Genomic DNA, 144179 nt, shown 5'->3' on the forward strand with positions numbered 1-144179 from the left:
GGTTCATTTTCTGGGTGAAAACATACTAGATGCTTTCATGTAAATTAGAGTAAACGGAGTAGAGCACAAGACATAAGGTAAAATATAGCACAAGAAATACAGTGAAACACTTTTCAGTTTTGCTTCTGTCCATTCTTCTCAGCTCCGTTTCTGGAAAACTCTTTGAACTTTGCTGGTTGTGAGACATCAGGACCTGCTGGGCGCCACAGGTTATGCAACGTCCTAAGAGACCTTTAACGTGGAAATAGAGCAACATAGCGACAGACCTTTCGGGCTTGAGGGTAGTTGCAGGGAGTCAGTCACCTTGCGGGGCTCAGCACTTGTTACTCCTCTTCCCCGCTTTGGGTTTCTAGCTTGGATAACCACAGAAGCGCTCCGCAGGTCCTGTGATGCATGCGTTCCCCAGGCCAAGATGAAACTCTTCCCAGTGAATCCAGCTGCTTCGGGGGGAAAACATGCAATAGTCTCCTCACTACAGTAGAGGCTCCAGGAGGCCAAGGAGTTTGGCTTTCTTGTTTACAGTTGTGCCGAAGTAGGCACTTGATAAATATTTGGTAAATGGATAGATTTACTCGGGATATGCAAACAGTTAGTTTGTTGGGGTTGATGAGCTCCCCCCCGCCCCAGGAGATTCAGGGGGCATGTCAGGCCCGTCTGTCCTAATATATGATTTTCATAAGCTCACTCATTTTTATTTAAATGTAAACATCTACTTTCACGTGCTACTCATTTAGACATGGGCGTAACCACGGTGTTCAGTGGTGATTCATCACCGTCCTGCCTAGGCTAGAGCTCGCTTGCCAGACAAGGTTGATTTTGTAAGGTCCCCAATCCTATGCTCATCTGCCTTAAGTGTGAATTTAAATTAAATGAAAACTCCGACATCCTGCAATGGCATCAAACGTAGAGTACTTCAATATCAGAGCTGAAGAACCCTGGATCCAAGTCAAGAGGAGGAATTCTTCAGTGAGGTCAAAGGCCAGTCAGGATGTTATGTAGTGAAGCCCCTTGGAACAGTTGTCTGTAACACTTCGGTTCTTTTAACAAGAAAATGGGAATAAAATAGACAAACAGAACTAAGGCATGGCTTCAATGTCTGGAAAGAATTTAAAATAGCATTTAAGGATTGAAATCGAAAGGAAACCCTGTCAAATATCTATTCCTATTGATAAAACAATGTGGGGATAGGTTCTCTCCTCTTTGGAGTGATTGCAATTGTGAAGGTAAATGTCCCTGGATTCTGAAGAAAGAAATCCAGGTATTTTTGAAAAGGGTAATGTCACTTATAGACAGGTGTCTACATTAGTTAGGTCTCCCCCCGCCCCCAACCATTTTTAAAACTCAGACTGTATCTCAAGCAACTTACTCAAATATGAACATTGATTAGATAGGTTGCTCCTATCTAGCAAGGTGGCATGAACTAGAAAGAACACTCAGGCTCTTGCTTAAGAACCAGGACTCAATCTTTTTAATTGTAAAGTTGGGACAATATAACCTAGCTTGCAGATTCATTATGAATATTAGCCAAAACAGCCTAACACAATGGCTAATATTTAGCACTTCGTAAATGGGAAACATTATTCTAATGTAAAAATGCATTTTTTCAATGAATCTTATTAAGAAATGCTGTGTTATAATCAAAAGAAATCACAGTGGGTTGCAGTTTCTTCTTGACAGTGAATGGAAAAGAAGTGGTATCTTTCTAAAAAGATAAAGATCTCTCCCCTCCAATTTCCACTATAAAAATCGCATCCTAATTATAAACTAAGAATCCAAAAAGAAATAAGGTGCCATATCTAGGCATGTAGCCTTTTAATAAAATTAATGTTAATGAAATTGTACTTATTTTGATTTAATAAAGTTCCCCTGTCAAATTCCTTCATCTCTTGAGAAATGATTAAGATGCTTTTAAGGTTTTCATCTGAAATTTTCATCAACCCTAAAAAGCCATGCTAAAATTAAACAGTGATGGAAAGCAACCATATTTCCCCATGACTCTGTATATCAACAAAGAACATTTTTTTCAAACCTTTATCCAACAGTGGATAAACCTGTAATTTAGATGTTAGCTTACAGACAAAACAGAAGCAGGAAAATTAAGTGACTTGTCAAAGTCATGTCGCTTCAAAATGCCCCATTTTTGAGAGGAAAAAAAGTAGATTCCAAAAATCACAGAAATGAGCTTGACATTGATCACTTATCCAATTCTAGGGCAGTTTAATAAACAGATGGCATGTGAACAATTGGAAAAAAGGAGGTAGTGTGGTTTCGCTAAGAATGAAGCATTTCCTGCTAACTTCATTTCTTTTCTTGATTTAATATACTAGCATATTAGACTATTTCCATAGACAGTATAATCTGCTTGTTGGCCAAATATAACAACATTTCTTACGGTGTCCTTTTAGGAAAGATGAAGAAACATGAGCACATAAATGACTGGTAGTTGCTTCAACAACTACACCCAAAATACTGATTGATGGACCAATCACCTGGAGGGCAGTCTCTAGTAGCATTCTGAAGAGGGCCTGTATTTCTTCCTGTTCTAGTCAATATTTATCAATAACTCGGGCAAATCCCCTAAATACCAAAGGCATGACTCATTAAAATTGGAATTGACAAAGGCTAAGAAGAAGAATCAGAATTCATAAGGACCTTTACAAGTTCAATTCAGTAAGACGAACACCATCCTTCAATTAGGTTAAAAAGAAATTGTGTAAGTAATGAGGAGTGGACCTGACTTACCAGCAATGCCTGTGAAGTTCAGCAAGAGACAACAACATGACATGCTTGCCTAATAATGAAAGGAATGATAATAATATCAACATATACCAGTAATGGGAATCACTCTGAAGTTGGCAAAAGTGCTTCTGGACCAGGTTCTAGTCAGACCACAGAAGAATTGTATTTAGTTTAAGAGAAGGATTGAAATAGCTAATGCCAGGCTGGTCAGGAACAGACATCACATAAGGTCTGAGAAAAGTATGAAGCCTGAAGATATGAAGATGTGGCCACACAGAAGAGATGGGACTTTTCTATGTAGTTTCACATGTGTGCTATTTATAGAAACATTTGGGTGGCACTTCTAACAATGAAATCCGTCCCCAGGGATGCTGAGTGGCTCCAACTTTGGAAGCAGTGGTGGGATAAAAATCAAATGACACAATTTTAAGTTGATTTTACACTCCAGAAGAGGTGTACTGTACCACTGCTGTTTCTAGATCTGAGACTGTATTTTTTCGCACTTGTTTATTCTATGAAGGGAGAATCAGAATTCTAAACTTTGTAAAGCTTGTAAATAAAAGGATTATAGTTTTCTAATTTAATGTGGGCGTAATCTATCATCATTGTTTATCCTTTTGAAATGGGTGAGATTTTTGAACACTTTGGAAACCATGAGGACTCTTCTTAACCAGGTAGATTTGATAATACTCTCCATACCTGATTTGGAGGAAGCCATTGAAGCAGGGCGGGAGTCCGTCCTGGACCTTCGAAGGTTTCTGCAGTCCTGAGTGACTGTGGAAGTTGGACTCTGCTGAACCTACAGGATTGCTAAGAAGGTTGGGCAGGAGAGAGCAGGGACTACTCCTTCAGAGTCCTTCCAGCAGGAAGTCCTTCAACCACTTCTTAGAGCTGCTCTCTCTACCCCAGCCTTCCAAGATCACGGTTCAATGACTATAAAACCATGTGCTCTGGAACCTTTTCTAGACTTCCTTAACAGCTGTATTCTTTACCATTAATACCACATCCTCCAGGAAGGATTATAGAAGTGATACGACTGCACAATTAAATATTAGAAATGACCACCGAGTATATTCTGTTTATTGTTTATGATTTACATGGAAAATGATGGACTAGGGTTGTGGAACAATAAACCAGTCATTACATTTAGACCTGGGCTTTTGAAAAACTTGCATTCCATTTTAACAGTTCATATATATTTAACAGCTTATATATAAATCCAGATCACAAATAACCTAAAGAGTTAGTAAGCTTAGAGATAAACAATTAAGAAACATAAAATAAAACCACATGAAACTACCTTTAAATACCAGCATTCATATTACAAGAAAGAAAATGTATAAAAAAAATAAAATTACTAGGCCAAGTCACTTAACATATAATAGAGAAATAAGGGAAACAACATTTTTATTAATATTTATACGTATTTCTAATTTATCCTCATATAGTCTTAACTTTTTCAAAAGGATCCAAGATCTGATCAATACTTTGGTGTCTGAACTTGTTAGCCTCAGCTTTCATCAGCTAGAACCTCAATTTTCTTTTTAAAAAATTTTATAAGCCAACTCTTATTCAACTTTTCTCCTTCATAGCAGCTGTTTATAGATAGTAGGGAGCCAAGAATGAAGGACGGAAACAGATGGAAAGCAAAAAGTACAACAGCTATCTTAAGTTCAGCTCTCAACACTGCTGGTTGAGTTTGGAACCAAAACCTCCTAACAACTGGCAGATAAGAGCTAAATCATAACAGGCAAAGAAGAAATATTTTCTTTGGGACAGCTGCTATCTAGGAGAGAAAAAAAAAACCAAGGTCCCTTAATACTGACTAAATATAATGTGTGGCTTATTACAGAGAAATCTGTAGCAATGTCAGTTTAACCGGGAAGTGTCACAACTGATCAGTATTACTTAAAAGAAACAACAACAAAAAACACACTAGCCACAAATTTCTGGAAAACAAAAACGAAAACAAAAATCACACTAGCCACACATTTTCACAATATACACATGAGAATTAATTTTAATCTGATTTGACCTCTTGACACTAACTGATCATCAATGAAATATAGTATGGAAAGATCACAGAGTAGAAAACAAGCAAAGATTAGTTTATACAACCATGACTATATACATCAGAAGGAAAACATGCTAGCTAATGCAACATTAAGGCCTGAATGTAAGCATTTCCAAAGTCACAGAAGCCCCAAAGAACCCCTAAGTTACAAATTCACCACATTACATGCATGCAATGTTCAGGTTGTTTTTTTTTGTTTTGTTTTGTTTTATTACCCATAAAAGGATACACAGTATTTTGCTGTAAATACCAGACACATTTACAATATATGCAAAAATTAGAATGCAAGTGTTATGTTCCTTATATTTAAGCCTCAAATGTGCCAACAGTGAAAATTCATTTAAGAATGAAGAAAGGAGATGGAATATAAATATTCAGAGAAATTACACAAATATAATGTAATTTTGCATTTGGGAAGCCATATAAATATTCCTTTTACATGGCCAAATATTAAATTATCAATGTACTACTTGAATGGATGTACACTCACTATGTGCTTTACTATTTTACTTGCTCAAATGTGGTATTCTAACTTCATTCCCTGGTGTTGATACCAAATCACATCCATAAGTTAAGTATTACCTCAATATTTGTACATAATTGTCAGCTGGTTGTGATCACATAAACAGAAAGCTGTGCAATCTTAACCTAGAGTGACATTATTACAAAGATGACCTTATGGGTCAAATTTCCCATGAAAAAGAATACGGGAAGCTAATTTGCTCACTTTTGTAGGAGCTTTTGAATAGAACTCTTTTAGAGGGTAAATCTCAGGACAGGATCTTCTTTTCTCTTTTAAACAAAGGAAAATAAGAAAGAAACTGTGTACATGTTTAGTTCTGTTCACACAGTCACTGAGCAATCATATAATCTACTTCCTTTTCACCCATGGCTTAAATTGGCTTAATTTGAAACTACCTATTTTCAGTTCCAGGTGAATAATTTTACCAAAATAAAATTAGTGCAAAGAAACAAATACTGATAATGTAACATGGATAATCTTTGTTCAAGAATACTTTAAATAAATAAATTACAACACAGTAAGGTTTAGATATGTTATAAAAAGGTTATGGCCAAATCTGTCCTATGCCCCATCAATTTTATGCTTTATACAAGTTACACATTTAAACTTTTAGTTTTTTAAGGATTCAGATTTTCCTTTAGGATACAAAAGAATGAGTGTTAAAAACACTGTATGCATGTTTTCAGATTTTCCAAAATATTTCAGAACCAAAATTACCTTAAACTAACTATACCCAATATTTATTGAACAAATGTGCCATGAGTGTTCTGGACCTTCAAGTTATCCAAGTAGAAAGGATTTCTGTAAGGCCTTCTAATTCATCTCATTGAACCAAGCACTGAGCACAATAGATTGTTCATATGCTTTACTAACCTTACTTTAAACACATCCAATATAAAATAATAATAATTTATTTCACTACCTTTCCAGGGGATTACATTTATGATTTAAAAATTTTGTGATGCCATAGCCAGTATTATAGCTATGGGACATTCTAAAAAGTCCTAATTTTAAACAAAGATGGAAGAATAGACACCTTCCTAAAAAAAAAAAAAACACTCAGTATTATGAACTAAGAGGTTCTGATGTAGCAAAAGCAAAGGGACCAATGAAAAAGCATGCTTTCGAATTCTTTTTATTTCCAATGAAACCAAATTTTACTACTTTGTGATCACAGCCTTCACATCTGATGCAAATGGGAGATCTTACTCATAATCACTTAGTGGCAGTACTTCTGACAAAACCAATAACGTATGCCACATAGATGATTATATCTTCTGGAGAGAGTTAATTGATAAGCTTGACTTTACAATATCAACATATTCAACTAAAAAAAAAAAATGGATGTACTGCGTCAACATTCAGCTTGAAAATGTTTAGTACTTCCAGCAAACCTAAATTTAGTTTAGAAAGGTTAATATTCTCTTTCTAAACTATGACATAGACTATATATAGCATTTTAATATATTTATATATAATTATTTGCACATCAGATTCAGAAGGAATTTGCAGATTTACTTTGATAGACTGATCTCATTCAAGTGTTAAGGTTTAGGGCGCTTCTGCAGTGCTGTCATTTGAAGGTGGGGCCTCGTGCTCAGGCTCAGAGGAAGCAGCTGCAGAGGCTTCAATAATTGCAGGTGGGAAATGACGGCGGCACACAGGGCATGTTCCCGACTGGAAGGAGAAAAGCACAAGTTCATGGCCAATGGAAAGGTCTTAACTGTCACACAAGTATCTTAATAAAGAAAGAAACCCTATCTGTATCCTAAAAACGAAACAAATAACTTAAAAACAAAAACCAAATGAATTTCAAACACCTACAATACAGAGAGGCAAAATTTTGATACTATTAATATTTCCTCTTCATCCCAATCAGATACTAATTTCTTTGAGGGTAAACAGTATCTCTTAATCATGTTTGCATCTGTTTGATCACTCATCTTTCATTCAGTGAGTGTTCACTGAGACTCTACTACACTCCCTGCTCATCACGGTGCTGCGGGACAGAGTGAGCAAGGAGTCACAGGCCATGTCCTCACCTGCACTGATTACTATATTTAATCTACGATACGTATATTAGAGAAACCAGACCTAATTCATTCACACATGTATTATACCAAATCATCCCCCTAGGGACCTTCTATGTCTATATATTTATACACACACACACACACACACACACACACACACACACTCATACATATACACTAAAGCCTGACTTTAGTGTACAGATGGACCACACAGACCTTCTTTATAGGCCATATAATTCCTTTTAAAAAAGATATGGAGAGTTAGGTGTTTTCTAAATGATAAAATAAATCAACCATACACCTGGGAGGGAAGGTGGGACAGGGAAAGAGTTATACTCGTAGTACAACATTTTATGAAAGGAAGATTATAGAGATATGTCATCTGGTGACTTTGCACATCCGGCCTTTTTCCCAAGGAGATCTCCCTGATAGAAAGCAGGATGCAGAAATCACACTGTTAAAGGTGACAAAGATTTGTATCTTGGGAACCTTCTCCTCAGGGGAAAGGCTTCACACCAAGCTGTTTCCTGACTGGAAAGAGACTACAGAGATTGCTACCTTGGGTTATAGCAAAGTCAATGACAATTCATGGTTGTACAACATATATCATGTTCACAATTCAGGACTTTAATTCTATAAACACTTATTGAGCACTTGCCATACAAACTGGGCCTAACAGCAACATTTTACCGTCAGATAGATGTGTTCTCCATCAACCACATACTATCTGTGTAACCTTGTATGAGTATCAATTACTGGAAAATGAGAATAAGGATACCAATATGTCCCAGGGTTATTGTGGGGAATATATGGGAAATTATACATCAATCATCTAGCGGTGTCTGCAACACTGCCGGAACACAAAACACTAAATACTGCTTGCAGATTTGATACTATTGTAGAAGTTTGAAGAGAGGGGATATTAAGAATAGAAAAGGTGGAATTAAAGGTGGACCTACCTTAGACCATCTAATCTTACAGGTACCGGGGGGAGACCACAGCAGGCTAAGCAAACATAGCTATACAGGAGTAAATCTGAAGAGGCAGTTTGGGAGCTAGCTCACAGAAGGCCTTAAAAGCCAAGACAGAAACTTTAGATTTTATAAAGGAATAGTGAACATTTCTGCATAGGATTTTAGAAATTTTAAGTAGAGTTTTGACAAAGATGAACTGGAAAGAAGAGAGGAAGGAGGGGAGAAGGAAGAGGAAAAAAGGAAGGGAGTAGTTGTAGAGAAGAGAGGCACTATATTCATAAGTAAATAAGCTGGGAAGGTGATTTGGGGATTTATACTGAACTGCATGTAAATACCCTTTACACAAAAATAGAGTTCACAGACAGTCAAGTAAAACTCTTTTTTCTTAAGTAATGCAAATATATTTAAAATTTGGGGGTAAATATTTAAGGACAACATATAAAAATTTGAATAGGAGATACTTGTTAGATTATTAAACATTTCTCATACGTTTGCAGAGATATTGATACAGATTAACAGAATATCTGTATATTTTTACAGCATTCTGAGTAGTATCAAAGACTTCTTTGCTTGAGATATTTTTGAAAACGTCTAATTTCAGGGATATGATTAAATATGTTAAGTAGTTTGTGTTGTCTAAATTCTTTTTTAGACAATATTAGTAAAGTAAAATAGTCTGATACTATCATTAACTGTAGTCATTAAAAGGTAACCAATTTTTAATTAAACTGAATTAAAAAGTACTCCAAATATATAAATAGGCTTAAAAGACACCACTATCATTATTAACTTATAGGAAGAACTATTAAAATATTAACTTAAAAAAAGTAATATAAAACTCACCTTCTGTAGCCAAATTGAGACACAAGGTTTGTGAAAGAAATGGTGACAGGGTAACTCTGTTGCTATATCATCCTTAATATACTCACTGCAACAGATTGGACAGCATAGCTCCTGACCAATAGCTGAAAACAACAAATAATTTGATATTTTAATCCCATAAAGTTCAATTTTAATAAAACTGAAAACCAACATATGAACTCATACATGATACCTCTAAAAGGAAAAAAAAAAACAGACTTTGAGCAATAAATTGGCAAACATGTTTCTAATACTTGACAATTTGAAATTCAATAAACATTGCTTTTGTAGAAAAGTTGACTAGGAAACATTTGTCCCAGCCCATCACTTGATAAATTAAAAATATTCTTGTATTAGGTCAAAGTTTGTCAGACTCTTGTTTCATAGGAAATATAATGACAGTTAGTATTTTATATTTTCGGTTCATTGATTATATACCTAAACATGCAATCTGTCATTCAACATTAGAGATCAGCTTTGCCCTTACCAGTGTGATCTTCAAGAACAAGGGTCTCTGGAAGACCATCAATGCTCTCCTTACTAGCTGGTGGATTGGCCACCTCAACATCTACTGCAAGAGACTCTAAATGTGCCAGGGCAGTCTGAGAAAAAAAAAAAAAAAGGCATAGTTCTTTGTTAGAAAACATTTTAAAAGAGTAATGGTATCTTCAAAATTATATCCACTATTATTTCCTTCTTGTTAGTTTCTTTTGCTTCAGTCCACTGCCCTGTTTACCTTCTTTCAAAAGAAATCATCATCATCACCATCAAACTAAAACATCAAAAACACATCAAAAAAGCCTACTTTTCACAAGTATAACAAAAATCTATTTGTCTCAATAACCATCTACTTGCCCATTATTTAATATTTTCAGAAGAGTGGTTACCTCTTCCAACTTAGGAGTTCCTGTATGGGATCAATAATATGTGGTGTGTTAACCACTTTATTCAAGTATAAAGGTTAAAAAACAAGAGTATTAAAAATAACTGTAGCTATAATAATTTGATAAAGAATATACAATATAAAAATAAGTAATTTGTGACATCAAAAACATAAAAGGGGAAATAAAATGGTAGAGCTTTTGTAAGCAATGGAATTTAGGTTGTTATTATCGCAACATAGACTGTTAAGATGTTTGATGTATGGCCTACAAGAGAATCACATCAGCTTTAAGGACAGGCTCAAAGTGAAGGGATGGAAAAAGATATCCCAGGCAAGTGGAAACCAAAGGGAGCAGGAATAACTACACTAACATCAGACAAAACAAATTTTAAGCAAAAAACAGTAACAAGAGTCAAAAAGGTTATTATATAATTACAAAAGGTGAGGATATAACAATCATAAATAAACATGTACCCAACATCAGAGCACCTAAATATATTAAGCAAATAAAAACAGATCTGAAGTGAGATTAGACAACAATACAATAATACTAGCGTAGTTTAATTCCTCACTTTCAACAATGAATAGATCATTCAGATAGAAAATCAAAAAGGAAACATTGAACTATACGTTAGAAATAAATCTAACAGACATATAAGAACTTTACATACAATGGCAACAGAATACACGTTCTTCTCAAGTACATATGGAATATTCTCCAGGATAGATTATATAATAGGTCACAAAACAAGTCTTAGCAAATTTCAAAAGACTAAAATCTTATCAACTCTCTTTTCTGGTCAAAATAGTAAGAAATGAAAAATCAGTAACAGGAAGAAAACTGGACAACTCACAAATATGTGGAAATTAAACAACACACTCCTGAAAAACTAATGTGTCAAAGAAGAAATCAAAAGATATCTTGAAACAAACAAAAATGGAAATGCAACATGCCAAAACTTATAAGATGTAAAGCAGTTCTGAGGAGAAGTTTATAGCAATAAAATGCCTACATTAAGAAAAAAGATCTCATAAAAACAACTTAATGTTATACCTCAAGGACTGAAAAAAGAACAAACTAAGCCAAAAGTAGAAGAAGAAAGGAAATAACAAAGATCAGAGCAGAAATAAATGTAGAAACCAGAAAAACAATAGAAAATATCAACAAAATTAAGAGCTGGTTTTTTTTTTTTTTTTTTTTTAAGAAAAAGATAAACAAAAATGACAACCTGTAGCTGGACTAAGAAAAAAAAGGAGAAGATTCAAATAAAGAAAGAGGAAACATTACAACTGATTGATACCATAGAAATCCATAGAAATACAAAGGATCTTAGGGGAATTATCATGAGTTATACACCAACAAATTGGATAACCTGAAAGAAATGGGTAAATTCCTAGAAATATACAACTTACCAAGAATGAAGAAATAAAAAATTTGAATGAGTCAGAAAACTGAACCTTAATAAAAATTCTACCAACAAAGAAAAGCCCAGGATCTGACGGTTTCCCTGGGAAATTCTACAAAACATTGAAGAATTAATGTCAATCCTTCCCAAACTCTTTCAAAAAAGTGAGGAGGAGGAACATTCCCAAACACATTTTATGATGCTAGCATTACCCTGGTAGCCAAGGTCAGATTAGTACACTACAAGAAAATCATAGCTCAATAACCCTGATAAACATAAATGCAAAAATCTTAATATACTAGCAAACTGAATTCAACAGCACATTTAAAGTATCATACATTAAGATCAAGTGGGATTTATCCTTGGGATTCAAGGACAGTATAACACATACGATTCAACATGTAATATACCATATTTACAGAATATTAAGCTAAAAATATTATGATCATCTCAATACTTGCAAAAAAAAGCATTTGACAAAATACAGCATTCTTTCATAATAAAAACTCCCAACAAATTGGGTATAAAAGGAACATACCTCAACATGATAAAGGCATACATACGAGTACATGACAAACCCACAGCTAACATCACAATCAACAGTGAAAGGTTGAAAGCTTTCCCTCTAAGATAAAGAACACAACAAGGGTGCCTATTCTCATCACTCATATTCAACATAGCACTGGATGTCCGAGCCAAAGCAATCAGGCAAGAAAAAGAAAAAAAAGCATCTAAATCGGAATGGAAGAAATAAAATTGTCTTTGTTTGCAGATACCATCTTTTATATAGAAAATATTAAAGACTCCACCAAAAAACAAACAAACAAACAAACAAAGTTAGAACTAATCAGTAAATTCAATAGTTACAAGATACAAAATCAACATATGGACATCAAATGTGTTACTATACATTAACAATAAAATAGTTGAAAAAGAAATAAAGGAAATAATCCCATTCATAAAAGTATCAAAAACAATAAAGTACTAAATAAATACTAATAAAATTATAGTAATCAAAACAGTATGGTACTGGCATAAAAATAGACACATGGATCAATGGAACAGAATCAAGAGCCCAGAAATAAACCCTGGCATTTACAGACAACTAATATTTGATAAGGGAGCCAGAAATACTCCATGGGGAAAAGATAATCTTTTCAGTAAATGATGCTGGGAAAAGTGGATAATCACATGAATTAAACTGAACCCCTACCTTATATCACTCACAAAGATTAGCTCAAAATGGTTTAAAAAGACCTGAAACAGTAAAACTCCTAGAAAAAAACACTGGGGAAAAGTTCCTTGACATTGGTCTTGGTGATGATTTTTTGGCTACGACAAGAGAAGCACTAGCAACAAAAGCAAAAATAAATGAGACTACATTAAACTAAAAAGCTTATGCATGGTAAAGGAAACAATCAACAAAATGAAAAGCCAAATTACAGAAAATATTTGCAAATCATATATCTGATAAACGGTTAATATCCAAAATATGTAAGGAACTGATATTACTCAATAACAATAAAAACAACCTAATTCAAAAACTGAGCGGAGGAAATGAATATTTTGCTAAAGAAAAAATCCGACAGGTACATGAAAAGATGCTGAACATCAGTAATCATCAGGGAAATGCAAATCAAAACCACAAATTGATATCACCTGAAACCTGCTATAATGCTATCACCGAAAAGACAATAACCTGAAACTTAAAAAGAAAAAAAAAAGACAAGTAATAACAAGTGTTGGCAAAGCTGTGGGGATAAGGAGACCCTTACGCACTGTTGGTGGGAATGTAAATTGGTATAGCCACTTTGGAAAACAATAGGAAGTTCCTCAAAAAAAAAATAGAATTACCATATGATCCAACAATTCCACTTTTGGGAATCTTATTTAAAGGAAATAAAATCAGGATCCTGAAGAGATATCTGCACCCCTATGTTCACTGTAGCACTATTCACAGTATCCAACATACGGAAGCAACGTAAGTGTTCATCAATGGATGAACGGATAAAGAGATGTGGTATATATATACACAACGAAATCTCATTCAACCATGAGAAAGAAGAAAATCCTGCCATTTGTGGCAACATGGATGGATCCTGAGGGCATTATGCCAAACGAAATCAGTTAGACAGAGAAACACAAACAATGTATAACTTATATGTGGAATCTAAAAAAGCTGAACTCATAAAAACAGAGAGAAGACTGGTTGTTAGGGGATGAGGAGATGTTGATCAAAAGGTACAAACTTCCAGTTATAAGATGATTAAGTTAAGGGCATCTATTGTACAGCATAGTGATTATACTTAATGATATTGTATTATATACTTGAAAGTTGCAAACAGAGTAAGTCTTTGTTATTACCACAAGAAAGAAATGGTAATTACATGAGGTGATGGAGATATTAAGTAACTGTTATGATAATGACTTCACAATATATAAGTTCATCAAATCAAAACATGCACACCTTAAACTTACACATTATATGAGGTCGGACAATTAAGTTCGCGAACTCATCCTAGAAAAAGTGCTACGTACCTCACTGCTGAATCTCACTATGGTCACTTTCGAAGTACTCCCCTTGGGGAGCTATGCACCGACTCCAGGGCCTACTTCACCTTTCAAAGCAATTTTGGAACTCTTTTTCTCGAATGGCCATCAAAGCTGTCATCATATTACCCTTGATGTCCTGAATGTCATCAAAATGTCTTCCTTTCAATATTTCCTTTATTTTTGGGTAAAGAAAGAAGTTACTGGGGGCCAGATCAGGTGAGTAGAGAGGGTGTTCCAATACATTTGTTTGTTTACTGGCTTAAAACTCCCTCACAGACAGTGCCGTGTGAGCTGGTGCATTGTTGTGATACAAGAGTCACGAATTGTTGGTGGAAAGTTCAGGTCTAACTGTTTTTTTTTTTTAATTCAAGTTTATTGGGGTGACAATTGTTAGTGAAGTTACATAGATTTCAGGTGTACGATTCTGTGATACATCATCTATATCTCACTTTATGTGTTCACCACCCAGAGTCAGTTCTTCTGTCACCATGACCCCGTTTACCCTCTTCTAGAAGCCCCTCTCCCCCTTACTCTCGGTAACCACTAAACTATTGTTTATGTCTATGAGTTTTTGTTTCTTCGTATGTCTTGTTGTCTAACTGTTTCCTGCAGCCTTTTCAGCACTTCCAAATAGTAAACTATTAAACTTGGTTAACTGTTTGTACAGCTGGTACAAATTCATAATGAATAATCCCTCTGATATCAAAAAAGGTTAGCAACATCATTGTAACAAGTTCGCAAACTTAATTGTCAGACCTCATATGTAAACTGTATCTCAATAAAGCTGGAAAAAATGTGGTATATATTATACATAAAATGAAATATTTTTCAGCCTTGAAAAAGAAGGAAATTCTGACATATGCTGTAACATGAATGATTCTTACAGGCATTATACTAAGGGAAATAAGCCAGTCACAGAAAGATCAACATCATATGAGTCCACATAATTGAGGTACCTAAGGTAGCAAAAATCAGAGACACAATGGTAGTTGCCATGGGTTAGGGAGAAAGGGAAATGAGGGGTTATTGTTTACAATGTATTTAATTCCACTTAGCTATATACTTAAAAATGGGTAGAATGGTAAATTTTATGTGTACGTTATCACAATAAAAACTAAATAAACAAATTGGGCCTCCCAGGTAGGAGGAAGATTCTGCCTAATAGTTATTGTGTTCTCATGGATGGCAAACACAATCTTCTGTATACTTAGGATCTAACCTAGATACTTTATCAACAAATTAAGTCTTTCCAAAAAGAATTTGAGATGACTTACAATAGAGGATAGGGCCAAGGTCAAAGCAAAGTCAGGACTGAAAAATGAGAAAGCAAAAAATGGTTCATCAATGAGAGGTAATATGATTAAAAAAACTGAACACCAAATTTGACTCTGAATTTGCAGAGATACTGCAGTAAAAAAGACAGTGTACCAGTAATTGAATTATTGCCTCTCAGTTCCAAGTTCACCTTTCACTTCTGCTCTGTGAAAATAGATCTGGGACTTTTAAATAGTTTTTCTTTGCTGGTTTACATGATCTTAGGTTTGAGAGACACATCACAGAAGGAAAGGGCTCTGCTGCTTGCTTCCAGTGTACTTGCTGGACAGGCCCCTGCAGTGTGTGGCTTCCCTACTGTGGGCTTCTGCAGCTCAGATGGCTTTTCCAGCACCAGGCTCCCCTAGCGAGAATGGCTTCTCCAGCACCTGACAGGTGGAGTATAAGCTGGCCAGCAGCTTCCCCTGCCACCCATCTTGGGTGGTTGTGGTGCACAGTGCTTCTAAGTTAGTCACTTCCCTGTAAGCAGTTTCTCCAGCACTCCCGAGGCAGACTTTTGCCAAGTTCCAAGGGCAGATTTCATGTAAGGTCTGCCAGCACAGTAGCACACAGACTTCTCTAAGAGCCATGGCTGTGTCCTCAGCAATACAATATGGATCTCAGTCCCAGAGGGTGGGCAGGTGGAATGTTCCATCTCAGTTCGAAGGTGACCGATTCCTTAAATCTGCTATTCCTGTATTCTTTAGTTCACTTTACTTCCTAGTAGCCAATCCCTCATTACTCTAGTCTCCTGCTATAGTTGATTTTTTATATTAAGCTTACCCTGTTCAAATTACTGTTTTCTCTCTTGAGACTGAGCCCAGACTGACACAGAATTGGTATCAGGCATTAGGCCTTTGGGCTTAAGCTCAGTGCCGAGCTCCTTGCCAACAGGAAAGGGATGCTATTAATCCATGGCCTACAGTGGCCTCACAATTAATCAAACTATCACTGTGGTTGACTGCAATGAAGCGCCAACTAAAGCATGTGTCTTGGGAGCCTAGGCAGCTTTTGCACTTGACCTTATGGCAGTAATGACGACTAGAAAAACTGTGATGTGAGATGGATCCTTTGAGTGCTCTTACACACTTACAAAGAGAAAATGACAAACTCAGGCTCATTCATTCTAAGAGTGAACCACAGTATAATAAACAGAGTGTTTGTGAAGACCTAAAAAAACCCTCTTATTTCTAAAAATCATATATAAAATTTAGTTGGTGAATTGCTGAATTAAAATGAGAATTTAATTCTCAGTCTTGTTAAGTTTTTCAAAGGTTTTATCATTGATTGGTTAAAATATTATGAAAATATGAAACTTGAAATGGGGACATCTGGTTGTAGTAAGATGAAACTGATTACAGCTGACCCTTGAACAACGCAGGGGCTGACCCCTGTGCGGTTGAAAATCCATGTATAACTTTTGTCTCTTCCAAAAGTACACTGCTGTTAGTCTACTGTTAACAGGAACCTTACTGGTAGCATAAAAGTCGATTAACACATATTTTGTATGTTATATGAATTATATACTGTATTCTTTCAATAAAGCTAAAGAAAATGTTAATGTCATAAGGAAAATACTGTATTGTATTTATCAATACATAAGTTTATGCCATCTGTTTACAAGATGAAAAATTTGTGCACATAGGTGGACATACAGTTCAAACCCGTGTTGTTTAAGGGTCAACCGTATTTTGAATCCCCAAGTCATTGAGCCTTCTTTTACCAGTAGAAGTAGCTTAACCTCCAAAGACCAGCCTTCCTCTATTTGCAAATTCTGTGGTAATCTCAACTTAAAATGTGTATCTCAGTACTTCTGTGCCCCCCCAGTAAAATTACCAGAAAACTACAGCAGCCAAAAAAGACTAGATAATTGAGGACACACACTCTTCAGGAATGTAGGTTTGGATCACTCCACCAAGTAAAGAATCCTAACCAGCTAAGATTTTCGCTGAAGGCAGGAAAAATGTAGAATGGATTATGAAAGAAGGAAACCATAGCTATCAGTTACAGCCTGTGACCAAATACAGAAACAAGGCCAAGTAGCTTTGCATACTTTCTATTTGCTTGTTATATATATTTATTTGTACGTGCTATTTTCTTTTTTCTCTCCTTCCCATTTTTATTTCACATAGTAACTTTATAATTTAATCTTTATATAAAAGAATATTTAGTGTGACTGACTGAATTTGTGGAGTAATTAATATAGCCAGCGATGGATACAACTATTCTTAGTACTATTCATTCTGGGGAAAGGCTGAAAACTTCATTTGTAAAAATAGCTATATCTTGTATTGTAGCAATATAGTTGTATTGTTGTTGAACGGGAGTCAAAATGTGTATAGAAAGGTGTATATGGAATCCAAGTAGTCAAAGGGATGACTGTTTCAGTTATCCATTATTGCTCCTAAGGTCCAAATTCACCATTTTTGTCAGCTCTGTGAAAATGGATTTGGGAATTTAAATATTTTCCCTTCTGACTTGTCATGTTGTTAGGCTTTGTTCATAGAGGATACTGAAGAGGCACTGCAGGAGGAAAAGGGCTTTGCTTCTGATCCCTGTGTGACTACTAGACAGGCCTGTGTGGTACGCATGGCTTTCACCAGCACCAAATTCCTGCAATGTGCACGGCTTCCCCAGCACCGAGCTCTTGTAATGAACGCAGCCACAAGCACCCAGTGCCAGGAGCTTCCCCAGAAGCCCTTTGTATAGCTCTGTGGAGAGTGCTTCCAGTTCGACGTCTCCCTATGAACCGTTCTCCCTGGCACCTGTCAGGGCTCCTGTCTACCAAGTTCTGCCAAGGCGGCACCACAGTGACTTCTCTGCCACATTAAGCCACGACTATGTCATCTCCATCAAGGTGTGGACACCAGCCCTGGAGGGCAATGGTGACTTCCTTAGGTGATCTTAGCCCTACAGGTGGTGGCTGTTCCTTACATGTACTTTTTCTATATTCTTTAGAATTACCATTATTCCTTCCTAAGCAAGACCCTCTTACCCTAATCCCGTTATAGTTAATAATTCTTTATATTAAACGTTCCCGTCAAGAGAGAAAATGGAAAGTAAGAGCCTGGTATGTGTCCCTTCTCTCTCACGTAACTATAAGCATGAATCTCCTCCAATTCCTTATATACTTCTCAAGATAGACAGACTCTGCAAGAACTCATCTGTGCTACACATAAAACGAAGGGATGCTATTTACAGTAAGTTCCATTTGGGAGGTTATTCCAGGTTAACTATGCTTTGATACATGTTTGTCTCAGTGGGCTTACTATTCCTTTCTGAAGATTACCTGCACATTTGCAATGCTAATAAATACCTGGAATTTCATATGTGTAAAGTAAAAATAATTTCTTGCCTTGGTACTGACATATACTTAAGGTGATTTGGGATCACTTATAAGCAACAAGAGCAAGAGAGACTATTTTATAGCCACTGCTATGAAAATCTATGAAGATGTAATCATCCATCCATACCTTAGGAAGGACAAAAGATTTTCAAAAGTTAGTCCAAGTGTTAGAAAACTAAATAGCCTAAATAGCCTAATTGGAAGATATCTAGCTTTAAAATAACATAATCCTTTGTTAGAACAAAGTTTAGTTTCTAAAGAATAAAGAATTTTGTTTTTAAAGAATGAAGATTTATAACAAATTATTTAATACTGATTTTGAATGACCACTGAATCCAGATTTACTAGATGATTATCGGTTGGTTGACTGCTGATTCGAATATCTTTGAATATAGCCATTTACTGAGAGCTTGCCACTGCATCGACTTTTTGTTAAGTACTTAAACAAAATCTCACAATAATCCATGAAGTAAACTGTACTATTCCCATTTTGTAGACAAGGACCTGAAGCTTAAAGACGTTAAGGGAACTGTCCAATGTCACAGAGTAACTCGAAAGCCCATCTCTTACCCATGTACTACCTTCCTAAGGCCTACACCTCAGTATACAAGGTGCTCTGTAAGCATGTAATGACTTACCAAGGAGTCCAAAGGCAAGGCCAGTCTTAAGAGACTCAATTTCAATTAACTTTATTGTGCAATCTTTCTTTAAACTGATATCCTAAGACTGCATCTGCAGTTAAAGTATCACGCTGGTTCTCTGTTCCCACATTCCTCTTTATATTTTCTCCACTTTATAAATAAAAGCATACTTCTTACCAATTCAAGGGAGCAATCTGAAATACTTGGGTCAAACTGAACTCTAATGACGGAAAAACAAATCTTTGTAGATTGTTTCCAATACTCTGCTTTTAAGAAAATTGAAGGAGGCTCTAAACAAGTTGAGTTGGTGTAATTTTGGCAAATATCTCAGAAGAACTGAGTGACAATAAACTCCTTTCATCCCTATCAATTTATTTGTGTGAACCAGGTTTCTCTAGCTCGTATTCATAAAAATGAAAAACAGAAATAAAATTGATGCTGAACGGTATCTCATTCTAGGAATAAATAAAATTAATTAGGAAGGAAAAAAGCTTCCATCTCATTAAGAGATGCATTTTACCAGTAAAATTTTATTTTGTTTAAATAATTATTTGTCGAAATTTGTAATAGTTTATACTACTAACAATTTTAACTCAATCTGAACCTATTTTTTACATTTAAATTCTTGAACATATTTTTATTGTAGAGATGCAGTATTACTTAGAATATATGCTTAAAATTTTTAGATATCAACATAAAAATGTGCAAAAGAATACCTTTTTCCCCCCAAAATTTGGGAGTAAGTAACAACCTTTAACACATTGTTTCAAAAAGTTAAAAATCTTAAATATTTTGCCCTATTCTCACCAACAGCCACTACATGAAAAGAAAGATCAGTCTAATATTGGAAAAATAACAGAAATTAAAACAACTATTGCTTAAAATGAGTGAGGGTAACTTGAGGGGAAAAACAAGTAAAAGCACTGTTTGTCTTAGTATTTGTTTTTGTGTGAGTTAAAGAATGCTGGTGTTAAATCTGAAAGGAAAAATCACAAATTATAAATTATTTCAGCTTCATTTTTCAGAATGATTAAATAAATACATACTAGACAGAAAAATAAACATTTCTAGAGACTGATATGAAGATGAAACTATATCAATTCTCCAGGGGTCAAACCTGTCTCAAATTCAAATAAAATAAAGCAGAAAACTAAATTTGAGGAAACTGTTAAGCTGTAGGAAAGGGAGACACTTAACACCATTAATCAGAAGCAGGACAGATGTGTAACAATAACTGAAAGCGGCAGTGCTATTGGGTTCCCTACGAGCAGAAGCCAATAATGTGGGAACTGTACGTTCCCTGGACAAACTACGTTCTTTCCTGCCTGGTTTTTGTCCATTCTGCTAGTACGTGTACCTAGTATGACCTCTATGACCAATCTCTCTGGCTCTTCTGTCAAGATGCCAATCAAAATGTCACATTTCTCATTAGTAACAAATAACGAAACTTTTAATTCTCCAAACTTGTTTTTTAAGATCTCATTGTTGATCATAAACCACTAGTATAAGAATGGAAAAGACTGAGCACTGTGAAACCAGACTCTAGAACAGATGTATTCCATTGTGGTCCCTTAAAATTTATCTAGCTCAAGGAAGTTAGTGATCCTAAATCTTTATATATTATATCACTGTGTAAGTTATCATGCTGTACACTATTTCACATATGTCAGAATCTGGCAAGTTAAATAATCTGGGTAAAGTCCCAAGTGAATCATGTTTCATGATGTTCTTTCTGATTTTTCTCCTAGCATGGCACTTTGAGAAAATACACCATGACGCATAACTGAGAGCAATGATCTCCATAGAAGATTGTACAAACACATAAAAAGGTGATGCCAAAGCAGAACTAACTTAAATGCGTGTACATGCCGTGTGTGTGTGTGTGTGTGTGTGTGTGTGTGTGTATGTATGTATACATAGATAGGTCAGTTTGTCTCTATCTACTTACCTATTATCTAATTTATGAATCTAAACTGGACTTCCTAATCTCAGAAAATTTCAAGACAAAATGCTATTATGAAAAAAGGAAGTGATTTGTAATAAATCTTTAGAAGTCTTCAATTTCATCTCACAAATATACCTGTGCATGTGTGTATAAAATATTCAGATTCACAGACCCATGAATTCAATAGAGGAAAAGTATAGTTCTAAATGAAAAACATTTTCTATTCTGGAGTAAAAACTGTGAAATATTCCAATTTTCAGCAAATTGGCCGGATGTCAAGTGCAATGTATATACACATACTGTTGACAATCACTATTCAGTAATTGTTATTAAATTAATGAGAAAATTATTCACCTTTTCTTAAGAGTAATTAAAAAACACCTTTCATTTTTATCATTTTGCATCCCACCAACTTATACATGGTCACCAGAGTCACTAAAATACCTCCATAGCCTGGGCTAAGCGTTCTTCTAGAGCCATGTAGGTGAGGAACTGAGGATCCACGTAAGAAATGGCTTCAGCAACTCCTAGTCCATCCGCAAAGCCATCAAACAGACTGAAAAACAAATACAACCATGACTGGGGAAATATCTATGGTGAGGACATAATTACATTAGCATACTGATAAGCCACTAAACATGCAAGTAGAACACCTTAAAATATTTTAATACAAATCTTGTGGACTGAGGGGCAGGAAGAACCCAACATAAAAACAGTTTAAGGCTAAACATAAGGAATTAAGATGCCACTACCTCTCCCATAGGCTGCCACACTCACGGCACAGAGTTCGTAGGAAAATTCTCTTTTTATGTTTCTAGTTCCAAGTCTGGCAACTGCTTACGGCTGGAATAAAGGTAGTACTTTTTCCCTCCTAATTCTTTCCCATATATTTCCCCTTCCGTTTATTTTAGTTTCCAATCTGAATTAGGGGAGAACGTAATAAAGAGAATTGCTGCATTTATTTTAATTCTGTCATTAGTCAGAGCCTTTTTTCTTCTCTTACTTGTACTGTTCAATCACTTTGGACTTAAAAATATTTGATTTTCTTAAGTGCTTCTCATTCATCTCTCTTCTTCCAAGAACTAGGCTTCCTCAATTATTCAGCTTGAAAGATACCTAGCTTGTAACTGCTCATTTTTATTTATTTTTTCTAAAGGATTCTAAGCCTCTTAAAGAGGCTTAAATATTACGTCTTCATCTGGTGCGAGTCTCCTCTTCCACACTGAAACATACAGATTCTTCCTTTTCCTCTAGTCTTTCAAAATTTGGACACTGTTAAGTATCTCCTCAGTCCTCTTCCTTCTGATCTTGCTCCCTTGGAAGTTACATCCAAGTCCATTTCTTCAGTTGTCTTCTCTACAGGTAATTCCTAAACCTCTACCTAATGCCAAACTCCCTCTTGATCGCTTGACCTACATTTTTAGTTTTCTGTGGGGGCACCTTACCTCACATCCAAGATCTCCAAAACTAGCTTATTTTGTTTACCTAAAGGCAAACTTCTTTTCACTTTCATATTCCTATCAGATATCATAGAAACATCCGTAGTTACACAAACTAGCTCACAACAGTTTTGATGTCAACCTTTGTGCCATCATTAGAATTACAAATCTATTGCCAAAAGAAATAGAAGTATTCTTATGAAGACTATACTATAGTTTAGTAGTATCTAGAAATCAACAGATTATCAAAGGAACAGTACAAAGGAACAGACGTTCTCATACAACCACAGATTTTAGAATTAGAATGAAAATTATAATTAGACTTCAAACTCCCTTGCAATACTAGACCTACTTTGTCTAGCAGTGAGATGTAGTGCAAAGAGGAAGAGCCCTGGACTCAGTAAGATAGGAATTTAACTTCACATTTAACTAAGTCATAGTAAAACAATGTGAAAAATTTAACTGTTATTCTATTTCCTCACCTATGAAATAAAAGAGTGGATGCACTCCTGTGCCTAGCACAGAGAAGGCACCAGAGTAGGCATTCAGGAAACAGTGGACCCATTACCTCCATATGGAAAACGCACTGCTTTCTAAGGTGGTACATGCCAGCGGTTTCAAACTTATGTGCAGTAAGTGCTCTAGTTCTGTCTGGTGTTGCAACACAAGTATGTCCACTTCTCCTTTGCAGAAAACTCCTTCAAATGGTTAGAGTCAACTACCTCCCAATAATTCGTTTCTTCTCCAGGCTGAACAAATTCAGACACTCAAAGCATGATATCTGGTTGTAATTTGTTCACTGCACAATAATCAGCTAATATTAAAAATTCTGGTATCATTCATTTTGGCAATCACCATTTGGTCATAACTATTTCAGACAAGAATCGCTTTGGACTTAAATGATACTAAAAATAGTGGATGGAAGTTTGATAGTTTGAGGAGAAACAGGTTATTTATATAGTCTCAAAGTATGTTCCCACTCGACACCTATTAACTATAACGGGAAAAATGTCAACTGTACAGAGAAGCAATCTGAAAGACAGTACCTTAACCAAGGGATGAGAATTAACATTACCAGCAATGAGATAATTCATACCATGTGCCTTCTGATATGAACTGAGATGAACAACTTCTATGATGCTCCTACTAAAAATTTGTAACTCAAATCTAATGACATTAGACAAATCCATCTTAAGAAACATTCTACAAATTAAGTGGCCTGTACTTTTCAAAAATGTCAAGGTTACTAATAACAAAGTAAGACTGAGGAAATGTTCAAGATTAAAAGAGACTAAAGAAACATGGTGTAAACAAATGCAATGGGTAGTCCTGCATTGAATTACAAAAAATTTTCTCTAATGGCATCAGTGGAGCAACTACAGACATTTGAATAAGGTCTGCAGATTAAATAATACTACTGTATCAGTGTTAATCTCCTGGTTTGGACAATTTTACTGTGTTACATAAGAAAATCTTCTTGATTTTAGGAAATTCACTCTAGAGTATTTGTAGGTAAAGTGGCATCATGTCTGCAACTTACTCATAAATGGGTCAGAAAAAAATACCACAAATACAGAGAATACAGATATAGAGAAATAAAGGAAAAAGAGAATGATAACACAAAAGTGGTAAATGTTAACATTTAGAGAATCTTAGTAAAGAATACATGGGAATTCTGCGCATTATTTTTTGCAACTTTTCTGTAAGTCTGAAATAATTTCAAACTAGTTTTACATTTTTTATTATCAAACCTTGGTTATATCCATACAGAATCAATTTCTCGCAACTTTATTAGGTTAATAATAATAACTCCAATTTCTTACAGGAAGACAGAGTGGTTAAGTAGTTATCAAAGAAGAAATAAATGGTACAGTTAGGATTAGTCTAAATCCAAAACCCACATATTCTCCACATCAGTTCCTACCACACCAATCTATGAGATATTCTCTGGGTATTCTACAACACTTCTGTGACTTCACCAAAACAAATAAATTTTAGATGGAAGACTTTTTCTATTTTCTTTAAGCTAAAATAAAGAAACAAAAGCTTAATTTTTTTACTAAGTAGTTGTGAAACTGGGGAAAAAAAGTCAAATTTTGGTTTTAGTGGTAAGAACTGCTGCTGTTTGCCATGGCTTTCCTTTTTAGATGTTATTTTAATATGAAATATGACATGCTATTTTAATATGAAAATCAAACCTTTAGCTATCACCACATAATACATTACCATATGAGCAATTAATGAGGTGGTGCCATATCTACATAAAATTTAAAAATTCTGTCTTAAAATCAATGCTAAAATGCTTTCCATATGAAAAAAAAAAAAACCTACTTTGAAGCTCCCCCAATTTTTGGACACTTAGCAATGTCTCTAAAATCAAAGCCATATTCAGAAAGATATTCAATGAATTAGATAGAACCTAAAATAAATTTTTCAATTTAAATAAATTTTTCAAATTTGTTATATTTAATAAAGACCTCAATTATTCCTTCAAATTTTTATGTGGGACAATCCTTTTTGAAAGTTATTTAGAAATATATATCAAGATCTTTAAAAATATATTTCTTAGTAATGTCACCTCTATATATCTGTCCTAAAGAAATAACCTGAAGTACAGAACTTGTTTTATGGGGGGAAATTTCACTGCTCTATGCCAATGGGGAAATGATCAATTAAATTTGAGCACATCCATAGGATGGAGCATCTACATAATGGAGCTGTAAAAAATTATTTTTACAAAATTTTGGAAATGTACAATAGAAAAGAATGTCCTCCTATGAAACCATAATTGCCTCCTAACATAAACAGATGATGCTAAATATACAATTCTGTCATCTGCTGAGTTCTCTAAGGAATGACTTTGTATAACGGAGAGATAAAACATCAGAATAGACAAGGAGTTCAGTAAGAGAGTAACGGACTGACACAAGGGAGAGGGGAAGTGAGGGGAGCATCAAGATCGTCAAGACTAGGGCTAGGTGAAGCCACCGATTTTCCATAATGTTTGGGGAGCCAGAAAATGGGTTTTGGAGAGTGGGAATGTTTAAGATAGAATTACAAATTGTTTGTGCAGCTGTGATAAAACCCCACTTCTGCTTCCACAAAATGGCCAGTAAAAATCTGCTCTGCACATGTAATTTTTTTTTTTTTCATACCCTAGGAACTGAGAATAGGAAACGGTAAGGAGGATGTATTTCAAGATGTTGAGTTTCGTGTCTGGAACAATTTGGAGAAGCACAAGAAATAGTTAGACATAAAGAGAAACTAAAGACAAAAGGAGGACTTAAAAACAAGAAATCTGCAGAGTTATCAGGGGATATAAATGAGCTTTTCTTAATTTTTCTAAATTTTCTATAATGAAATTTTAACTGGAAAATAAGACAAATTCTTAAAAACATATCTGTGCAGAAATGGAAACAAGGGTTGTACCAACTCATATTTTTTCCAGAAAAAGTAACAAAACAGGATCACTTGGAACAAACATTCTTTCTGCATCTCATTAATTAGCTGCACACTTGAAAAGTCTCACTTTACAACAAAACAGTTAAATTCTAACCATTATATCATGAGACCTAACAATTGTATAATCCACTTAATTTATATGCTTTTACTTGAAGTTATTCTTTGTCAGCATAAATTTAATACTTTCAACATCTCTCTGACAGTAAAATTATATTTTCTATATTTTGCATATAAAATATATAGAGAAGGAAAACTATATTGTTATGATTCTTCTGATTCAATCACAGGTTTTGAAACTCTTCACATAGGATTCAGGACTTTTTCTTTTTTAAAGGATTATACTAAGTGCTGTATTTAACATATAAACCTAAATTTAAAAGTCGTAAACCTCAATTCAGGAGAGTATAATTCACTAGGATATAAGGTGAGCTTCAAGAGAGCAAAAGATCAAAGAAGGAAGAAGTCACTGACTAGAATAAGGAGGAAGGAGTCCATGTAGGACGTGACATCTGAAACAAGCTATGAAGGAGAGGAAGACTGACAGGTGGGAAACGCAGAATACTTCTTTGCTATCAGAGATTCGGTGTTCATAGCGCGGAATCAGAAACCAGTTCTACTCAGTGCACAATTAAGCGTGGCAATGACACTGCTACACACCTCCAGTCCACATCTAAGTCCTCACTCACACTGGAGTCATCCTCAAGGTTATTGTTACCGTCCAACATGAAAGCTTCTGGCTGGGCAAACTCGTGGGCAGGCTCATTTCCCTCATCACTGCTGCTCTCATTGACTTCACTGTACTGTAGCCAAGGAATTTCTCCCTCTTCCAAGGATGTCTGTTCCCTATACAAACATTTTGAGAGAAGAAAAAATATTATTCTAAAACACATCATAAAATTGTTCTTTGAAGAGTTCTACTTAGTCCAAGCAGATTCTTTATCCTTTGAGTTCTAAACTCTTGGTACTTACATGATTTTAAAAATCTGTTTCTTCAACTATAGAATTATTTAAAAGGGAACCAATTTGTTACAGGGTTACATGTACGCAAAACTAGCTCCTAATTGCATAACAACCTATTTACTTGATACACAAATTATCTAATCTCCTATATTTCCTTTTTTTGCAGGAGAAAAATAAGAAAACTTCATTCTAGACCATTTGAATTTTTAAACACTGCTCTTGAATAGTTTCCCTTCACAGTTACAATAAAATACAAATTCCGCAGCCTAGTCTATAAATACCTACATACTACATGTCTTCTCCTCGGCCTCTTCTCCAGCTGTTACCTCTCACCACTCTTCCCCCATTTACTATACTCCTCCTATTCTTCCTACTCTCGGAACACTTGAAAATCATCTCCACCTTGGGGCCATTTCCTCCATCTGAAATAATCTTTCACCAGATTTTCACACAGCTACTCTGTCCTTGTAATTCAGGTCACATAAGGACATGACAGACACCTCCTCAGAAAGGCTTGTCCTGACCACTCATTTTAAGTAACTCTCTAGTCACTGGCTACCAAGTCATTCTGTGTCTTTTCATTATAGAACTTACTTCTATTTATCGTTTTCTTATTTATTTATTGTCAATCTTTCTCCCATCAGAACATAAGTTCACAGGGACAGACATATCAATGGTACAGATAGAGAAAATAAGGAAAAGATAAAAGAAGAATCTCAAAACCATAGGGAAAAGGATTATTCAATAAATAATATTGGTACAACTGGGTATCCACTGAGAGGGAGGGAAATGAAATCTCTATGTCATTATTTACCCTTAAATAAATTCCAGATGTACTTTTTAAAAATTCATGTGCACCCCCACCATTAAAACAATAAAAGTACTAAAAGAATCATTTAGAGTACTTTTTACAAAAATATGTGTCATTCTAAGCATGATGCAAAACATTGAAGCCATAGACAGATTGTCAAATTTAACATACACATTAAACAAACAAACAAAAAAACAAAACAACAACAAAAAACTCAAGGAAAATTCAAAACACCAAAAATTAGGACACAAAGAGCAAATTGAGAAAAATTAATTATAATACATGAGGAAACAAAAGGGATTTCAAGACTGCACTAAACTGAACAAAAGGTATTTTATGAATTTATAAATAAGAAAAGCGTACTGGTAGGATTTTCTTATTCATTTTATTTAACAGAAAATACTTTTAGTATAACTAAAGGAGGTAAAACATTAGAGCATAGCCTTGGCAAAGCTGAATTTTATTTTGGGATTTAAGATGAGAAATAATGCTATACAACAACCTATATCTTTCAACTTTAAGAACAGCTATAATTAGAATTTTATTCACTATAATGTGGAAATTCAAACTTTGGGGGTAAAAACATTTATGAAAGTGATGCAGATAATGACCACATACAAAAATCAACACATCCTAAATAAACCGAAACAGTATCTCTTTACATACCTAAACTTATAAATGTTTCTTTAATTTCGGATCCTATATTATACTTCAAAATAACAGGTTTATAAGATTCAATCTAATATAATCAGTCTAGAAAAATCAGAAATTAGCATAACAAAATATGCTTGTTGTATTAAAGGTTTAATGTCAAATATATAAAGACAATAAATGTTTTCCTCTTTTGCATATTTAGGTCCATTTAAAAATTTTAACCCAAAATGGAAATGCAAAAATCAAACTAAAAATTCTTAAGCAACAGATCTCTGTTCACAATTTATGAGAGTACTCGCCACACTCCACTGTAACCCTACTGGTGACTTTCTTGTCTCCTCCTAGACTGGGAGCTTCTCAAGGGCATACAGTATGGTTTGCCATCATTGTATTCACCTCCTGTAACAAGTGCTTGGCACTTATAGGTACGCTATCTCTGTATGTGTTGCAAATGTAATAATGAAGCCTTGAAAAACAATCTTTTGAAAAAAACAAATAATTTCAATAGTAAGCCTAGAATAGTGCTTGGAAAGTTTTGTTGTTTCTAATGTATTCCCACAAAAAGTACATTTCTTTTTACTAATTATACAGACATCAAAATGACTCAGTTACTCTGTAATTCAGATACATAATATAATACTCAAACATGTTGGTGAAAATGATTCAGTATAAGAAACATTAATTTATGGGTTTTTTAAATTCAAAGAACAAGAAAACTAAAATAAGAACTCATTTGAATCTAAACAATTTTTTCCTTTAAATTAAAGTTTATTGGGGTGACAATTGTTAGTAAAGTTACATAGATTTCAGGTGTACCATTCTGTAATACATTATCTATATCTCACATTGTGTGTTCACCACCCAGAGTCAGTTCTCCTTCCATTACTATATATTTGACCCCATTTTACACATCTGCATGGCTTCCTTTATAGCTACTAAATCAGCAAAAGAGTATTCATTATTTGCAGCACAGAATTTTAAATCTTTGGGTTAAAACCACATCTTTAAGGGCTAACGCTTTCATAAAATAATCTAGTTACATTATAAGAAGTTTATTTTATAAAATCCTGGAGAGCATAAAAAAATTCCTAATTACCTGGTATTTAACCAAGTGGTTTTTATTTTATAACTCAAGACACATGTAAATTATTGCCAAGCTTTAGGTATAAGCTCTCTTTTAATAATTCTAATTGATTATCAAATTTTTAATATTTCAAATCCCTATCTTGGAGGTAAAGTACAAAGAAAAGTAACTGAAATTTGAATTAAGAGTCAAAAAAGCCTAAAAGGGAATTACACCTTACAAAATCAAGGGTACACTGTTCCATGTCAGCCAATTGCAAAGATGGAATCCCAGCACTTAACTTAAATAATTGTCTTTATTCTCATATATTTAGAACTGATTAACAGGAAAGGCAAAATATTAATACTGTCCAGCAATTACTCAACGTTTACCTAATAAATTTGCTGCCCAGATCTCTGGAAGCCTATTTCCCATCTTTTCTTCTTTCCTTAAATTTCACAATCTTCCTGTCCTCCCCAGCTGTCAACATCTAGTAACAATGAGAAGACTGCTATCACCAGAGACTCATCTTTTCTTGTCACCTGCACATCTACAGACTCACCTACACTTGTACCTTCACAGTTACAGGACAAGTCTCTGCTCCTAAAGGCCCTCTCCTTGAAATCTCAGTCCCAGCCCTACTCATCTTCTCAAGGACTTCACTTTATCTTTCCGATAATTTATCTTCACTTTATCTTTCCGATAATTATCAATTACTCTCTTCTGGAACATTCTAAAAGCAAACAATCACACTTATTTTTTGGGGGTAGGGGCAACACTTTCTAGGCCCAACATCCAATTGTGGACCCTTTACTTTCGTAAAGAATTGGGTACAGTGACTGCTTGCACTTTCTCACCTTCAATTCCCTTCATTTTTTAATTCATTTTTTCCCAATGCAGAATATATGCAACCTATTTACATTATAAGGGGGGTGGGGGGTGGGAGATGAGGGTAAGGGGGATCAAATATATGGTGATGGAAGGAGAACTGACTGGGTGGTGAACACACAATGGGATTTATAGATGATGTAATACAGAATTGTACACCTGAAATCTATGTAATTTTACTAACAATTGTCACCCCAATAAATTTTTAAAAATAAATAAATAAAGCATATTATATTGAATATCCATAAACCCACCCCCCGAACCAGGAAATTAGAATATTACCTCTGAAGAGTATACACCTTGGACTCTACACCTATCCTATCCTGCGGGCCTCACCACTGCCCTCCGCGTCCCCCGCCCCCCCCGCAAGATAAATACTGACTTGATGCTGCTGTTGTCATTCCATTGCCTTCTGAAAAAAGTTTTCACTATTTTTGTATACTTAACCAAGACATTTACTTCTGTTTGTTTTTAAGCTTTATGAAATCGATTCCAGGAATGGTTTTCACTCAGTGTTCTATCTAGATTCATCCACGTTTTTGCATGTTAACTGTGGCTCATTCATTTCCACGGCTGTATAATACTCCATGTATGAGTACACCACTAACTTTTCTACTATTAATTAACATTTGCGTAATATCCAGCTTTATAGTTTTCAGGAAAAGTACTGCAATGAACATTCTTGTATACACTCCTGGGCCATATAGGAAAGTTTCTCCAGAGTACATACCTAAAAGTTGGAATACTAGGTAGTCTACCACGCAAATGTTAAAATTACTACATAATTTCAGTGAATTTGATCTACTTCGTACCTCAACAAGCAGTGTGTAAGAACTGATTCATATCCTCTGGAACACCTGACTTTGTCAAATTTCCTAATTTTTGCTAATCTAATGGATGGGTAAAAAATGATACTTCCTTGTGATCTTAATGTACACTTATAACTCAAAAACATTCCCAAACCTGTTTCCTTCATTCTCACTATCATCTCTTAGTCCAACAACTCATTCCCCCCCCTTTTAACTCTTTCCAATTCAATCTCCACAAATCGACTAGAGTGGTCTTTTTAAAATATGTGTCAAACCAATTACTTCTCCACTTAAAATCTCACTGATCGCTGAATAAATTCCAGGTGCTATGTGTCCTGGAATTTCCAATTCAATCTCCACAAATCGACTAGAGTGGTCTTTTTAAAATATGTGTCAAACCAATTACTTCTCCACTTAAAATCTCACTGATCGCTGAATAAATTCCAGGTGCTATGTGTCCTGCATAGTCTGGATCCTGCCCACTTCACCTCCTATCCCTCTTTAGTCATTCGCTTCTGCCCTGCCACCTTCATACATGCCAGGCCCTTTTCTTTTCAATACCTCTGCTCTCAACTTTCCTTTTGCCTAGAAAGCTCTTCCTCAACTGCAATTCTCTTTTAGATCCAAGCTCAAAGTCAAATCCTAAGAAAAGTCCGCCCTGCCGGTTCTGATTAATGTAGTTACTTTCTATCGTATCAGTGTTTTATTTCCTTCACATTAATCATCACAGTTTGTCACTTATCATGTTTGTATCTTGCTATAACGCCTCGTGCACCACAATGTGAGCTTCACAAGGAAATCTTATTTATTCTGTTCACTGATATAATCCCAGGATCCAGCACAATGTTTGGCACATATTAAATGCTCAATAAATATCGGTTGAATAAATAAATAATTACTATCACAAATTACATAACACTTACTACTAAAATATTACTTAATAAACTAAGTAATAGTGACTAAAGACAATTGAACATAGAATCAGGAAGAGCACAAAACTCCATCTCGACCTACCACTGTCAAAACCAATTATGTTTATAAATTTCTTTCTTTACAGATTTTCTAATACGTTTTACTCCCAGATTTTCTTACAGAATTAATCTCAAGCTGTAAATGTATATCTTTTGAGAAGTACAAAATTTAATGTTAGTTCAAGGTAAAATACATTTTTTCCTAAGAAAACATATTCACCAAAACAAATCCCATGAGAAGACTAAAAATTAGAATCAACCAATTACCATATAAAAAATTAAAATTATATTAGAGCTACTCCCTCACAATAAAACACAAAGTATAAAAGGTTTCACAAACAAATACTAACAACTTTTAAAGAATAAGCTATTTAAACACCAAAGAAATCAAAACCAAAAAAAAGATACACATTCTTTTAGTAAAGCAAGTATCAAACTGTTATCGAGACAGAAAACTGGATAACTCACACTGTGGGTCTCAATATAAAAATGCTATGTAAAATATTAGCAGACAGACTCCTGCAGCTCGCTAAGACAAGAATAAACCATGACTATGTGATCATGTTGGGTTTATTTTAAGAAGCAAGGGCAGTTAAATATTAGGAAATCTAGTAACAGAATTACTCCTTATGATCATTAGTTAAAAAGTAAAAAATCATTATGATCATTTCCACTGATGCTAAAAAGACTTTAATAAACTTCATCAAACATTTTTGCTAGAAATCTATAAACAAATAATGGGAATATTTCCTTAGTGTGATTTTAAACTGTGTGTGTGTGTGTGTGTGTGTGTGTGTGTGTGTGTGTGTATGAAATCAACCTAAAAGACAGAATCATTCTTACTGGGGAAATGCTAGAGCAAAGGTTTTCCTAGGCTCCTAGGTCATTTGTAGCCCGCTACCTGTTTTAATAAATAAAATTTTGTTGGAAGACAGCCACACCCATTCACTTACGTACCTGTCTACGGCTGGCTACTTGTATACTACAACGGCCGAACTGAGTAGCTGCAATAGAGACTAGCACACAAGGCTGAAAACATCTACTATGTGGCCCTTCCCAGGATAAATCTGACAACCTCTGAACTAGAGCATTCCCATTAAAACCAGGAAAAGATAAAGATGTTTACCATCAATCACTGATTTCTGGAGATATCAACTAATGCAATTAGACATTCAACTAACATTCAATGTTTGCAAATGCCTCCATTTCTGTGAATATATCACTGATTTCCCTGAGGCTGCTGCTTCTCTCCTGCTGTTCTCTCTACTCTACAGCAATGGTAGCTCTAGTTCACTCATTCCTAACTCAACCAAGGTGATCTTTTAAATGACCATGTTTTCCTTAATAAAGCAAAGTGAAACACATACTGCATTTCAATAGACAATGCTGAAATTACCAGTATTTTTACTTTATTCTTTGTAAAATACAGAAACATAACAAAAAATTAGTAAGACCTACTGGTCTTACACAGGGCTTGTAAATGCAACTAGTAGCATCGCCAACATTTCCATGTGATACATAGTATTCTGGTACAATACACACAAAAATAATAAATCTCACTGTTACACATACCCTTCCTGAAGAGATAATTCTTGGTTTTCTTCAGGACCACTGCTATCACTCCGTAGTTCAGGTTCATTCTCATCTTTTCCTGGCAGAGTCTCCCAGCTTTCATCACTTGAGGACTGATCTTTTTCTGTACCAGAAAATCGATGAGGCAAAGAAGCAGACCATTCTCCATCACTACATTCTGAACTGAAAATTTAGAACAGAAATAAAATAAGCCCTCATTACATGTGCATTTATCATTTGGAGTGTTAACCAGGCATCATGATGTAGAGTGGATTACTGATGTCACGTGTCATCAGGTGCCAATTCAATTTTTTAAATATTTAAAAAATAAACACAGAAATAAATATATTCAGTAAAACATAACTTTTTCAAATGGATATAGCATATGGCAAATAACAAAATTATCAATTTATTGTTTTCTTCACTAAATAATTCCATGGTGTTTATATATAGGTTCTTCACATTTTAGACATTTCTAAATAAAGTTTTCAATATAACTTGGTAATTATAAATTAAATGCTATCTAGAATAAATAATAATAGACTTATTACTCATCTAGCCTGGCAAAAACAACATTCTGATTACAGACAGCTGATGAAATGTCCTGTATGAATAAATTTCTACTATTACCATATTTTAAAAATTTATTTTTCTTCCTTTTTCACAAAAGACTTTAAAATGGAGAGAGATTCAAAATCACACAAAGCAGCACTGACAAATCTTTAGAAGAGTCCTTTGTTAGGACTGTGAACACAAAATAAATTTCATTTCAAGAGAATATTTAGATAAGAAAGCAAAAGGTACGATAAAATGGTTTATAAAGAACCTTAGAAAATTACTTTCGGTTATATTTAACTTGATTAATTTGGTTACATTGAACTACTCTTAAAACACTAGTCATCTTATACTACCAAAGTCAAAAACATTACTGGTCAGTGTTGAAAACAAATCTTAAATGCCCCTTCCAACCATATCAACTATTCTGGTCAAGAATCCTGTAACAATTTCCCTTTGTGCATTGATTTTTGAGAAACCAAAAAAAAAAAAAACAAACAAATTTTAGGTTATGTTTTTTAAAGGAAATGAAAATTGATTAGGAAAATTTATTTTCTTTATAGTGATGATATATTATTAATATCTAGACTAGTTAGTGAGTTCCTGTTTCTATAGGTAGATGAACCCAAGAGATCAAGATGCTATTAGCAATGAACTCTGAGATGCTAGAAGAAGTAAAATCAACATCTAATTTTCCGTAAATGGTGGGCAGCAGGGCACAAACACCCTGAAGAAGAATGCAATATAGCCCTACCATAGCAAATAAAAGGGGTTCCTTCAGCGGGGATGAGCCCAAGTTGCTTCCAGTCTGTAAAATTTTCTGTGACCCAAAGAATAATCTTAAGAACAAGTAAATCATTCCTAGGCTTCTATCAGTGTCAAAATCTAACACAGAAAATAGTTTTAAAGGAGCTTATTGAGCTAAGTTTCCTTGACTATGAAGCTTCTCAAATAAAGCTGAATCACCAACTCCGATTTTGATGACTTTAACAATTAGGGTAAGATTTTATACTAATTTGTGGCAACTTTCAACATACTGAAGGAAAGCTCATATTGAAAACATTTCACTGAGCATATGATCCATTCAAAAATATATGAAACTTCTAAACTTTTCCGGATTAATGGAATATCTCTAAATTTTAACATAAAAAGAATATCTATCATCAATAGTCAATATATTTAAGAAGACTATGTCAAAGACTGGCCAACTACAACCTTTTGGCTAAATCTCTGGCCCTGATGCCTTTTTTCATGGTCTGTGAGCTAAAATTGTTTTTTTATATGTTTATCTTTAATTTTGCCTCTTGGTCAGCAAAACCTAAAATATTTACTATCTGGCCGTTTAAGTTTACAGACCCCTGGTCTATGTCATCATTACTCATTAAACATAACCCTCACCTCTAAGAAGGTAGTTTTTAAATATATATGCCAGTCCTGACGACCATATTAATAAGCTTTAATAATTACCAACTGCCCTCCAAACATTTTTGGATTTTCACCCATTTTCAAAAGTTGTATTTTTAAAACAGATTCATCTGCCAGTAACTCCCTTTCTTCATTTTCTAACTGTTAAAGTTACTACTCTGCTCTCAAGCTGGAAAGCATGTATCTTTGACTCTTCACAAACTCATGATTAAGTCCTTTCTTACTTTGCATCCTTTCTGTTCTTATGTACTAGCTCCTTTTTCCCTGCCTCTCCTAAAACTCCCTCTTTTAAGTGCTTTTTTCCACACCTAGACTTAGCTTGTTAATTGGTGTCCTTAAATTTAATCCCACTCCCTGGACTCACTTAAAAAAAAATGTATTCTGAGTAATCACTATCAGTTCAATTTATATCAAATAGTACATTTATAATATTACTTCAAAAACCTTCCACAGTTCTTTCCTCCTAAAGCAGTCTTTCACAAGCTTAAGGCATGTGCCTGCAGCCTTCACAATTTTTGCTACAACTGTGCATTAATATTGTGTCCTAAGGTGCACAGTAGTTGGGAACACAGGTTCTGGAATCAGCTTGCCTGCACTTGAATCCAGCAATTGTTAACTGTGAAAAACTTACTGAACTTTTCTATGCCTTTATCGCTTTACATATCACATGAATATAATAATAGTATTTAATAGCTCATTGAGTTCATGCTATGAGCAAATGAATCAATACATACAAAACTATAAATATTAAAACATAATATTTGCTACATAACTATTTGTAAATATTTTTAACATTTTTTTCACTCAAATGCATTTAGTTATCTCCTAAGCAATATCCATAAAATTCCAAATTGAAGAGCTAGCTATATTTTTTTCTGATCCCAATTAAAATAAATATATAATGATAAAAATTAATAACGCCTGTCTATGCACCACTTACAACTATTTCACCCACTTCGGAAAATTCTGGTCTATAAGAAAAAGTTTAAACTTTGAATGGCATTTATGATTTAATACAATCTGATTGCAGTGACTAATACACTTTTACATCTTTTTCTGTTACATGAATACTCTATTCCAAATACCGTCCCTAAAGTGTGAACTGTCACCACAACCATTCTTCCCATCATCATCAAAAATGTCTTCACAATCACTTCACCTTTTTTCCCCTTCAGGCCAAGATCATTACTTTAAGACCCTCACCTAATAAAATTTCTTCTTTTGTTTTTCAATTAATTCATAGACGAGACTTCTTGTTTATTTAGTCAAACTCACTATGGCGCAGCTGCTTAACAGTGCATTTAAAAATACTTTTCGTAAGTGCAAAATCAGTTTCTTTAATAATTACCTGAAAACTGTCCAAGGAGATCAGCCAGAATAGTGAAAAGTACTTGTAAGCTCTTGGAATTTAACTAAGACTGTGCAGTAGCATGACTTTAAATAGAGAACTTTTAGTGATATGATTTTATTTGATAGGGGCCAACAATTAATCCTCTTTAAAATATGTTCCAAAAATTAATACACATTTGTGATATAAGTGATATAAAGTAATATATGAACAATTTCCTATTAATATTTCATTCTGAACATTATCTGTGACAAATTTCAAACAATGTCTATACTAATTTATAGCTCTAAAAGTCCAAATTGACTCATAGGGCTAGTCAGAGGAGATTATGCAACTCTGATTAAAATTTTTTACTATAAAAAACAAAAATCCTACCACAGGCAATGTCCTTATTGAAGAAACAAAGTACTATATTTATGTATATAACATCAGGTGAAAGGTCCATTTATGACAGCCTTTTTTTCACCCCTGGTGATTAAATGCCACATTGGTAAGAGCAAGCTTTGAAGTCAGTTAGATTTGGGTTAGGATCCTGGCTTGGTACTTACTAGTGAAGTAAGCCTGGGCATCTAACTTCCCTAAGCTCATTTTTCCTCATCTGTAAAATGAGAATTTTAATATTTACTTCTAGGTCTACAATGATGTTTAAATGAATAAGGCAGATAAAATCTTTAGCACAATTTTTTGAAAAACCATTCAATAAAAGTAACAATTACTTCTTTCATTGTATGAAATGTCTGTTTAGACACTTCAACTGAATTTCCTACCAACACACCACCATTTTCCTCTTCTCTCTACCAAAGAAAATCCAGTCTACTTCCTCTGGTTTGTCTTACTGAATGGCAATGTCAGCCATCGGGTTATCCAATTGGCTTTAAAAGTCTTAGTCTCTCTTTATGCCTGAGGTCAGCAAATTATGCCCTAGTCCAGGAGCCAAAATTGGTCATCTGTCCATTTTTTACGAGCTAGAAGCTAAGAATTTTTTGTTGTTGTTGTTTTTGCATTTTTAAATGGTTGCATAAGTAGCTACAGAATATCATCGATTTTATCTTTTATCTTTTGGTCCACAAAGCCTAAAATATTTACTACCTGGTTACCCCTTTAAAAATTTTGCAGACCCCTGGGGTCCAGAAAGAGTTAGCAAAGAAGAAACCAAAATTGGTCAATAGAACAGAAACTGAAGCAGGAAAGGGTGAGCAAACAGCTCAATAGTAGCAATGAAGTCAAAGAAAATAGGTACTGAGAAAAGTCAACTGGCTGTGGAAATTAGGTCACTGTTAACATTCAACAATAGAGAAATAATACTGAGAATTAGATTTGGAGCCATTTAAGAAAAGTGGATAGTGATAGAAGCAGTGGGTGTGTAACATTTATTCTGAAAATTCAACAGTGAAAGAGAAAACATAAATAGGCAAACAGTTAATAGAGGGAGCAAGATCAAGTGAAGGGTCTCCCCAGGATTTAGAAAACTTAGAGAATGAGAGGTAGAGGGAAGCAACCTAGGAATAAGGATAATTGATAAAGAAAGGTGTCAGATATGACGGTAGGCACAGACTGAGAAAACTTACCTCTCTTTCCTAAAGAAGAAATCAAAAATAGGCACAGATACTAAGATATTCTAAGATGGAGAAGAGGAAAACAAGAAAGTTCACGTTTATTTATTTCAGTGTCTCCAGGAAAGCAAGAGACAATGTTATCTACTAAGAGTGGTAAGAGTGCATGAAACTAAAAGCAAAAAGAAAAAGGATTTAAAAACAACTTTTCAAGAAGAGCAAGCAACAGAATAGGACAAAACAGAACAAAAGAATCGTGGAAAAGAGGACCCATTTGTTCTTGATTATAAAAGTACATGAGTTAAACGTGTTAAATTTCTCAAAGTAAAAACTAAATTGAGTACCACTTTGATTTTCTATGGACTATCATTAGTATTGTCTCCCACTAGCATTTAGAGCTATATTCAAAAGTGACAACTGTAACTTACTCATGTTACTCTCTTTACACATTCAACTGTGCACCAAGAAAACCTTTTTTCACTTATGGAATGAAATTACATGTGATTTCTAGACAAACAATCATATACAAATCCTAGGTAGAAATAATATCTAGAAGTAATACCAGCCCAAAGCAACCCCTTCTTGACTAAATCCCTCAAAGAACTGGTTTGTCTTCCCTGGCATTTTTCACATCCATAAATACTCAACTATGTAGGAGCCTAGGGGAAAGTGAAATTTTAGGTAATTGTTACCTGACTAGCAGAGGATCAAAATCACTTTTTGAATTTTACTGAAAATAGTAGGGATGGAAATTGTGTTACAACATATAATTCTCTCCATTTTCAAAGATAGCATACTGAAGATAATCTCAGCAGTGTTGGACATTTCACCACTGAACTTCGTTGTAATACAGTGATACAAATGGAAGTAGTTCAAATCTACAAGCGAGTAAGTCCCAGATGGTTGTTCTTTTTCAATTGTGCCTGCCTTTTACAACTTTCTGGTTCTTTCTCTTAACATCAGAATATTGTAATCTGTAACTCGCAGCATGACTGAGGAACAAACCAATTTATCCGTAACTCATTACTTGTAAACTTCTATGAACTTGTAAACAAGATAAAAAAAAGGTTTACTAAAATGTTGAAGCATGTGCTTTAACATCTTTGTTTTGACTGCTCATAGATGTTTTATTTGTTGGGATACAGGGAGATCAGAGGAGCTCTTTCTTCATGGCTCTCAGTTAACATATAGAAGGGGACAGGAGCTTAATTTGGCCTCAAGATAATTATCTGTACATTTTGTCTTCCTCACAAAGCTGGTAAACACCAAGGGAACAGGGATCACTATTATTAGCATTTACCGAGTAACCGAGAACAAAATATGACACTTAGGAGGATTTCAATAAATCTTTTTCAATGCATCAAATTGAAATCAACTAAATGGCTAATATTCTTCTTATTTTGCCAACATCATCAATAACAAAAAGCTCCCCCGACATTTTAGGTAAGGTTTTAAGCAAGGTTAAGGCCTCGGGACAGTAAAACTGAAAGGAACCTCAAGTGCTATAAGAAATGGTCACGAGATGGCATGCCTCTCTTCAAAACAGTTAGGCCCAAGGTTAAAATGTGCTGGCATGGCTAAAAGGTCCTTTTAAACTCAAGATCTTGTTCTCAAACAGTTATTAAAGTTCTCAGGGAATATTTTGAAAGAGGAGGGAGTTAACCTTAGCTCTTTGGTCTAATTCCAAGTCTGGTAATTATATGCTCCCTATTAAAATTCCACTTGCAGTTCTAATTTAATAAGGTGGTGCTCAGTTCCTGTCAAACAGCTCAGAGCAATGCTACCAGCTGCAAAGCTTATCCCATAGACTGTAATGTTTCAGATGTGATGAAGTGATCATTTAAAATCTTTCAGGGAAGAAATGGGCCATGCAGTCATTAAAATACTTTTCCACTTATAAAGAATGTATAAACTATGTATTTTTTAAATAGTCAAAATTCCTCTATCTACAAATGTCGCAGTAAATTTTAGTTATGTTCTTGACAAGGGAGTTCTATTTGTAGCGATTATAATACAAACATGACAAGAAAACTTTTCAAGTATATCATCTTTAAGTTTCACAAAACAATGAAAACTCAAAAAAAAAAAAAACCACACAGACTCAAAGCAGAAGATATTTATACTTTCCTTCTCAGGGTACTTATGGTAAGTAGAGTCACCGTGTTTCCCCATTTCTCCAACCTGCTAATATCAGAACTGAGCAGGACTATAGGAAAACAGGCAGAGGAACAAGTGGCAAGATGAAACTGTATGTGTCTGACTACTCAATGACAACCTGTATCTGGCACCATATTAAAAGGCATCTGGCAACTGTGATTCTTTGTAGGGAGCAAAGGTAGGGGAACTAAAAACAGTAATTTAGAAATAGAAAACCTCCTTAAAATTGTAGAGACTACTGAAATGAGGTCCTAAAATATATTTTATGGCTTATAAATGCAAATATAACTGGAATCTTAGGTAGAAAGATTATCCTTGAGAAATTATTTTGTGAGAAGTCTTTAAAAAAATCCTGAGTGTTTCTGGCATTTCAGTGAGTTTTACAGAATGCTACAAAATTAGTTTCATCATTTAAGCACACCCATTTACAGGTTCTGTAAGTCAATATATTACTAAAAAGTAGAAAGAAAAAAAGTTTCTATTAACTATAAGTGCTTTTCTCATCTGTATATTCTGTTTGTACAAAATCTATCATTGTTCAGAATACAGACATTTCACTTAAGGGCAATTATAAATAAATATACTACTAAGACAATGTCCTATAACCATTTAAAGTCCAAAGTCATTCTAGACAAAGAAAATACTTCTAGTATTGACAAAAAGAACTGACTTAAAAACTAAGACACAAAAACTGCCCTTTCTCTTGAGGTTGGCAAACAGTGTAAAGATTTCATCAACTTTATTCGATATTAGGCTTGACTATAAGAAGCAAACAAAAGAGGTTTTTATTTTTAATTAGTGTGTCCACAAAGGAAAAGGCACAAATTAAATGATTTCTTCAAAACAAGCAAAACTAACTGGAGGAAAATATGCAACAACCTTATACTTTCAAAAAGATAAGTTACCTAAGAAGATACATTTATATACATATATGTGTGTGTGTGTGTGTGTGTGTGTGTGTGTGTGTACATATATATGTGTATATATATGTATATACACATATATATATATATATGTATATAAATAATAACCTAGAGGTAGAACAATCCAATCTAAAAACTTATGATTGAATATGTTCTGGAATTTAGATTTTTTCCCCCCGAAATTTAGAAATACTACCTAACAATGCTCAGTGGGGTTTAAGCCAGAACCCAGTAATCAAACACTCATATTACTGCAGCAAAATGTATGAATACTTGAAAGAAAAGCCCTCATTTTAGTGCCAATTTCCGTTTTTGGAACTTTATGGATTTTGGATAAAAGACTGTGGACCTAAACCGAAAAAATAGAAATTAAGTCAGGCAAAAGTTCTTAACTATTTTTACCCTTCCTTAGCTTCAAAAACAACAGGTTACATAAATATTGTCTGCTAACCCTAAAGTTTACAAACTTCCAAGATAGCAGTAAAAATTATATTTCAATTGTTTCTACAAGTTACTTATACTATATTATAGAACCTTAATTCATGTCCAAAGAAAACAACATATTTTATTGATTTCATGATATGAAATAAAATACATAAAATTCATTCATATTTTAAAGTATAAATTTCTCCCTTTGTAGTACTTTTTAGTTTTAAAAAATAACAATTATTTCCACAAGTTAATAACATCTTGAAAATGCACTGTAATTGAGCATAGTTAGGATTACAACCAGTTTAAAAGGATACCTGAACATTTGGACTCTGGGGTAATGTAAAGTCAGCAGCTAGACAAAGAAATTCTCCACTGCTCTCTTCTTTCTGTTGTCTTACAGTTTGAGAAAAAAATTAATCTATGCTTGTAAGAGGAATCAGAATGCTCATTATAAGTTATGTATTCTCTTGAAAACAGTAAATTGTCGTGGTGAAGAAGAGAGTATGGAGCTAGGTAATAAGTAGATATTCAAATTCCAGCCGCACCATTGACTAGCTCTGTCACCTCAGAAGTCATTTAAGTCTCTTGTGCCTTAGTTTCCTCATCTACAAATGGGGAAATAACAGTACACACAACAAGGAGCTGCTAAAAAATAAACTGAGAGATAGGAAAAGCAACATGAAGAATAAAGAAACAGGTGATGTTAATAAATATTGACAAAATTAACACAATACTAGCAATAAAAATTTATGATTTTAATTACTTTTTAAACCCAGAATGGCTTAACACAGAATTTTTTAAAATACAAAAATGTTTACCTTGCATTTCATTAACTGAAATACCAAGAATTAAAATAATTAGTATCTCTATCCTTTTGTAATAATTAATAATCATTATCTGAAGTTATAATTTCTGTCAACTCCTGAAACACCTCAAAGAAGGTTTCTGTAAAACAAAAGTAGTTTGCATGTATGATTAGCACTTGGTAAATAAGAATATTTGATAAGTCAAAATATCTAATTCCCTGACCACATCAGAGAGTCCATCCATCGAACATCTTGTTACTAGAAATAAACCACTTCGCTCACTACACAATCTGGCAAAGCACTGAATGAAACCTTACCTATCTTCATCTTTATCATACAGCTGGTAATAATCTCCACAGCCGTTCCAAAAGGTGTTATCCACAACTTCTTGCCTTCCTGCTGTGGCTCCACTTTCCGATGTTATCTGGTTATTCTCTGTTTCCCTCTGTGAAACTCTTGAGTAACGTGGATCCAAGAACATACAGTCATGTTCTCCATCGAAGTCATCACATTTTATTAAGAGGTCATCTGGGCCATTTTCCTCGACTTCCAAAGCTTCCCTCCACCTCTGAACACTTCTTTGTTTAGCCTCATGCCTATTAAATCCTGTTTCTTGGTCCACTTGACTTGAACTTACCAGTTTTCTAACTTTGGGCCTTACTACCTGTTCAGGAGAACTTCCCTGGTTGGTGTCCCTACCCCTGGTATTTTGTTCACTGCAAATATGCCCTGGAGCACAGGCTGATTCTTCAGTTGAATTTTCTGTCTGTGGCTCCTGGCTAGTATTTTGCTCTTTCTTTCTAACAACTTCATCTTTAGAAGAGGACCTCTGAAATTCCTGATTGTTCTCTTTGACAAACTCAATGTCACCAAGAGGAGTTTTCACTAAAGGCGCTGAATCTAACTCTTCAAGCTCATCTCTTATTTCACAGTTAAAAGAGGGAATTGGTGGAGAAAGACCAGTATAAGCCTCCACCTCTCCATTTGCCAACTCAAATATTGTATTGCCCAATGCTTCCTGATATCTACCACCTTCCACAACTTCTGCAGAAAGCTGAAGACAGTCATTATCCTCTCCATGCCTGCCATCTGGATCATAAGAGTCAGTATGAACCAGTGCAATTCCATTTTGGACACTTGAAGCGTTACAAGCTCCTGGAGTATATTCTCCCTCAGAGTGATTATGAAGATCCGTACTGCTTCCTAAGGTCTCCCTGCCTTCCCCACTATGATGTACTGCAGCAAAGGAGGGACTGCTCTCAATGGTTTCATTCAATGCTGTATCACAAATGGGAATTTCTGTTTCACTTTTTTCAAATAAAGGATCGCTGGGTAGAGAAGACTGATCCAATGGACTGGAACCTTCGTAGAGAACAAAAGGAAACACATTTGGAAGGATTAATTTAGATAAAATTTGATTTAATAATGACTATTTAAATAGAAATCATACCAATGATGACCTACTTGAGAATGTAAGTGAATTTCTCTGACAGGTGCTTCTATGCTCCCTAAGTTAATTGGGAGGCCAGAACAGTTACCCTATGAGTTCATTTTGCCCTTTCAGTATCATCTCCCTCATATGCCTTTTGCATGTTTTTCACCTAAATCCTAATACTTAAAACATTTTGTGAAAGACATTAAAAAGAGAGGCCGTTTAAAGACTACATGATAAGAGGCATAAGTGAGTTAAGTCATAGGGTAACCAATCTGCCCCCAGTTATTGGGATGTGCAATTCAAACTTAACTTTTTTTATTACATGCAGGTGAAAAAAACTTCAAGAGCTTTTTATGATAGATATAAGAACAGGTTATAGATCTAACAGAAATGACTATTGTGTTTGACGTCAATTCAGATTATATGCCAGTCTTTAGATTTATAATATTAGATTTCTATCTCTAAAATGGATTGTTGTAATACATCTATAATAATGAGTTAACTTTAGATGTTACAGCTATGAATGAAAAACAATGAAAAAGTCAATGTTGATTCTCTTTGCAAGTTTGTCAGAATATCAAGGCAAGAGAAAATCCTATCTATTCTATAAATTACTTTAGCATGTCTATGTTTTATCACTACTAATGTAATAATAAAAATGAAGACATTTGAGATTTCTTGGAACAAAAATTTATAAATTATAAATAACTGAAGAGAAGTCTTCTTATATTACAAAAAGGATCTTTTAACAGAATGACTTTAGCTAATAATTTAGACTCTTATATATAAACGACAGTAAAAGTAAACTAGAATTATCCAATTTACTCAGGATAAGAGGAAGATGATATTTTAGTCCAAAAATACATCATTATAATACATCGGTATCTGAAAAATACTTTTTCAAACCACTTAATAATTAAGAATTTTGAGGGTAAGGGGGATCAAATATGTGGTGATGGAAGGAGAACTGACTCTTGGTGGTGAACACACAATGGGATTTATAGATGATGTAATACAGAATTGTACACCTGAAATCTATGTAATTTTACTAACAATTGTCACCCCAATAAATTAAAAAAATAAAATTTTAATTGAATAAGCATTAGTTGACATTTATATTTTATAAAATGATTTTTAAAAATCAAATTAGCCAAGCCAAATTATTTAGAGATACAATTAGAACAACAAGCTATTTAAAAACATATAGCTATTTAAACATAATATGCAGGATAAAATATATTCAGTTCATATTAAAAATGTTTTTTGATTGAAAGATAGAGATTTCCTCTAGCTAAAGGATGTGACAATATAATCACAGTTACTTGTTACCTTTGACAGGTACGTATGCCATGCCAGTGTAGTTATAGTTTAATGATTGGCCATATTCTATTTTCTTCTATGTTTAAATGTGTATACTATTAAATTCAGTAACAGTTTCAAAATAGAATTTTTTGATAGGAAGTATAGAGTATTTATACTCATAGACACATAAAACCCAACTCACAATTTCAAATATTACAAGACAAATTCCTAAATGCTTATTACCATGTTTTCCCGAAAATAAGACCTAACTGGAAAATAAGCCCTAGCATGATTTTTTCAGGAAGCTCGTAATATAAGCCTTACCCCAAAAATAAGTCCCAGGTAAGTTCATAAGTCAGATGGATGCACTTAGTACGTCCATTGCAACACACAATGGACGTAGTGAATTATAAAATAATAATATTAACATATAAATATAAATATTATTGGCATTGATACTTAAAATAAATGATAATATAAATTATAATTAAGTATTTGTAAATACCCAAGCAGGTGCCTTTGGACAAGAGGTAAACGCCTATGTAAACAGATGAACTCGAGACTTACTGCTGAATGACCAATCGGAGTACAGACACAACGCATGAATAATGTGCACACTTGATAATGAACGGACGTGGTTGTGTCTAATATGAATATTCATAATTCAATACATCATGTGTTATAATGGACATACTTAATGCACTCCTGTGAAATAAAGAAATGTTTTCTAAATTTTGGTGCCTGCAATTTTTCTTCTCTTTTGTGTAGGCCATCATTCTTAACTGTCATCATTTTTGCTGGCACTCCTGTCTCATAAGTCTTCAATCAACACTTGACTTAATGGTAGATTTAAAGGGAATACTATTTTGTCCCCCAGACAAGATGAGTGCAAAAAGAAAGAGCTATTCTGTCGAGTACAAGAAAGGAATTGTGGAGGACTCTCGTGGCAAGAATCTTACGGCTTTCTGCAAAGAGAAGAAGTTGGATCTCCGAATGGTCCAAAAATGGTGAGCAGAGTACCATAACCTCCGTCAACAGGTGGACGAGAGAAATGCTACGAAGTGCTAGTGTGGATCAGGTCAGCAACCATTATTTCCTGAACAGGAAAACATCATCTGTGAATGGATTGCTGACAGGAGAACAAAGTCTTTGGTTGTGCGCAGGGCTGATAGTCAAGCATTTACCCTTGCAATGGCACCACAGTTAGAAATATCCCCAGAAGAATTCAAAGCATCACAACACTGGTTGGATGGCTTCCTTCAGCAATATGAACTGTCTCTAAGATGGACAACACTGTTCAAGCTGGAAGATACTAAAGTTATTAAACGTGCACTTGCATTCAAATTCTTAGTTGATGGCATCGACTTTTCTAAACACCAACTCTCCAACATGATTGCTATGGATGAAACTGCAGTGTTTATGGGCCAGGGATCTCAAACGACAATTGAGCAGAGGGGTGCGTCGTCAATCTACATTTCCTCCACTGGTTATGAAAGTGCACATGTTACCTGTATTTTGGCAATTCGTCTGAATGGAAAGAAAGCTCCACCTATAATCATCACTAAGGGCAAGAAAGATAAGGTTGAACGTGTTTCAGGCATTTATGTTCTTGAAACCGAAAAAGCCTGGTGCACACAAGCAGTTATAAGGAAGTGGGTCGATTTAATTCTGCCAGTTGTTTTGCGAGGTGGCCAAAGAGGTCTGCTAGTCTGGGATTCAGCCAGCGCTCACCGCGCTAAAGACATGAAGAACTTCCTTGCAGAGAAAAGATCAAATAATGATTCCCGCAGGAATGACTGCCTATCTCCAGACTCTTGATTGCAATAAACAAGCCATTCAAAGACCATTTGCACATGGAAATCAATGACTACATTGAAAATAGGATATTTTCAGCATGAAAACTTTGTGAAGCCTAAAACTTTGTGAAAACTTTGTGAAGCAAGAGGTCGTGACTTGGGTGAAGAATTCATGGGATAAAATCACTGACAGCTGTGTTGCCAGCGCACTATGAGCAGGCTACATGGACAAGAAGTGCTCATTTAAGGAGAGCTCTATTGCTGGACATGAGCAATTGTGGCCAATGGTTCTACAGGAAATGCAGTCGCAAGGAATTCAAGCCAGAATTCGGGGTTTAGAGAGTTGTGACCATGTTCCAGAAGAAGATGACAAGACTGCATCTGAATAAATGTAGATTGCTCTACGTGAATAAATGTAGCTTGTTCTACATGAAAAAATATGACATCCACTGAAAATAAGCCCTAATGCATTTTTGGAGCAAAAACTAATATAAGACCAGTCTTATTTTCAGGGAAATAACGGCAATACCTCTTAAATAATTCCATGTTGCATACCTGAGGAATTTTCCTTTAGAACATCATCCAGTTCCAACACCTCATAGTCATCACCAGCCCGACCTAAACTTCTTTCATGCCTGGTCATACACGGTTTAAAACTGACATATGCATGTCTTCTTCCATATCTCCTGCCTGTGATTGTCTGATATCCTCCTGCTGGTTTGGGCCAGCCAGCCTTGCTGGATTCTTGATCCATTGCTGAAAAACAGAATTAAAAATAAAAGAGGTATAGTAATGACATTTATTCTGGCAACTAGTTGGGGTAATGTCTCAATATATTTGTTAGTGTTTGCCAAATCACATGCTACTGAACATCAAGTGTACTTTACTAGTACTATAAAATATACTTGAAAAGTAAACATGAAACACTATGTTATGAGTTATGTGGTCTCTTTACTCCAAAAAACATCTTTTGAAGCTTGGTTCTTTTAAGGTATTTAAGATTTTTATAATGTAACCTACTAAAAAGAGATTTTTCATATGCCAAATTACTATAGAGCAGAAGCTTATTAAGGATATTTGCAGACTGATCCTCCAAATTATCTAAGTATCTTACATATAAGTGCTAAATTGTTGAGAGATTTACTAGCACATGATACAATGATGGTTTCAGTTACATTAAGAGTGAATACATACTTGTCAAAGGTCACAGGTAACTTCTTTAAATGCTATCTGTACTGTCAAAGAATCAACTGAACCACAATAAATACATCCCAAAGATTAGGGTCAGATAAAAATTCTCTGAAAGAAAACAGTGATGAGCTGAGTCAAATGCATGCTACCCCACCTTTCAAAATTACCAATGGTATACTTTATGGCAAGAAAAGTCATCAACATTTGAAGAACTGGAATCCTAAGTTCTGATGACTGAGAAATACATGATAGTAAACAGTAGCATCTTTTACTAAGTGTGACATTATTTTACATATATATATATATATATATATATATATACACACTAGGTATAAGTTTACTTAGTCAATTATATTCTACATATATAATGCAGGAGCTAAACCAAATATTATCTCAGTATATGGCACATTAAAAAAATAGAAAAGTTACATATTTTTACTTTATTGCATTAAAATCAGAAATTGCTTCTAAGCATGAAAGAAAAACAACATGTATCTGTAAGATGTAATATCAAGTCTTATATGATGTTATGTAATCCCCTCAATGACCTAGTGATATAGACACTGCATTTTATTTTAGAGATCAAAATATTAAGATTAAAGTTTTTAAGTAATCTTTCCAATAATCTAATAGTATGATTCCAGAATCACTGCCCTTACTAACTCCTCCAAAGAAAGAGTCTCCAAAGTGGAAAGCACAATAGAAGCCAAGGGCATGTGGAAAGAAAATATAAGATTTCTATTTATACTTATTTTCATATTAAAAATTAGAAATAAAGCTTTACAAATATTCAATATATGGATTGAAACTGGCCTTAAGTAAGACCATGATCACATGTCACATATGGTATCCGGAGGGAAAAATATAAAGTCCTTATTGTACAGGACTGACAGAGACACCTTGCTTACCTGCTGGCTCTTTTTCAATATACTGTGACATATATGGTAGTTTTCGTGTGCCCAGTTCAGTGGAAGTATGGATGTGATTTACTTTTTACTCACACAATCGATAAGCAGCAGCAGATTCCTACAAAGAAACCATGGATTAAACAAAATATTAATACAAGCACAAAAAAAAAAAAGGCAAAACTAATGCCTCTCCTCCTTCTATTGAAATCTTTGTTAGCTGCAAAATACATAAAAAAACACAATCTGATCTGACAAGTCAATCAAAAACCTCCTAAGTATAAGATGGCCATTTGAAAACAGATATACTTCTCTTGAAAAAACCTTGCCATAGTATATTTCATCCTTAAGACTAACAATGAGACAATTACTTATAATTTATATTTGAATAAGCAAATATATTTTGAGAAGTGCGATTGGGGTACATGACCAAACTATTTGGGAGTCTACTACCCTATGCTATCTTCACTTCTCCATTAAACACTATAACCCTGGGATTGTTAAAAGAAGTTCACCCTAACACTCTGGCTACTGTATTGAATAGACTGAAGGGGAATAAGGTCAAAAGCAGGAAACATGTTTACAAAGCTATCTAAATAAGAAAGGCAAAAGATCAGTGGTTTAGAACGGGGTAAAAACAGAGGTGGTGAGAAATGGTCATATTATGAAAGTAGAGCCAACAAAATTTCCTGACACAGAAGGTAAAGAGTCAAGTTTTATAGCCTGGACAACTAGAAAAATAGAATTGCCGTTAACTGATGTAGGAAGCTTTGTGGAAGAGGCAGGTTTGGAGAAAACATCTGGAGTTTAGTTTGGGATGTGTTAAACTTGAGATACCTATTAGACAATTCAATTAGAAATGGTAAATAGGAGCCTGGAGTTGACTGGAGCTGCCAGTATAACTTGGGAGTTATGAACAATGAATATATAGATAACATTCAAAAAGACATGAACTTGTGAACTTGGATAAGACGTCAAACTGTACTTGGAGAAGGGAAGAAGTTCAAGCAAGGATTGAGCCATGGATGATCCAATATTAAGAAGCCAGGAAAAAAGTATCAGAAAAACAGACAGACAGGCCAGTGAGAGAAAAGAAAGACCCAGGATTATGGATGTCAAATGAAGAAAGTGCTTCAGACAGAAGAAATGATCCACTGTGCCAAATGTTGCTGAAAGGTAAAGTATGATGAGGATCTACAGCTGGCCACTGCACTTAGCAACATGGAGGACACAGAGATCCTGACAGGTGCACATTTGGTAGAATGGTGGGTGTAGAGACTGATCAGAATACTGTTAAAAGAGAGTGAGAGGGAAGAACTGGAGAGCAACAGAAATCAGGAAAATCACCCTGTTTCTCAACCATACTTTTCTTTAATGTGATTCCAGTTTCTGCTGATCTAAATTTAGTTTACTTGTTTTCAAGGTCTGTGGGGTATACCCCCTTACTGTTGGCATGGCTGCCATGCTGTGCTTGACAGTATCAAAAGGAATGATACTGGTCTTTTGCTTGTTGGCAATGTCACAACAGCTGCTTAGCACGTACACTCCACCTATCACCCAGTAGATATTCATTAAATAGCTACTGAATCCGGGAAACTTACTTTCAGAATTTAAATGTAACTGATTTAAATGAAACTTTAGGCACAGGGAGAGAGAAATTAGTTGAACTTCCAGGAGACGAGTTTCAAGTAAAAGCTTGGATCTATGTACTCTGTGACTCATCTGGTAGGAGCCAGAAATAACTCACTTTAAAAAGAAAAAAAAATTGAGCTATGATCGACATGTAACATTGTATTAGTTTCAGGTGTACATGATTCAGCATTTATGTGCAGTCTGACAATTAAATTCGCGAACTGGCCATCGTGCGCTTACACTGGCAGCACAGTACAAACAGCTCGGTGAGGTTTCATAACCTCGGTATATCAGTGTCTCACAGCTGTGTTTGTGTTGATGTGTGGGGATGTCTTCCTGAGTGGTATTCATCGCCATTGCGTGTTTTTGTGTGCCACTGCGAGAATGTCTGAGCTTGAATTAGAGCAATGAACATTAAACTTCTTGTTCAACTTGGCAAAAGGGGAAGTGGAATCAGGACCATGTTAGTTCAAGTTTATGGGGACAATGCCATAAAGAAAACAGTGTACAAATGGATTAAACCTTTTCCTGAAGGGAGACAACGTGTCACTGATGAAGAGAGGTCAGGGCGGCCAGTAAGGAGCAGAACTGACGAAGACATTGCAAAAATTCATCGAATTGTGCATCAAAATCGTCGGCTGACTGTGAGAAGCACAGCAGACCAAGTAAACATCGATGAGAAACGTGTTTGCAAAAATGGTCCCTAAGAAGCTCTTGCATCACAACAATGTACCACCTCACACAGCACTGTCTGTGCAGGAGTTTTTAGCTAATAAACAAATAACTGTATTGGAACACCCTCCCTACTCACCTAATCTGTCCCCCACTGACTTCTTTCTTTACCCAAATATAAAGGAAACATTGAAAGGAAGACATTTTGATGACAGTCAGGACATAAAGGGTAATACGACGACAGCTCTGATGGCCATTCCAAAAAAAAGTTCCAAAATTGCTCTGAAGGGTGGACTAGGCGCTGGCATGGGTGCATAGCTTCCCAAGGGGAGTACTTCGGAGGTGACCGTAGTGATATTCATCATGAGGTACGTAGCACTTTTTCTAGGATGAGTTCGCGAACTTAATTGTCAGACCTCGTATATTGCAAAATAAGTTGTTAACATCTGTCACCATACATAGTTATAAAACTTTTTTTGTGATGAGAACTTTTAAGATCTATTTTTTTTAGAAAATTTCAAATATGCAATTTTTTAGAAAATTTCAAATATGCAATAAAGTATTATTAAATACTACTATAGTCACCATGCTGTACATTATATTCCCCATAACTTACTATTTTAACTAAAAGTTAGTACCTTTTGACCCCTTCCCCCATTATGCCCAATCACCCCCACCTCGAGCAACCATCAGTCTTTACTGTTATCTATGAGCCTGATTTATTTGTTTGTTTTTGATTAAACACATAAGTGAGATCACAGAATATTTATCTTTGTCTGTTTGACTTAATTAGCGTAGTACTCTCCAGATTCATACATGTTGTTCCAAAGGGCAGGATTTCATTCTTTTAATGGCTGAATAAAATTCTAATATTCATATCACATCTTTTATTTTTTCAGGAAGATCTTATTTTTTTCGGGGGGGGGCTTATAACAAGTTATTGTCCCCCAGTTCTGGAGGCTAACAGTCCAAAATCAGGGTGTCAGTCAGTAGGGCAATGCTCCACCCCAAAGGCTCTAGGGAAGAATCCCTCTGGTGAATGCCAGCAATCTTTGGCATTTCTTGACTTTATACTGCATCTTCTTTATCCATTCAACCATCGATGAACACTTTGGTTGTTTCTATATCTTGGCAGCAAGAACACGTGGTGGGGGCGGGGTACATATATCTTTTCAAGTTAGTGTTGTTGTTTTCTCCAGATAAATACCCCAAAATGGAATTGCTGGATCATATGGTAGTTCTATTTTTAATTTCTGAGGAACCTCTATACTGTTTCCTATAGTGGCTGCACCAATTTACACTCCCACCAACAGTACACTTTTCTCCACATCCTTCCCAACACTTGTTATTTCTTGTCCTTTTGATAATAGCCATTTTATCAGGTGTGAGGTGATATTGCACTGTTTTGATTTGCATTTCCCCGATAATTAGTGATGTTGAGCATCTTTTCATGTACCTGTTGGTCATCTGTATGTCTTCTTTGGAAAAATGGCTATTCATAGCCTATGCCCATTTTCTAATCAGATTTTTATTTTTTTTGCTATTGAGTTATATGAATTTTTTTTATATATTTTGGATATTAACCCCTTATCACATATATGATTTGCAAATATTTCTCCCATTCAGTACGTTGCCTAGAAATAACTTACTAGAAATAGTGTCTTATCTAGAAATACAAAAGTTAGCTGAGAAACAAATACAATTTGATCTAACTACTCCAAGGGGGAAATCTTCATTACTCTCCCAAAGCCCATTGGAATATTTATTTTATATTCTTCTATATTTAACTTTGCATACATGTCTCTAAAATGCCCCAAAATATTTCTTAATATTCCTTTTAAAATAAACGTCTATAATTATCTAGCCTACCTTTCCTTTAAAAAAAATTCTTTAGTCAAAAAAATTTTGGTTAATTGAGCTATAAATTCAGAAATACAAACTTCATGACAAGATGAGTTTATGACAATGACATGCTACAGAAAACTTACATATGTTTGACCCAATCATATTTTAACCTAGCTTACTAACATTATTTCATCTATTTTCAGCTGCTAAGGCAAAGTAAAAATTCCAAGAGATTAATAAAGTATTTATTTTAAATAAGAATAAGGTTGTACTTAAATTATTCTCACACTTACATATTCTTTTTAATCTACCTCTAAAGTTTTCAAATATTCTATCCATAAGCACAAATGATTGCTTATACATACGTATACACAGCTGCAAAATATTCCAGTAGATCTAACTAGTAGATACACAATAAGTAAGGACTGAGGTGATACTATTCCTACATATCACTGTAAACAACTAGACACATTACTAAAACTAATTGCAGGAAATCAAGTAACCTACTCTCAACCATTAGATTTTGAAGTTATAGGATGCTACACAAGAAAACTTCCAGGATGTGACTACCTAATTCTGCAGATGGACAACTACGGAAATTATAATAATACCTAAAGCAGAGAGAAAATTTTAAAGTACAAATTAAAATTTAAACTTCTAAGATGAAATGGGTTTGCTATCTCTGGCAATATCCAGAGGTAATCTGATGAAAGGCTAAGCTTGCTTAAAAACTACTCTTCTCTGAAAACTTCTATAAACTATTGTAAAAGAGTAACAATAAAACTGAGCATTTACATAGTGAAAATTACATTAAAAATATCAAACATAAGATATATGTAATCAGAGACAGATCTTTGGATAATATCCAAATTTTATATTTAAGTAATCAAAAAATGTATTTCCAATTTGTTATGGTATAGCCTTTATCTCACCAAGTATTTATAAATTGTTATTCTGTTTTTAAAAAGTGTTACAAAATACTGTTTTTAAAGACCATATAGAGAAATCTCTGAAGAAAAAAGCTGAATGAGCATATACCCAACACACTAGAAAAATAGTTTCTATGGTTTAATGGAGGTACAATTGGCTAAAGAAGAAAAAAATTTAAAGGGGAGTCAAAGACAAACTGAAGTGAAAGAATAAAGTATTAATCCGTTAAAAAAACAAGATGAATATTCCTAAAATTTATCTCCTTAGACAGGAAGATCTCTGATTCAGGTGTGGCACAAATAAGACGAGTTCTGCTCAACCCACCCTCCATTTGAGACCAGTTCAGAATAAAGCAGCAGCAGAGATTTATTTTCGCATTGAAGCCAGGAAAACAATAAATAAGGCTACAGGAAAAAAGGAAAATAGAAAATTCAATGTTATGCATACCAAGATGCAGCAAATTTCATTTGATGATAAAAGTCACAATATGTGCTCAGAATACATTACTATATCTGATATTTGGACACTTAGATGTGTGCTAACAACAAGAGCACATGTGAGTGGGGATGGGGGGAATAAAAAAAAAAGCAAGGTAAAATGTTGAAACAAGATGATGTATACAGGGGGGTTCCTTGTAACTCTATAGAAATTTGTCTGGAAACTTTCATAGTAAAAACTTTTAAAGTATTTTCCTTTTCTCTGCAAACATCTGTTGAAGAATTGTTTACATGTAATAAAGTACAAACTCTGAGGCACACATTGTAGTTCAATGAATTTTTATATATGTATACATCTGAGTAACTCCCACCTAGACCAGGATATAAAACATTACCATCACTTCAGGAAGTTCTCACTTCCCCGTCCAAGTCATTAACTGCTCCCAACCCAGAGGCAACCACTTTCCTGACTTCTATTACCCTAAATTAATTTTTCCTGTTTTAAACTTCATACGAGTGAAATCATACAGCATAAATTATTTTATGTGTTTACTTTTGCTCAACAAAATAGTTCTGAGATTCATTCATGTTGCTGTAAACATCCCTGTACATGTTTTGTTTTGTTTTACCTTTCTTCGTACATATGACCTAGAATCACAGTAGAGGGCTGTTTAACTGTAACAAGTAACTGTCAGTTTTCGAAAGCAGCTGAAACAATTTGCATTCCCACCAGCAATATAGAAGAGTGTTAGTTGTTTCATATCCTTGGCAACGCCTGTATTGTCAGTCTCTGATTTCGGCCATTCTGGCCGGGGAGTCATGGTGCCCGTGTGACACTTCCTGATGAGTGATAACGTACAGCACCTTCACCTATGCATACTTACCTTTTGGGTATCTTCTTTTATAAACAACCTGCTCACTTTTTTGCATATTTTAAAAACTGGATTGTTTGCCTTTTCCTTTTTGATTTGTAAGATTTACTTATATTTTCTGGATACAAGTCCTTCACCCGATTTATTTAATGTAAATGTCTTCTTGCAGTATATAGCTTGACTTTTTTCTATGTGAATGATATCCTGATAAATAGAAATTCTTAATTTTCTGTAGTGTAACTTATCAATTTTATGTTCTAAGAAATTTTTGCCTACACTAAGGTGATGAAGATATTCTCCTAGGTTTTCTTCTAGAAGTTTGATAATTTTAGCTTTTACACCTAGATCTAACATCCAACTCAAATGAACTTTTGAATAGAGTATCAGGTAAAAGTCAAGGTTCTTTTTTATTCACATAGATATCCAGTTTACCTAACACAGTTTATTAAAAATAGATGCTTTCTCGTAACTTCAGCAGAGCTTTTGTTATAAACCAAGAATGCACATGTGAAGGTCTACACATTCTAGGTACTCTATTCTTCCATCAGTCTTTTTGTCTACCTTATTCTAATACCAACTGTCTTAATTACTATAACTTCCTACCAAGTCTTGACATTTGAGACATTTACATTTTGATAGAAATTCTGCAATCCATTTGACCAAAAATAAAAAATAAAATTCTGGGATTTTTATTGAATCTATAGCTCAACTGGGGGAAAACTGATATTTTAAACAATATTGAGTTTCCTACTGCATAAAGATGAAATGTTCTCCATTTCCTTAAGTATTTTAAATTGTCTCAACACTGTTTTGTAATTTTCAGTGTAAAGATTTTACCCAAATTTTATTAGATTTATTCTTAGGTATCTTACATATTTTGATGCTATTCTAAATATACTTTTCCAATTTTATTTTATACTTTTTTGGTTGTGTTAATGTCAAAACCAAACAGAGACCAGAAACCTGAAAATTCCCTGAACAGACAAAAACCAGTCTAGTCATATGAACAAAGCTTAATTTAGCTTATTTTGCAAGGCTAAATTGACCCGGATCACTTCTTGCTTGTCTCTAAAAATCATAAGCAAAACTTGAACTGCTTCCCAAGGTTAATATGAGGTAACTACTGACCAATTCCCTATCATTTAAGAAAATTCTAATACAAATAGTCCCTGACCTATAACGGTTTGACTTACAATTTACCGACTTCATGATGGGGTGAAAGCAATACGCATACAGTAGAAACCATACTTCAAAGTCTGAGCTTTTCTCAGGCTGACGTGTGGTACCATACTCTGGTGGTGCGGGGCAGCGGCAGTGAGGTGCAGCTCCCAGGCAGGCACGAGACCACGAGGACAGGCAACCTATATACTCTCCACTGCACTGTGTCGTGTTTATTGGCTATTGTGGTCAATAAATTACACGAGATATTCAACATTTAATTAATAAGTAGTCTTTATATTAGAAGATTTCGTCCAACTGTAGGTTAATGTAAGTGTCCTGCATGTGTTTAAGATAGGCTAGGCTAAGCTATGATGTTCAATAGGTTAGGTGTATTAAATGCATTTTCGACTTATATTTTCAACTCATGATGGGTTTATCACGACATAACCTAATTGTAACCAGAAACTGTGAACAATAAAGCCACTGCTTTCTCACTACATAAAGTGCCTTTTAACAATATACCCTTGAGCCTCATTCCCTGTTTTGTTTTGAGTGCTCCTGGTTTACAAATTTTGTTTTGGTGTGTACACAATCAACTTTTACTAATTACTACTTCAGTGATTCACTGGTTTTACTTCTGTTATTTTTGAACCTTTGACAGTTCATGGCATCAGAAGTCAGCCCCAAGAAAACTCCCCATGCCCCCTGACTCCAAGGCCAGTGAGCAAACAGGTGCTGGTACCCACAGAACTCCCTGAGCTCACTACTTTCTCACCAACCCTGGAGTCCGAGACTGTCTTTCTTGGATCCAAGCTCCATTCTCTGCATTTTGAAGTCTCCAACTTTACTGTGAATACCTGTATTTTGTTTGTTGAAGCTTCTTGGTAAGTCACCCCATTGTGTTCAAAAGGAGAGCAAACACATGATTCCCTGTGTTTTGGAACAGGTATTGGAAAACAGGGCCCTTCGTAGTACAGACATCTTAGGAAATCTAAAGGCAAAAATGGGTTACACCTGGTCAATGCACCAAGCTCTTGTGCCTTTTAGAAAAAGACGTGAATTTTTGGAATTGTTGTGGCCACTTTGGGGAACAACTTAGGTAAGTCCACCTTAAGGGGAAATCTTAAAAGAGGCGATTCCAAACTACTCTGAAACAATAAAAGACATTCTTTGACTACAAGCTGCTAAAAGACAAAATGACTCTAAAAACAGCTCTAAAAGGATAAGGACAGCATGCAAACAAAAAATCTTTAGCAAAATAACTGGTCATCTGAGCAGGTAACTAACTTAGTCCATCTACCAGAAACACAATTTGTATCCAACCACTCTTTTGAGTTTTATACAAGACATGGCTAAATTTTTTTATACAAAAGCTGTAAGATCTGTTTATGTCTTTCTGTATGTGTATGTGTGTCCATATGTTATAGATATGTGATATTTTTCTACCTCCAAATGGTATTGCCAAAATGAATTTGTAGAAAGCTCTATTTGTCTTTAAACATTTAAGTATTTATATATAATCAAGTATAGTCTAAGAAATATAGAAATTTACCTAAATGTTTTTTAAGTTTACGTGATCTAGGACAATCTTTGATAAAGCTAGTTCAAGTTTGTTGGTTTAATAAAAGCAAGAATATCTTCAAAATCTGTCAATAAGAAAAATAATTTAAGATAGTGGTTAGCTGTTTAATGTCTAATTCAAGCACATTACTAAAAGCAAGCAATTTAAATAAAAACAAAAGTTCATACTGAGTTAAACTAAATAATGGATATTCATTTAAAATCTAAATAATTTCCAAATAAGATAAACATCAAATGCTAAACATAAGTTTACCTACTTTTGTTTTTTTAACTTTTTACAGAGAGACAAAAGATATTTGGGTCTATTAACATGTTTTGTGCCAATCTGAAAATACTATGAGGCAGAATATACTCCTAGAAATTATAAAATGTATTTATAAATTTGCTAGCCTATATAATTGCTTACTTCTTATTTTTCAGTAGGAATTAAAGACTCTCAAAGGTTAAGAATTCTAATTAGTATATGTAATTAAAACTACCAGAAATAATAACGGTGAAAGAAAATAACTATAAATGAAAAACAAGTAAAGAAAATATGGTTTTGGGGATAAGGAAAGATATGAAGGACATGTTTTTTGTTTGTTTTGTTTTGTAAAGGAAAAAAGTAATTTTGTCCTAAAGTAAAATGACTGTTACAGTTGGGGAAAAAATAAGATAGGATAACAGCTAAATGGATACAGAAACTTGCAGAAGCTTTGTAGAAAATGAATATTGAAAAAGAATTCCATGTGTATTCATGCTAAGACTGGGATGGATTTATTTTAAAGAAAAGAGAGTTTTAATATCCAAAGTATCCTGGTGCAAAATTAGAATTTGGTTTTCTCTTTCTTGAAAGAACAGAGTTTTTTAGATATTGGCCTGCTCTTAGTAAGAAATCATAAACAAAGGGCTTTTTTCTTAACCTTTAATGTAATCTGCAAAGGAAACAAAGATTCTGTGTCTAATGAAAATATTTCCTGTGCTTCACGTTATCATGATCAAGTCTTTGATTACTTACAAAAACAACTGCGTCTTCTCTACTAAAAGAGCTAAGGTTCTTTTATAACTATGTAACTTTCTGTATTTGCCTTTTAAATGTCACTTTGGTTGAATGGATAAGTCAATTGCATGAGCCGCGCGTGTGTGTATGTGTATGTGTGTGTGTGTGTGTGTGTATTCTCATCAGATCACTAACAATGGTCATTTTCGAGTCTTTTGTCATTTACAATTACTGTTTTTACTCTGATGCTTTTGTAAAAGTGTTCCTGTAATAGTCCTTCACCTTCAAAGAAATTCATGGAAAAAACCCTGACAAGTACTCTAAAATGCAGATTTCTGGTAACTTTAAGATCAAAATATTGAACTGAGGTTAATAATTTTTAAAACTTTAATTAATGGAAAACTGATTGATTCATAAAGCTGCTAACCCAAGATGAAGCAAAACAATTATATAACAGCGAATGAACAATATAGATAATTATAATTTTTATGACTTCACTTAAAACATTGTTAGTTCTTTAATGTTTTGTTTGCAGATTTAAAGGATCCCCTTTCTCCTCTCTATTATGCCATCTATAAGTTAGAGGAATTTGATAAAGTGTATCTTTTGCAACAAAGATTTAAAGAATTATATTTTTCTCTCTACCTGATCCCTCCAGAATTCAGAAACTACTATTACACATCTACTTTTATGACAATATATGTCTTTACATAAGTTCAGTAACAATCTGTTCTCCTTGTAACAGGGCACAATTGAACAAGTCCTTAGCTTGGCTTCCAGCAGGAGAAGCTTTTGTAAGTCCAATTTGATATTCCTTACGAAAAGTTCGAGCAAAGCAGACTTAACAGAGCCTATATGGTCAGTCACTTCTTTCTGCATGTGTAAATAATTAGACCAAATTTATTGAAACTAGACTTAATCTGCACACAACTAGGTCTTAATGTAGTTATCTTTGATAGAAAGGGTGATGATAATAGAGAGAAAAACGATATTTTAGCAATGTATACCTTTGTGGATATCAGATTCTGGTGCTGTTATCTTTGAGGTTGTTTTATACCTGTACCCTGGACTGGATCCTGAATTCTTCTAGTTTCCTTCAATATTTGGCTAGAACTTTCACTCACTGAGTATGATATTAGCTGTGGGTTTTTTGTTGACACTTTTTACAAAATTAATAATGTTTCCTTCTCCTAGTTTGATGAGAATTTTTAACAAAACAGATGTTGAATTTTGTCAAATTCTGTATCTACAGAAATGATCCTATGGTTATTCTACATTGTTCTGTAAAGAAGTAGATTACACTGATTGACTTAAAAGCATTAAAACCAACCTCGCTTTCCTGGAACAAATCTGGGACATATTATCCTTTTTATTATACATATCACTGGATTATTTCCATTACCTATGTTCAAGAATAATCTTGGCCTAAAATTTCTTTCTTTTGTCATGGTCTTATCAGGTTTTACTATCAGGATTTTGCTAAAATTATAAAATATCCTGGGAATTTCCTCCCTCCCATCCTCCCTCCCTTTCTTTCTTTCTGTTAACTCTCAGAAGAGTCTATGTAAAACTGACATCAGACCTTACTTAAATGTTTGGAAGATTTACCAGTTGTAGCCATCTAGGCCTAGGGTTTTCTTGTAGGAAAGTTTTTGATAAATTCAATTTGTTTAATAGACATTGGACAACTCGTATTTTTCATTTCTTCACATGTCAGTTTTGATTGTTTTTCAAGGATTATGATCTTTCATTCAAGTTATCAAATGTATTAACATAAAGTTGTTGTATTGCTCTTTATTAACAATTTAATATCTATAGAATCTGTAGCAGTGCCTCCTTTTTCATTCCTGGTATTGGTAATTTGTGTTTTCTCCCATTTTTTTGTTGACCATTTCACCACACATTTATTATTTTTAAGAAGTCCTCTCAACAAACTGACTGTAAAACTTTTCTATGTCACTGGATTCTACTTTTAAATTTACTATTTCCTTCTCTCAATTTTATTTGGGCTTGATATTTTTCTCCCTTTAGTTGCGAGATTATACTACTGGCTTTTAACCTTTCGCCTGTATTCACATATGCATATAAAAATATAAAGTTCTCTCAAAGCACTGCTTCAGCTGTATTAAACAAGTTCTATTGTATTTTATTGTTTTTCAGATCAAAATGTTTCCCAATTTCCATTATGACTTTGTTTTTGATTCATGTACAACTTAGAAATGTCTTGTTTAATTTCTAACATTTGGAGATTTTCTAGTTATTTTTCTGTTACTGAGTTGTAATAATTCCACAGTGGTCAAAAAAATGCACTGTACAATTTCAATCCTTTTAAATCTGATGATACTTTAAAGACCAGAATATTTTGGAAATGTTCCATGTGCATTTTAAAAAATGTATAGTCTTCAGTTGTTAAATACAGTGTTCTACAAATGTCAATTATGTCAAGTTGAATAATCATGTCAAATTTTCTATTCCCTTGCTGATAGTTTTGTATAATTGTTCTATCAGTTACTTTAAATGTATATATAAAATCTCTAGCTACAAATGCTTATCTATAATTCCTGTTAGTTATATTAACTTTTATATTCAGACACTATGAGGTGTGATAAAAAAATACGGTGTTTAGATGAAAAAAATGTATTACAATAAACGACACATCCGTATTAATGTCCCTCAAAATACGCCCCCCTCTCTCTGAACGCACTTATCTAATCATTCTTGCCACTTTCTGAAGCATTTCTGGAATGCTTTTTTAAATTGTGCTGTCGAGGCTGCCTCAGTGTCCTGAATCAATTCAAAATGTTTACCTGAAAGTAAAGGTCATTTTTGACTTTGGGGAACAGTCAGAAGTCACACGGTGCCAGATCTAGTGAATAAGGTCGATGAGAACAAACTGTAATGTTTATTTGATAGAAACTGCCGTATGAGAAGCGATGTGTGACAAAAAGCCTTTCCGTTGTGATCAGAAAATATGGCGAATGCAGCTGCTGAGTGCCATCCAATGGAACGGCAGGGATCTTCAATACGGGAAGCAGCGCATCAAACCTTAGTAACAGTGTGTGACAGTTTCAACTTGTTCACTGCAGTCAATTGGATGTGAGCTACGGTCAAGAGAAGGTGTATTTGAAAGTGTGCCATAAACCAACCTCCATCATGACAACGCTCCGTGTCACACACATCACTTCTGGTACAGAAATTTCTGTCAAACAAAAACATGATGGTGTGTCCTCATCCACCTTATTCACTGGATCTGGCACCGTGTGACTTCTGGCTCTTCCTCAAAGTTACAATGATTCAGGACATGGAGGCAGCCATGACAGCACAATTAAAGACACTCACAAAAGAGGACTCCTAGAATTGCTTCAGAAAGTGGCAAGAGCGATGGGATAAGTGTGTTGGAAGTGAGGGGGAGTATTTTGAGGGAGATTAATGGCAATGTGTCCTTTACTGTAATCAATTCTTTTTCATTTAAACATTTACCGTATTGTTTGATCACACCTTATATATTATTAGGTGAATACACACTGGGGATTATTATACCTTCTTGATGAACTGACCCACTTATATTTTTGTCCTCATCCCTTAAAAAGGTCTTGCCTTAAGACTATTTTGTACATTGTAAATATAGCCACATCAGCTTTCTTTTGGTGAATGTTTACAGACAATACTTCGTCCCTCTTTTTACTTTATCCTATCTGAGCCTTTACACTGAAAGTTTTTTTTTTCTATGAACAGAATATAGTTGGGTCATGCTTATTTATAAAGCCTAACAATATCTGTATTTCCACTGAAGTGTTTAATCCATTTAAATTTGACATAATTACCACTATAGACGGGTTTAAGTAACATTTTGCTATTCTTTTCATTTTCCTCATGTGTTGTTTCTCTATTCTTCCTTCCTTGACTTCTTTGGTACTGATCTTTTTTTTTTTACTATTCCATTTTATGTCAAGCATTAGCTTATCTGATATACCTGTCAGTATTGTTCTTTTAATAGTTCCCCTAGAAATTACAAAATACATCCTTCCTGTATGCTGAATGTTGTTTTCTAGGGTTTCTGGATAAGTCACTTCCCTCTAAAGAGAGTTTAAGTTTCCTTCCTTCGGTAATTATGTTGCAGGTAAAGACAAAGTGTAGACAGAGAGTACAGAATCTCTGAGAATTGTAGAAACAAAGAAATTTGGCAGTCACTCACAGGCCCTTATTCCCGGATCTCTACTGGGTACTGAAAAGACTGGAAACAGGCTGGGAGATTAAAGAGACCATTTTTCAGTGGTGGAAGAAAGGGAGCAACTGCCAAGGAAGGAAAGGAAGGAAACCCTACCTAAACCCTAACCCCTAGAGAAAAAAGACTTACACTACTGGGACGAGGATAGCAATCACTGGGGATGGGCTAGGGATGGGTAAAAGAAAAGGCCTTTACTCCTGGGGTAGGATTAGGAAACAGAGTAAGGATTTTAGGAATGAAAATGCAAAAAATAAAAAATACATTAAGAGAGATGAAGAATGTATTTTATGAGCTCAGAAAAAGACTAGTTGGGGAAAAGTATAAATGAGCTTCAAGACAGGTCAGGAGAAATTACCCAAAATGAGATAAAAAGTTAATTTGTTTAAAATGCAGGGGATGGAAACCTAACAGAGCCTCCAAGAATGCTGGGACTCTATCAAACGAACTACTGGAATCCCACAAAGAAGAAAGTGAGTGGTACAGAAGAACTATTAGAAGAAAAATGCTGAGAAGTATCCAAATATGATTTAAGAGATCAAACCATAAACCTAGATTCAGTGGACAACCACAAAAATCAGGATAAATACAAAACATACACACACACCAAAGACAAATCTTATTTAACTAACTATAAATCCCAACAATAAAGGAAACATTTTTGATGCAGACAGAGGAATGAAGAATTACAACTAACTTCTTGTCAGAAACTATGCAAGCCAAAAGAATATATAAAGGCAACAACCTTAAAGTGATACAAGAAAAACACGAAACAAGAATTCTGTACCCAGCAAAATATCTTTCAAAAGAAAAGGTAAAATACAGTACGTTTAAGCCAATCCAAGAGATATTGTTACCAGTAGATGTGAACTGCAAGAAATGTGAAATGAAGTTCTTTAGGCAGAAAGAATACAATAAAGACACTTGATTCTACAAAGTATAGAACTCTGAAAATAATTAAAGTGAAGGTGAATGTAAAAGACTTTTTCTTATTTTTCAGTCACTTCAAAAGAGAACTATGAAAAGTAGCACTGTGTGATGGAACTTTGTGATAAGACAGAAATATCTCACACAGTTCAATGTTAAAGCTAAAAGCTACATGTGGCTACCAAGTACTTGAAAAATAGCTAGTAAAAGAGAGAAAATTAATTACAACCTAATTAAATACTAACTACTGTAAATTCAAAGTTAGATAGTCACATTGGCCAGCGAATAACTACTGGGCAATGCAGATCTGAAAAAAAACATAACACTAAGATATTATGAATTTGTGGCATAAGTAAAAGTAAAATGTATGACAACAATAGTGTAAAAGATAGTAAGGAGAAAGTGAAAATATATTATTGTAAGGCTGACACTAAATAGTGGTATTATAGTGCTTGAATATAGGCTGAAATTAAAGATGTGTAAGGTAAATCATAGAGAAAGCAGTATAACTTTTTTAAAGAGGCAAACTAAGTGTAAGTAGAAAGCGAATAAGGATAAAACAGACTCAAAAACAGAGAATATAGAGCAGATGGGTTAAATAGAAAACAACTAATAAGATGGTAGATTTAAATCCAATTGCATCAATAATTACATTAAAAATAAATTATGTAAATCACCTAATTAAAAAGCCAGATTGCCAGTTAAAAAGCAGGTTGTCTACAGCAAACTCCCTTTAAATATTAAGGCATAAATTCAAAGTAAAAGAACATAACATGCAAACACTAATTAAAAGAAACAAGTAGTGGCGATATTAATATCACATAAAGTAGACTGTAGAGAAAAAACACTACCCAAGATAAAGAGGAATATTATACAATGATAAAGGGGTCAATTTACCAAGACAACAATCCTAACTGTATATGAACCTAACAACAGAAGTTCAAAATACATGAAGCAAACTTGTTAGAACAAAAAGGAGAAATAGACAAATCTGTAATTATACTGGGAGACTTCAACTCTTCTTGCAGTGATCAACAAAATAAGTAGACAGAAGATCAGTAAGAAAATAGAAAACCTAAGAAGCACCATCAATCAGCTTGACCTGACAATTAAGACTATTCAATATAAATTATAGAAATTAATATTTAATATAGAATATAGAACTTACACAATACTCCAACCAAAAGCAGAATACCTATTATTTGAAAATGCACATGGAACATTTACCAAGTCTGACCATATTCTGGGCCAAAAAAAAAACCTTCACATTGCTTAAAAGAAATTATACAATGTATGTTATCCGTATACAACAATATTAAACATAGAAATCAATTACAGAAAAAGGCAAAATCACCACATATATGGAAATTAAACAACATACTTCTAAAAAAAACCCATGGGTCAAAGTGTAAGTCACATAAGAACTTATAATAGAAAACATCATTATAACAAAATCTGTGGGAACATTTTACACCTCAGGAAATCAGAATAGAGTGGATTTAAACCCAAGACATACAAAAAAAAAAAAAAAAGAAAGAAAAAAAGAGCAGAAATCAATGAAATTGAAAATGTATATTAAAAAGCAATAAAATAAAAGGCTGGATCTTTGGAAAAATAAAAATGTGGATAAACCTGGAAACAAACAAAGGCACAAAAGAGGACACACTGACATTATCAGTAATGAAAGAAAAAAAAAAGAAGACATCACTACAGATGCAACAGACATTACAAGGACAATAAATAAACAACTTTATGGCAATGAATAGATGAAATAGACAAATTCCTTGAAAGACACAAACTACTAAAGCTCACATACTGAGTAAAAGTGACTCAAATAGTCAAAGACTGAAAATTTTCAAGAAGAAACAACCATAATCATCCTATACCTATTAAAGTAATTGAATGTATCTTTTCAAACCTTTCAACAAAGAAAACTCTAGTCCCAGATGGGTTAGCTTGCAAACTCTAACAAACAATTCTATCCACTTTTTTTTTTTCAGAAAACATAAAAAGAAACACTTTCCAACCCTACGAGCCCAGCATTATTCTGATAAAAAAACTATACATACACACACACACACACACACACACACGTGTGTGTGTATATATATATATATATATATATATATATGAAAAAGCATCCTTCATGAACATAGATACAAAAAAGTACCCAATAAAAAAGTACTCAAAAAAAGTACACAAATCTAATTCACAAATGTATGGAAACGATAATACATCATATCCAAGTGAAGTACATCTAGAGAATGCAAGGTTGATTCAACATCTGAAAATAAATCAATGTAATTCATCTTATTAACAGACCAAAGATAAACCATATGTTCACCTCAATAAATATAGCAAGAAAATTTGAAAGAACTTAATGTCAACTCATGATAAATATTCTCAGCAATCTAGAAACAGAATAGGAACAATATAGAAAGCTTTCCTTTTAAGATTAGGAATAAGACAAGGATATCCTCTCTTATCACTTCTGTTCAGTAGCATGCAAGAGGGTACTAGACAGTGAAATAAGGGGAATAAAAGGGAGGAGGTTGTACACACAAATTGAAAACAAAGAAATAAAACTGTTCTATGAGTGTATATTGCAAATTACATAATTATTTACATAGGAAAACGTCAAAGACTCTACAAAAAAAAATTTGCTAGATTAAGTGAATTTAACAAGATTGCTGGATTCACAGTATATGAAAACAAATTGTATTTCTACATGCTATCAATGAACAATTGAATACTAAATTTTAAGAAAATTATCATTTACAATGAAAGCAGAAGTGATAAAATACTTAGATATAAATCTAAAAACATGAGCAATATCTGTATGCTGAAATTACAAAATGCTGATGAAAGAAATTAAAAAAGATTTAAATAAATGGAGATATGCTGTGTTCACTGATTGGAAGACTCAATAATAAGATGTCAATTCTTCCCAAATCGATCAATTGCATTGCATTGAATTACGTTCAATACAATCTAAATAAAAATCCCCTCAGTACTTTTTGTAAAAATCAACAAATCACTTCTAAAAACATTTATGGAAAAGCAAAGAATCTAGAATAGCCAGAATGATTTCGAAAAAGAATAAAGTTGGAGGACTCACATTACCTGATTTCAAGACTTACTAGAAACCAACAATAACCCTGAGAATGTGGTACCGGCAAAATGACATGCACAAAGATAAAAAGGATAGTCCAGAAACAGATTCCCACATATGGTCAATTCAGTTTTGACTAAGTTAATTCAATGAGGGAAGTGTTTCCAACAAATGGTGCTAGAATTGGGAGGAAAGTGAGCTTATCCTTATCTCACACTACATAAAAAATTAACTCAAATGGATGATACACCTTGACATAAAAGCTGAAACTATGAAACTGGTACAAGAAAACGTAAGAGGAACTCTGCACAACTTTGCACTGAGCAAACTTAAGACTGACAAACTGAATTTAACAAACTGAATTTAAAATTAAAAGTGTCTCTATTTTAAAAAGTTAAAAAATGAAAACGTAAGCTTCAGAATGCAATGTGTACGTGTCTGTGCGGGTCAAAGGACTTGTATAATAAATGTATAAAAAACTCTTACAACTCAGTAAGACAAACACACCAATGTTTAAACATGGTGAAATATTTGAACAGATACTTTGCAAATGAAGACATACAAATGACCCAGAAACACATGAGTAAATTCTCGGTATCACTTATCATCTGATAAGTGTAAGTTAAAGTTATAATGTGATACTACCACATACCCACTAGAGGGGCAAAAAAATTTAAAAAACTGAAATCACTAAGTGTTGATGAGGACATAGAGGAACTGGAACTGTAAAGTGGGAAACAGTTTGGCAGGTTCTTATAGTTAAACATTCACTTACCATGCAACCCAACAATTCCATTTTAAGGTATTTACCCAAGAGAAATGAAAACATATGTTCACATAAAAACTTATGAATGAATGTTCACAATAGTTTTATTAGTAATAGCCCCAAACTGGAAATATTCCAAATATCCACAAACAGGTAAAATGGTCAACAAATTGTGGTAAATACCATATGGATTCAGCAATAAAATGTTGTGAACCAATTAAGCACAAAAACATGGATGATCCTTGAAGACATCATGTCGAGAGAAAAGGTCAGATGCAAAAGAGTACATATTACATAATTCCATTTATATGAAATTCTAGAACAAACGAAACCAATTTATAGCGAGAAAAAGAAGACAGATGGTTTCCTGGGGACATCGGTTAAAAGTGTGACTTACTACAAAAGAGAAGGGAACTTTTGAGGATGATAGAAATATTCTGTATCTTGATTGCAGTAATGAAAATATTCTGCTTGATTGTGGTGGTGGTGACAGGGGTGTAAACATTTGTGAAAACACACAGAGCTGTACATTTTAAATATATACATTTTATGGCATGTAAATTATCGTAAATAAATTTTATTCTTACAAAGGAGCTCTCTTGGGAAAATATTAACCAGAGAACATTAATATTGGTGAAGCCCATACATAACCACTCAAAAGATATCAAAAACATCAAAAAACTTCAATACCCGTTTATGTTTTTTTAAAAATGTCATCAGAAATAAAAAACAATAAAATCATCTTAGAAAGCAAAGAATAGAAGAAAATATTATAACTTAATATTCTCTATCAGAAAGCTTCAGCAAACATCATAATTGATGCTAAAACATCAGAAGCATTCCCCTTAAAGTCACAAACAACACCAAGTTTTTAACTATTATTGCTATTACTCAACATTATATAGGACATGTAATAGCCAAAGAGCAATGAGGAAAACACATAAATTATAAAAATTAAAAAAAACAGCCACAAAACTGTGAATATTTTCAGGTAATCATCAACTTGATAAAGTGATCATATATACATGATAAACAAGAAAAAATTCAAAAGGTTTCCTATTATTAGGAAAAAAGAGAAAATGTTATTGAAAATTTCCATCTACTAGAGAAATCAAATGATAAGATAGCTAGAAATATTAAGAAGGAATCTCATACACATGGAAAAATAACTAGAACTTTTCCTAAAAATATAAAGCAAGATGTGAATAAAACAGAAAGACACCATACATACATATATTTCTGAGGGGAGAGACTCAATATCATAAAGTTCAGTTCACTCCAAATTAATCTAAAATTTCAATATAACCTTATTCAAAATGCCGAAGGATTTTCTATTTAATTTACAAGTTGAGTCTAAAGTTCAGCTGGGGAAAAAATAAAACACAGTAAAGAATAACTTTGAAAAGAGTAATAAGGACAAAGAAATGGTTATCGAAATGTAAAATATGCATACCCTTTAACCCAGCAATTCCATTTCTAGGAACCCATGCTCCAGAAACAATCACATACAGAGGAAGTTTCCTGAACAGTTGACTCTCAAGATGAAGGCAGGTCTAGAAGTGGGAAAAGAATCCTATTCTTCCATACTGTGTGAATTTTTAAAATTTAGAAAGGCTTAGAGTTTGTAATTAAAAACCAATCAATAAATTAAAATGTTGGTTTTAAAGAAAGCATTATTTGTGATCGCAAAAAGAAACGAATTCATTTAAACGTCTTTCAGTAAGGAAATGGTTAAATTATATAGTCTATTCAAACTAATGAAATATCACTTAATCTTTTAAGAAGTATTAGGGAAACTTATATATAACATGTAAAGATGTCCAAGATATATAAGTAAAAAAAAAAAAAAAGCAAGTGATATACCAATGTGTTTGGTAACACCCCCCAAAAGAACTTTACATGTATGTGTTTAAGATGCACAGTAAATTGTTAACTCTGAATACTGAAATGGGACTGGGGGATGAAAAGACATGTTCACATTTTACCTAATAGTGCTTTTTCTATATTGTTGAAATTTACATCAAGCTTGCATGTCTGTATTTAAAAATTAGTTATTGCACATCAAAATGACATGAGTTCCATAAGAATTAAAAATTGAAAAAAAATAGTTTATACGTTTATTTCTGTTATCTTAATGTTTATGTACATACTCTTCAAATGATCTGTAATCTTCAGCAGAGGTGACTGCCATTTTAAAGAAATTTAACTGACCAAATAGCTCATGATAAAAATAATATATAAAGCCTTTTTGAAAATCGTAAACTCTACAGAACCAGCAGATTCCCAGCAGTGTCTATGGGTATGTGTAAAAAAAAGTAATTAATTTATTAATGCCTGGAGAGGGAAATCTCCTAGATCATTCTTCCTTACCTCCTCCTCTTTTCTTTAACTTGGGCTGAGCGGCTTTAAACTCACCATTTTGAATGTGCGCAAAATGACTAAAAGCAGTAATCGTAGGGAGGCCACAAATGAAGGCACGTCTGCCAGAGGCGTGCTCTGATCTGACATCGTTAGTGGGGAGGACCATTGATGGAATGGTGCTGATATCAGAAGGACGACTGTTATGGTTTGTACAGGGTGTCTGCGTGCCCGAGCCTCGGTGACAATCAGGAAAAACGCAAACACAGCCCTGAGAGCAACGGCAACTGAAGGTTTTTTGGGAGACGGGGGCTGAAGGCCTATGGCGTAAGATGGATCGGCTCTATGCGGGGTGACTGGGAATGAGCAGAGAAGGTGGGTGGGAGTGTTGTGGGGAAAAGAGTCATACAGGCGCGAGTGTGGGGAGAACAGCGGGGTCCTTGGCCAAGGTACCAAGGACAGCAGAAGAAGCTGCAGGAAAAAGCGACGATGGACACCCCTGAAACCAACCGATGTCATCCGCCAGGGGCAGCGGGCGCGGCAGCCAACGACAGGAATGCGGCCCGGGGTCCGGGCTAGACAGGGCCCAGGAGGCGAAGAAGGCCTCTTACAGCCATCAACCCCACCCACCATGGCCGGCGCAGCAGGCCAGGGACAGGCCCCGTTCCCTATCGAGGAGAGAAATTAAGAAACCGAGGAGGTGAAGGCAACAATTTCCTCACCCCGACCCTCACATACCGGACATCAGAACAAGGCAAATTGTAAAAATCCCCTCACCGAGCTGTGCAGCGGCTCCGGAGCGAGAACAGCGCTCGATCCTCCACCCGCCACCACCGCCTTCTTCTCCGCCTCCGACTCCTCCCCCGCCGAACGCGCAGCGGCAGGTGGCCGCAGCGGCAGCGGCGACAGCGGCGGCGGAAGCAAAGAAGGCGGCGGCGGATCCCGCCCCTTGCGCCGCGGTAGAGGCGAAGGAGGAGGACACACAAGCCCCGCCCCCAGGACAACAACGACCAATAGACTTTAAGGGCTTCTGCATGGGGGCAGGAGAAATCCACATATCCAATCGGAACCTGAGGAGTGGGCTTACGTCAATGGTTGGGACGTGGCAGAAAAAGAAAAAAAAAAGACTGTCTACACCCTGGTCTTCCCTTCTGGGTCAGGGAGACTTCACAGATAGGCGCAAGAGCGGAAGGACGAAGCCACACTCTTTCCCACCCTACCCCCTGTCTGGGCCCGCCCCCTTTCCCTGCAGCACTGCGACGTTGGGCGGCTGGGGGGTGGGCGGGGAGGGGGGCGGAGCACTGGGCTGGGCTGCAACTGCACGGCCTTTTGTGGTTTGGGCTGGGAGGAGAGGGCGGGGTCTGGGTGAAAGGGAAGGGGATGTGCAGAACTAAGGGAAACTGGCGCAGCTGGACTTTTTCAGAAATTACAACGACACCAAGCAGAATAGAGGCATTAAAATCAATCTTAATTCGGCTGGAAAACTGACTAACAAGGTTAAGATCTCTTGGCATAACGTTCAATCCGTTGCAGTTCAGATGTAAGCAGGACGAGAAAAAAATAGATGGAGGAAGGGCACGACTTCCGACCAAGACTCGGCGCACAATGTAATGCCTTTTCCCCTCCCATCCTGCAGTCATACCTTCACCCCCTCATTTCTGATTCTACTGGGGCGTGGGCAGGGTATAAGAAAGGCTTGCGTTACATCTTTATAGTTATGGCCAGACCAGAGCCTTCCAGTTTTCATCCTGAGGCTGATCAGTTGTCCAGCTGGGAAGTAACCGCTCCCCTCACATGCAACTAAAATAACAGCTGTAGTCCCTAAACATCTTGCTTAATTTAAAGCCGGGTAACAGTTTAGTTAATCATATCAGTGATACTAAATCGTTTCTTCGTCCCTCACGTATCCTCTCTTTTCATCCTAAACAAGTGGACTTCTCTAATTATTGTCCCGCTGTCCTCCCATCTTTGTCTCAACCCCCTTCACGCCCTCCACACACGCTCAGTGCCCAGCACAGATTTATCGCAGCCCCTCTCTCAACAATTAAGAGCCCTCCTTCTTGTGCTGGCCCTGGAAACTGCAAAATCTCCTGCCAGTGAAACCAAACTTTTGTGTGTGTGTGTGTTGATGAAAATAAATTATCCAATATTTACTATAGAAATTTAAGTTACGAGAATTTGCTAGACATCTTGTGAAACCAAATCTAAGTCCCAGTCCACCCCTGTAGTACATTTCTTACCAAGAAACCATTTCCCACTGATATTTCCCTGCTTTACACATATTGCTCTATACTATATCTGTGTATACTACTCACAGTATTATTTATAATTTTCTTTAAATAAACGCTATTTTTAAAATTCCTTTAAGAGAGAAACTTTATAAAAGTACTAAAAATGGAAAACCTCCATCACTTATCCTAAGTTGAAAGTAACTGTAAGGAAATGAACAAAACCCTGTGTTTTTAAATTCTGGCTAGAAACTATTGTCTAATCTCTGAACCTAAAGCCCACTCCCTATAAAAGGGGAGCTTACCAAGCAATAGACACATATTAAAAACCAATCACACAAATGGCATTTTGATCATGATGTAATCAAAGAGTAGACAAATAGAACCAAAATAGGAATCACTTTTTCACCATGTGAGTCATTGTTTTTAATCCTGCGTACATGTCCCAACTAAAGTCATCTGAGGCATCAGAAATGATCATTGTTACTCTTTAGGATACACTGCTGTGGAGGCTTAAAGCATGTATTCTAGAATCAAACACATTTTTATACTAGCTCCTGGATTTAGAGTTGTGTGCCTCTGGGCAATCTACTTACCTCTCTGGTGACAATTTAAATATGGAGAAAAGAATAATGCTTACCCATAGGTCATTGTGAATCAAGATAGGTAGCCTAGGAAATTGACAACCCCCTTCCAAGGTACAAGGTGAGGTGCCTCACTGGTTATACAAGTAACAAGTGACTGTATCCCATACCTGCAGCTGGAGAAAAACAACAACCGTCAGCGAGGCTGATCCCTATGACTGAGACCTGACTTTTTAGCTAATTATATTGTGAATATAATCTCATTTACATTGTGGTTACTATGACTCCCATCACACATCTGATGTCATCACAGTTCCAGTGGAACCAAATAAGGAAGAAAAGCAGGAAATGAGTGTCCTGCCCAGGGGGAAGAGATAAATGAATGATGTCATTGGGACGTCACCAATTCCATGCCCTGGGAGGGTTAAAAACCCCTGATCAGTGACTTCCTCTTGCAACTCACTCTCTGAGTTCGCCTGCGTTTTCCTCTCAAGTGTGTACTTTCATTTCCAATAAATCACTTTTGCTTTCCTGCGCCTGACTCACAACTGAATTCTTTCTTGGGCGGAAACAAGAACCCAGTCACCACTGCTCCAGGTTGGGTCCTCTCTTGGACATCCCTGTGAGCCTCCGACAACAATTGTAAAGATTAAAATAACCTAATAAATGTGCAGTATATCATACTTATCATGTAGTAACTACTAACTATATGTTAGCTTATTTGTTGTATTATTGTGTGTATAGAGATACTATGTATTATTGATTTATATGTATTATTATTATTGTTGATTCCAGAGGTGAGACACTCCTTAAGGCATTGGGTTTGTCGATGTAAGAAAAGTCCAAACCTGTGGAGAACTTTTTGAGTTTATTTGAGCCAAACTGACGACAATTGCTGGGAAGCAAAATCTCAATGGATTAAGAAAATGCTACAGGAATGGCAGTTTTGCAGTTTATTTTATACATTAGAATCAAAGAGGAAGACATAAGAAGGGTTACATTAAATCCATTGGTGGTGGATTAAGGGAGTGGGAGAAAGCAAAGCTAGTAAATCTCTGGGATTGGATAAAAAGTAAAATGGAGAGACCCATACTTCTTTTACATTGGTGGGTGCAGGATAATTAATAATTAACATTTTACAGCATATAGAGATGGTATTCGGGAACAAGATAATGAGGGGTTCTGTAGACTTGTGCTCTGGTGTGGTGGGTAGTGCCCTGAAGGAGTCTGGAAACAGGGATTTCTCAGAGATTCCAAGGGTATGTTATCTTAGATGCAAAAAAGACAATACACAAGCTCACTTAAGGTAAAGATTGACTTTTGTCAAGGAAGCTGCAGGCCAAGGATGTGACTACATGCCATGACCTGCTTTTAGTTAAGAATTTTTATATGTATAACATCCTTTGTGGTTAATTTCAGTCTCCGAGTTTGTAGGGCCTGCCATTCTGGTCTTCCCTGAGCTTGTCAGTTTTAGTATGTGGCCCCTTTTCTGTCCACAGGTTGAAGATACCACATGGTATAATGCAGTGGTTGTTAAAGAGTAGTCCCCCAGACCAATAGCACCAGCATTACCTGGAACTTTCTTAAAAAGCAAATTCTCAGGTAGGTTCAAGCTCAAGCCTGAACTGGAAACTCCAAGTGTGGGGACCAGCAATCTGTATTTTAGCAAATCTTCCAGGTGTCTCTAATGCACATAAAGTTATAGATGCATTATAATAGAAGGAGGATTGGTCAAGAGTGAGAGAATCTGAACTCTAAATCATAGCCTTAGAATGACTTCATCAACGTTGGAGGCATAAGTGCTTTTGAAATTTTTTTTCTCCACACAAGCAATGAGAAAACTGGCAAAATTGTCAGAATCAACTTTTCAGAACTCTGGACATTAGCCAAAGGCTTGCAGCAGTCCAGGAAGGATTTATTCAAGAAAAACAGCTAAATCTCAGAGGGAACAGTGAGCTTTGTGATGTTTTGACTTGCTCTAATCCAATTCCCTTGTCTCCAGCTCCGCTGTAGCATTGAAAAACAACCCACAATTATGGTGAAAACCAGCAGCCTGGCAGCCATCAGATGAGGCAGAATAAGGTTGGAAGTCTTTCAAAGTCTAATTCCAAGAGAATAGTCATTATTTCACCTATCTGGTGGTTCCCTAGAAGATCTCACTTGCCAGGCTGTCTTCATTTGATTTGATTCAGAATCTCTCCCCGAGCAAAAAATCCTTTTCCCTAGAAGCATTTGTCAAAAACGATGAGATGGAATCGATTAACTTTGCTGCAGCCTTAGGCAATGCGAACAGTTGGGGCAACAATGGATTAATCAGAAAGCTTAAACAGAAAAGCTGGAGAATGTCTGTCAAACTTTGGAAAGCTCCAACATATTTACAGGAATCCAGAAACCCACATATATGCCCAGTGCTGTGCTAAACTGGGAAAGACCTGAGAAGGTCCTAAGTACTCACCTTAAGCTGACCTCGAGGCTCTGTATAAGCAAAAAGCGAAGGCTAAGGGAAAGTTGGCAACTATCTGGCTTAGTGTTCAAGTCCTGTCCCAATACACACAGACCCTCAAAAAACACTGGGAGACATATTAGTTCCAGGCTTTTAAGGAAATCTGTCTAACCATTAGGGGAGCACTAAGCTAACCAAGCAGAATCTTCTTCCATGGAAGCACATGAAGAATACAGACTTTATCGAAGTAGTTCAGAAAAGTCACTGAACAAATAAAAAAACAACTATAACAAACAACAACAACAAACCCTGGGAAGGTGAAGAATCTGATTTCCAGAGTTTTCACATTATATTTTTTAAGTGTCTGGTTTTCAACAAAATCAAAAGTTGGTTCTTTAAAAAGATCAACAAAATTGACAAACCTTTAGCTAAATTAAACAAGATAAAGAGAAGACTCAAATTACTAAAATCAGAAATGAAGGAGAAGATATTACTACTAACTTTACAGACATAAAAAGTTATTATAAAGGGAAACTGAGAACATTTGTATGCTAACAGGTTAGAAAACCTAGGCAAAATGAACACATTTCTAGAAAGACACAAATCACAAAAACTGATTCAAGAGAAACAGAAAACTTCATCTTAGCCTTGTCATTTATGAACTGAATGACCTTAGGTTGGTCATTTAATTTTCTTGAGCCTAAGATTCTTGAGGTAGAAAATAGATAATAAAATAATACCTATGTCATAGCATTTTAGTGACATGATAAATATAAAGATTTATAGTGAATAAAACCCTTAAGTCTTAGTAGCACAATACAAGATGATTAAAAGCCCATTCAGCAGGAAGGGTGGGGAGCTCTTCTTCACATCCAGAGACCTGAGCTCTATTGTCTCCAATACATGGCTTTAGTTATAAGTTTGAGCACCAACATCCAGCCAGTAGAATGGAGGAAGCTTGGAGGGAAAGGATATGAAGGATTCCTGAGGTTTCTATTCACCTAGCATGGAAATGGCCTCATCATTAATGATCATGATCTGCCAGCAAGTCACCTTGAACCTATGGAGGCTTGGTTCTAGGCTATGTTCGGACTAGTCTATTTCAGTTTTGTTCTTTCTGTTAGGATGCAGCTCTTATTTCTAGGGTGTGGTTCTGAGTCTTAGAGTATCTCCTTTCTGGGGTCTCAACTGAACGCCAGGAAAACTTTCCAATATCCCTTTCTTGGCAGGACTTCAATTCCTATCTTTGACATCCAGACCAACAAAAAACCTGCTGAATGAAATCTCTACTCAGCAATTCATAATCTCAGTTGCTGTTTTCTGCTGGGTTGCTGGGGGTCTTGGTCTTTGCATGCATCATTTAAGAGTCAGCCAACAACTTAAAGGGAACTTATATGAAGGTTTCAATGTCCCTTCTTTGCAGTTCCCTCCTCTTGCAGATTTTTCTTTCCACTTGAGTTCAGCCATTTTGGCACCTCTGTGCTCTGACAAGCTGTGTCCTTTGTGGATGAAGAATACCACATTCTGCTTCAACTCTGGTTCTTGGCACTACATGTTTTGTAAATGCTCTCAGGGCAGAAGCCAGGCTAACGTGAAGCTCACATTGTGTTTCACTTCTCTCAGGAATCACTGGCTCTCAAGTGTATTGCAAACTCTTCAATGACTTCAAACATTCATTTTATATATTTTCCTAGTTTTCATACTTGCTTTCAACAGGAAGTATGGTCCAATCGAAGTTAATCCATTGTGATTGCAACCAGAAGTCCACCAGATGGTTGTTTTAAAGTTTGAACAGGGAAATGCAGTTTTAGTCTAGACTCATGGTTCTTTACGAACAGAATTAATTCCTTCCAAATCTTGATAAACTTCTGATTTGTTTTCTCCCCGGTAGTTTTATGAGTCATTAGTCATATCCAGATTTCTTTCCCAGAATTAATTCTCAAGTCTGGTTTAATTCTTTGCTTCCTAACCTCCATGCCTTGCTTTCAATTTTTTAATGATGACTACCTTAAGTCCATCAGGATTTGGTGGGAAAGCCACTAGACTGATTTTTTTTCATAAAGATCAGTCTTAATTAAACCGCATTGATCAAAACCTTTCTCAGTCTTTTCTCTCATAGTTTAGGGTCGAGTGGAAGTGCACTTTTCTACTCATTTGCAGCCCCAAACTTCTGGAATTTTTCCATTTTATTTCTATTTGCATAAAAACCATTTCTTGAGTGAGCTCATCTCTTTCATCTTATACTTTGCTAAACAGTCAGTAGCCACAATACACATTCAGCTTTCAAATCCTTTTCCTTGAAATTATAGACTCTGCAGGCACTTCATCTGCCTTCCAAATCACCCCAGTGATAACTATTATTTAACCAAATGCTTTGAGACTGCATAGCATGGATCTCCATCTTCCCAGCATCTGACATCAGTTGCTTCACCATCCACTGACCAACTGCTAAGTCAGTGCCATGTATTTACAATGTTTGCTTATAAGAAATCTTGTACTAATCAAGCCATATTAGATAATGTAAAACCTCAAATGTTATGGAGTAATTTGATAGAAATGTATTTCCTGAAGAGATAGGATCCACATAGTGGTGGAAGAAAAAGGTAATGGGGGAGACACACTTTTTTATACCGTAATTCTCTGACTCATGCTGGGAGACGCGAGTCATCTTCAACCATGAAGTCCAAGTTTGTTCTGAGAATCCTCCAGAACTTCACGAGCTGAGTCCTGGTTGAGGGTTCTTAAACAGATGAACATGCATAAGCAGTGTGAACATCACCTAGTAACTTGTAAATGCAAAATTTCAGGTTGTGTCCTAGACTTACTGAATCAGAAACATTGTGGGTGGGGCCCAGCACTCTGTGTTTAAAGAACCACTGGATTTTAGGACGTCAACCTTGGGTTGAGAAGTGGGTGTGATGACTGATAAGACTTTGGTTCTCTCCTTTCCTGTGAATGTTTAAGTATGTAAAGAAGAGGGTGTGTGGGCGGACCTTTGATGGACAATATTGACTGGCTTCTTCAGGCTTCCATACAATCTTCTAACACATCTTCCTATGCTGGAGAAACTGGAAGGCTAAGAACTCCACTTCTCAGACTCTATTGCTGCTAGGGATCCAGATATGATTTAGGTTCTGCCAATTAGACGTACCCACATGAGATTGTAAGGTCAAAGTGAATGTCATAAGTCAAAGTAAGTTTCTACTGCATTGGTTATTTCTGCTGCGAGCCCCGGTTGGAGGAATTGGAATTACCTCTGTCAGCTGTGGCAGAGATTCTAGTGTCTGGTCTCTAAGTTCTGTGGCAGTTCAGAGTTAGGGGACAAGACATCCATTTTGTTAATGAGGATTGTGGTGGAGATGATGTGGTGCTGGATCATATACCCGGGTATGTCTTCAGCATTGCCTGGCACGGACCACTAAAAATAGTACGGATTCATTTAATCTCTAATGAATCTCATCCTTGTCAGATGAAGAGACTATATAGTTACACTGAAAGTGATTCTGTTTCCTTATTGTGGGAACTGTATGAGTTAGGGCTGTAATCAAGCAAAACTAGTTAATTCCAGAAGAACAGGAAATTATTGAAAAGATATTAGGTAGTTCCCAGAAGTGCAGAAAAGACTGGAGAAGCAAGCTTTGGAAACTGGCAGAAACAAAAGAAGGCTGAGCGTGCAGAATCATAGGTTAAGGTGTGCCACATCACCAGGCTGGTGAGGACACTGCTGCCATCCCACTGAGCATGATGATACAGCATACACCAACACAGGATGGTACTCCTGACAACTCTGCCACTCAAAATTGGCTGCTGTTGTTGCCAAATGAATTCTTCCTTGACCATGCTTCCTTATCACTAGCTCCTGGGTCAAAGTCCCCGGAGGGGGCATTGGGTTACCAGCGCCTAAGTCCTATGCCAGTAGAGGATAGGAAAGTAGGCGCTGGCATTTTCTGCTACTATAATGGGAAGTTCTGCCTCCTCTAGAGAATTGTACAGTAGAGAATTCCTCAAATAGGAAAGAGGTTTAGATTCCAGGCAGCCAACAAAAAATAACAAATGTCCATTGCAGAGCACACAGACAATTTTCAGAATCAACATTCAGTATAACTTTTAGAAATGTGAATGTTTACATACCTTTAGAAAACATATTCTTCTAATTATAGTAATTGCAAAATGCAGAGATAAATAGCCTCTGAAATCCACAACTCTATATCAGATGGTTAGTGAAAAGATAAAAAATATGAAGATTCAGAAGAAAGTTAAAAGTTTTATTTTAACTGCTGAAGTCAGACCAATATTTGATTCCTGGCTTTGTTTCTTACTAGCTGGGTTACTTCTCTAATTCTGGTTTTCTAATTTAGAAAATGAACATTATACCCTAAAGAGTTATTGTGAGGTACAAGAAGATAATTAAGTACTTATATCAGTAACCAACACATAATGAGCATTCAATAAATATCAGCGATGATAATGATGATGATGATGATGACAGCATTTCTGAAATTGGAAATGCCATGGAAATGCAGAATGGTATTGAAGAAAGTACACAGAACTGTTGTGTGATGACATTTGTAATCTTGATTCTACCTGAATAATTTCATAATCTAAAAAGCTTACCATACTATTCTTTTTGCAAAATGAAATATTTGGACTAAATTATAAATTATCCTAACAAGATCCCTTACAGCTCAAATTTCTTCTTCTTTTCTTTTTTTAAATTAAAATTTATTGGGGTGACAAGGGTTAGTAAAGTTACAAGTGTACTATTCTGTAATACATCATCTATATATCACGTTGTGTGTTCACCGTCCAGAGTCAGTTCTCCTCCCATCACTATATATTTGCCACCATTTACCCTCATCTACCACCCCCCTAACCACTAAACTAATGTCTGTGTCTATGAGTTTTTCTTCCTTTATTGCTTGTTCCTTTGTTGCTTTCAGTTTTATATCCCATATATCAATGAAATCATATCGTTCTCGACTTTTTCTGTGTGACTTATTTCACTTAGCATAATAATCTCAAGATCCATCCATTTTGTCACAAATGGCACTATTTCGTCTTTTCTTATGGCAGAGTAGTTTTCCATTGTGTGTATATACCATAACTTCTTTATCCAATCATCTATCGAAGGACAGCTCTAAATTTCTGAGACTTTACATACATCTTTGACAATTGATTTTCATGCTGAACATTACCAGTTCACTATACCTTACGGAACTTGATTAACAGACTCATCAAAGCCTCTGTTACCTTTCCTCAGTAATGCTTGTCAGTACTAAGGCTACTTTATTTGTATTCTTGTTTCTTCAGATAACTGAAATTCTTAAAAAGTTTCATATTTAAAAAATTGAAAATATAAAGCTGTTTGTACAAAACACAACACACAAAGAAGAATATAAAGCTATGTATACAAAATACAGCAATGCAAAGCTGTAAACCATATGGGTTGCATTAATTCTTTATAAAGAGAAAGTACTCTAATTAACACAAGCAAAAATTATGTTTTATAATGTTTTAAATACAGGTTTCCTATTCCTAGAAATATATTCTACATTAGGTCTATATTTTTGATTTCACTTATCTACAAACTCTCTGAGGGCAAGATATATGTCTATTTTTCATCACTGTATCCCGGTGTTAGCAAAGTATACATATACATGCATACACACACACACACACGCATGCACACACGCATGTACACACGCAGGTGTGCTCACAAAATTGAAAACCTACAACATTAGGGTAAATCCTAATTCTGCTTCCAAGTATTACCTCTTCAAGTGCTGACCTTTCTTGCTTTTGGGGAATTGTGTTATTTAGAATTTTGAATGGCACTTCAAAAAAAATATGGTGCTATATATTTTCCTAGATTAACTTAATCCAGTCTTTTCAGCCATTACCAAACCCTTGAAAATTCAGTGTTGCCTGGACTTTCTATTGCCAAAAGTTTGGAAATGTTGACTTAGAGGTGGGAATAAATAACCAGAAATTGCTTTTGTAGAATACCCCCTAATTTTGTTTTGAAGAGAGCCTAAGTGTAGATGAGGACACTGAGAAAGAGATTTTGGACAGTGGAACCATCATTATGTAGATAACATTCAGCTTTATTCAGCCACACATTTTCCTTTCCTCTAGCCCAGATGGTAAAATGGCTTATCTATTCCACTGGCTAGCAAAACAAGGGAGACAGAAGAGAAGCTGTTATAATCTAGATAAAAATGGATGGTGTTTCAGAAGCAAGGGGAAAATATTTCCAGGCAATGGTGGGAGTACATTGATAGTACTTGTTAATACTTTACATTCCTTTTCAGATTCACAGCTTGAGTTTCACATGGCTTCTAGGATTCCCCAGGAGCAGTTCCCAACAAGGAATTCTTTTTATCTTTGTCATGTGCATAAATTGCAAACATTTTTGACCTTCAAATATCTTACTTTAGTAATATCTCTTTGTGAAGCCTAAACATCAACCTCCAAATGTGTAACTTTTTGAAAATTACTTTCCTTGAAAATCACCTAGTAGTTAAAAGTGGAGCATATTCTAGTTAGAAAAGTAACTAGGATGAATGTCTAATTATGTTCCTAAATAAATGAAAAATGGCTACTGGATAGGAAGAACAGTGAGATAGATAGTTATGGGGTCTGGTAGAGAGTAGGATAAAGATGGTTTTGTGTATGCTTGTTTCTGTGGTTGTCATTCTTGGAGGTTATGCTGAGTCTGTGTATGGGTGTTTTTAGCTATGTCCTCATAGAAAAACTTGAATCTTATCTCCTTCCCTAAAGATCTGGAGAAATCATTGATTTCTAGGAAATTAGCCTAGTCTTTCACTAACTAGAAGTTCAGTTTCATATGCAAGAGTGTTTTGAATGAACTAGGCAAGATTTGTTCCTAGCTTGTAGTAGCATAACTGTATTTCTGAATCTAAACCTATTGTATACACTACCAAAGCCATTAACCTTAGCTTCCTTAACGATAGTTCCAATCAGATTATCCTCCAATCTTAAAAATATTTGACTGGGTAAAATATTTCACTTGCATAATCAGGGATAGTTATAAACAACGTAGCCTACTTTCCCATTGTTTTCTTGTGAGGGCTATTTAACGCTCCATGCTAGTCAAACTAAGCTTACTGATAAAATATACAGTTTATTATGATTCCACTACAACGTAGCCAACTCTGTTATTATTACCCCAAATACTTTCCCTGACTACAGACGGAATCTCTCGGTTTAACTGCTTAACATACATTTCTCCTTCTTCTGGTATTAATATCTAGATTTTCCATTGGGGAAGAACCTCCTCTCATTGCGTATGATCTTGAGGAGTTCATCAATCAAGGTATTCATCCAAATTCTGGCCAAGGAGTGGATACATTACTCAAGGCAAGCCAGTCAGACTCTATCTCTTCCTGGAATTTGATGTTGAGCAGCATAAGAATAAAGCATAGTTGGAGCCGATTCATCAATATAGTGGTGTCTATTGAAAAGAGTGTCAATTATCTCCTACTTTTTAGATATCCACATTTTTTCCAACACAAAATTATTCAGCTTTTCTGTAATTTTATGAGCTAAAACTTTATTGACCTAATAAATTCTCTATCTGCTTAAGTTAGAGACAATTTCTATTGCTTGTAAACAAAGAATACTGATGGACCCTTTGGTTCCCAAAGGTATCCATGTCCTAATCCCTAGAACCTGTGAATATATTAGACTGTATGGCAAGGGGATATTAAGATTGCAGATGAAATAAAATTGCTAATCAGCTGACTTTCAGATAAAGCGATTATCCCAGGTGGGCTCAGTGTAATCACATAGTACTTAAGTGGGGAAGAGGGAAACAGAGGAGTCAGAAAGAGAGAGAAGCCGTCTTGAAAACAACATGACCCACCATAGCTAGCTTTAAAGATGGAAAATGGACCAGGAGCCAATGAATGTGGGCGGCCTCTAGAGTCTCGGAAGGGTAAGAAAATGGATTCTCCCCCAGAGCCTCCAGAAGAACACAGCCCTGCTGACATCTTCGTTTTAGTCCAGTGACACCTGTTTTGGACTTCTGACCTTCAAATCTGTAAGGTAATAAATCTGTGTTGTTTAAGCCACTACCTTTGTGGAAATTTGTTACAGAACCAATAAGAAACTAATACAGACCGATAAAATATGACTATGTAGCTCCTATATATCCGTCAAGGCAAACATCAGTTCTCCACGAAGGCTTTTAGTTTTATTTTTGAGTTGTGAAATATTTCAAACGCTTATAAAAATTTAGAGAAAATTATTATGAATATCCATGTTAACCACCCAGTTTTGCTAAATTATAAAATGTGCAGTATTTGCTTCGGTATACTTAAAAATAAATAAAATGTAATAAAGTCCCTTGAGTGCAGTTTTCTTAATTTCACTTCCCTCCCAACTTCCCTAAATGTATCTCTTAACCTGAATGTATCATTCCTGTGTACACTCGTAATTTTATTATTTATATATAGACAATATATTATTTACCTTTTCACCTGTTCACACTTATATAAACCTGTATAAATCATGGAACAACTCACATCTTTTCACTGGAAATTGTATTTTTGACTTTTATCCATGATAAAATATATAAACCTAATGAATTTCTTTTAATTTTGGTATCTGGAAGACATATGCTAAAAATAGCAGTAACAAACCCCCTTAAAATAGAGTGCCTTAAAATTAGATAAAAGTATATTTCTTTCTCACATAATAGTCCAGAGATGGGTGACACAAGGCTGTTCTGACATCCTCAACATGTAGTTTCCACCTGTGGGATGAATATGGTTCTGCTGTAGTTCTTTCCATTTCCCAGACAAAGAGGGAAAGGAAGAGTAAGGTAGTTTCATTGTTTTTCTGGTACAACTAGGAAGTAGCATACATCACTTCAGCTAGCATCCATTGCCAGAACTTAATCACACAAGTTCAGACCCAGCTGTAAAGAAGCTAGAGAATGTCCTAGCTAGGCAGTAAAAAGCTCACCTATAATTTGGAAGTTCCGTTACTAAAGGAAGGAGGAGAAACTTCAACACTCCCTTCTCCATAAAATAGACCAAGTAGAAAGAAAATCAGCAAGGACAGAGAAAACCCAAATCCTATCAACTGACTGAATATATTTGACATTTATAAAGCATTCCACCCAACAACAGCAGAGTACACATTCTTTTGAAATGCACATTTACCAATATAGGTCATATCCTGGGTCATAAAACAACTTTAAACAACTATAAAATAATTGAAGTCATACAAGAAAACATTCTCTGACCATGATGAAATGAAACTAGAAATCAATAAAAGAAAAATGACAGGAAAACCTTTAAAAATATGGACTTTAAAACACATGTCTAAATCCACCAGTTAAAGATAATTCTAGAAGGGAATGAAAAAAATGAAATTTTTTATTTAGACTAAATAAATAATCTTATTTAGACTAAATAAAATGAAAACACAATTTAGTAAAATCTGTGGGATGATGCTAACGTAGTGCTTAGAAAGAAATTAAATACTTACACAAGAACAGAAGTTTCAAATAATCAAAGCTTCCACCACAAGAAACTGGAAAAGGGAACAAAATAATCCAAAGTAAGCGTGAGGAAATAAGTAATAAAGTTAAGACCACAACTTAGATTAAAGGCATGAAAACAAGAGAGAAAAATCAATGAAAATAAAAGCTGTTTCTTTGAAAAGATTAATATATTGATAAATCTTTAGAAAGACTCACAAAGAAAAAAAAGAGAAGATACCAATTACCGATATCAGGAATTCAAGAGAGGACATTTAAGACTGCAAAAATTAAAAGGATAATAAAAGATCACTATCAAAAAAACCTCTACACACATTAATAACTTGGACAAAATGAACAAATTTCATGAACCAAAAGATGAGATACATAATGAATAGTCTATAACCACTAAAGAAATTGAATTAGTAGTTTAAGACCTTTCAAAAATGAAATCTCTGTGTCCAATGGTTTCACTGGCCAAAGCTGGAACAATTTGAATAACAGAATAAAGTAGTATTGGATTATAGCCCAGAGTATATAATAAATATCCATGAGTCCATACTAATATAAATAAATGATTAAATAAAGTAATAAATGAAAGAGAAAAGATAAATCCATGCAGAAAAATTCCAAGTAATTTATGTAGCTATTTCGCTCTCAAGGAGGGGGAGCATAATTCCCCACTCTTTGGGAGCCGGAGGTGCATATGACTTCCTTTTAAAGAGCACTGTATGGAATGGGGGGAAAAGAGTAACTTTATAGTGGAGAAACCTGACAAACACCACCTCAGCCAGATAATCAAGGTCAATATCAATAGACATAAATAATTTGCTAATAAAATGTACCCTTGATATGATGTGATGAAAATGACCCTTTACCTCTGTGGTCTTCCTCATCTGAACCCGTAACCCTAGTCTTATCATGAGCAAAATGTAAGACGAGTCCAATAGTGGGGCATCCTACAAAATACCTGACCAGTACTCCTAGAATGATCAAGGTCATCCAAAGCAAGTAAAGTCTGAGAAACTGCACAGCCCAGAGGAACCTAAGGAATAGACCATTAAATGTTATGTTGTACCCTGGATGTGATCCTAGAACAGATAAAGGTCATTAGGTAAAAACTAAGGAAATCTACAGAAACTATGGAGTAAGTTAGTAATAACCTATCAATATTGACTCATTAATTGTAAGAAATGTACCATAGTAGTATAAGATGTTAATAATAGCGAAAACTTGGTATAAGGTATATGGAACTCTCTGTACTATCTCCTCAAGTTTTCTAAAAGTGTTCTGAAACAAAGCCTCCTTAAAGTAAGATGAAAAACAGAGAAGAGGATCAAAATCATTAGAAAAATGAGATAAGAAAAAACAAACTCACAAAAAAATATAAAAATTGCCCTTAAATATTTGAAAAGCTGTTCAATTTCACTCATATTTAGAGAAATGCAAATTAAAACATTTCTTGTTTTGTCTTTCTAGAATATCTTTCCCCCTTTTGGAGACTGCACCCCTTTTTTTCTTAAAAAAAGTGTTCTTCCACCCAATTTCATCCCTATGGTTTTAGGTAAAACTGTCAGTCATAACCACTTCATGCATACTAAGCACTCAGTCATCATTAGTTAATAAATTATCTGGCTTGTGGCAACCCCACACTTGAGAAAATTTCTATTCATGGACGACTTGAAATTGAAACATAGTCCCTGCCTGGGTCTGGAAGATTGGAAAGAGGGTGAAGGGTAACAGTCACTATAAATGGCATGCTGGAGGCAGCAGTGCAAGCAGGGAGTTCTAAACATATTGGGACATACATACTCTATTATACATACTTCAGAATACTCTGTTGGGTCAGGTCCAAGATATAGGATATGTTGCTACATAGGAGGTACCCTGACTGCTTCCCTTTCCTACCTGCATGATCTATAGTTACTCATATCATATTGGCCACCACAATGAAAATTTGGACTGCTATTAGTTTGATTTCTGGGCCAGCCATCAGGAAAATCTATTTAGAGAGTCTCTCTCTCTCTCTCTCTCTCTCTCTCTCTCTCTCTCTCTCTCTCTCTCACACACACACACACACACACACACACACACACACACACACACAATTTGTCCACTGTAAAATTGAGATGCAGGGAAGACTATTCACTTCAAAGGCTGCTTGAGCCATATTCACCTCTGTCTCAGGCTCAGAGAAGTTGCTCATTTGTGGGTTTCAGATTACTGTGTCATCTACACAGTGGTGGGTGTTGAAATTCACCACGTGATGTCAGCCATCCTTGATTCTTTATTCTTTTCTCTTAGTAAACTGGTTTCTCACTTTGTTTATGGACACTTTTTGTTGTTGTTGTTGTTTGTTTGTAATATTGTAGACCCAATGGCTTAGTTTAGGATCCCAGCATAGAAATCCCCAGATAGATCAGCATTTTCAAGTGGGTTCAGGGAGAGGTCAATTTCTAGATGCCCTATGACACGGATTGAACCTAAATTGCCTAGGAGATATCAGAATGTGAAGACCCACAGTTAGAATGCAGAGGTTATTCTCTCCTTGTAATCAGGTACATGTGATTAAAAGGTTATGTGGGAAACATAGAAATTTTAACATCATTATGAATGTAAAGTATTTGTTACTATCAGGGTTGCTGTGTCCACATCTCCATGGACATAGTCTTGCCACAAAGACCAGGGTACTCAAAATACAATGCCTAAGAAGCCCTCTCATCAAGAACCTGTTGAGATGGACCCTGCCAGCATTCTCTTCTATAACTCTCCTTTGTGTGTGCTGGCAAGGATGCCAACCCACTCTCCATGATTTTCCTTTTCTTGATTTCCTTGACTGACCTCATTGGTGTATATGTACACATCATCTTTATATTATAGTTCTGAAGGCTGAGAATATTGTCGCTTTTTACAGAATTCGCCCATCAAAAATATGGTAATTATGCCATTTTTCAGCTTACATCTCACAAATCCATCTATTTTTTTCATTTCTAAGTTCTTGGGGGACACTTCTAATATATAGCTTTCAGTACACCTCACACCTAGCTTCTACAAGCACAGAATTTTCCTTGTCATATGGAGAAAACCTTGTAAGCAACCGATGGATAATAGTTTTAGAAATTTATCTTTATATTATGAAAACGCAATAAACAGGTGCAAAAATGTTTAGTTGCCAAGTTAAATTAATTATAAAAGATATGTCCATAAACTAATCAAAGCAAAAATTTGTTCTTAGCCTAGATAATATGCAGTTCTTTTGGATCATTCATCATGTTTTCTGTGACTTAATTGGTTTTCAATATTTGATGCATTTTTTATCTTAATAACTGTACAGTAGTGATCAACATCAGATGAGGATAAATTTGTTTCTAGCATGAGTGAATAATGTCCTAAAACCCTTTTTGTGAAGACCATAGCCCCTGTTTGAGTGAAAGATCCAAACATGTTAGTAATATCAAAGGAATTATGTTATCTACTAAAAACCATCCAGGTGCTGTGTGTGCACATTGTTTTTCTTTTCTTAAACTTTTCATGTAAGAAGCAGTGATAAATCTCAACTATTTTTCAATTAGGCAAAGCTTAAAATTACGAAATGTCATCAACTCATTTGCAATTTTATATTTTGATTATTTGCCAAGTTAATTTCATTTCTCACATAGCCCTTATTTTAGAATATTTTTTTCAAAGCTCACAATATGTTAGTTGTAGGAAATAGCTTGTCTGCTGGGAGGATTCTTGAAAGGAAGACATCCTTCTATCTTGTTTGGTTTATACAGAACAGTATTCTGACTCTCGAGGCTGGAGTAAAACTATCCACTTGGGTCCAATATGGCAATTGGTTCTGTATTTAAGCCAGTAATTCCTGGGAAGTCACTCTGGTGGGAGTGGAGGGTAGGGGTGCTCAGGGTAAGGAAGGAGAGAATTGATGCAACGAACTAGCTCAAGCTTTTACACAGGAATTCAGTCTAGTGAGGAAACAAGTATGTGACCTAGATGCCTTCCCCAATCACTCTGTCATGTGAAACTTTGGGAAGTCAACAACTCAAGGAAGGAAGGTCTGGGGTCCCTATTTGGCTGGTGAAGATATTGACAAGATCTATAGTTTTTTCGGAGTGGTAGTGGTTGTGTGGTTGAGTTTCTGGACCTGGAGCGGCCTTGGTACCAGCAACATTGCAGCTCCTGGCACCAGTGCAAACAAAGCACCCAGCATTGGTAAGGGCAGCATTAGTGGTAGTTTCTTTAGACCATGCTGATTGAAAGCTTGGCCCTGAGCATGGTTTTCCAACCTTTACAACAGTTCTGTAGCCTATAAAGTAGTCTGTTATTCGGCTCCCTTTCTGCTTAACCCTCAGAATCTGTGGTTATATGTCAAATTCTGACTATAATGTAAAAATGTAGACATAAACCTGGAAATTTCATCTGCAGTGACATGAAGATAGTTTGTTTGCAAATGAAATTACAATAGCAGAAAGGATGGCTGAGAGATCAGGAGTTAGAGACAGATTTGATGAATAAGATTTGATAAGTACCTGGATCCAGCTTTGCCTGAAGCTAATGTAAAACAATTTATTTATTAGTTTACATGTCTAATATGTAAGATATATAAGCCAATAAATTATTTTTTTTGCACAAATCATTTTGGGTTGGGTTATCTGTCATTGCAATTGAAGGCATTCTGGTTAAAAAGTATTATTGATTAATATTTATCTATATCTATATTTATAGCAGGAGTATCAAAGAATTTGTGGGTGTTTGAAAATGAGCACTGTCACAAAGGTGGTCAGTAACAGAGTTGGAATTCAAAAACAAAAAGACTGAATCTTACCGACTACTCCAAAACGCATCTGTGAGTCAGAATATGATATGTATGTGTGCCAAAAATTAGACGTTAAAAATGATACAGAGCAGTGATTTTCAACTTTTTCACAGAAGAAATTTTAAAGAAATGAATTTTTAAAAAGTAACACACATTTTTTAAAAAGCTCCTATTGTTGAAGGTGGGATCTGGGATGGACCTCCATCCACGCAGCCACACTCCAACCCCTGAAAACCAGCATCGCAAAGGAAGCTCTAGATCTCCTTATAGTGCTGGTTTAAAATCGATTGTTTATACATGAAAATCCAGGGATGTGTGAAGATGTTCAATATATAATACTGGTAAGAAAAGCAAATTAAAAGGCAATATGTGCACTGTGGTCCTATTTTTGTTAAAAAAACAACCACCCCCACATATATAAGAAAAATAATGTAAAATAAAAACCACATGAAAATATTAATGAACTGGTGGACTTGCAGACAATTTTAATTTTAATTTTATTTTAATTTTTTATCTGAATTTACTAAGATTACCTTCGTATAGAGAAAATTAAGGCTTTTTTGTTAAGTTCAACCTTTCTGTGAGATGACTGTTCTATGACACTGACACCCTAATCTCACGACCTTAAAATAATATGTTGACAAATCTTTGCTGAATCAAATTAAAAGTTATGAGTAAATTGAGAGACATAGTCAATGATGTCTGCGAAGTTACGCGCTTAGCATATATTTAGCAGCATGCTGACACTCAGGGGCATTTCAGTCCTAAACTAAAATTAGAACTCCTGGTTCTTGCCTTTTATTCTATCGAATAGAAACCCCAAAATTGCTTCATAGCTTTTAAACTAGCCAAGCAATATTTGCCTCTTCCAAAAACATGGTGTTTGCATAGATGCCATGGCTTTTAGATGCAAATAGATAATTTATTTGATATGGAGACTTCATCTTCCTTTCTCTCCTTTCTCTTTGCAATCTCACTGAGATAGATGTCCAGGCATAGTCACTGGATCGGTTCTCGTTCAGTGGTGGACAAAACTAGCCTATATGCAGATAGCATCCTTCCACATTTACATGAAGAAGAGAAAATTGCTATCGGGTCTTTATGAGCACCACTAAAGATTTCGCCTTTCTGAAAAAAAAAACACTATATATTTTTAAGTCATTGAAACAGACTTAGAAACTCAAACTCTATTTTATTCTCCAGCCCCCAAGATGTTACATCAGGATTTGTGTATTTAAAGATTTCTGTAACGAGAAAAATCATGGTGTGTGGCGTGTTAAGAGATTTTAGAGATCACATAGACAGGTTTTGCTGGTAAAGGACAGACACTGAGGTTGTGACTTGTCAGGGTTACATAGCACACAATGGGGTTTCCAGACTAGAATCCAGCTCTCCACACTGTGGGCAGTTCATGTCTAATCACTCTACACTACTTGTTACGGAGAGCTTCCGGAAAACTTCCAGATGGGCTTGAGCCCTCTGGGATGTCTATATAGAGATTTTTTTTTTCCCTTATGGGACTATGGAATTATTAGCACATGACCACTGTTCTTCAGTCAAGTATGCCAGGGTCACCAGACCGTTTTCTGAAAAAGATGCTGTAGGTCTGTAGTGAGAGTATGAGAGTAATATCTGTGCATCTTCTGCAGTGAAGCTATAATTGAATTCCTCATTGAGGTCACAGTTTTGCCTTGTGGAAAAATAGTAAAAAGGTTCAGAATATACCCTTCTTTATGCGGGCGTCCCCCATAGAGACTTGGATTGATAACTACAGAAAAATTTTTCTGTCATCTACTTCCCAGTTGCCAACTAAGAGACTTGGGGCTCAGACAGATGAAGATTCTCACCTTTAGGCAGAGACCTCGAAGTAATCTAGTTGTTCATTGGGAATTCATAGGGAATTAAAGGAATATGAAACACTCTATCTGTTCGTAGCCTGCTAATTCTTTCTCATTTCCATAAAAAGAAATTTAACCCAAACAGGCGGTAGTAATTCCAAGTTTAGGAGATCCCTACAACAACTGTATGACAGCGTTTTATGATTTAAAAAGCAATTTTATTTTATATAATTCTCTTATTGGTTCTGTGATAGTAGCACAGATGAGGACCATGAGAGAAATGAAGCCACAGGACTCCATCACAGTTCTGGCTCTGCAGGAGGAACTGGTCCTCACGCCCTTACAGCATTGTTGATGCAGCTATAGGACTCTTACAGACATGGAATTAATCAGTTCAGAAGAACATAAAGATTAAACATCAGAAAGTATTCTGTTAAGGGCAAAAATCCTGTGGCCCAGATAATCAAAACACTGTCCTCACAGGGTCGGGGATATTCTTCAGCTACATACATGAGGGTGGCTTCTTCTTCTGGCTTTTGGACATGAGTTTGTAACTTTGGCAGACTATTCTATTCTCTCAGCTGGTATAGGAAAATGAAAATGTTTAATTTTTAAATTGCATCCAAAATAGGAGAAAATGCTTGTCATACCATTTAATGTGTCCTTGGGTGCTACATTAGAAAACAACTAGGTTTTGACATGCTTTTATTATGGTTGATTTAAAAAGCAGTACAACTGGAAGCAGAAGTCTTCCACCCTGTAGTAAAGTGTACTTTAAAATTCTGCTGCAAAATCTTTAATAGCATCTGGAGACAGGTTCACAGATTGTCAATCTGCAAAACTGTCTAGATGACCTCCCCACATGTTGAGGCGACCTACAGCAGAGTGCTATGTGGCAACAACCAACAGCCTGGGATGCTAGGTTATCAGTTAGGGTATTTGATAGTTTTGACTTCTATTCCTACTTCAGCTTACTCAAAGACCCAGATCGTCTAGGTTTAGTTTAATCTCATTAAGTTTCCGTACTTTGCATGGCTGATTTAGCAAAAGAATACTTTTTTCCTAGTAAAAATTCCTTTGATATTAATTTTTCATTCATTATTCACAAGAAATATTTACTAAGTTAGCCATTGAGCTGATCACTCAGTGTGCAAATCTTGTCCCTCTTTAATCTGTGTATGTGTACGTATACATATATATATGGATATGTATATATATATGTACACGTACACATACGAACACAAGTATATATATACTCTTCCCTCCATCTAGAAATCTCCTTACCCTCTTTCTTTTCTACATTAACTCTTCCTTATCCTGAAAACTTATCTATTCTGAAAAGACTTTCTTAGCCCACAAATTACTTCAATGACCATACCTTTACTTATGCCCCAATGGGAATTGATGAGATGAGATGACTCAATAAGAATATGTCATGTGAAAACAGAAAAATTAGTTTGTAAGGGACATGCAGAGGAAGCAATGTATGTAGGGGAGATGGAGAAGGAATGGCTAGAGAGGTAGGAGGAAAACCAGGAGGAAAGCCAAGGGATGACTGTTTCCATGTGTCGAGCATATTGAGCTCTCTTTCCTGCTGCAAGGAAGACGAATGAGCTAAGAAGTGAAAACCATCATTGTCTATATTTGTGTCTGCTCATATTCATATAGAGTAACTCTGGAATGATTCATAAAACATCTAAGAACAGTGGTTATCTGCAGGGGAGAGTAGGCCCTGGGCAGATGAGAAACATGGATAGAAGGTTGACTTCTATATTTTGCATGCCTTCTAAAGTTTCTGAGTTTTGAATTATGTGAATGTCATACATATTTAATAAATTAAATTAATATTAATTATTAGACTAATTGAAACTCTTATGAATGTCAAATTAGCAAGATATAGAAATTTCCAAAAACTTTATATAACATTAAGTTTAATGGGTCAAATGATTTAATCAGCACTTGCATGAAATTTGTGTAATAAATTCTTGGTAAAAATAATTATTGCATTTGTTAATTATACTGCATTGGAAAACAAAGAATGTTTTCCAATCCATTTGGACTAGAAATCAAAATATTCTGAAATTGTATAAAGCATTTTCTTGATGCCACAAATTTTCTGGAATCCTTTTTATTTTTAAGTAGGTGAAGTGCACCAGAAATACAAGATTTACATATGCCTAATGAGGGATCAAATTTTTATGTTCATCATAGAGTTTGTCTAAGAATTAAGAATGATAAAAAGATATCGTTCCATTTGGGGAAATGAAGTACAAGTGTAAATGATAGAATTATTCTGCTCTCCAAGGAATATTTGTCCAAGTGTTAGTGTCCAAAAGATCCCATCAGACAGGCTAAAGATCTTTTTTTATATGTAGTATATTCTATCATTATGGGTTCTCAGTGCTGCCTATAGAAATACTTTTTTTTTTAATGAATTGGCTACATATGGTAATTTCTGTGTTTTAACGTTTTCAAAATGTTTCTATCTCATTCCTTGTAATCTCTACCTCTCTCTGTATTAAAACTTACTTGTGGAAAAAACAACAACACCTCACTTGTGAGGAATTGAGATGATACCCAATCTGTCAGATCCTCCTTTCTGGGCTTATTTATAGCTAAACGAGGTTTTTCATTAATTTTAGTTGAGAAGGCTGAAATAAATTCTAATTTATTTTTATTTTTTGGTCAACATCTGGAGTTAGGAAATTCCCTGAAGTTCAGAAAAAGTGATAGTACCTATTCTTTATATTCTCAAGAAGTATATAAAACATTATTTTTATATCATGATATTTCTAAAACTTCCAAAAGGGTTTTCTAAGAACTTAACTGTTTTTAACTTTTTTAAAAAAAAGACTTTTTCCAATAGTTAAATTTCACACTTTTACCAAGGAGAAATCCTTAGGATATGTAAATGGATGTGTAATATAGTTCCATTTAGTAATTTCAAAGAGTGATAAAGGGATATACTCCATTTTTAGAGTAGTTTTGTGAAGCTTAGTAGGCATATATGAGTCTTTAGGAAAAAAACATGTCAAAAGCTCAACACTTGATTCATTCTCTATTTTAAGCATGATTACATTACAATCTACATTTTATTAGCTATATAGTTAATTATTAAAAAATAAACTATTTTTTAATAATTTTGTTTTTCTTTTTAAGATAAATTCCCAATCAAATCATTCCCCCCCCCCCACTATTTATATTGAAAAGTTGTTTCCCCGATTGAGTTAGGATGGGCTAGGTTATCATACAGTAAGAAAAGTAATCTTGAAATCTCTATGACTTAATACAACAAAGGTTTATTTCTTGTTCATAAAAATTCTAATGCAAGAATGATACTGTCACCTAAGTGACTCGGGGATTCAGGCACCTTCCATCTTGTGTTTTTTCCATCTCAACAGGTGCCAAGGCTCCTTTAGCTCCATTTACTTACCATTGGCCAGAATTAGTTGCATGGCCACAACTTAACTATAAGGAAAATTGTGAAATGCTTTATTATTTTTTTTTCTTGTGTGCAGGAAGAGAAAACAAAACAGAACTAGGTGAACACAAAGCATTGCCTTTTCCACAGTTTTAAGTCTAAACCTTTTGAAAGTTCTTTTTTCTAGTACCAAATATCCTTGGAAAAGAAGAACTTCTATGACTGAAACCAAATTAGAGCTGTCACTCACTTCTGATTTCATCAGTTCACGATGGAAAAATGTTTCAACAAGCCATGTACTCACATACAATTGACCATCCAATCATGGGATTTGTGAACATCCCTGGTTTATTATCGCCTTTAAGATTTAATGTCATAATTTGTTTTGATTGGATGTTGCAAGTGAAGAGGGACTGGAGATGCAAGAATGTATCAGTTTATAGTATTGCCAAGCAGAGAGTCTCCTACCGTGATTTAGCTTAGCTTTTAAAAATGTTACCATATTAACAAATAGTTTGCACGTCTCTGATAATAAATATGGTCTTAAAACTTTTACTGCATTAAGCATTTGATGGAGTTGAGAACTGGCATTAACAGAAATGAAATTATATCCAATAAAAATGCTCAATAAATGTCACAGAGATAAATGAGGTGTTTTCATAACTTAAAATTCTCTTTCTACTGGGAGCATTTTTAACCTAAAATAAGAACCAAAAATTTCCCCAAATTTTATAGTTTCAGGCTATTTTGAAATGTAGCAGAATGAATATTGTTTTAAACAAAAGTTTCCCTTCTAAACTTCAAAGTGTAGTGATAGAACATTGAAATATTTGCTGTTGGTTTGCTTTATTAATGTGAAGACATCCTGGGTACAGAAGAGAATCAATGGCTATATATCTAAATGCCTAGACTTTTCTTTGGCACACAGGGCACTTGGAATGGATCATATAGCTGTCATTTGAGGTCTGTGGGTTGACCTACTGGGTACAACATAAGGGTTATATATGGTAGCTGGCCTGGCAGATCTGAGCATTGGTACAATATTTATGAGTTCCAGCTTTGTTCCTGGACTTTTTATAGTCTCATATAAGTAACAGGTTAAATCCCGAAAACAGGAACTTTACTGTTGGAAGAGATGCAAAGTCTTACTTTAGCCGAAATAAATAAATAAACAAACAAAGAAGCAAGAAAATGAAGCTTTTTAAAAAATTCCACAAAGCGATTTCTTATTTCACATTGCTATTAATAACATTGATGACAAAAGCTAACTAAGAATGAATAAAAATGTAGTAAAAAGGACATTTTGAGGTCTTAGCTCCCAATGACTCAGAAATAGTGAGCTGAAAAGATTAAGATTTTTTGCTAATTTCTGCCGTCTTTAGTGGCGAAGTCATAAATGTGGATCAGGGTACCAAGGTAAATTTTTGCATGGAAAAGGAAAAGAGCTCAGAAAAAAATAGGTCTCTTCTGTAAGCTATTCTTTCTAGTCTTTCTTCCCAGAAAACACATATCTTTGCCATGTCCTGAAACAGAAGCCGCAAGAATCACTAAAACCAGTGGTCAGAGAAGCCAAGAGAGAGTCAGACATGGGACACTGTGTGGCCATTACCAGTCATGCGACAACACTGGGTAAAGGCTTCCAGGGGCTACGGTAGCCATGGGAGCCAAGCTGGGCAGTATGATAAGAGAGATTTGGGAGAAGTCTGGAAGTGTCCTTAAGCTTAAGGCTTAAAGTACTAATCATGGACTTTATAGCTGCTGGTCCAAGGTTGTGGACCTGGATTTGAAAATCAGGCAGCGACGGGTTTGAAAATTAATCTGGGGAACGTAATTTGGTGGTTACCAGAGGGTAAGGGAGTTGGGGGGTGGGGGATGAGGGTGAGGGGGATCAAATGTATGGTGATGGAAGGGGAGCTGACTCTGGGTGGTGAACACACAGTGTGATTTATGGATGATGAGATACAGAATTGCACACCTGAAATCTATGTAATTTTACTAACAATTGTCACCCCAATAAATTAAAAAAAAAGAAAAAAAAGAAAATCAGGCAGCGGTAGAAGACATACCAGTTGTTTATTTTTTTAAAAAAAAAGTAAAATGCAATTAAAGTTAATGAGACTTTACCTATAGTAGACATATTAGTTATTTTTATAAATACCCTAGGGAACATGATAATATTCCCTGATATTACTGTGATATCCTGATAATATTCCATAGTCAGGGATTGTTCCATAATTGACAATCTTAGAGAGAGAGGTTTCTCAGTGATTTCTGAGCAGAGTTTAGGCTTGGCTTTGACCTCTGCAGAGTGTTGTACCTGCAAAGAATGCTTTGGCTGACCAATATGTGGTGAGTAAGGTAACTGCCACCAGAGAAGGCCTTTTGGAAAGAATGTATTCACCCACCCACCCATTCTTTTACCCATTCAGGAATATCTCCTGAAAACCTACACTGTACAGGCATTTGTATTAGTAAGAACCACTCCTTGCCTTTCAGATGTTTGCAGCTTAGAAGGAAGATAAATGATTAACGTAAGGCAAATGTGCAAGCAATTTGAAGGAATCAGCAAAGTTAAGATTCAGTTATTGAGAAAACTACAGGTATATTTTGAGAATTCAAGGAAACAAGGATTGTGAGGTGGGAAGAGTTGTAAAGTCAAAGGGCCCTCTCAAAAAATCTTCAAGGGCTTATCTACCATAATTCCTTTAGTGAACTTTTCCTTCCCAACAGAACTGACCACTCCTAACTCAATCCCCTGTTGTACCATCAACAGCGTTCAGTACAAATACCTTTAATTTTGTTGTTTTATTTTACTTTGTCCTCAAAATTGTGTCTTATTCATCTTTGCATCACCATCACCTAGTGTAGAATCTATTTTTAATATGGATTTAGATGACAGATTATTTTATTTGTCCCAGTGGTTGATACTGGACTAGTGTTTATCTGGACTTGGAGAATGTGTCAGCTGTGAAAGCAGCTGGAATAATCAGGTTGGTTCCACACAGATTAATGATTACTAGGATACATTTTTTTGTCTAATTATAGTACTTTGTGCAAAGCTCTGCAAGGATATAGTTTTTGCTCAGTAAATACACAATTACTTCCTATTTAGACAAGCTAAGCCAAGTGCTAATGCTTTCTTTACTTGATAGCTGATGGTTGCTCTTTCAAGTGAATGAAAAGGATGTGAAAAAAGAGTAACAAGAAAGATACCATTGGCTCTTAGGTATATAGAAAAATGCTCAATCTCTTTCATAAGAAATGTAAGTTAAAACCACACTGAGGTATCATTTTCACCCACCAAATGGCAAAGATCAGAAAACTTAACTGTATTTTAAAGAACATTCAAGTGTAAAACTTGTACAAACTAGAATAGTAGTTTCTGGAAAGCAATTTGACAATATCTATCAAAATTACAACTGTATCTACTCTGTGACTCATTTCTAAGGATCAATATTCTCATATGTGGAAAATGATGAGTCAGCAAAGTTACTCAGTGCAGCACTGTAAGAGGTGAATGTGTCTCACTGGACTAACTTGGGACACGTGCCCAACACTAAGTCAATCATTGTAGTCATGAGGAGATTAGAACCCACTGATTGGCCAATCTCAGATCACATACTAACCCCTGGAGACCAGCCAGCCCAGATGTACAGGACAGTTACATGGAATGTGGAAAAGGGATGGTTCCTCAAATATATACTATAACTACTGTCACCTGAAGGAGCAGAATGAAAAAAACAAGCAAAACCCACCAAAGTCCTTGTCAAATTGTAATCTGCACAGTGACAATGCCAACTACCTAAGTATGTTTTCTTGTGTTAATACCTTCCCTCTGTGAAAATGAATCATTTAAGATAAAAATGTCACATGGGAAAGTGGGATTAACATTTCAGTTCTTATTGAATTGAATAAGTAACCTGATTCAATTGTTCTACATTTTTCAGGCCATGATGTGTTCTCCCTCAGGATTCTATTTAGATCTCCCACTAACCAGTTCTTATGGGGAACTGAGTAACTTATCAGTTTATGAAATTTATACCAATTATAAAATCATTGAATTCACTGTTTTGCCCCATTGATTTTGGTCAAATATTTTCATCACAATCAAAATTTAAAATTTATGAAAGAAGACCAAAGTACACTTTGAGGAGCACCTCTGTCACTCTGCTTTTGCTCATTCTATCTCAGGAAACAAAAATATTTTTCAAGAGAAACGTATTAACACATCTGGTGTGATTTTCTAGTTATCCAGTTTAAGCCAAGAAAAAGAAAAATGGGTGGTGGTGGGGGATCATCTGTTTTTCTTTTATACGTTTTGAAACATGAGTCTCCAAAAGCTAGTTCCTAACATATGTCAATGTAACATCTGGAGTTCCTAACTGATAGCCAGAAACAGCCAAGCTGGCAGCCCCTGCAGTCGTGCCAAAGTATTTCCCATTAGAACTGTCTTCACTCTGGAGTTGTCAGTATTATTTTTACTCTAGGGGAAGGTAACCTATTTCCCCAACTTGAAGTAGACACATGAATTGGAAACACAGAGCAGGAGGAACAAATAGGATGATGTATTTACAGTTATGTGGAAGTATAGCAGAGAAAGGCTTCAAAAAGGAGCGCAGTTGACCCTTGAACAACACTGGTTTGAACTGCGCAGGTCCAGTTATACGCAGAATATTTTCAATAAGTACGTAAATGTATTTTCTCTTCCCTATGATTTTTTAAACAACATTTTCTTTTTTCTAGCTTACTTTGCTGTAAGAATACAGTATATAATACATAGCCTACAAAATATTAGTTAATTGATGTGTTATTGGTAAGGCTTCCTGTCAACAGTAGGCTTTAGTAGTTCAGTTTCTGAGGAGTCAAGTTAATGCAGATTTCAACTCAGTGGGGGCTGGCGCCCCTCACCTCCACATTGTTCAAAGATCAACTGTATCAGATAACAAAGCCCATGTCATAGGTCACAGATTAAACTGCTTCTCTTGGCAAAGCGTGCTCTGCTGTACCACATCTTAATTTGTCATTGTTATTCAGCATCAAGAGTGTTTGCAAGCAGAATTAAGATGTATTAACCATATCTAAGGGTACCCAACCATGTCCAAAGCTTCTCTTACATTCTTCTCTTTTTCAATCCTCCGATCGAATTTAAAGTGCATCAGTGAGCTTCAATTTCTATCTGGGAATTCATAACAGAATGATATTTTGACATTTATTTTGAAAGAGGGAGCCTAAGTGTTGGTCTTGGGAGAGATCAATATTTTTACCTGTCCTAAAATAATCTGGTGTTGAATTTAGCAATTCAACAATTTTCAGACCTACCAACTTGGGGTCTCTAAACGATTGGTGTCATTTTTCCCTTTAATACGTTCTCTCTACCCCAATAATGTTATTGCCTTTTGTTTCATTGGTCTGTAAAGAAGAGGTATCACTGTGGGCTCAAGGTAAAGGCTATCTGCATGTCTTTATCACTGTATCCTCAATGTCAAACCCAGTGCTTGACGCAGTCAGTATGGAATGAGTGAATCAATCCTGTCCTGAATTTCTAAGATCTAATATTTGCTCTTAGCGTCCTCAAATTTCGGTATCTTGACTAGTCTTAAGTAAGTTATAAAACCATCAAATTGACTTTGATAGAGAAAAAAGAAGTAAGTTGTTTTTTGAAAATTGAACTTTTATTCTAAAAAATAAAAATAAAAGTTCTAGAGGTTGGATTTCCATAGGAGAATATTAATGGTAGTTCTCTCTAAATAAATTTGGGAACTCACATATACTCTACACCAAATTCCATTTATGGCAATTGCCACTCGGTAACTTTTCACTGAAGATGATGGTTTTGAATATAAGTGTAGAGGTTCTGGAAAGAGAATGAGTTTTGGAGACTGATGATCTGGAGTTGAAACCCTGGATCCTTACAAAGTTATTTAACCTCTACTTCCCTATTTTCAAAACAGGCATCACAATACCACCATACAGGGCTGTTGTAATAGCTGAGTACAATAATAAAAAGAAGCTTAGCCAAGTCCCTGGTACTTGTGGTTACTCACCAAGTGGTAGTTATTATGATCCTTATAACCACTCCTAATATCAGCTGTTCTGATATTATGCAGCACAAAGAAAAGACTCAGTTACATACACTCAAACCCTTTCAAACCCTTATAAATTAAAGCCAAACTACCCAGTGCTGTGTTAGTCACTATAGCAGAATGGTAAACAGTGTTCCTTTTTCGTTACATCTTCGGCAGCAGATTTAGCAAGAGCTAGATTTTTGGCACACTATTAGGAGGTGGCCCTAATAAAAGTCATGCCATGAGGCCTGTGAGGCAGACCCAGAGAGCATTAATGATAGTGAGAGATGAGACACCCTTAGTATTTCAATCCAGGTTCCCCCTATTGGAATGACATCTTTCCAATCTATGAGCTATTACACCACAGATAAAAGTGCATATCACAGCCAGAGGCTGAACAGAAGAATCTCAGGTTAATTCTTAATGTGATGCAAAAGCAGGTTTTTAAGGGGGTCCTCCCTGCCTCCCTCCCGTTGTCCCTCCTTTCTTTCCTAAGGTGTGCCAGGTACTGTGCATACAAAGAATATTTACAGTTGATGGGATAGCAGATGAAAAGGATTCCAATATTTTTTTCTATTTTGACCTATTCTGAAAAAGGTGAAAGCCATTCCATGAAAAGTGAAGTGCTGTTAAAATACATTGACTCTTGGTTCACTAGAGAAATGCTTTGAGTTATGTCCTTTAAAACTTTTTGACACATGAAAAGATTAAATATAAATAATTCCAGTTTCAACTTTAGAGTCTATTGACTGAAATCTTTAAAAAAAATAAAAATAGTTGCCATAATCCTCCTTAACAAAGTGGATGGAGTGCAAAACGTAAACCTTCCATACTAAATATGGGCTGATGAAAGTCGTTTCTTGGAAATCATTTGACAGAATGAGCTATAAGTAAGGGTGAAAGTTAGAGTTCTACCCAGCTATTTAGCTTCATGTTTTTCCAGCAATTGCTTATCTCCAAAGTTATTGATTAAAGTGACAAATTACTTAGGAGTTCACCTACTTTTAGAGGAAAAAAGAGGGCTGCAGTTTTCATATGGCTATTTCTTGTGACCAAGCAGAACATTTAAATGCAATGTACTTGTCGGCATAATTCCAGCCAACACCTTTCAATGTATCTCGCTTATTTATAGACAATATATATTGATTTCTCTGAAATATAAGAATTCTCTCTTGAGACTCATTTTTGGGATTATACATTCTCCTAAAAATGACCTCCGCAGGACACTGTTTAGATGTACAAAATCTGAAAGCCCCTTCACACCTACCAGAGATGAAGAGAAAGCTAAAGCAGTTTTGAATGTTTCTATTTCATGAATTTTCAGATAATTTGTTTCCCAGGAAGAAGTGAAGACCAGTATTGATCTGATTCATTACCTTCACAATTCATATCCTATAAAAGCTAATTATAATATATTATCCAGTCAAATTACTTAATAATGTTCTATTATTATTTTCTTAAAATCTTCCTCTTCCTAGCATGTATTTTTTTTAAATAAACTTGCAGTTCTTTCTAGATTTAATTGGATTTTATAGAGGTAGTAATGATACCATGGCTAATAAACAAAATGAAATCCAAATTATAATTTTCAATGGTCCCCAGCAGTACCCTTTATACACCCAAGTTTTCCCACACTATTCTAATCAAATGTTCTATCTTCATCCCTTTTCTTTGCTATCTCTCCTGGAAAAAGCATTATCCTCCTGTTTATCCAGGCTTGAAACATCAAATTAGTTTTTCTTCTCTGCCTTTCTCCCCTTTCCAGGTAGCTACTGCTGCATAACAAGCTGCCCTAAAACTTGTTAGCTCAAAACAACAACAATCATTTACTAATATTTTATTAATTGCTCAAATATCTGCAATTTGGGTGGGCCCAGCAGGGACAGCTTTTCTCTGCTCCACCTGGTATCATCTGATATGGCTCAAGATGGTTCATTCCCATCTGGCAAGATGGTGCTGGTTGTCAACTGAGAGTTTTGCTGGCTGTCAGTTGGGGGGCCTCTGTTCCTCTCCATGTGGACCTCCCCACAGGTTTTCTTGGGCTTCTTCACAGCACAGAAGCTGAGTAACATAAACAAGTGTTCCAAGAGGCCCAGGAGGAAGCTGCAAGTGTACTTATAACCTAGCTTCACAAGGCTCAGCATGTAACCTTTGCCCCACTGATCAAGCAAGTCACTAAGATCACTGAGGAGTCTGTAGATGGAAGACGTAGCAAAGAATTTAAAGACATTTTTAATCTATCATATCCGGTCTTTATTGAAGTTCTGCTGAATAAAACTATATCATCATGATATCTCTCAAATCCATTCCTCATATTTTCATCCACCCATTCATTTCTTGTGCAGAGCAGGCAAAGAAAACTGCATTGGGCAATGACAACCGATCAATGTGCTCGTTGCTCCCAGAACAGCCACAGAGACAGCTTTTAATGAGTTGAGGCACTGGGAGAGCTTAAAGGGAAAAGATACTTTACACTGAGTTCCCACGTGTCATTATCATCTTTTTTTTTTCTGATGATCATCTTTAAAATCACTCACTAAACTCTCTTTTCTACTCTGCAGAGTGATTTCGGTGACTGTATATGGATGTTTATAAAGAAAAGAAAAAGAGGAGGTGCATTTGTGGATTTCTTGGGTTCATTTTAAAAATCATCTGGGCCAACAAAAAGAAGGTAGCCTCCCCTTTGAAATTCTAAAAAGGAATAGAAAATTAATGCTGATTGAATTTATTAAATTCATTCATGGTCAATATAGTATAGCTGAATTTGATATTTTTTGTGCTATAGGTTCATTTGCCTATCGTGTATCAATGTAGATGGAAACCCCATGCCCACTTTATAAGATGCAGAGTACGATTTTTACCATTTAAGTTATTATAGATGTATCTCATTATAGGATCTTTGTTTTTATGGCAAGTTAGCCAGAAAGAGCTATAGTACATTTGTTTTTGTGTCTCTTATTTAGGACTATGATCCTCAGTTAAGTCATTAATTTCAAGGGGGAAAGTGATCTATGTTACTACAGATCCCTATGAGACATGGTTTCCAGGAATGCATTGTGGATGTAAATAAGCATGACCTGTACTATTCCAGGAAGTGGAAAGTATACAAACCAGCATTTGAGTGAACACTGAAATACACGTTGCAACCAACCACTAGATCAGGTACAAGACGTGTAATGATTCTAATGGAACTTGGAGAAAACACTAAATGGAATTTAATATATTGCTCCCTAATTTATCTTTGTTTCTGACTCTATAGGGGGCTAATTGTTTTCCTCAATCCTATGACAAAAAAAAATTGAAGGGCAGGAAGGGCTCTCAGTGAATTCTCAAGAAATGATTGTTGAACTGCATCGAGACCAATTTAATACTTTAAAACTTAATACAATATTATTTAGACAAATTATTTTTGAGGAGTATTTTCAAACCTGAATTGGGTAGATAATTTCTCAAACTGATCAACCTATACCCAACTATTCCATAAAGCATGACTGGAGCATGCTTATTCATTTAATTTAAAATTTTATTTTGGGGGTATATTTTTCAAATCTGAAAACTTTAACTTTTATTTAATATGCTGTGTCTATAAAACAATGCTAAGTGAAAACATTATAACTATATTTTCCAAATTTTCTATAATAACCAGAAAAGTACTTAATTTTATTTAGGTTAACATTTTCCCACAATGATGTTTTCCACCAATTCTCTATTTTCTGATTTTGGGGATACCATGATTGGTTTTTTTTGTTCTTTGGATTTATATTTTGTTTCATTGGGCAAGTAAGGTGAGTTACCCCCGTATTGTTTTTCTTTAAATTGAACAGACTATTTTAAGTCATGTGTTATTATATCTAGATTTAGTATCAGCTTGTTATTAGCTTGTTAACTTACACAAAAAAATTGTATTGTTTGATTGGAATTGTATCTAATATGTAGAGTAATCTGGAAAAACTGACATCTTCATATTATTTAGTCTTTCCATCCATGAACATTGTATATGTCTTCATTTTTTCCCCCAAGACTTTTTAATGCTATTTAATAATGCTTGACTGACAATTTTCTGTATAAAGGCCTTGCACATCTTTTGTTAGTTATTCTTGAGTACTTTATTCTTTTTTGTACCTATTGTGAATGGGATTTTCTCATATATTATGCTTTCCAATTGGTTATTGTGAGTACACATATAACAAGGCTATTTGTTTTTGTATGTTCATCTTGAGAAGAAAGCTTTTAATGCCAATTTGCAATATTTACTAACACAAATTTTTATTAAAGAAATAAATTTAACATTCATTCTAATTCAGTTAAAGTCATGATTGTCTACAGATGAGTTAATAATTAGCTGCATAGGCATGTTGACTAAAACAGATCTTTTGCTTTCAGATCATTACATTACATTAGATCCAGTTTGGAGAAGACTTAATGACCCCATCTAGTGGCAATTTAAAGTTCTAAGTGAATTGGAAAATGCACTTCCAGGTTTTATTGAATAGCTATTTGTGTTTAAAAAAATCATGATAGCAATCAATATCCATGTTGGAAGTGTCAAGAAACAAAAGGATTAATTTGACACATCAAAATTAATTATGCTAGTAGTCTTAAGTGTTGCTGATTTCAAGATTAGAACGAGGTATGCTTACAGAGAAAATTATGTACAACTCCCATGCTGGAGCCAAATTGTGTATGTGGAGATTTAATTTTCAGGATTGTTATTCAGGGAGTTATTATAGGTCATGTTCACCTAATGTTTTAAAAATAACTACCAACAGCTGGCCAGAATCAATCCATATGACCTTTATAATAACATAATCTTCACAGTCTACCCCATGAGGACTAGTTTATAGTTAAAGATCCTTTAAAATGAGCCTTACTTTTATATTTTACTAATTGGAATTTTTTTCTTTGTGTAGGAAGAACAAAGTTTTATGCATAATTTTCCTCAATTTCAAAAAACATCGGGACAACTTGCTAATTATTTGAAAAAAAGTATATTTAACTCTAAAATAAACTTAAGATATATTTAAATGTATATGCATACAATACGTTTTAAAAGTATAAAATTAAAATACATGTGAAAGCTTATTTAATTTTGAAGTGGGAAAGAACCTTTTAATGATAGAACCTCCAAGAGTAAAGGTTGATTAAATACTTCTATAGAATAATAAATAATTAAAATAAGTATCACATCTTTGGTAAAATGATGATGCTCTGTGTTAATATAGATTTAGGGTACATTGCTAGTTGAGAATATATTTGGAGTAAACTTTCTCAAGGGAAATCAGGCAATGCTATCAAAAGCCTTGAAACCTATGTAATTTTACTAACCATTGTCACCTCAATAAATTTAGTAACAAAAAATCTTAAAAAAAGAAAAAATATATACATAGCCTTTACCCCAGAAATTCCACTACTCAGAATAATTAGGGTCATGCAACAAAGATATGATTAGAAGAATATTCTTTATAGCACTATTTAAAATATTTAAAAATTATAAAAAATATAAATGGCCATCAATCCGTGAACTGGGAAACTAATTAGAGTACATACTTAATAGAATTCTATGTTGTTAACCCTAACGTTACAGAATATTTGAAGACATTTAAAATAGTATTACATACTCAGTTGTATAATGACACAATTAAGTGGAAAGATATTCTCAGAATAGTGTTAGATGAACAGCAGAGAATATGTCACAAATCAGTGTGCTTTCATTTTTTACAGAATTTGGCTTTGTTCTTATGCCACTCCCAGACCCCAGAATTGAAATGTTCAAGTGGGGTTATATTCTGAATTGTGATGTCATGGGCTGAAGGTTTGTGTCTCCCCAAATTTTATATGTTGAAGCCATAACCTCCAATGGGATAGGTGAGGTCATGAGGGCAAGACCTAATGATGCGATTAGTGCCTTTATAAGAAAAGACACCAGAAAACTTGCTCTCTCTCTCTCTCTCTCTCTCTTTCTCTCTCTCTCTCTCTCTCCAGCATGTGAGGACACAGTGAGAAGGTAATCATCTACCAGCCAGGAAAAGAGGTCTCACCAGGAACTAAATTGGCCAACACCTTGATCTGGGACTATCAGCCTCCAGAACTGTGAGACAATAAATGCACTCAGTCAGTGGTATTTTGTTATGGCAGCCTGAACAAACTAATACATACTTCGTGGTAAGATTTCTTTTCTTCCTTTGTTCTGTCTATCTATATTTCTAAATGTTTTCCAGTAAACATACTTTATTTTTAATTTTAAAAAATATTATAAAATATTTTAAATAATATTAGAGAAAAATTTCCAATGAATACAGATGATTCAGTAAGAAACTCATCATTAGTAAAATCACTATTCAAACCTGGTTTATGATTACCTGGACATGTCTTCATTATTTCATTCCACACACTAATTATTTGGCCTACAATTAGATTTAACAAAAACAGATTGAATCCTTCTTAACTGTGAATGTCAAAGATTAATAAAGTTTCTAAATATACCATTGAAGAACAGGTTTATTTTCTTCCCATCTAACTACTTGACAAGTTATTATTTGGGAACATGAACCATTTTAATCATTGTATTTCCAGTTAGAGTGAATAATTAGCATTCTGCCTAAGGATCACATCCTTAATAATGGTGAAATTATATAGCTTCTTGCATTACTAGACATTTTCTAATTATCTTACCTATCCATCCTATGTCCCTTTTATGCCATCAAATTTCTAAGAAACAATTTACTCCCTTTCCTTTTGTTACAATTATATCTATAAACCAGAGGTGAGATCATGAGTTCCTCCATGGCAACATGTGATGTCTAGTACATCTAACACACACACACAGAGTTTTATCAGTTTTATTTCCATTATCTGAATATCCCATGCTAATATTGAGTATGCTGGTGAGGGGAGGAATGGAGGAAGCAGGGCAACCTGTTGTATGAATGTCAAGTTTTCTTTGTGGCAGCAAAGGGTTTGAACAATCCTGGGATCTGAGGAATGCTGAGAAGTACTTGGCAATAGCGAATTTCTCCTCAGGGACATAAACCTACAGCTAGTGTATAGGGAACTCAGAATGACTAACTCTGTAATGTACATTCATTATCTGAGCTACCTGATATCTTTGAGCTCTCTTCTTACACTGTGGTAATTTCCCGCATTTTACGTCTTTCCTTCCCAAAGAGGAAGCCAGACAACTTGCCATCCCAGACTTCTTGCATTTGAGGGCAGGCATGTGACCTAGCTTCCTCTACTCAGAACATCCTTGGGAAACAGATCTGGAAGGAGCACAGGAGGCAGCAGGCACACCCAGGCGCAGTGGTCTTTCAGAGGCCAGGTGGTGGGGGAAGGGAGTGGCAGTGCTCCTGGAATTTAGTCCTGAGCATCGTAAGTGCCAAGTGGTAGTGTCAGTGGTGTTTCTACTAGAAAAGGAGTAGCTGGCCATTGCTTATGGATATTCAGATTTATCGCTGGATCCTTTTGCCCTACCAAATATTCTGTGAACTGTCCTTTCATTAATTCCTCTTGCTAAATTTGTCAAATTTGCAAAAGTGTATTCTGTGGATTGCAAGGAAGCACTCTGCCCAATATATATCATCCCAATCGAAACCTTCCCTCCCTCCTCACACCAAAACAAAACAAAACAACACAAAATCAAACAGCCCAACCCTAGTAAAATTTCATTGCTCGTTGTTTAATTACCATCAAGACCAACTGTACTTACAGCTATCAATAAGAAAATCTTAGATGTAAAGTGCTATTTGAGAACGCCAGTAGTTAAAAGAGAGAGAGAGAGAGAGAGAGAGAGAGAGAGAGAGAGAGAGAGAGAGAGAGAGAACTTTCTGTTCAAAGTGCCTCCTTTCTCTCTGCAGTGCTCAGCAGAAATCATTTTCCTGTTTCCTTGGTTTCACAAATAATCCAAGCGTTCAAACAGAACCTGTGGACTTCCTCATTAACACACGTTTAATCTCTGCAAAGCAGCTCCTCGTTTACTGAGTGCTTCACCACTGATTTTCCAGTTAAGTGGGAAACAAATTAAAACATTTTTTTTTAATGTTTAATACGCAAACATCCTGCAATTCTACTTCATATTGTCTGCAATGTTGTCTATCACAGAAAAGCCTGGGGACCAACCCATGAATATCTTTGACGTAAACATAAACGTCAGCAGGCGAACATTTTTACTAAGCTCAGTGTGTACCCAGGATGAGAAAAGGAGAGGACAGAGGAATACTTTCCCACATGAAAGGACTGTAATTAGAGAGGCCATGGCAGTCAGAGACAAGAGATGCGCTTCAAGTGTCTGAAATTGCAATTCTTGTCCAGTTTTATTGAGATATATTTGACATAAAACATTGTGCAAGTTTAAGGTGCACGACGTGATGACTTGATGTACATTTATACTGCGAAATGTGAAATTGGAATTTAAAAAGATTGCGGGTGGATAGTAAGCATTCCATCCTATGTTAGAGTGGTTATGTTTTAAAAAATAACTTTTATTTTCTACTTGGAATGCCATACCACGTAAACATTTATATTTTATGAAGGTTATTTTTAGCTAAAATTTATTGGACATTTAGTATAGGCCAGCATTAGGACTTTGCAGCCTGCGGCTCATTTATTAACCCTGAAAGCATGCAGTAGATATTGTTCACCCTACTTTAGAGACAAAGTGATTCCCAGAGAGGTTAATTAATTATCCAAGGTCATACAACTACTAAATGACAGAGGTTGGATCTGCCCCCAGTCTGTTAGACACCAAAACTCCCTATGCTGAATTATGAAGGCTATGCAGCCACACTGAAATACTGCTGATGGTGGCATGTTGAATGCTAAGAGAAAACTAGAAAATTGTATGCCCAATATGATGCAACTGTGGGAAACTTTATACATCTATGGACAAAGGCTTGAAAGGAGCACATGTCATGTGCCGCTGGCTTTTGTGTCCAAAAAAGATTGAGCAAATATATATATGTATGTGTGTGCATAATGATTTTAATGGGACAAGGAAATGTAATTAGGAAACTTGAACTTGTTTACTAAGCACATAGAATACATAGGTTCAGAATTCAGACTGTTTTTTATGCAGTTGTGTTCGGGGAGTTTTGTTTTTCCAGTTATTTTTTTTTTTTTAACGTTCTTGAAAGCTGCCACATTTTATTTATAATGAAAATAAGGCATACACAGAAGCAGAAAGGTTCAGAATTTCAGTCCCTGAAAAGCGCTGAGCTAGTAAAGGCTAAGGAAACCTGGGTCAGTCCCACCCCATTGCCTCCAGGGCACCTGCTACCAAAGCGAAATTTGGACTGGGAGTCCAGGAGGTCACTGAACAAACAGCTCTAAAAGGTCATGCTGTCTCATTGACAATCAGGGACATACTGGAAGGTAAACATCCCCTTATTCCAAAAAGAGAAACATGTTATCGTAAGATCCTAAGGAGAAACCTTCCTAGACCATTAGAAATTGATATATATATTTTTTAAATCAGCGATTTGCAATCCCTTCTCCTGTGGGTTTCCTGACCAAGGCTCACCACTAACAGACTGCCTTCCAGTACAATCTCTTTACAAAGTTCTATCACATGACCAGCAGCCTGTGCCCTCTTACTCTCTAAAATGTAAACAATGGAAAGAGAAAAAGACAAAGGAAACGTAAATGTAGCTTTAAAGGAAAGGGAGGGATGAAGGATCAGAGGAAACTCCCTGAGGGAGCTGTCACTGAAGTTAGGCCTCAGGAAAGAATATGAATTCTGGGGGGAAAAGGTTAGAAAGCTATTCTAAAAGAACAGAGGATGAAGAGAGAGCAAATACCCAGAGAAAAGATAGTTCGAGGCGAGCATTCCTCTGAAGCTTCATTTATTGTTGATAATCATAATTATTTTTAATGTCTGAAAAATGAGGATAACGTGCTAGGTGCTGTACAGTCGGGTGCAGATATGTGATCCTTGATTTCTAGGAGCTAATGCTCCGCAATGAACACATTCAGATTCACTTGGAAGAACACAGAGATAAAAGCCTTAACTACTTATATGTAATAACGTAAATGTTTTCTCTTGTGCTTTGAGAAAGGAAAATATAAACATCATTCAGTAGTTTACAATATAGTTTAGCTTGGAAGGAACAGAAAAATAGAGACAAACTGGATCACAGCCATTAACAGGGTAAACATGTGCGAGTGCGAGTGGCCAGGGTTGAAGAATAGTTACCCACAGGGGGGTGCAGCAGTCAGCCTCCTTGGGCTCCCTGCCATCCTGCTAGTCACCTTGCCACATTGTACCTGGGTTGGTCTGTGTGACCCATAGAACACTATAAAGTAACACTATGTCACTTCTGAGGTTAGGTTATAGAAGACACTGCAGCTTCTGCCTTGGTTTCTCTCTTTCTTGGATTGCTTGTCCTGGGGACAACCAGTTGACACACCATGAGAAGTCCTATGAAAGACCTACATGGGGAGAAACTGAAATCTGCCGACAGCCACATGAGTGAACTGGGAAACAATCTTGCTCCCCTGACCGACAGCTTGATATTGCACAAATCTCATGAGAAACCTTGGGCCAGAACCACATAGCTAAGCTACTCCTGGATTCCTGGACCTCAGAAATGGTGTGATAATACATGTTTGTAGTTTTAAGGTGAGAAGTTTTGGGATAATTTGTTATGTAGCAGTACTTAACTAATAGCAGGGGGATGGTGGGCGCTGTGGGCTTCCCCAGGGAGTGTGTTCATGGAAGCCATCTAAACAAGTAAGGCCACACAGGAAAGCTATGATTTAGGGAGTCAGTAAGAACAGGGAGGAAGCAGCAGGGTTGGGGAATCAGATTCAATAAACGCAGTAATTGCTGGTTAAATGGATGAGCTCAGGTACCTTAACTTCCCTTCAGGAACCTCTTGACAAAAGACCTACTCTGGATCTTCTACCAGATTTTCAGGTGTGTCAGTTTTCTCTTATTTTAGATTTGATTACTTGATTACAAACCAAAAATCATGTGACCCCTTGACTGCCTGGATTTTACACCCCTGGAGGGGGTGCTCTGAAGTGAATCCTGGGACTCACTGGGCTTTGACAAATCTACACATCTTCACTGGTGGTTCTGGAGTTCCCATGAGCTGAGACCTCCTCGTCCTACCTAATATTTAGAATAGCTAACATTCTAAATGGCTGTGCTACTGACCCTGTGTTAAACATTTCATATGTTTTTTGTTATTTAATCTTTATGACAATCTTTTCACGTAGATATTAATTTTCATTTTAGAAATGAAGAAACTGAAGCAAAGAGAGGTTATACATTATCCAGGGCCATACAGAGTTGAGGTACTGATTTGATCGGCCTGATTGCAATGCCCCTGCTCTAAACTACTAGCTCTAAATGACTGGAAGAAGATTTTGCTACCTGTAGACGTAACAATTCCAGATGCTCAGCCCATTTGGGGGGGATGTTTGATTCTTCACACAGAACCCCTCATTCTTTTTGATTGATTGCGATATTCAAGCTAAGCATCCAGAAATTCAGCTTTATCAGATCCACAGCTTAAAGCATTCTACCAGAAGAGAATACTAAGTACTTCATTTTTAAAAACATAAGTGGGGAGAAAAATGGCTTTCTTATCAATGTCCAAGTTTCTTACACCTTTTCTAAAATTATATACTTTGCTGTACCTCTTCCCACTCTTTCTCACTGCTATTGGCTTTCTGAAGGAATGCTTTAATTTGCTCCACATATAATATCCTTACACCACTGTTTTCTGTAATTTATATCACCTGCTGTCCACTTTCTTGTACTATTTTATTCGGTAAAGCACTTTGGACATCAGTTTATATGAAAGATGTTATTTGAAATGAAGTTGTATTGCAAGCTACATTATTATAATTTTCTTCTTGCTTCGGTCCTACTTCATCTTACACAGTTGCCTGATGTTTGATGCAGTGCTGAAATTTAAATGGAAAGAGTGTTTGGAATTGATGCTCATGTATTTAATCTGCTGACAGAGCGATCCACTATCAAGTTCTCGGTTTTCAATATCTTCCAAAGCCTGCTTTGACATCCAACTTACTTGTTTTATGGAGAAAATGTGCAGTATGTACATTGTTACAAGTTAAGTACAAGCGGGCAAGTTATTTTGACTTTGGGATAACGTCATGGGGTGCAACTTAATAACACCGAACAATTATGGGCAGTAGAAAAGTCTGTCAGATCTCAATTATTCAAGCATAATAGTCTTGGTCTTTTGTGTCTGTTCTTTTCCCATTCTGTCCTTTTGCCTTTTATTCATTCCAATGTTTTATTTAAGTGCTTTGAGAAGTTAGACACAGAGGAAGACAAATTTAAACTGGTCACTTGAATCACTTTTTGGCAGATCTTGACAAAGACACTACAAAACCGAAGCAAAGATGGCTTTGAAGACGAGTGAAGCTGATGCCTCGCCTCTGCAGGCTCTCTGGATTTCTGGTTCTCTCTGCATTTGCATATACATGTTAACCATATTTCAGGTATTGTATTAATGTTGCCTAACTTTATTTTACTAGGAGGGCTACGTCAGTACTGAATTATAATAAAGATGAGAGTAATATTATTGTCATTTACAAGAAAACACATTCTACTGTCTTCTTGATAGAGAGGAAATATGCTAATGAGGAAGACAGCACACAAGAGTTTTCTGGGTTATCCTTCTGTCCCCTTGCTCTGAGTGTCTCTGAGTGTTTAAACCCACCCCATGGTTTAAGGCTTAACGCCACCTTCCTGCTCTGAAACCCAGAGCACTTTGTGGTGCTTTTCTGCCGGTAGGTGTTCATCTATTATGACCCAAACCAGAGCATACACTCTTTGAGGGTAGAGAGAGGTTTTGAGTCATCTTTTGTTCTTCTCGCCATACTTGTAGAAAGGACGTATCAAGAAGTACTTTAATAACTAGATTTTTATTTTACTTTTAATTCTAATATTATACAATTTACCAGTAAAATACTATTGACATATAAATAACAATACATTCCCCCAGTCAGTCTTTGAAGTCAGGCAAGACAGAATTGGAAGAGGTTTTAGAAGGCATCTAATCCAATCCCAGATTTCATGGTCAGGCAGTAATTAGAGACCTTGAGTGGAGATCTGGATCTAACACGTATTGTCAGCGTGATCTTGAGCCAGCCATGTACCAACTCTGAATTTTAATTTACTGTATAAAAAAATAGAAATATTTATTTTATACAGTTGCTGTGAACATTAAATGAGATGATGGATGCAAACGTGTTTTGTAAATTTGAACTGCTCTATCAATGTTAGTTCAGTAAACTGTTGCTTAGAGAAATTAACTATTCCAAGGCATATTTTTCAGTAGGTAATGGAGCCAGATTTCTTTAGGTAGAACAGTTTAATCAAATAAAAACTAAAAAATTGGGATCAGAAGGAAGGTCCATTTCAAACAGATCATGGTTTTGTTGGAATGCACCCAGAATATCCTTGCCACTTTGGTTAGTGCTAATTTGAAATGTAACAATTAAAGTTGAGAGTTTTAAAAAAATAAAATGACCTCAAGGTACTGTCACTTATCACCTGAGTTTATTTGTGCTATGTAGAATGGGGATGATAAGATCAGTTCTACCTGGCTTATACAGAGCGTTGTATCTAGCAAAGGAGGTAATGCCTGTAAAAGCATTTTGGTAAAGGGTTAGGAGCTATGTAAATGTCATTATATTGTCTCCAGCTTCCTCAATGTAACTTTACATTGCCTTTCTCACATCAGGAAGAAGAAAATAACTCTCATGCAAATGTCACATTAAGTCAACGGAATAGCCTAGTATAATTTTTTTTTGGGAAATAGCATTGATTGAAATTTTTCCAGCATGATGAGCTCATTAAATCTTCCTTCCATGATACCCATTTCATTTTTCAAAAACTTTTTCTCTTATTTTTCTCCCAAAGACCATTATTATGTATTTGTTATTATTTTGGGTACTGGCCTGTTTCCTACTATTAATCAAATCTAGCATTTGTTGGTTTCCTGTCATTAATCTAATCTACTTTTTTATTCTACGACCTGACTAACTCTTTTCCTCTCTTACACCCATCCACCTTACGTATGCTCACAAATAAGTGCTCTGAGACAAACTCTGGAATTTTTCAGTTGCCCCTTTGGGAAATGGCTGAGATTCTGAAACTTGTGTTTCTCTTTAAGAGAATTACTATAAAAGAAAAATATACTGAATCATAACTTTTACTCCTCTCCAATTTATGGAGCTCCCACTGCATAAGGAAAGAATCCATACAGAAAGAATCTCAAATAAACACCTAATAAAAGAAATTCAGCTCACGTTAAGATACTAAAATACCAGATGGTGGAGTTTAAGTATTATTCAACTACTGTTTATCCTACCCAGTGCTCATTTTAAATTCAACGTTTTTGAGAATTATTCATAGAGCCATGGTTGTATTTCATGCAGATAACAAGCTTAGTTTGGAGTGAATTACCAGAATACACCCATAATTTCCATACTTCCTTAGTTATTGTTAATTTGGATTGCAACTATTAGTTAAAGTTGAGAGGCTTTCGAAAGCAAATCGACATCAAGCTATCGTGGACATAATTTGTTCAGCAATCAGTGGGGAGGGCAAATCATTAAATTTTACAGGGTGGGGGAACTCACCAAAGAATGTGATGTCCCATCTGCCAAAGCTGAAAAACACAACTGTTTGATGAGTGTGTTTCTGTCTCTGTAGCAGCCTGCCCACTGAGCAGGCAATTATTCTTGCTTTTATCTAATGGCTGTGGTGTAACTTTTAAGTGAATGTAAAATGCAATTTCATCTTCCAACACCTCTCCATGTGAATGGATAAAAGATCAACAGAGCTGTCTCTAACACAACACAGTTCTCTTAATGTAAAATCACAAGGCCCTTTGAATTTGAATTGATCGCTAGGACACACATTAAGGCAAATGTAGATTACTGAACTCTCAATGCCAGTTTCCACCATACATTTGTATTCTATTCACAGGAAAATGACAAGCTTTCCTGCTTCAAGTTATTAAAAAATATATTAGGAGACCCTTTTAAAAGAACAACATCCATCCCAATGCTAAAAGCTAATGCTTTGACAGCTTGTAGAGTTTTTACCCCATGTTTCAAATTCAGCTTTGAACAAAAACAGTTAAATTCAATTGGACACATCCACAATGCCTGAAAAAGCTTTTACATGGTAAAACAGGGCTTAAAATTTTTTTTTTCTGATTGATTGTTGAATTTTCCAAATTGTGAGAGCAACAGAAATTAAAGCCACTTTACAATAATCATCCTATAAGTCATTCTTATTGCTCTTTATTGTTGAAAACATACTATGTGCCAGAATATTGTGCTGGGAGCTTCACATCCAGGATCTCATTTAATTCCTGCAATGACCCTACCAGGAACTCCCATTTCACAGATGAAGAAACTGAGCCTCAGAGAGGTTAGTAAGTAGAGACCTGAAATTCTAACTTACTGTCTGATTTCAGGACATGTGGATTTTTTTTCTATAGCAGCATACTTATTACTTGAGCATAGTAGGTGTTAAATTATATGTGAAAATTAATATAGGCACAATTTATTTTTCCAAATACCTAATGAAAAATTTACCTTAGATGCATCTTTACACCCAATCCCACTCCTGTACAGTTTGCAAACTCTTTATGGGGAACATGTAAATACTAAAACCCTCTCATGAAAAAGCACATACCCTATGCCTGTTTTGCATGGCTTCTTAAGTTCTCTCTAAGCTTAAAGCTCCTCACTTGTAAGAGGAATGATTATAGCAATGATATTATGTTGGGAGATAATTCTCCATGAGTGTCTTGCATTTCTGTTGGTCCTGCAAACAGAGGCACTGATTGCCTTTGTTCTGGCCTATTTGTTCAAGGATTTCTGTACAGTAAATAGCCTTGAAAAAAGGTGAGAGTGTCTCCCTCTGGAGCAAAGAATGGCATGCTTACTGTTCATTTAAAAAGGTTCAGGTTCCCTAAATTTAGGGCTCCTCTCTTGTAATGCAACCACTGTGTGTGTATGTGTTACCTGACCTGCTTCCTGTTTTCCTGTGGGAATTGGGGCTTGGAGAACTAGCCCAAGAAAATGCTATACTTTGGTTACTGCTATTTCTGTGATCTAAGAGTCTTATTATGTCTTTTGCCAGCATTCATAAAACTGTGGCAGGCTATCTTGTTAGCTTGCAAGTAGGGTAAAATCTCAAACCATTCACAATTCTCGATACCTCATATAGCTGTGACAATTAAATGAGATAATTAGTGACTGGCACATCGAAAGTACTAAATATATGGTTGTGATCAAACAATACGGTGAATGTTTAAATAAAAAAATTGTTACAGTAAAAAACACATTCCCATTAATCTCCCTCAAGATACTCCCCCTTGGCTTTGAACGCACTTATCCCATCGTTCTTGCCACTTTCTAAAGCAGTTCTGAAAGTCCTCTTTCGTGTCTTTATTTGCACTCAATGTGTGACACAGGGCCTTTCCATTGGGATCATAAAAATATGGTGAATGCTGCTGCCGAATACATCCAATGGAAAAGCAGGGATCTTCAATATGGGAAGTGGTGCATTGAACCTTAGTAACAGTGTGTGACAAGTTTCACCTTGTTTGGTGCAGTCAGTTGGGTGTGAGCTACGGTTAAGAGAAGGTGTGTTTTAAAATGTGCCATAAATCATCCTCCATCATGACAACGGTCCATGTCACACATCACTTCTCGTATACAGCAATTTCTGTCAATTCAAAACATTACGGTGTGTCCTCACCCACCGTATTCACTGTATCTGGCACTGTACAACTTCTGGCTCTTCCCCAAAGTCAAAATGACCATGAAAGCTAAACATTTTGAATCGATTCAGGACATGGAGGCAGCCACTGACAATGCAACTAAAGACACTCATGAAAGAGGACTTCCAGAACTGCCTCAGAAAGTGGCAAGAATGATGGGATAAGTGTGTTCAAAGTGAGGGGGAGTATTTTGACGGGGATTAATGGCAAAGTGTCTTTTACTGTAATAATTTTTATATTTAAACATTCACTGTATTGTTTGATCACACCTTGTATGGATAGTGATGTTATGGCTGACTCAGAAAAAAATACATAATTGAGTTATAATAATATAGGTATTTTGATATTTTACATGAATTAATTTCAAATTGTTTTCTTTCATGTGATAAACTATCTAATATGACATTCCTTTGTATATGCTACAGTTGGGAATTTTGGAGGGTCATGTCAATTCTTCAAAAAATTCTTCACGAATTTTTTGCCTGTTACAGCTAGGGCAGTTGGTATGGAAATCATTCTGAAGGCATATTTAACAGTGTAATTTGAATATAGACCTTCCAGTGTTGTAACTTAGTGTTAAGAGAAAACTAATAAACCAATCATACAAGTGGCATTCAATAGTCTGCCAAAGTTTTATGACTCAAAAATACCAAAACCTATAGTTCTTTATGCACTTGATCTGAGGAACAGTGCAAATACAATTTTAAAATCATCTGTGAGACGTGTAACTTACTGATGTAAAAATGACTTAAGAAATACAAATGATAATGTAGTTCTGATAACTATGGAATCCGTCTGGAATTCCTTCTGTTTCTCTTAACAATTTGTCTCTTTATTTCAGCTCTGCCCTTGAATTATTGAAAAGAGGAGGTTTTTTGGTGCTAATGGCAAGTTGTTTGACTCCTTATGCCCTTCTGAGAGAGCTTTTGGTTTCATGTGCCTTGCCTTTAGCAATTTGAAGATTGTCTACTTTAGGATTATCATAACAACTACCAATCACTCTAGCTTTAGGTGTTACTGCTGGGATTCTCCTGTCTATGGATTGTGTTTGCCTTTTCTTCAGAAGTGAGTTGTGTCGTGGGTGAAATTTAAGGAAAAATAGAACATTTGAAACTTTTAAGGTATTTCTTATTGTAAATAAATACTTACTAATGACAAAGGGAGAGTTGCAGTGGGGAAAGCTGGCAGACACAGCCTTATCCAAGATTAACATCACAATAAGACATGTACTCCCTGACAGGATACAGTGATGATGTGCACACCACTTTTGTGATGTTCTTTCTAATAACACATAATCTCAGTCTAAGCACGAGGCAACTTTAAACAAATCCAAATTGAAAAATATTCTACAAAATAAAAACTGGGCATTGGACATGAATAGACATTTCTCAAAAGAGGACATACAGATGGACAACAGACACATGGAAAGATGCTCAACATCACTAATCATTAGAGAAATGCAAATCAAAACCACAATGAGATACAATCTCACACCTGTCAGAATGGTATCATCAATAAATCAGTAAACGACAAGTGTTGGTGAGGATGTGGAGAAAAGAGAACCCTTGTACACTGTAGTGGGATTGCAAATTGGTGTAGCCACTGTGGAAAACAGTATGCAATTTCCTGTAAATAATTAAAAATAGAACTGCCATATGACTCAGCAATTCAACTTCTGGATATTTATCTGAAGAAATCCAAAACACTAATTCGGAAAGATATATGCACCCCTCTGTTAACTGAGCATTATTTACAATGGTCAAGATATAGAAGCAACTAGGTGTCCATCGATAGACCACTGGATAAATAAACAGTATACACACACACACGCACACACTGAAATATTACTCTGCCATAAAAAAAAAAATGAAATCTTACCATCTGCTATAACATGGAAGGATCTAGAGGTTATTATGCTAAGTGAAATAAGTCAGACACAGAAAAACAACTATCATATGATTTCAATTATGTGTAGAATCTAAAAAACAAAATAAATGAACAAACAAAAGAGAAATTATGTGTAGAATCTAAAAAACAAAATAAATGAACAAACAAAACAGAAACAAACTCACAGATACGGAGAACAAACTGATAGTCACCAGATGGGAGGGGTATTTGTGGGGGGGGATGGGCAAAAAGGTGAGAGGGGTTAAGAAGCACAAATTGCCGATTATAAAAATAGTCATGGGGATGTAAAGTAGAGCATAGGGAACATAGCCAATAATATTGTAATTACTATGCATGGTATCAGATAGGTACTAGATTTATTGGGATGATCACTTCATAAGATATATAAATATATAAAGGTCTAATCACTATGTTGTGCACACCTGAAACTAATAATATTGTGTGTAAACTATAATTTAAAAATAAATAAAAAAAATGCTCAAGGTAATGAAAGAACAAAAGACTGAGGAACTGTCAAAGATTGGAACAGAATATGAATGCATGACAAGCCAAATGCAGTGTGGAATCCTGAATTAGATCCTGGAACATAAAAAAAGGACATTAGAAGAAAAACTGCTATAATCTGAACAGTCTGTAGTTTGATAGCATAGTACCAATAGTAATTTCTTAGTTTAGAGATAAGTACTCTTATCTCTTTGGTTATGTAAGTTGTTAACATTAAGGGAAGCTGAGTAAAGTGTACATAGGAACTCTCTGAGCTATTGTTTAGCTCTCATTCAAGTCTAAAATTATTATCTTAAAATAAAATATTTTTTAAAACAGAAAAAAAGTGAGTTGTTTATTAATCATTGTGATAAAACTCTGGCTTTATTTTCCACACTAGGAAATAAGTTCAAAGGTGAAAGAATACAACATATTATTTTTCATAAGCAAGGATAATTATGTAACATCATAAAGACACAGGATAAACTGAGGTTGCTTAGGGAAGACATTTCAGCAAAATGGTATCTAGTTTGCTTTCGTTCTCTTGTATTTCGTAGGTAGGTGGATAGACATAGTTTGTCTCCCAAACTAGATCTTATGACCTTCTACCTTTTATTTTTTCACTGTCTAACTCAGATTTTTATAGATATTAAATGTTCAAAGAATGTTTGTTTTGGCTGCTGAGGATGTGCTCTCTGCAGGCTCAGATCTCATGCACTTTTTTTCTGGGTGCTGAATATCTGCTCTATAAACTTTTGAATTGCACATTCAATATAAGGTCTGAGCTAACAACTTTTTTATGTAAACTCAGGAAAAAATAAATTTTCTTTTACTTCTAATTCAGTTTCTTTCCGAATTACCAGAACATATATTCAAAGAGGACTGCATGACAGATTTTCTTTATCTAGTGACAAGAAAATGTTTCATTTTCACTAGTACTCAATTATGTTGAGTGTTCGTGTTGATGAATTAGGGTTGAAGGAGATAGGTGAGGTTTTATGTTTATAGTTATATTTTTGAGAGGCTGGATAAAAGATGCAAAATAAACTGGTGTTCATACAAAGGAATTCTTATTCTGCTATCATCTTCTCTTTCAGATGTATTTTCTCCTTGAAATTCTGACACAGATTTTCATTGTTCTCTTCAGAAGATATTTTTCAAGCATGTTCTGTCCATGTCACTACAACAGAGATGGACAAAGACATGTGGCCTCTAACTTCAGGATCTTCCAGTCCTGAGACTATTAGGTGTCGCACTAGAAACCTCAGCCTCCTTTTCTGATCCTATAATTGTGAAGTATCTCCTGCATTAAACTGTCGGTGATATCTAAATTTTCACCATTGAAATTTCATTCTATGGTTGTTTGCTACTCAAACGCAACCAAAATTTTAAAAGGTAACATACATACTATGAATTATATTATTAAGTTCCTTCTAACATGGTAGCTGACTGAAAGTCAATTTGAATAGCAAAAGTTCAGAAAAGAGGGGACTCCAAGAAGCAAGTAGAAAATGGGGAGAGTACATTAAAAGGGATTTTAATATTAATGAGACCCAGAGTTACATTTTTCACTTCCTTTTCCATTTATTAACTGGTTAACTTTGGATGTATTACTTCCTCTCTTTTAGTTCAGCTCCTTCATTTGTGAAAGTGGAAATAGTTAGCTCACTTGCCTGGAATGTTGTCAGATTTAAATAAGCTGAGAAATGTGAAAACACCTAGTTATGGCACCTGAACTGGAGTAGGTACTGAAAGCTCTCCAGTACCTTTTACAATTGGAGACAAACTTTGTCCTCTCCACAGTTTGGAGTATTGGACTGATTTTTACTAACTCGGAGATCTCAACACTATCTGCAGAGGTTTAAATACAGTACAAGAGGCACCTTCAAGCCCATCTCTTCACAAGTGTGCCCCTTAGAAACTAAGCTGTGGATGTGCAGCCTGCCATCACTCTGCCTGTGCAGAAAGCAAGAAACACAGCTGCTTTCTCCTTTTCACCATGGCAAGAGTTTGGTTTCTTCCAATAGCACCCTCAGTTGGCTTGACCTGGGAGATAGTTGAATTGGATGAAGGGAAGAAGTTATCAATGACAGAAGTAACCCAGCTCTGACAGACAAGATCCAGGTAAATCAGTAACACTGACTTTAGTCGGAGAGGCGGGGCCAGAGCTCTCCAAAGACTGAACAGATTAATGGTGGGTGGAGCCCTATTTCCAGGGTAGGTGAGGGAGATAGCTGGCCTTTTACCTGGACCTGATACAGGTCATCTGTAACAGATGTTTCTGACTTCTAACTACCTCTTTCCTCATCTGGAAAGGTGTGAGTCAGTCTTCTGTTTGTCCTGCCTCAGTGCGAATAATGTGAATACACATCTCAGTGTTGAGAACAATATCTGAATAGCATTCCTACAGCTGAAGGAATCTTTTCTCACAAGCCACTTTTAGAATTTAATTGTGCTCTTTTTCAGTAAAGGGCAATTAAAAAGAACATAAAGCAATGCTTATTTTTCCCTGAGGCTTTTCATTGAGGCTTTTTATTTTATTCATCTCTGTTTATATATGTACTTCAATTTTGTCTCATTATGAGAGACCAGCATGCACTTCTGTCATCATCTGCATGTCTATTCTTTTGGGGTTTCTTCGAATGAATATCACCTCTGATTAATCTGAAAAAAACAGCCACCAATTTGATGAAGCCACGAGAGGAAACCCATAAACCCCACATATTTTCCATTTGTCTTCTGTGATAGTTGTTCTCTATACTGATGAGTGAGGATACATTGGTTCTTTTAAGACTGTTGACAATGTACACAATCAGTGTTACTACTTTATAATCATATTATTTGACTCAAACATTATCTCTCAGTTTGGTTGTTGACCTTATTTTTTGAGTACTAATATACAAGTACTTTTTCTGGATAATTTGGGGAATACAAAAGATAAATTTTTAGGAAGTGGTTCCAAGCTCAAAGAGTTTATAATCTATGGTTGGAAGCAGGAGATCTAGCAAAGAATTTAACTGTTTCCAAAAATTAAGTTTTGTCAGTTGTGACTGTACTCAAAAGTATGAAATGTGGGCTGCTGGTGAAAGAATCATTTGGAGACAAATTAGGTAGGAACAAGAGCTTTAAACAATATACATCCTCTTTTTTTCCCCCCAGAAATTCGACCTCTAAGAATTAAAGTGAGTGCTAGGAATTGAAATTCTATTGCCAACGAAATAAACAGATTTATAAAAATTTATGTGTAAGTTATTCATTATAATGTTATTTATAAAAAACATGGAAAACATAAGACTACTTGGTGATAAATTATCATACATCTGTTGAACACCAGGAAGCCATTAATATGATAGTAACAATAATATTTAATGTTAAGGGGAAATATTTATAACATATTAATTGAAACATTCAGGTTACAAAATATGCAGTATATCTCTAAATTTGTAAAATGTATACTCATACACGCATAGGTAGGTAAATAAAATATAACTGGAGGATACACCCAAACTCTTTTATGATTATTTCTGAGTGGTAGGATTAACATTGATTCTGTATTTCTCAAAATTCTCAGTAAAAAAAAGTGCATATTTTGTAATTCAAAAAATAGTCACAAATTTTTAAAAATGATTTGGATTTTGAAGGTGATGACAACAGAGAAATTTCAAAAATGTTTTAGCCAAGTGTAGATTATTATGTAATGAGCTCCATTGATGATTACTTGGGACTATCTCTATGTCTTATCAGTTTCCAAACAAGTTATCCTATAAAAATGTATTTTACATATGTGTTTAAATATAGGAACATTTTCCCAAAGGGGAAAAAAAATTCGAATAATCTATAAAGAAGCATCTGGGTGCTTACATTCTACAAACTGAAGAATACAAAATGAATGAGAAACATTTGGGGTGTCAGGGTGTGCAGAGAGGAGCTGACTTGGTCACCCAAGGTCACCCATCTGCATACAGGCAGAGCCAGGAATTAACGAACGACACATCTGGCGGCCAAGGATCTTTGAGCCCCATCGATGACTCTTACACTGAGCCATGCATGTGCCTCAGCACACCATGTGGGATTGACCTCCTCTCTTCCCATGTGTCACCAGGCTTGGAGACAGCACAGACATGTGTCACCAACCCCGATCTCTTTCCCCTGTAGTCACTTCACTGAGGCCTATCACTGCCTCTTCCTTGCCTCATCCTCCTTTTCCTTGGAGGTCTTAGCTTTATTAAGGTGAATCATACACAACATCTAAAGACTCCCAGGGTTTACAAGGTTTCCTATAAAACACAGCATTGCTCCAGCCCTCCTCAACTTTTTGTCCTCCCCAGAATAATTCACTTTCATCCTTTCGACCTGATGATGTTGTCCTTTAGCTGCATGACTCTAAGTAGCATTCTACATTGCTATTTCTTGATTTTTCAGTTTCTGCCATTAACTGACTTCCACTATGAGACTATGTATCTCTCTCCACCTTCCCACTCCCACCACATATGCACAGTTTTCTCATTTCCTTTCCTCCAGAACAACTGTATTGTAATTTTGGTTAAATTAATATTACATATTAATACATTATTACGACTGTGTAATTCTATTTTTAGCTGAGACACATAGTAAACTACAAACATTATTCCTTTCTTGCACACATTTTGTATTCCCTGGAGTTATGTTTCCATTGGCTTCGTTTTTTTTTATTTGTTTAATCACTGTTCAACCCTACTCTTTTTGACAATTGTCTAAATCTTCTCTCAAGAGTATTCCTGAAAAGCTCATCTATTTAGTTTTCATTTTTAACTATATTTTACATTTGGAAAAGCTCTTCTTTGTAATCTGAATGAATTAAATCTTTATAATAGTATTCTGTTCTTGATTTTGGATGCATGATCTCTCATCTCTGTAGATATTAATGCTGTTTTATTTTTATTTTTAGGTTTCCTTTTTCCGGCATAGTCTGTTATCTCCATGTTGCTTGAAATCAATTTTTTTGGCCTCTGTCTGTTGGTTTCCAATATCTGATAAATCTTCATTGTCCTCTCATATTTTATAGTACTGTCTTCTCATATTTTATAATATATATATGCATATATATTATTATTGACTTCTCATATCTGACATATATTGTCTTCTCATATTTTGTTGCATTTCAAATACCTCACAGGCCACTTGGAATGCATCACTGTGCCTTATAGATTGTGAATTTCATTGAAGGGTGATCAGGTTGAGCTATTTACTTGAGAAATTTCTGATATCAGCATCTTTATATCTTCCTCTTGAATTGTTATTATTTTCCAGAGACCTTTTAATCCCCTCTCTGGATGGTGCAGGACTGGCTACCAACATATAGGGAGGTGAGTAGGGGGAGATGGTTATATTTAATTAATTCTCCAATTTTCAGTATAGTACTTACACCTTCAATTTTGTCTTTTTGCTCCCAGACCAGAGACCCTCTGTTTATATACTTCAGAAAATAAGCCTCCAGTCCTCAGTAAATAACTGAGGTCTATTCAGAAATCTTATAGAAAACCAGAATTTCTCCAAGCAGGTCTGTCTATAGTTTTGTCACATTTGGGGGAAAAGTATGCCTTAGGATTCCTAAGAGCAAATAATAGCTTAATAAAAATAACATAAAAATATGGAGCATCAAACGTACACATCAATTGTAAGGACTTGTATTCCAAACATACAGTGTGTGAGCAGTTGACTTTATATTAGATGGAAATGATGATGGATATTAAAACTCTTCTTTTCTCAATACTCAATCCCCAGCATTCTATCCTTTTACAAGAAGGTGGCCCAGTGTGACATGTCTTCCAAGAGCAGAGTAGCTCCATATAGTAATAGTCAATGGTCTGCCTATGCAATAAGCTCCTGCCCATATCACTTTAGGTAACTGGAAATGCCCTTTTGGACTACGTCTCTGAGAGCAAGGCAAACTTTAAGTGTAAAAATAAATACCTGCTTTTGACACTAAAATAAAATTCCATCCCTGGCATTTTTCTATGGCAGAGCCCCTGAAGCGTTCTGTCGAACAGAACATATCTTTCTTAGGGCCCTATTTGTATCTTTCCCAGGGCCGTATTTGTAAAGACATTAAAGAGTTGAGGGAAAAACATTTCAACCATAGTAATGGGTTTTCTTTCATGTTTTGAAAGATCTTCAGTTTTATTTGGATGTGATTATTGTTTTCTGTCTGATGACACCTGACATTTGGACGAGTCTTGTTAAAATGTAAGCTGTCTTCTATTTGACTGACTGGGCATGATTAACTCCATCAATCAGGCTTTCTAACAGTTTTTTTTTTCTTCACAAACGAAGCTTTGGAGCTTGGAAAAATATGAAACAATCAAATTACTGTTATTTGAAATAGATACAGTGTGTCATGCTGCAGTTTGGTTTATAATGGGAGCTCATTACCATACTCATTACTATGTATTACAGGAGTTTCCCGGCTGGCCTTCATTAACCATCTGGCTTTAAACATTGATTTGTGGTTACTTATGTTATTTTTAGAAAAGAGCACCTGAACATCTATTGAAAACATTTGTTTCATCTTGTTCTACATATTTTTAAAGGCCATGAATCTTGCGGTTGTGAAAATCTATGGATTCTGGTGTATCTTCATCTCTGACTTATATTCGTGTACTATTTATCCAAAGAAGGTACAAGCCATGCCATCAAGTCTTGATCCTATAAGCTGCTTTTCCTCAAGAAATTAACTGGGCTGTGTGACAGGAAAGGAGAGTAAATGGGAGACAGATCTAATTCTATAGATTTCTATTCCAATGTAGTGGAAATGTTTAAATACTTGAAAGTATATAAGGACTTGGATATAGGAGTGCTTAAAATAAGAGGACATAAAAAGCATTCACTTATTCATTTAGTCAGCAAATACTTACTGAGCACTTCTTAGGGACTAGAGACTCTTCCAGGTGCTGGAGATGTTGGAGACACAACAGGAAAGAGTAAGGTCTCTACCCCATTTAGTTGGACAAAGAACAAAGGAAAGGACAAATAATCAAGAGAAAAGTGTGAAGGAGATAAATTGTAATAGAGAGGAATTAAGGGGTGAAGGCTACTTTAGATTTGGTGGTCAGGAGAAACCTCCCTGAATATGCAAGTTCAGACAATTAAGTTTGGGAACTCATCCCAAAAAGAGTGCTACATACTCATTGCTGAATATCACTACTCCCCTTGGAAAGAAGCTATACACTGACGCCAGCACCTAGTCCACCCTTCAAAGCAATTTTGAAACTCTTTTCTGGAATGGCCATCAGAGCTGTCGTCATATTACCCTTGATGTCCTGTATGTCATCAAAATGTCTTCCTTTCAATATTTCCTTTATCTTCGGGTAAAGAAAGAAGTCATTGGGGGCCAGATCAGGTGAGTAAGGTGGGTGTTCCAATACAGTTATTTGTTTACTGGCTAAAAACTCCCTCACAGACAGTGCCATGTGAGCTGGTGCATTGTTGTGATGCAAGAGCCATGAATTGTTGGCGAAAAGTTCAGGTCATTTTCATCTAACTTTTTCACGCAGCCTTTTCAGCACTTCCAAATAGTAAACTTGGTTAACTGTTTGTCCAGTTGGTACAAATTCATAATGAATAAGCCCTCTGATATCAAAAAAGATTAGCAACATCGTTGCAACAAGTTCACGAACTTAATTGTCAGACCTCTCATGAGACGAGAGCTGAGACCCCGTGAACAACCAGTAGAAGAAGCTTCTTAGTAGAAGAGGCAGTGAATTCAAACAACCTCAATCTATAAAGAGCTTGACATAACCTGAGACAAAAGAGGCCTCTGAGTCTAGAGCAGAGTTAACGCAAACAGACTGTTATAGGAGATGAGTTTCGAAGTGCTGGCAGGAACCAGATCCTATGGGGCTATGGTAAGGAGTCTGGGTTTAATTTTCATTGTGATTTACACTTTAAAAATATTATTATGGCTATGACGTAGAAAAACAACTCTAGGACTGGATGAGTTGAATGAAGGAGACCACTTAGAAGGCAACAGTAATTGTCAAAGTGATAATGATCTAGACAGGAGTAATGACATCAGAGAAAGGAATAGATAGGTGTGTGGTTTTGGAGATGGAACCAAGCTGATACTGATGCACTAGATATGAATATTAAGGGAAGCATAGAAAGCAAGGATGACCTCTAGAAGTTTGAATTGAGCAAATGAGAGGCTAGAGGTGCCATTTACTGAGATGGAGAATTCTGGGAGAGGAACAGATTGGTGTACCAGGAGTTCACTTTTTGATAAAAATAAATTTAAGGTATCTATCAGTCTTTAAGATGTAAATAGGAAATGGAAGTTAAATATGCATCTTGAGGTATATAAATGGGTCAAGATCAATGAAGAGCACCCAGAGGAAGAATGTAAACCAAGAGAAGAAGGTCCATGACAAATATTGCATTAGCGATGGTGCAGGAAGGAAAAGAGACACCATAATAGTTAGAATTATAGGGAATTGGTTATGCGGAAGTCAGAGAGCTTGCTGAGGTGCCCAGAGATTAATGACAGTCGAAACCAGCTACCACTCTGAAGCCTGGAGAGCAGAGAGAAGAGACCCTTAATCAGAACCTACGAGCTAAGAGGAGGGTCCCCACAGAACTTGTGCTTTGGCCTCGAGGAGAAAATTCCATGCAGCTGGGATTTGAATGTCTGAAGAAAGGCATGGCCCGGAGGGCTCTCCCAGGGCTCAGGAGGAGCAGCACATCAGTGAGGAAGACAGTGTGCCTCCTACCAGGGTTGCAGAGGGGCTCGGCTTGGCTGCTACTGGGTAGCTGGGTAAGAACAGAACTCTGAGCGCTGGAAGAAGGTGGAAGTGGTAGCCAACTGTGGGCAGCTGCCAGGAAGTAGAAAGTAGGAAATAAGCCTATCCTCCCCTTCTTGCTCCTTCCACGATTCCTCTGGTGATTCCCTTTGGCAGAACTTAATGGAAAGCCAGCTATCAAGGGAGTCTTGGAGATGTGGGTTCAGTCATCCCAGTCCCCCAGTGTAGAAAGGATAGAGGTGCCATTGACTGAGGTGGGCTTGGATAAAAATTAAATCCAGACTCCTTACCGTAGCCCTGTAGGATCTGGTTCCTGCCAGCACTTCCAAACTCATGTCCTATATAGAAGGAGGGCTTGGAGCTGAGAAAAGGCCTCTGAGTATTCCTCGATTTTTGAGGGAACAACTCTGCTTTCACAGCAGATATGCAATGCTCACACGAATATAAAATGAAGGCTATGAAGGAGGTGTGATATTGACAGTTCTGCAATGGCAAAGTAACACCTCCTGGTCTATGAACAGACCTAGGTCAGGCGTGATGTGTCATGTAGTTTCTCTCTCATGCTGAAACCAGAACATGAGTTTCCTTCCTATTCCTTCTCGGGAAGAAGCAGCCTAACATAATCTTGAGTACTTTCCAGAAACACTTTTTGCATATATAGGTGTAGGTAACTCATTCATTCATTCAACATTTATTGACAGCCTACTCTGTATTTGGCACAGCTCTCGATGTTGGTGGCATAGGGATGGACACAACAAAATTCCTGTTGTTATGGACCTTAAATCCTCATGAGTTGGTTTGTGCCAAAGGGAAGGGTAAATAAACACATGAAGCAATTTTAAAAATGAGATTCTTCAAGTAGTGCCAAGTCTTAGGAAGAAAATTAAACAGGGTGACTCAATACGAGTGATGAACGTGGGCCTCTCCAGCTATCATGGACTCTACCTCACAAACAGTTTCAAGCAAAGTAGGCTGATTATTTCAATACGACATGGCTACTAGTAGCGAGAACATCTCTTTAAGGAGGAGGAATTTGCACTAAGACCTGCAAGATGCGTAGAAGCCATCTATGTGAAAATTGGGAAGACATTCCAGAAAGAAGGGGTAGCAAGTACAAAGTACAGAGGCTGAATCGAGCTTGGTATATCTGAAAGAGAGAAAGGCCAGTATGGCCAGAGGACAGTGAATGGGGGAAAGTAGAAAAATATCTTCACACCGTCCTGCATCTACTTATTTCATTTAACAAAAATATCTTGGCAATCAGTCCATTTCAAAATTTTTCTCTTCTTACTGACTGCATGATATTTTATGGTACAAACATTTAGTTTACTTAAGCATTTTGCTATTGTCAGATGTTTAGATTGTCTGCATTCTTTGTTCTTACAAACAGTATTCAGTGCTGTAATAAATATCATACATATGGTTTTCCACATTAGGATTATACCTGTAAGGAAAGTCCTAGAGATGTGTGAATTTTGCTATGTACTCTTCACCCTTTGGTAGATATTTCCAAACAGACTTCCAAAGAATTTTATCAATTTCCATTGCCTTCAACTTCATCCATCCAATGAGCCATAAATTGTTTGGGTCTTAGGCAATGTGCCACAGGAAAATAGAATTTCACTATGTTTTCATTTTGTCTTATTTTCTTTATTAGAGAGATCTAGTTTGTTTTCATGTGTTTAAAAGCCATTTGCTTTTTTGGGTATGTGAACTCTGTTCATGTTCTTTGCTAGTTTCTATTGGATTGCTAGGTTTATTTCCGTAATGAGTTCATTACTGGTTGACTCCTCCAGCAAACCCAGTGAGTATGCCCATGGACGGGAAGGGTTAATGGATAGCCCCATTCTTGCTCCACCCCCCAGCAGACTATTGGCTTTGCTACCAGTCTAGAAATTGTCATGGTAACTTTAGTTTCTTCCTTGTACTCTGTTCTGGGAAGCTGAAACAGAATATTTCTAGTGGGGATGAAACCTAGATTTAGTCTCTCTATTCTCCTACCACTTCCAGCTCCTAAATCATAGGCACAGAGCTGTGAAACACCTCCCTCTTACAAGGTATTCTGGTAAAATCCAAATGTGATCATAGTTGGAAACTTCTTTCTAGTTTCATGTATTTCTGTTCCCTGACACAAACTGCAGAGGTTCTTGGTGGAAATTTGTTTCACATTTGTACTTGTGGCTGGATGAACATGCGAGATATTTCTATTATGCATTCTATGTAGTTATTGCTATGAATAATAGAACACAGATGTGTTTAATCAGAACCAAGAAGAAGAGTATAACAGATTACTGTACCTGTCTCAAAATCCTTCTGCATCACTTTTATCTCTCCGGAATACTTACTCTCCCATTCAAAAACATACACAATTTTGTATGGATATTGGAATCTATGTTTGTCATGATTTAAAAACAGTAATCAGAGAGCTGTTTTTCTCAGTAGGAACGATTAAACAAAGATGCACAATTCTGGAGACCACATAATCACACACATAGAATATTTTTCCATAGTGGAAAACCCCCCTCCCAATAGATGTAAATAAGCAGGAAAGTTAGTCTGAGGTTTAACTAAATCCATTTCCATTTTCCCAGACTATAGATCGTATACGCTCTAGCATATGAACTTGTGCAGAGAATCTGAATGAGGTGAAAACAACCTTTATAAAAAGGTAAAAAAAGTCATCTCCAGGGATTTCAAAGGCTTCCTTCAGAAATACTTTAAATAATTCAAGGGCCTCTACAACAAGACAGTCATGCTCTGAAATTTAGAGTAATTACTAAGTGTTAATTATAATACAATTTATTTTAAAAGTTCTCCATTTTACTTCTTGCCCATGTCTTACTTTTAATTAATGTTTTTTTTTTTTGTTTTTTTTTGAGCTAGGAGAGCAGTAATTTTCTTGGCTGTTTCTTTACTAAGAGATTTACTATTCTTTCCAAATCTTGATCTTCAGTTTCTTTTCTACTAAGAGAAGCACAGGAAAGAAAAAAAAAAATTCAGCATCAAATACAGAGATTCTAAGTTACGAAATACTGTTAAAATGTCATTGAATCTCAGAACTTCCCTAAACCAGTGCTGAATGATAGTTTCTATTTTCCTCTAGCCATGGCTATCATTCATTCATTCATCTGTTCGATCAGTTGCTCATTTATTTATCTGTTTGGCCAATAAACATTTGTTGAGCATACTATGACTTCCAAGCGCGGGGTTAGGTGCTGAAACTTACAAAGATGAACACAACATGACCTGCGAGGCATTTCATTTATATGAGAGACGTCGGGATGAGTAAGTGTGACATAAGTGCATTATTCATTTATAGGAGAGACGTGGGGATGAAGAGCATAAGTATAATATAATAAGTACTTTAATCCATTTGAATCTCAGACTGGCCCTATAAGTTAGTGCTATGGTCTGAATGTTTGTGTACCCACCGCCCTTAATTCATATGTTGAAATCCTAACCCCCAAAGATGATGGTAGTAAGAAGTCAAGCCTTTGGGAGGTGGTCATGTCATGAGGGTGGAGCCCTTAAAAAAGAGGCTCCAGAGAGCTCCTTAGCCCCTTCTTCCACGTGGGGATACACGAGAAGTCGCCTGACCATGCTGGCGCCATGATCTTGTACGCCTAGCTTTCAAAACTGTGCCAAAAAATTTCTGTTGTTTATAAGTGGTGTTTTGTTGTAGCGGTCTGAATGGACTAAGCCGGTTAGGTAGGGCATATGTTGTTGTTCTCCTTTTATATGGAGGCTTACATGGTGGTTAAGTAAATTGCCCAGGGCCCTACAAATAGCAAGTGGAGGACAAAGACACAAACCCAATTTTATAATTCCAGAGCTTCATTCTTCTCATTGCTGTGTTACATGGAGCTAATGTCCTTCCTTGAGAAGCTTCTGGAGGCAGTATCACTGATGTGACCACTTTACTGACCCTTGCCATTTGTGTCATGAAACATGAAGTATGTTCATAAACAGACAAATTCACTAAATAGACTAATATTTCCCTCCCATTATCTGTTAATAACAGAAAGATGAGCTTGTACTATGCCCCAAAGTTTTCTATAGCTGTGCCTTAGCAATAGCAAACTTTAAAATCCAATTAAGCCCTACGCATGGAAGAATCAGACACATCCCTCAAAGCAAACTAACATATCTCCCCAATGATGTTATCTCCACTACATATTTTCCTTTCCTGCAACAACCCAAATTATCACGGTATTCCCTGCAGAGCCAAATTTTAATATACAGCAAGCCAAGTTATGATAAGCTTGAGAAAGAGATAAAGCGAGGTGTGTATCACTGGCATAACAATACAAGCTGACTGATTTACTTAGGAATGATTTACCCAAAAGCAGAACTGAAACATGAAGGTGGAGAGCCAGGCATGGACTAGAAAAACATACACATAGTTACAGCAATTGTAAACAAATAACATCATGTTTGGGTAGGAATTTACCCCCTCTCCTGCACCTTCTGATTCCTGGGTGATACAAATATGATCTAGAACTAGCCCCAAAGAGGCTAGACCAAGGAGACTCAGTTTGGGGGCATTTGTTGGGACCACAGGAAAAATGAAGCTCTTTCCTCCCTTCCTTCTTTTCTTCTTTCCTCTCTTCCTCCCTCCCTCCCACCATTCCTTACTCCTTTCCTCTCATCCCCGCTCCCTGCTTGCCTGCTTGATTTGAAGCTGGGAGGATGTAAGTCTCTATAGAGCTTAGAAGTTCCACAATATAGAAAATGCCTTTCAGTGTCTTTCTGTTAAGCTAATACAGAAAAGAAATATATGAATAAAGAAATGGAGGAAAAGTGAACCATAATATCATCTCAAACCCTGGACCTGGCCATGCCTGAAGTGAGCGCTAGCTCTGTACTACTCAGATGATTATGCCAATAAATTCCTCTTGATGTTTCTTTCTTTCTTTCTCCTTCTTCCTTCCTCCCTCCCTTCCTTCCTTCCTTCCTTCCTTCCTTCCTTCCTTCCTTCCTTCCTTCCTTCCTTCCTTCCTTCCTTCCTTCCTTCCTTTCTTTCTTCTTTTCTCTCTCTCTCTCTCTCTCTCTCTCTCTCTCTCACTCTCTCTCTCTCTCTCTCTCCCCCTTCTCCTTCTTTGTCCCTCTCTCTCCCTCTCTCTCCTCCTCCCTCCCTTCGTCCCTCCCTCCTTCTTTTCCTCTCTCTCTCTTTCTATTTATACCAGTTTGATGTGTGTTTTTGTCATTTGCTGCAGAGAGTTTTAATTTAGGAAAATGACAATGAACCTTTCTTCCCATTGATTTGTATCTTTTTGTCTGAAAAATGATAGATTATTAGGGACAGTGCCCATTTAGCCCCATAAATCCTTAGCTATGCAGTCCATCCACAAGATTCAGCCTGCTCCTTTTTTGATGTTTAGTGAACAATCAAAATATGTTTTCGGAAAACATAGCCTAGAATGACTTAAAATTTTATTTATTTATCTATTTGTTTGTTTGTTTTCATTTGACAGAAGTTTTATTTGGGAAGAGTTTCTGATTGTTAAAGCTGCAGGATAGTTCCTTTCAAAATTATAGTCCTAGAGACCTCGTAGTTTCAGAGATTCCAGTGTTCAAAAGTATATCTCAAAATTAATAATAAAACAATCCTACACCACAAGGAAAGAGCTCTTAGATGGGTTCAGAATGTAAAGCCATTGATTCCAGAAACACCACCACTTCCTTAGAAGTCAGGTGGGATGGAGTCGATGCCCACAGGAAAATAATGTCTTTAAATAAATTAGCTACTTGAACAACATTATCCATTCCTTAGAAAATACAGTAAGATAACAAGTCCCAGTGGTGGGGTACATGGTACAGCACCAGTTTCACAGGGAGCTTATGGGATCCTAGGGTCAGCAGTTGTTGGCATATGGCACACAAAATAAAAGCAGTCAGCAGACGCAGGGGGAGTGCGGAAGGGAGGCAATCTCTGCCAGTCCCACTCAGCCTTTTAACTTACAAACAGCACAGGCTGTGTTCTGCAGTATCTTTGGCATAACTTTCGCAACAGTTAAAAAACAAAAACATAATTCTCAATATTATTCCCCAGAAAGTCCATGTCTGCAAAGAGAAACCTGGTCAGTGTTCCCACGGCGACTCCACCTCCCACCCACTTCTGTTTCCACATGACATAAGACATCAGCCAGAGTATGATCTATGACAGTGCCCCAGCCCATGTCACTTATAGGGCGGTAAGTGAGATCTTTTGGAGGACACTTGAAGCACAGTCCAAAGTTAATGGAGACCGTGCAGCTTTTGTACAGTGAGATGGCTGGAATGTAAACCTCCTTAAAAATATCTTTGTAAGCCACTCCTTGATTGACACCATTTTTATAAATTGTCATTGCACTATGGGGAGTCTGCTTTAGGCTCTTCTCTGCTTTATTCACAAATTCTTTTTGCTCAAAATACAAATAACTCCTTTAGAGCGCGAGCTCTGGACAACAGGGTTGCTGGTTCGATTCCCACATGGGCCAGTGAGCTGAGCCCTCCACAACTAGATTGAAGGCAACGACCTGCCACTGAGCTGTCGGAGGGGCGGCCAGATGGCTCAGTTGGTTAGAGCACAAGCTCTCAATGACAAGGTTGCCGGTTCAATTCCCGCATGGGATGGTGGGCTGTGCCCCCTGCAACTAAGATTGAAAATGGCAGCTGGACTTGGAGCTGAGCTGCGCCCTCCACAACTAGATTGAAGGACGACAACTTGACTTGGAGCTGATGGGCCCTGGAGCAACATACTGTTCCCCAGTTTCCCCAATACAATTAAAATAAAAAAATACAAACAACTCTTGAACTTTATCAAAGCCTTATCTTTATAAGCATCGGGCAGTGAGTTGGCTGTCTCTGTGTCTTCAGGAAGATTGATAGAGAATTCTAGGACATCTCCCTGTCCACAGCCAGAGTAGTGTTTGCCAGTGGACCGGTAGAATTTGTTTCCCTTTTTTGTTCCACCAAGAATAGCTAAACTTATAAACTTAAAGGGAAGCTCGAAGGTTACCTAACAGCTGGGACCAACCCAGTCTAGTAGCAGTGTCTGGTGGCATCTCATCCATCGTGATTTCAAAGTACCAGCCACCTTTCTGTACCCCATGAGAACCCTGTACCATAGAGTAGCCTTTCTCTCAAACTACAGTCAGACGGTGCTCAGAGATCTTTAACTGGGGAGCTCGATCATATAGGACTAACAAAACCCGTTCATACAAGCAGGCTCTGTAGAGGTTGCCAGGAATAGGTGTCTCTGCCCAGCAGTCAAGTTCAGACTTCTTGGGGTCAAGGGCATGGGGATTAGGCTCATATAGAGTATACTGATAGCCACCTTTGTTAAACGGTGTTCCAGTGGGTAGACATGAGGGGGTAGGCACTGAGCAGAAAACAAAGGGTCACTCCAGGCCTTCTTGGTGGTCCCTTGGACCCTCCATCCTGCTGTTTACACTTAGTTCCTCTTCCTTTTCCACTGCTTCATGCTGCAACTCCCCCACTTAGATTCCCACTGGTAGACATGGCACTACTTTGTTTTTGGCTGTCATAAGCAGGAACAATGTTACTAAGATCCTGACCCAAAAGTCCAAACTTTGGAAAATTTTCTGGATTCTTACTCCCAGGATCAGGTGTTTCTTTACCAAGAATACATGTCTTTCTTTACTTATTGTTTAAACAATGTTATTTGGTCATTTTCCCAGGTCTCTGTCCGGTCATCACACACTCCCAGTATTTATCAATAAATGGTTTAATATCCTTGTCTTTGGAGAACATGGTTTTTAGATGGTCATCTTCTGTTCGGGACTGCCATGTTAGGTTGGCCAAAGCACAGGGCACATTTCCTTCAAGTTTGCTTGCTTCCAGAGGAAATAGGTATTCCCACTATGATGGCATATATTGCAGTGAAAACTGTAGTTGGTCATGAAACACAGACAAATGAAGTATCTATACTGAAGGTGACTGCTGTGAACCATTTTGTACATATCCCACACTGCAGCTCTACGTCTCCCAACTGTTGGGCATTCTCTTCATCCACGGAGCCCACTTGACTATCTATCACCTCCGAAGTATCCCCAGCATCTTCTAGTGTATCTTTTCCATTAGAGGATTCTGTCTCCAAACCGCCACTTACATCAACAGAGTTTGCATCCAGACAAATCTACATGGGATGGAATTGGTCCTGGGTGGAGTTCACAGAGGTGCAGTTCTCCCACTCTGTTTCAGAGGGACCGCCACATCTTCCAGTCTAGCAAAGCAAAGTGATTTCTTCTCTGGGATATTTGAGGGGTTCCTGCTAGAAGACTGAGCTACCAGTGCCCTGCTGGGGTGCAAAGGCAGGAGACAGGACAAGAAACTTGGCTCTCACAGACTGTTGAAAGGTGAGGAAAGGGCTAAAATTTCATTTCTTAATGCAAAGTAAATTCTATTATGACCAGAAACAGTTAAATGCTTGCAAAGTTAATGGCATTTTCAGTTGCTATAATAAAACACCATCTTTATTTTAAAGATCACAGCCATTTAAAATGATCCAGTCAACATGGTACACTGATTTCACCACAATGCTCTAGTATCTTCCTCATAATCTCTTTAATTCTGCTAGTTTCCCTTGAAAAAACACGTTTGGTTTCAGTGAAGTCCAAATGACCTAAACTTCTAGAAAGGGAGAGAACAATTCTGAGGTGATCTGATGATTGCCAGCTATTTTTCCTCTCAGAGCATTTGTCAGTTCTGGGCATGCACTGATGCCTAAGCTTGACCCAGGCAGAGGAACTCTGCTTGAAAAAGAGCAACCAGCAAAGTTTTCATAATCTTGTGGAACATTGGAAATTTGAGGAACCTCAAATGCATGCCTTAAATGCATACAAACCCCATTGAAATCTCCTATAGTCTCACAGAGCTTAGAAAACAAATTCTCATCAGGGAAGAGGTCTGTCTTAAACACATGGCCAGTCTCCTTCTAAAGACATTTGTCAAATCTTGAAGTTGCATAGAACAGGAGGCCAAAAAGTAGGCTAAAAACTTCTGAAGGGCAGAAATGCATCTCCTGCAGCCTTTCAGTACTAAAGAGGCAAAGAAACACCATACTTACAATGAAAAGCCTGGGGTAGTCCTGTGCAAGGAACATGATTAACCCAGAAGTAAGTTGAATCTTATGAAAACTTCATGCCAGTCCAGTTCCTGATTGGATTTAAGTGATTAGGCCCCATTCTCTGCCTAATAGAGGTGTATTAGTCAGCTTGGATAGTCAGCTTGGATTGCCATAACAAAATACAGTATGTAGACTGGGTGGTTTAAATAACAGAAATGTATTCGTTACAGCTCTGGAAGCTGAAGTCCAAGGTGAAGGTTCTGACCAATTCTATTTCTGGGATGGTCGCCTTCTTGCTGTGATCTCCATGTCCTTTCCTCAGTGAATGAGATGGGGGTGGGTGGAGATGAGAGAGAGAGAGAGAGAGAGAGAGAGAGAGAGAGAGAGAGAGAGAGAGATACCTTTCTCTTCTTATAAGGGCACTAATACTATCAGATTATGACCCCACTTTTAAGACCTCACTTAATCTTAAATACTTCCTTAGGGGCCTTATCTCTAAATATAGTCACACCGGGAGTTAGAGCTTCAATATATGGATTTTGGGAGGATCCAATTCTTCCATAGCAGGAGGAGTGGGGGACATTTTTTCTCGTGGAATATAATAATATCTGGAACCTCTATGGGTCTTTTATACAGAATATCCTACTTATAATCAAGAATTACTAGATATATGAAGAGGTAAGGTCATACAACTGATAAGAGGAAAAAAAACAACAAAAACAAATAGACAGATGATCCACATAATTGAAGTTAGCAGGCAGGAACTTTAAAACAACTATAAGTGGGGAGTTCTTGGTAGCTGAAGACAGTGACAGCTGCCTAACTACTTGCCTCCAAGTATTTCCACCTTTTGTTGATTCAAAACAACAATTAAGATATGTAAATCTATAGAATACAATGCCCTCCGCATAACTTGGAGCCAGAGAATGCCAAAACTTTAAAATGACTGTGACTAAAAGGAGAGAAATCACCACATCCCACTGCATGATCTCTCATACTCTGGCTGGACCCCTGTACTAACACGAGGACTGTAGTGGGCAAAGGCAGACTCAGAACAAGTCCAGGAAAGTCCAAAAAGGGAAACTAGAAAAGGAGCTTAAGGTTCATCAAAAACGACCGTCAAAGAGACTAATTCATCCTCCATATGAAAATATGATAAGAGTACCCAGGCAGAGCATAATGTGGACTACAGGGAAAAGACTTCAGAGTATATGTGATGAAAAGTGTCAAGGGTTTTTTTAAAGGGCATTGTTCAAAACATAATTTTTAAGGGGAGAAAAAGAAGACAAAAAGGAAAGGAGAAATACCCTTTGTAATTGGGTAGTGAAAGGAAAAAAAAAACAAAAAACAAAGGGTGGAAAATTTAGGGTCCTGCAAGATCAAAGAGAATCACAACACTGAAGGACTTACAACTCTTCCTACCACTACTAAAACACATGAACAAAATAATCCCAAAAGCATATGAACCTTGCTATATTGCTAGAAGATGTAGCCATTAAGCTAAGAATCTTATAAATCACCCCAATACCATAAAAATGAAAAGAAATACCAACAAATTCATACAGAGCTATTGCAAAAAGTCAGGAAATATTTTTTTACTTATATCAACTGAGCTTTTTTTTACATTTTTACATATAACAACCAATCTCCCATGAGAAAAGCTCTGAAACAGAAGAAGTTTGTAAGTCAACACTTCAAACAGAATCATATGTACTCATTCAAGTATTTGAAGACAAAAAAACAAACAAACAAAAAAAACCAAAAACCAAAATAACCTTGAATTAGAAATTCAAAGACGAAGAACAGAAAAGATTAAAAACTGGAAGAAATAAAGAGAGAGTTGATTGAATTCAGTAAATAAATGAATTAAAAGGACAAAAATATCTGAAAAATAAAAAGAATAAATTACAAGTTGCCCAAGAGATAACAGACTCACATGAAAATGTAATAGGCAGAGAAGAAAGGCAGGAAAATAAATAAGAAACTAAAGTAAAAATAAAGTAAAAATGGTCAGAGAGAAAGTAATGGAAATGGAAGAAAGTCAAAGAAGGATAGTATATAAAAAAACTATGAACTAATATCATCTTGGTATCGATGCAAACATACTAAATAAATATTAACAAGCAGAATCCAATACCACATTAAAAATACACCATGACTAAGTGGGATTTATTCTAGAAATGCAAAATGCAAGGTTTGTTCAATATTAGGAAATCCACTAATATCATATACTATTTGAATTATGCTAAAGAAAAAAAATGATTATTTCTATTGATACTGAAGAAAACCTATGAATAAATTACAAACCTATTCACAATAAAAACATTAAAAAATAGGAGTTGACGAATACTTTCTCAAAATGATTTCAAAAATACTTTAAAATGTATAAATATACATTTTACATACATACACATACATATAAATGTATGCATAAATATAATATTTATACATACGAGGGTGCGAAGAAAATGTATACAAATGGACACTTTGGTCAACGTTGCTCAAGCAGTAGTTCACCATAATCAGAAGTGTCTAGATGCTGATGGTAACCACTTTGAGCACCTCTTGTAATTGCAGAAGTCAAACGTGACTTATATTCATCTTTTGTTATCAGTATATGTTGAGTATTACAATTTTAATACAGTTTTTTCCTTTCTTAAAATGTGCATACCTTTTTTTTGGCACCCTCTGTATAGAGTGAGCTACCCTTTGTGTAAGAGAGGTATATGAGAAAATATACATGCACCTGCTAATTTATGCAAAAAAAGTATAATTCTAACATTAAAGAAACTGGTTACCTATGGGGGGTGCAGTGTGGAAAGGGTTAGAAAAAAAAATGGAGAAATGAAAATGGAGTAGTAAGGACTAGAAGAAAGTGACACTTCCCTGTATAGTTCTGACTCTTGGAACCTTTATGTATAACTCTGACTCTTCGAACCCACTGCTTGCCAGTAGTTTCAGCATAACATGAGGCCAACGGCCAAGTTTTCTTCAGGTTTAAACACACGAGATCAGCAGAGATACAATACTCATTCCTTACTATTGTGATTTTCACACCAACTATATTTCTTTATTTATGTAACAGCACATAGTTCTTTGCCTAGATTTGTAAACCTTAAAGTAACGAATACCACATTTAGAGCAACGGTTAAAAGCAAAATCAATTTTAAGTACCAAATGAATAATTTTACCTCTAATTTGTCAATGGAGAGTTTATAATCATTCTCTTTTGACACCCAGAGGGTGCCCCAGGCACTTTTCACCACTCTGGATAATCAACCTAATTTTTAGCAGGTTGATTTTGTACAGGGGTTAATTACCTCCTTAACACATTGCTCTGTCTCTCTGAGCGCTAACTGCTCTTAATTACTTTTAGTTAGTGATGAGATAAGAGGAGAAGAACAAGAGGAAGACTGGAAACTCCTGTACCCCCTGGCTCATCTTTTGTGTGGGCATAGTAGAGTTACCCAAGCAATTACTGATCCAGTTCCAGAGCCTTCTCTTTTCACCTGCCATGGTTTACTTACATTTTGCCTTGTTTGCTGTAAGGACATGTGATCACCATAAGCCATACATCCTGATTAGGCTGGTGTAACTCTTTATTCAAATTTGTATGTTTTTTTCTTTTCTTTTCTTTCTTTCTTTCATTTTTTTTTTTTTTAAGAAAGTTTATAAGACTTTATTTGAGCCAAACTGATGACAATTGCTGGGAAGCAAAATCTCAACGGATTGAGAAAATGTTTCCTAAATTTGTATGTTTTAAGTTGCTCGTGTTATTTAGCCTTGTTTCTTTGGTATAGGCAAAAGAATCAGAGCTGAGTTTGAGTTCTGACTTTTGCTTACTGACTTCAGGCAAACCTCTCTGAGTCTTGCCTTTTCTATTTGTAAAGTTAGAATAGTAATAATAATGCTATATAATCAAACCTAAGTTGCAAGAGTCAGTGACTAGTAACACTCAATGGATCTTAGTTTTCTCCTATTTTTAAAATTTTAATCTTCCTTCCGTAGTTAGTGAGAGCTCATCTTCTATCACTATTTTAAAATATATATAACACAAAAATCTATGTTTCCGAAGGTCATTTGTGTAAGTCAAGGTTTGTGATCACAAGCAACAGAAATTAAATGTGGCTGATTCAAGCAGAAAGTTGTTGTTTTAGTAAAGGGTATTTCGTAGATCACAAAATCTCCAAGAAAGCTTGAGAAACAGGCTTGGAGGCCATGTAATCTTGAAAAAATGCTCCAAACTAAGCCCCACGACTATCTAGAACCGTACCCTGAAGTTGCGGTGAACACAGGCGGCATTTGGTGTATTCAGCACCTTCCACCGGACCCTGGAGCCAGGATTATGCCGCCAGACCACACACACACACAGCGTGAAGTCTCTGGATGTGGCCTTGCTAGAAGTCCTTGTAGTCCTGAATGTTACATGTCACAGCTTCTGAATCAGTGTTTGGAGCAGTCTCATCCAATTGGCCAAACCTATGTTTTGTGTCTATGCACTGGATACAGGAGTGACTGGCAAAATGTTTCTCAGGTGTTTTCACCTTCTCTAGGAGGAGTTGAACGCTGGCTTATAACGTGGGGGTCCCCCATAGAAAAGGAGTTCAAATACTGGTTGGTCAAAAAGGGACAAATGCACACCACAGAATTTGAGGAGACAGAGTAAGCATTGCACGAGAAAATGGGGCTATGTTCTATGATCAGACAAACGGGGAAATGCTCTTTTCCCTTCTTTCTCTCCCCTACCCCAACCCCATTCTTTACCTTCACCTCACTTAAACCTGTACAGTCTCCAGGCAACCTCTCTCTTCTCACTCAAGAGTATATATATATGGAATGTTAGTGAGAAGTAATGGCTTCAGGCTGAGGATAATCTTGAATCCTCTCTAATTTATTAAAGGAAAAAGGTAAATAAAATCTAAAGCTTGGTATGTATTATTATTAAAAAATATATTAGACTACAGGTGATTTTGATACGTTATGTGTCATGATAGCACCACTAACACATGTGTTAAGCCAAATA

General features: G+C 35.8%; 1 protein-coding gene and 1 pseudogene across 3 annotated transcripts; both read right to left on the minus strand.

The window, feature by feature from the left end:
- Positions 1–3783: 3783 nt before the first annotated feature.
- PJA2 (praja ring finger ubiquitin ligase 2) lies at positions 3784–72196 on the minus strand. Of its 3 annotated transcripts, none has more exons than XM_033110397.1 (11): positions 72021–72196; positions 49750–49867; positions 49501–49521; positions 48206–48406; positions 43435–44479; positions 33919–34101; positions 26848–27033; positions 21734–21845; positions 9692–9806; positions 9187–9308; positions 3784–7013 (listed from the first exon to the last, which is right to left on the minus strand). In XM_033110397.1, the coding sequence occupies exons 2-11, from the start codon at positions 49778–49780 to the stop codon at positions 6888–6890; spliced, it is 2142 nt and encodes a 713-aa protein (XP_032966288.1). In that variant the 5' UTR covers positions 49781–49867; positions 72021–72196; the 3' UTR covers positions 3784–6887. The 3 variants fall into 3 exon arrangements, with proteins under 3 accessions (XP_032966288.1, XP_032966290.1, XP_032966291.1); XM_033110399.1 differs by lacking the exon at positions 72021–72196 and adding an exon at positions 71982–71998; XM_033110400.1 differs by lacking the exon at positions 49501–49521 and having other exon boundaries at positions 72021–72194.
- A 63931-nt stretch (positions 72197–136127) lies between these two features.
- Positions 136128–138211, minus strand: LOC117024616 (set1/Ash2 histone methyltransferase complex subunit ASH2-like; annotated as a pseudogene).
- Between the last annotated feature and the right edge of the window lie 5968 nt (positions 138212–144179).

Source organism: Rhinolophus ferrumequinum, chromosome 7, assembly GCF_004115265.2.
Source record: "Rhinolophus ferrumequinum isolate MPI-CBG mRhiFer1 chromosome 7, mRhiFer1_v1.p, whole genome shotgun sequence".
In the NCBI taxonomy this organism is placed as follows: domain Eukaryota; kingdom Metazoa; phylum Chordata; class Mammalia; order Chiroptera; family Rhinolophidae; genus Rhinolophus; species Rhinolophus ferrumequinum.

Coding starts and splice junctions, on each gene's coding strand:
- PJA2 (XM_033110397.1), bottom strand. CDS start 49,780: ATGTCACAGTATATTGAAAAAGAGCCAGCAG. Junction 49,522..49,749: donor TATTGAAAAAGAGCCAGCAG/GTAAGCAAGGTG, acceptor TCCACTTTGGAG/ACTCTTTCTTTGGAGGAGTT. Junction 7,014..9,186: donor TCTCAATTTGGCTACAGAAG/GTGAGTTTTATA, acceptor TTCTCCTTCCAG/TCGGGAACATGCCCTGTGTG.